General features: G+C 48.3%; 17 protein-coding genes and 1 pseudogene across 17 annotated transcripts in view; 8 read left to right on the top strand and 10 right to left on the bottom strand.

Annotated features, from left to right (window-relative positions):
* Positions 1-5,248: 5,248 nt before the first annotated feature.
* On the top strand, positions 5,249-5,671 carry LOC137536788 (putative histone H2B type 2-D). The gene is given in 3 exon segments (XM_068258990.1): positions 5,249-5,480; positions 5,483-5,526; positions 5,528-5,671. Coding segments are annotated over 3 exon segments (420 nt in total).
* Positions 5,672-7,865: 2,194 nt separating this feature from the next.
* Positions 7,866-8,294, top strand: LOC137534421 (histone H3). Its single transcript, XM_068255916.1, has one exon. It carries the CDS (start codon positions 7,884-7,886, stop codon positions 8,292-8,294), a length of 411 nt encoding a protein of 136 aa, XP_068112017.1. The 5' UTR covers positions 7,866-7,883.
* Positions 8,295-9,988: 1,694 nt separating this feature from the next.
* LOC137534411 (histone H1A-like) lies at positions 9,989-10,675 on the bottom strand. Its single transcript, XM_068255907.1, has one exon. It carries the CDS (start codon positions 10,673-10,675, stop codon positions 9,989-9,991), a length of 687 nt encoding a protein of 228 aa, XP_068112008.1.
* Positions 10,676-36,728: 26,053 nt separating this feature from the next.
* LOC137534441 (histone H4) lies at positions 36,729-37,060 on the bottom strand. The gene has a single exon (XM_068255932.1). The coding sequence runs from the start codon at positions 37,058-37,060 to the stop codon at positions 36,749-36,751; it is 312 nt and encodes a 103-aa protein (XP_068112033.1). The 3' UTR covers positions 36,729-36,748.
* Positions 37,061-57,990: 20,930 nt separating this feature from the next.
* LOC137534422 (histone H2A type 2-B) lies at positions 57,991-58,416 on the bottom strand. The gene has a single exon (XM_068255917.1). The coding sequence runs from the start codon at positions 58,414-58,416 to the stop codon at positions 58,024-58,026; it is 393 nt and encodes a 130-aa protein (XP_068112018.1). The 3' UTR covers positions 57,991-58,023.
* A 17,740-nt stretch (positions 58,417-76,156) lies between these two features.
* Positions 76,157-76,553, top strand: LOC137534432 (histone H2B 1.1-like). The gene has a single exon (XM_068255924.1). The coding sequence runs from the start codon at positions 76,157-76,159 to the stop codon at positions 76,535-76,537; it is 381 nt and encodes a 126-aa protein (XP_068112025.1). The 3' UTR covers positions 76,538-76,553.
* A 2,092-nt stretch (positions 76,554-78,645) lies between these two features.
* On the top strand, positions 78,646-80,536 carry LOC137534429 (histone H3-like; annotated as a pseudogene).
* A 1,716-nt stretch (positions 80,537-82,252) lies between these two features.
* On the bottom strand, positions 82,253-82,957 carry LOC137534406 (histone H1.11R-like). Its single transcript, XM_068255903.1, has one exon. It carries the CDS (start codon positions 82,955-82,957, stop codon positions 82,253-82,255), a length of 705 nt encoding a protein of 234 aa, XP_068112004.1.
* A 24,389-nt stretch (positions 82,958-107,346) lies between these two features.
* Positions 107,347-107,669, bottom strand: LOC137534438 (histone H4). Its single transcript, XM_068255930.1, has one exon. The coding sequence runs from the start codon at positions 107,656-107,658 to the stop codon at positions 107,347-107,349; it is 312 nt and encodes a 103-aa protein (XP_068112031.1). The 5' UTR covers positions 107,659-107,669.
* A 1,572-nt stretch (positions 107,670-109,241) lies between these two features.
* Positions 109,242-109,634, bottom strand: LOC137534428 (histone H2A type 1). The gene has a single exon (XM_068255922.1). The coding sequence runs from the start codon at positions 109,632-109,634 to the stop codon at positions 109,242-109,244; it is 393 nt and encodes a 130-aa protein (XP_068112023.1).
* A 394-nt stretch (positions 109,635-110,028) lies between these two features.
* Positions 110,029-110,409, top strand: LOC137534435 (histone H2B 1.1-like). Its single transcript, XM_068255927.1, has one exon. The coding sequence runs from the start codon at positions 110,029-110,031 to the stop codon at positions 110,407-110,409; it is 381 nt and encodes a 126-aa protein (XP_068112028.1).
* Positions 110,410-112,501: 2,092 nt separating this feature from the next.
* LOC137534420 (histone H3) lies at positions 112,502-112,930 on the top strand. The gene has a single exon (XM_068255915.1). The coding sequence runs from the start codon at positions 112,520-112,522 to the stop codon at positions 112,928-112,930; it is 411 nt and encodes a 136-aa protein (XP_068112016.1). The 5' UTR covers positions 112,502-112,519.
* A 1,736-nt stretch (positions 112,931-114,666) lies between these two features.
* On the bottom strand, positions 114,667-115,379 carry LOC137534409 (histone H1.10-like). The gene has a single exon (XM_068255905.1). The coding sequence runs from the start codon at positions 115,377-115,379 to the stop codon at positions 114,690-114,692; it is 690 nt and encodes a 229-aa protein (XP_068112006.1). The 3' UTR covers positions 114,667-114,689.
* Positions 115,380-118,647: 3,268 nt separating this feature from the next.
* On the top strand, positions 118,648-119,076 carry LOC137534419 (histone H3). The gene has a single exon (XM_068255914.1). It carries the CDS (start codon positions 118,666-118,668, stop codon positions 119,074-119,076), a length of 411 nt encoding a protein of 136 aa, XP_068112015.1. The 5' UTR covers positions 118,648-118,665.
* Positions 119,077-120,812: 1,736 nt separating this feature from the next.
* On the bottom strand, positions 120,813-121,525 carry LOC137534407 (histone H1.10-like). The gene has a single exon (XM_068255904.1). It carries the CDS (start codon positions 121,523-121,525, stop codon positions 120,836-120,838), a length of 690 nt encoding a protein of 229 aa, XP_068112005.1. The 3' UTR covers positions 120,813-120,835.
* Positions 121,526-138,813: 17,288 nt separating this feature from the next.
* Positions 138,814-139,125, bottom strand: LOC137536787 (histone H4-like). Its single transcript, XM_068258989.1, has one exon. The coding sequence runs from the start codon at positions 139,123-139,125 to the stop codon at positions 138,814-138,816; it is 312 nt and encodes a 103-aa protein (XP_068115090.1).
* Positions 139,126-141,504: 2,379 nt separating this feature from the next.
* LOC137534424 (histone H2A type 2-B) lies at positions 141,505-141,897 on the bottom strand. The gene has a single exon (XM_068255918.1). The coding sequence runs from the start codon at positions 141,895-141,897 to the stop codon at positions 141,505-141,507; it is 393 nt and encodes a 130-aa protein (XP_068112019.1).
* Positions 141,898-142,291: 394 nt separating this feature from the next.
* LOC137534430 (histone H2B 1.1-like) overlaps positions 142,292-142,597 on the top strand; it is a 381-nt gene continuing 75 nt past the window's right edge. The window contains exon 1 of the mRNA XM_068255923.1: positions 142,292-142,597. This exon is cut by the window's right edge and continues 75 nt beyond it. Within this exon, the coding sequence (XP_068112024.1) occupies positions 142,292-142,597 (306 nt within the window).

Below are 142,597 nucleotides of genomic sequence, written 5' to 3'. Positions count from 1 at the left end.
AAGACTGAGCGGGTTGCCCGTCAAAATGGCTTTTGCTGAGAAGGAGTGGATTGAGTCGATCTTTGTTTAGTCAGACGCTGCAGGTTCGATTGTGAACTCTGCCAGGTTCTCTTGAATTCTCTCCCGGGCTTATATGACTTTGCATTTCTGTATCTCGACTGTTGAAAACGGGCAGTCTGCTGTGGGAAAGAGCGCTTATTCTTCCTGTCCTGAGGCAGTAGACCAGACGCTCCCCCAGTCACTCTCTTGATGGCGTCGTCCATTTCCTTACCGAAGAGATTGGCTCCATCGTACGGTATTCTGCACCAATCTTGCTTTGATGCTGGATCCGCTGCCCATGTCTTTAGCCAGAGAGCCCTCTTAGCTACGACTGATGAGGCCATAGCTCTGGAGCTACACCTTATCACATCTACTGCTACTTCTCCGATAAAATCGGCTGTGAGGTTGTAGTCATCTAGTGCTGCTAGAATCGCTTCTTTATCTGTGTCAGCTTTCACCGCTTCCTCAATGTTCATCGTCCAGGCTCTGAGGGCCCTAGATATTGATGTCAGAGCTATTGCCGGTTTAACTGCATTACCCGAAAGTGTATATATCTTCTTTAATTCCGAGTCCAATTTCTTTTCTAGTACGTCTCTAAATGTTGTTGCATTCTCTCTTGGTAAAGTCATGGGTCTCGCCAGACGTACCACCGAGGCGTCCACTATTGGAGGAGTGTCTAGACTCCTTGTCTGTTCCGTCTTTAGCGGATAGAGCTTTGAAATTCTATTATTTACTGGTGCTCTCTTGTCAAGCTTTTCCCACTCCTCCTTGATAATGTCCGATATTTCTGTCATCAGCGGAAACGTGGTAGTTTTTTTCTTCAAATGTGCAAAGTATTCCTTCTGTTTCGTACCAGTGGAGGATTCTCCTGTCTCATCCTCCTCCCATTCTATGGCCTCTCTGATCGCCTGAATGTATGGTTGGACGAGTGAGAAATCGAAACCAATTGCTAGGTCTTCCGTATCCATGACCGCCTGGGACTGATTTTGTTCCGTGGGTTGTGTCGGAATATTCGGCAGGGATGCTAGATATTCCTTCATGGAATCTTGTACCGCCTGGGTTATCATCTGAGAAACGTCAATTGGTGCTTGATCCTTTTCTCTTCCCAATTCATTAAAGCATTTCCTACACACAGTCTTGTCTGGGAGAGCTTCTCTGTCGCATGCCCAGCATCTTCTATATCGACGTGGTGATCTTGATCTGCTTCTCAGTCTGTAGGTCTGTCTGTAGGTGGGAGACTGGCTCCTTCTCCCGGATCTCGATCTTGACCTTGACCTTGATTTAGTCCTCTTCTTCTTTTTGTGTTTCTTTGGGCTGTAACAGAAGTGGGACAATGTTTCAGTCTCCTTCTACTAGCACCATGTAATGGGTAAGAACCTACCTTATTGCCCATACCTTTCTACCCGGTGCTGGTCTTTTTGGGGTGCAGTGGGAGTAATAGGAGCAGCTGAAGTGGCTGGCGCATGAAATAAAGGAAAAGAGAGTTACCTCCCGAGAAGAAACAACCAATAAACAGACTCACTGTTTCCCTCACTACTTACATTGCTGAGGGATCTCCGCAGGAGCTGGACCCAAAGCGTCTCCTGTCTCCATACTGCCTGCTCGCTGTCCTGTATAGCGTGGCCCGGCGACGCTGCTATGGACGCCGACCACTGCTCTCTGGAGTTTAAATTTCCCCCGAGATCCTGGGCGTCCCGCCCCGTTGTCCTGTTCCTCCAATTGAGGCGCGTAGTGGGGAGTGACAGCTAGAGTGGGTGCCTCCCCACCAATCCCTGAGGCCGAACAGCGCAGGAGGCGGAAGTACGTCATCGGAAGTGACGTCTGCGCTCCATTCCGCAACCCCGGAAGCGCCCGGCGTGAAGTCAGCGAGCTAGTACAGAGAAAGTGAGGTAAGAAGCTCTCACTGCACCATAACAGTCAACCGAAGGTTGACGGACATCTGTAATGGCGGCCATGTAACAGAAAACGAGCCCTTTAGGCTACCTCTGTCACTCCGCCTCCCTCCAAAACCAGCAAACTCGAGGGGGACCTTGCTAATTTATAGCCTATGCGGTCCATGAATACTTACAGGTCACTGTTTAAGCAACCAGGCAGGGCAAAATATATATAAAAAAAAAAAATTGACAGGCAAATCATGCCCCCCTTGCGATGGTCCTACGAGGTGAGGTCGAGGAAAAAAGACTGGGGGGGGGGGGCGGAGGCTGCTAAAATTTATAATCACATGGTCCTATGGGGTAGTGAGGGCGGGGCAACTACCCAGTTGTTATGACATGGAAGCATAGGGAAAGGTAGATGAGAGAGAGGGGGCATGGGTGCCACTGCCAGATATGTGTAGAGCACACATACTGGCTGCAATGTGCTGCTCATTACAGGCTGTCTGTTCGTAGTGCTGCACAGTGAACACATTGGAAGCTTTTGGCTCAGCTCAGCATAGCTCAGTAACTTTGCAGACAGTGTGATTGAAAGGCAATATAATCCTCCTGCACTCGGCACTAAACAGCTGCACTTATCTTCTGGGAATGCTTTCTTTCACTGTGCGACCTTTTCTTTCAAAGTGTACAGATGAACATATAGGTGAAATATATGTAAAGCATATGACTTCAGCATGTGGGTATTACGTGCAAACATTTCTGCTCTCTGCTCGTCCCTCCTCCCTTCTCTGTCCACTCCCTGCCCTCTGTCCATCTTCTCCCCTTCTCTGGGCTCTATTCATAAAAAAGTTGTTGCGAGAAAACTCCTGGAGGGAAAATACCGCAGCGGTATTTTACACTTCTGGGTGGTCATTCAAAGAAATCTTGAAAGCTGCGATGCAAGAGCGGAGATCTCCCGCTGAAAGCTGGCGGTAAGCTGTCGGAAGGCATGCGGAAACACTTCAGCCGGCAGAGTCCCTCCGTGCACTGCTCTCTCTGGGAGATCTGTCCCATTCACTTGTATGTAATCCGCAAAATCAGAGGAAGCGGTATTTCCCGTCCACATACCGCTTCCTCTAATCTTTATGAATAGCCATTTTGTTACTTTTTTCTAGATAAATCTAGAAAAACACTGGAGAAGGCGGAAATTTCTCGCTCTGCTGGGGGATTGTAGATTTTCATGCGGGAACAGCTTTTATGAATGCCCACTTTGCTAAATGGACGGGAAAATCCGCTGTTTTGAGCGGAAAACTTGCGGTAACAGTTTATGAATAGAGCCCTGTGTGTGTCCACTCCCCTCCCCTTCTCCTGTCCACAGACCTGTCCTGCTGTTCATTTCACCCCCGAATGCTTCCGGTAGTAAAATGATCCGAGATTCGGATCAAAGATCCGGATCTCTTCAATGATCCGATTCGAATCATCCGGATCATTGAAAAGATCCGAACTTCCCATCTCTACTAGTGTTGTCCGGATCATGAACGATTCGGATCTTTGATCCGAATCTATTTTATGAGTCGATCATCCGAATCATCAAAATGAGTGATTCGGATCGCAAAAGGGGCGGGGCCAGGAGCGACACGCCCCCTCTCAGCGGGCAGCGGGGTCTTGGAAGCAGAGCAGAGATGGATCGCTCTGTTGGATGGGGAGCCAGCCTTGCAGGGACAGGTAGATGAGAGAGAGGGGACATCGGTGCCACTGCCAGATATGTGTAGAGCACACATACTGGCTATAACGTGCTGCCCATTATAGGCTGGCTGTTCCGTAGTGCTGCACAGTGAACACATGGGAAGCTTTTGGCTCAGCATAGCTCAGTAACTTTGCAGACAGTGTGATTGAAAGGCAATATAATCCTCCTGCACTCGGCACTAAACAGCTGCACTTATCTTCTGGGAATGCTTTCTTTCACTGTGCGACCTTTTCTTTCAAAGTGTACAGATGAACATATAGGTGAAATTATGTAAAGCATATGACTTCAGCATGTGGGTATTACGTGCAAACATTTCTGCTCTCTGCTCGTCCCTCCTCCCTTCTCTGTCCACTCCCTGCCCTCTGTCCATCTTCTCCCCTTCTCTGTGTGTCCACTCCCTCCCCTTCTCCTGTCCACAGACCTGTCCTGCTGTTCATTTCACCCCGAATGCTTCCGGTAGTAAAATGATCCGAGATTCGAATCAAAGATCCGGATCTCTTCAATGATCCGATTCGAATCATCCGGATCATTGAAAAGATCCGAACTTCCCATCTCTAATCTCTACCGCCTCCATCCCGCTGCTCTGCTTTTATCCCCACTAACAGCATCTGATTGGTCAGTGCCAAATGCATCCAATGGCTGCTCAGTTGTTAGATGGCCCAATAGTAGCCTCGTAAGGGCGGAGTTATGAAAGCACCATTATTCTGACCAATAGCAGAGCGAGTGTTCCACAAGCGCGCGCAGCCAGCCGCCAATAAATAGAGCAGCAGCGCGACAGCCGAGCATTGTTTTGTTTTCTCAGCGGCTGATTCCAGATAGAGATGGGAAGTTCGGATCTTTTCAATGATCCGGATGATTCGAATCGGATCATTGAAGAGATCCGGATCTTTGATCCGAATCTCGGATCATTTTACTACCGGAAGCATTCGGGGTGAAATGAACAGCAGGACAGGTCTGTGGACAGGAGAAGGGGAGGGAGTGGACACACAGAGAAGGGGAGAAGATGGACAGAGGGCAGGGAGTGGACAGAGAAGGGAGGAGGGACGAGCAGAGAGCAGAAATGTTTGCACGTAATACCCTCATGCTGCAATCATATGCTTTACATATATTTCACCTATATGCTCATCTGTACACTTTGAAAGAAAAGGTCGCACAGTGAAAGAAACCATTCCCAGAAGATAAGTGCAGCTGTTTAGAGCGAATGCAGGAGGATTATATTACGCTGCAATCACAGTGCCTGAGCTGAGCCAAAAGCTTCCCATGTGATCACTGTGCACAACTACGGAACAGACAGCCTGTAATGAGCATCACGTTATAGCCAGTATGTGTGCTCTACACATATCTGGCAGTGGCACCCATGTCCCCTCTACCTGTCCCTGCAAGGCTGGCTCCCCTGAGTCCCCTCCAACAGAGCATCCATCTCTGCTCTGCTTCCAGGACCCCGCTGCTACCCGCTGAGAGGGGGCGTGTCGCTCCTGGCCCCGCCCTTTTTGCGATCCGAATCACTCATTTTGATGATTCGGATGATCGACTCATAAAATAGATTCGGATCAAAGATCCGAATCGTTCATGATCCGGACAACACTAATTCCAGAGCCAGAAACTGCACAGAATGCCTGAGCCAGCCAAGTCCGCTCCTGCTCCCAAGAAGGGCTCCAAGAAAGCCGTGAGCAAGAGCCAGAAGAAGGACGGCAAGAAGCGTAGGAAGAGCAGGAAGGAGAGTTACGCCATCTACGTGTACAAGGTGCTGAAGCAGGTACATTCCGACACCGGTATCTCTTCCAAGGCCATGAGCATCATGAACTCCTTCGTCAATGACATCTTCGAGCGCATCGCCGGGGAAGCTTCCGTCTGGCTCATTACAACAAGCGCCACACCATCACCTCCCGGGAGATCCAGACCGCCGTCCGCCTGCTGCTGCCGGGAGAGCTGGCCAAGCACGCCGTGTCCGAGGGTACCAAGGCCGTCACCAAGTACACCAGCGCCAAGTAACAGCGCTGCCCGGATACTATGCACACCCCAAAGGCTCTTCTAAGAGCCACCCACCAAATCACTACGGAGCTGGTTTATTACCTGTCTGATTGTTAGGCGGCCTGTCATAGAATATGCTCCTGATCTCTTTTTTTTTTTTTTTGCAGCACCCGATATTAGTAAACAGATTATTGGCTAGTCACCCGTGCAGTGGGGCTCCTACACGTAGTAGTTTCTTCCCACCTCTAGGCCACTTATTTTAACGATTTGCGGTTTAGGCTGATTCATATCAATATATGAGCTGAGTGACGTTGGTCTATCGGCTTTTATCATGCATACATTAACCTCTAGGCGGCAGAGCCTGTTCAAAGCTGGTAAAGTGCTCATATTTATTTCGTGAACGTAATAAAGGAGGCCGAACAAATATATTCCTAAATTGGGCAGACCAGTATTCCGGGACCGGTATTCCCTGTATGATATGTTGGGATACATAATGCTTATTTTACAGTGATCTTGCAAAGTAACCGTTACAAAGTCTGTAAGATTAGGGTGATTTGGTAATACTTCCTAATACTATCCGATCTGCCATGCAATACACATAACTTCGGCATTCCTCTCCTTCCTGCGGTAATAGTGGTTGAATGAGCCACGTTACAAAATGATTTGATGGTTGCCACTGCCCACCCAACACTATTGTGGAGCCAGTAGACCAGTCTTTCTCAACCTTTACCTTTTTACCCTGGAGGAACCCTGCAAATAACTTGGGTCTCAAGGAACCCCTGCAAACAATGTTTTAATCTCGAGGAACCCCTGCATTTATTTTTTCGGAGGCAAGTAGGTGAGGCTGTAAATTTCCCTAACCCCTTACACTGCCACTCATTCTACTGTGCTCATGATTTTGCTGATCCCCAATTCAGTGCTTCTTTTTACAGTACCCCCTATTATAATGTGCTCTATTATACTTCCCCCACGATGACGGAAAATGCCAGAGAACCACTGCAGAGTCCTCAAGGAACCCTGGGGTTCCAGGGAGCCCTGGTTGAGAGAAAGCCTGCAGTAGACGTTTGTAACTAATAGGTGCTCACTGTCCTGACCCCTGTGTTTCTGGGGGAATTATGGGGTCAGACAGGGTGTTCGCAGATGGGAAGATGGCTGAACAGTTTTAGCATGCAGCCTTTAAATCTGTTTGTACGGATGTTGTTCAGAACACTGCAGCAGACGACCTCTTTACACTCGGACATACCCCAGTCTCCCAGAGCAGAACATACCCGGCCCTTCATCAATGCAGCGGTAGATGATAAACGGTATGGGAAAATATATATTGGACATACCCCTGCCACTGCCTTTCTAATCCTGCTGCTAAATTCACTCATCCTTCTTTCACTCTCTCAATACTATAATAGCCCCAGGTAGTAACAATATAAAAAGCTGCCTTCAAATGAGTATATGTACATCTAGAAGCCTCCAAACACGCACCAATCACCTCTACTGACCTACTGCAGTAGGGAAAATAAAAAAATATACAATGCATAAAAATCTGTACAGTATGCAAGAAAAAATTGGTTAAGGTTTATTGCATAAGTTATAGATTTTATGCTTATTTTTAGATTTTTGTTTATTAATACCCAACTAGCCAGATGTCCATTGAAATAAGAAATCGTATCACAAGGATAAGCAGCCGCTGTAGGCTTTTCATTTTTGTCTGGAGCATTTCTTTCACTACTTATGACTATGGTAGCTGATGAATGGTGCCAGGGAGGGACAGGGATCCCCCGCCTGCCAATCTGTAGTCAAAAGTGATGTGTAGCGGCTGCAGCTGCCTAGATAGATACATGAACAGCCCAAATATTGTATCTATTTCTCTCATCTGTTACAATGTTTCCTCTCTGGCTCCGGTCTCCTCTCCTCCTCTGATCTGAGCCGATACAGAACAGCTTGTGCTGTGTGAGCTGCAGAGAAACAAGTACTTTATTGTATGTTCCTAATCCTTCCACTATTTCCCGCGGCTTTATAATTATCTAGTATAGTTTTTTATTTTTAGTTTAATTAATAGGCAAGTATGACCTCTTAGGGGAAATTGGCGGGCTGCTGCAGCTGCTGGAACAATAGTCTGGCGGTACATTTGAACAATAACGGATGCCCTCCAATAGTCAATCAGGGAGAGACACAAGACACGCCCCGACCAATCAGAGGGCAGGGCTCAGTATAAATAGGAGTAGCGGCGGCTGTGTCTCCCCATATTCGCAGCAGCACATTAGTGACGCTGATTAGCAGGCATGGCCAGAACCAAGCAGACAGCCCGCAAGTCCACCGGCGGGAAGGCTCCCCGCAAGCAGCTGGCTACTAAAGCCGCCCGTAAGAGCGCTCCAGCCACCGGCGGAGTGAAGAAGCCCCACCGCTACCGGCCCGGCACTGTGGCTCTCCGCGAGATCCGCCGCTACCAGAAATCCACCGAGCTGCTAATCCGCAAGCTGCCCTTCCAGCGCCTGGTGCGGGAGATCGCTCAGGACTTCAAGACCGACCTGCGCTTCCAGAGCTCGGCCGTCATGGCTCTGCAGGAGGCCAGCGAGGCTTACCTGGTGGGGCTCTTCGAGGACACCAACCTGTGCGCCATCCACGCCAAGAGGGTCACCATCATGCCCAAAGACATCCAGCTGGCCCGCAGGATCCGCGGCGAGAGGGCCTAATCACGTCACGCAGCTGTAGTGCCGCACGTCACCCCATCTACTCGCTGCAGGGAAACTAGGGGATCTGTAGCTGGAGTTGTCCCGTGCCTAGTATATGCAGATAGAACGTGTGCAGGGCTGGTTCTCTCATGATGCAAGGTGAAACATTTCAGGGGCAGAATTTGTGTACTGTGTCCCTTCCTGGGACAAGGTGGAGTGACTGACGGAGAGCAGTTTGTTCGTGACAGACTTGTGCTATTGAGCTGCATCCCGCCATTTGAGAACCTTGCATGAAGCAAATTGCCGTATGCTGTGCAATCTTTCCAAATTGGGGGGGAGGTCTCTACATTCAGCCGTTGAATGGCGGCACAGCTGTCTGCAGAAAGCTGCATGCTACATCTTGGCTGCACTCTATGTTCCTCCAGCTACTCAGCAGCGCTTCCCTGACACCGTCACTAATTATCTCGAGGGCTCCGGTGTATATTAAGTGGTGTTCTTCTCTCAACTAATACATTTTAGTGATCTTTCTGAATGTTGCTGCTGTTATAAGGATGATAGAGAAACGTGCATCCCCGGGGGCATGGAGAGCTGAGTGCAACTAATAACACCCGAGATTCTAATAATGAGCCGTTGCCAGGTCCCCCGACTCTATCTCTTGGCGTGTATGTCCGCCTTTCACATCTACACGGGGTGGGCATCTCCATACAGAAAGGGAACCAGATCACCTGCTGGGGTTGTCGGTAATAGGATGTGTAACGTCCCCCTTACTCTGACATTCTCTATCCAGGGACAAACAAGACAAGGATGGCAGCCCTTCAGAGAAAGCTAGGTAGCTCCGAATAGTCACTGTGTTGGGGACCGGGCGAGAGCTCCAGCTGTACTTCTAATAGCAAATTGCCGGAAGCTATTTATTGGACTATTATACTCTGAAGATCAGAACCAGCACGAGTCCTCTGTACGGTTCCTGTATAAGTACTAAGCAACACCTAAATGTATGTAGAGGTCAGTGCTCTGCGTTTCTATATGCCGTGCACGGTGCACCCTCGTCTATTCTACATTAGAGCTTATTCCTCTTTCCAGACACCTTTTTCATGTGTATATTTTATATTGCACATATTTGTCACTTAACTGTTCCTCAGAGGTGCTCATAATCTAATCCTTACCATGGTCATATGTATGTATTTGAAGTGTATGTATCCTAGTCTAGAGCCAATTAAGGGGGATGCCAACTAACTTATCTGTATGCTTTCCGGATGTGGGAGGACAACAACATGCTTGGAGGAAACCCACACAGACACGGGAAAAACATACATACACCGAGCAGATACAACTCCGACTGGGTTTCGAACCGGGGTCCCATCACTGCTAACCCACCTACGCAATCCTGATCGTGCTGCCCACCACGTAGGTGAAATATCTTCGTTATTCATAGGTGGGCTTCCTGTAACACTAAATCTGGCAGACGCTAGTCAGACTAAATCAGAATTCTCGGGGAAATTACATCCAGTGTGCGTTCACTTAGAGGGGAAAGAGACAGTCTGGTTTGTAAAGCTGGCTGATAAATTTCTACCATAATCAGATCTATTCCGCGACTTATTCATTGCTATACTCTGGTGTTACATGATCTGTAGTGGGATTATACAGCTCTGTCAGGAGAGAGTGGGTGGCTCTGAAAAGAGCCTTTGGGTTTGAGGCGATAAGGGAAGGCTTCTGGCTTATTTCTTCTTAGGAGCGGCCTTCTTAGCCGGGCTCTTAGCGGCTTTAGGCTTCGTTGCCTTCTTTGCTGGGCTCTTAGCGGCTTTAGGCTTGGCTGCCTTCTTTGCCGGGCTCTTAGCGGCTTTAGGCTTGGCTGCCTTCTTTGCCGGGCTCTTAGCGGCAGCTTTTGGCTTCTTAGCAGCTGACGCCGGTTTCTTGGCCGCTTTCTTCGGGCTCTTCTTGGCAGCACTGGGGGCTTTCTTAGCCTTCTTTGGGGACTTGGCCGCCTTTTTGGCAGCAGCAGCCGGCTTCTTAGGCTTGGCCGCAGCGGATGGCTTCTTCTTGGCGGCCGCCTTGTCTTTGCTGCCCTCCTTCTTGCTGATCTTGAAGGAGCCGGAGGCGCCGGTACCTTTGACATGGACAAGGGTGCCCTTTGTCAGCAAGCTCCTGACGGCCAGCTTGAGGCGGCTGTTATTCTTCTCTACATCGTATCCTCCGGCAGCCAGAGCCTTCTTCAGGGCGGCCAGGGAGACCCCGCTGCGCTCCTTAGAGGCGGACACGGCTCTGACGATCAGATCGGACACGCTGGGACCGGAAGGCTTGTTGCTGGCTTTCTTGGCTCCTCCGGCTGCCGCCTTCTTGCTCTGCTTCTTCTTGGCGGCGGGCTCCGCTGCGGGAGGGGCGGCTGCTGGTGCGGTCTCTGCCATCTTCCTGCACAACACAGTGTAACATTGCGGGGAGAGCGCCAATCGGCGCATATATAGCCTCTCCAGCCGCGCTGCCATTGGCTGCTGATAGGAGCGCGCCTCTCTTCCTATTGGTGGGATCCGGACTCTCTGCCGCCCCTCCTCTCCACACAGCTGTCACTGCTCGGCTCTCTGCTTGTGTTTCCTACCGGGAGAAACGTGGGTTTATTCCCTCCGGAATATAGCAGTGTGCCCCCTGTGTGTGGCCGCCCGGCTGGCAGGGGTCTCCCCTCCCCCATTACAGCTCCGGGGGACTTCTGAGCGGAGGCTGCGGCCGGGAAATCCCGCTCTTATGTGACCAGCTCTGCTTACTGCTCCCCCGATCTCTTCTGTCTCCATCATTATCAGGGGGAATACAACGTCTAATATACAATGTTTTCTGTCACTCCCCCCTCAATATGAAGAAAAGTATCTCCGCCATGCATCATATGGGGCTGGGGGGCTACTGACCCCTGGAGGGGAATATCAGGCTGAGAAATGTGCAGGATACTAGCACATAGGATGGGCCTACATCACACATAAGATGTCTAGAGTGTTTGTATTTCCCAACTACAATGTTGCATTAGGCCTCTTGTCCACAGACTGTTGAGCTGTGTGCTCAACAAGCAGTTACCAGGCAGCAAACATGCAGTTGTAATATCTTCGTTATTCATAAGAGTGAGACAGGCATTTCAACGCCACTGTTCGGGTTCTGCAGAACATCACCCTGTTCGGGTGATGTTCGAGTTCGGCCGAACACCTGATGGTGTTCGGCCAAACCGTTCGGCCGCATGGCCGAACTAAGAGCGCGTGGCCGAACGTTCGGCTAGCGCTGTGATTGGCCGAACGGGTCACGTGGTTCGGACCCGAACGCGCTCTGATTGGCCGAACTGTCACGTGGTTCGGGTAAATAAATACCCGAACCACGTCATATCTCCGCCATTTGTCTGTGGGTTTAGCTTTGGGTAGGCAGGCAGGGTAGTTCACGCTCCAGCCACGCTAGCCAGGGTCCTCCCAGTCATTGTGTCGCTGCTGGGAATAGTAGTACACCGCTCGCTCAGCCACACTATATAGCAGTGGTTCCCAACCTTTTTGGAGTCGTTACACATCAAACCAAACGTTCAGATCTCCGTGACACGTAGACTAAATGCATGTAATGAGAGACAGCGTTTCCCCACTAAATGCACATAATAGACAGCGTTTCACCAGTAAATGCAGGTAATGAGAGACAGCGTTTCCCCAGTAAATGCACATAATAAAAGACCTCTTTTCACCAGTAAATGCACATAATAAGAGACAGCTTTTCACCAGTAAATGCACATAATAAGAGACAGCTTTTCACCAGTAAATGCACATAGTGACAAACAGCCAGTTGTCCCCAGTATATGTAGCCTGGGGTATATGTGCCCAGTATATGTAGCCAGGGATATATGTGCCCAGTATATGTAGCCAGGGGTATATGTGCCCAGGATATGTAGCCAGGGGTATATGTGCCCAGGATATGTAGGCAGGGGTATATGTCTCCAGTATATGTAGGCAGGGGTATATGTCTCCAGTATATGTAGGCAGGGGTATATGTCCCCAGTATATGTAGGCAGGGGTATATGTCCCCAGTATATGTAGGCAGGGGTATATGTCCCCAGTATATGTAGGCATGGGTATATGTCCCCAGTATATGTAGGCAGGGGTATATGTCCCCAGTATATGTAGGCAGGGGTATATGTCCCCAGTATATGTAGGCAGGGGTATATGTCCCCAGTATATGTAGGCAGGGTTATATGTCCCCAGTATATGTAGGCAGGGGTATATGTCCCCAGTATATGTAGGCAGGGGTATATGTCCCCAGTATATTTAGGCAGGGGTATATGTCCCCAGTATATGTAGGCAGGGGTATATGTCCCCAGTATATGTAGGCAGGGGTATATGTCCCCAGTATATGTAGGCAGGGGTATATGTAGGCAGGGGTATATGTCCCCAGTATATGTAGGCAGGGGTATATGTCCCCAGTATATGTAGGCAGGGGTATATGTCCCCAGTATATGTAGGCAGGGGTATATGTCCCCAGTATATGTAGGCAGGGGTATATGTCTCCAGTATATGTAGGCAGGGGTATATGTCCCCAGTATATGTAGGCAGGGGTATATGTCCCCAGTATATGTAGGCAGGGGTATATGTCCCCAGTATATGTAGGCAGGGGTATATGTCCCCAGTATATGTAGGCAGGGGTATATGTCCCCAGTATATGTAGGTAGGGGTATATGTCCCCAGTATATGTAGGCAGGGGTATATGTCCCCAGTATATGTAGGCAGGGGTATATGTAGGCAGGGGTATATGTCCCCAGTATATGTAGGCAGGGGTATATGTCCCCAGTATATGTAGGCAGGGGTATATGTCCCCAGTATATGTAGGCAGGGGTATATGTCCCCAGTATATGTAGGCAGGGGTATATGTCCCCAGTATATGTAGGCAGGTGTATATGTCCCCGGTATATGTCCCCAGTATATGTAGCCAGAGGTATATGTCCCCAGTATATGTAGGCAGGTGTATATGTCCACAGTATATGTAGGCAGGTGTATATGTCCCCAGTATATGTAGCCAGAGGTATATGTCCCCAGTATATGTAGGCAGGTGTATATGTCCCTGGTATATGTAGTCAGGGGTATATGTCCCCAGTATATGTAGTCAGGGGTATATGTAGCCAGGGATATGTGCCCAGTATATGTAGCCAGGTGCCCCCCCCCCCCCCCCCAGGAGGAGAGAGCGAGGGAAGGAGAGCGGCACCTCAGGGTGCTCTTGCTCTCTCCTCCGGAACAAGTGCGGTGGCTGGCAGAGGGGCGGAACTTACCTTCCGTGTCTCTGTCCCGTCTGGTCTCGTCGCCGGCGCGGGATGATTTGCCACTACTCTGGCCTGATCCAGACCAGAGCAGTGGCTGCAGAGCCAGAACTTCCGGCCGGCGCATGGAGCGACACGGAAGGTAAGTCCCGCCCACTGCCAAGTGCCGCCAGCCCGCCACAGTTAGTATTGGAGGGGAGAGTGAGGGAGGCAGAGCACCCTAAGGTGAGAGAAGGGGGGGAGATGGCCCCCTTCTCCGCCGCTGCCCACAGTTCTTCTCGCTCCACTGCGCTTCCCCTCCGAGAGCCGCGACACATACCCAAAGCTGCCGCGACACATGTATGTGTCGCGGCACATGGGTTGGGAACCACTGCTATATAGCATTCTGTTTACTGCCACTCTGTGTACCTCGCTCAGCCACACTATATAGCATTCTGTTTACTGTTCTGTGTCTGCTGGGAATAGTAGTACACTGCTCGCTCAGCCACACTATATAGCATTCTGTTTACTGCCACTCTGTGTACCTCGCTCAGCCACACTATATAGCATTCTGTTCACTGTTCTGTGCCTACCCGCCACTGTATAGCATGGTGCTCTGTGTCGCTGCTGAGAGAGAGAGAGAGAGAGAGAGAGAGAGAGAGAGAGAGAGAGAGAGAGAGAGAGAGAGAGAGAGAGAGAGAGAGAGAGAGAGAGAGAGAGAGAGAGAGAGAGAGAGAGAGAGAGAGAGAGAGAGAAGCACTCAGAGGAAAAGCAACAAGCAGCAGCAGCCAGCTCCAGCCAACCAACAGATCCTAACACCAGCAGAGAGTAACCCCAGAACTGACCAAACCTGCAGAAAACAAGGTAAGGGCATTTCTGCTGAATATTACTTATAGAAATAGGAAAAGTTTATCAAGGGATTCACAATGGAAACCATATTAGAGCCAGCAGATCAAAAGGCAAGCCAGGATGCAGATAAGCCCAGCACATCTAGCAGCAGGAGGTCTGGCACTCGGGAGATTGTTTACTCTCCTGGCAATAAAAGCAATGATGCAAAGAAAGAAGAAAGACTGAAGCTAACTAAAAGCATGCCAGAGACCCTGTTTGCTGACTATTCCTCTAACCCTAGAGTAAGAACAAACCTGATATTTTTTACACATGACACCCAAGCTTGGCATACTGCCATCTGTGAAAAATTTGAAAAAAGCATTAAAAAAAATGGCATCACGAATGGGAGACAAATCAGAATAAAAGACAAGGAGGACCCAGAGGTTACTACACTTACAGTAACTGTATACCACAATGGCAGTGTCTTGATCCAGGGGGCAGAACGTTACTTAAATATTTTCGAAAAGAGTTATCCTGATATTGAAAGACTTGCAATTAACTTTAAAGAAAACCAGACAAACTCTGTCAACACAAACAATGGTCGTAAATCATCTGCAAGGACTGCTCCTAGAGAGAAGGCTGAAGACCAATCTCCAAAACAACAGCCCCTCTCCAGAGACCAGACACCAGGCTTCTCACGCCCCTCCCTGGAGACTCTCAGAGAAAGTCTGTCCCAATTAGAAAGGGACTTCACCCTTTTCAGGGAAGAAAGGAAAAGCAGCCAAGGTGTGAAAAATGCAAATGATCAACTGAGAGAAGAAATAGCCAGGATGAAAGCTGAGCACACTGCAGCCTTGCATGATATCAACATTTCCCTACAAAAACTACAGGAGGAAAACTCACAACTTGGAGATCAGGAAATTAAAAATATTAAAACAGCCACAAAAGTTAGAGGAGACAACAAAAAGCACAAAGGCCCCCACAAAACCTATGCCGACCAAAGACAGTGCTCCGCACATCACACAGGATACAATAATCACCCAAGAGACTAGTGACAATCACAGCCATCCAGCCCCCTCTCCAAATACTGCCAACACAGCCTCATCCAACAACCCACAGCCCAAGCCTAAACACCAAGCAAATCGCTCCTATAAACATCGCAGTCCTGACATTGTGCTGGTTATAGACTCTAATGGAAAATACCTGGACATAAGAAGACTCTTTCCAGGGATGCATGCCATCAAAATCATCACTTCAACTATTGAACAAGTAACACAGGTCATTAATGAGCCTTATTTCACCGACCCAAAACATCTCATCCTGCACACCGGCACCAATGACATTATACAAGAAAACACCACAGACCAAGAAACCATCACATACAAACTGTCACAACTGGTTAAAAGGGCACAGCAGAAATTCCCCAGCACAAAGATTATCCTCTCTTCCCTGCTCCCAAGAAGAGACATTCCTCACCAGACAATTACACAGATCAATGCAGAGCTGGCCTCCAGTCTCAGATCCTCACCAGACATACAACTGGCACAGCACACCACAATCACAACCGACCATCTGTACAACAACAAGCACCTTGACAAACAAGGAGTCAGCCGCCTAGCAAAGGAACTAAAGGACATGGTGCTAAGTAGACCCCAGAGACTCCAAGAAAGCCCCAACTCAACAATCAGACAGCAAACCACAATGTCCCAACACCAGAGAGAGAGCCCACAAGCATGGAAAACATGTAGGAAACCGCCTGCCCCACAATGGCAACACAAAGCGACAGAGGGTAGCATCATGGCGGAAATCAGAACTTTGCTTATCAATATACAAAGCAGATTGAGGTGACACCCACAACAGTGTCCACCCTCCCCCTGAAAATACTGAGTCCTATGAAAATTTCTGCTCATTACAAGGTAAACCGACTCAAAATGACATCCCTTATCATCAGTAGCTGGAACATCCAAGGGCTGAACGCCTCAGCTTTTGGATCCAAAACAAATGATCCAGACTTTAAAAAGAGACTTGAAAACATTGATATCCAAATCCTCCTGGAGACATGGACCCGGGCAGAGGATGAATCTTTCGTACCCATGGGGTACCGGGAATTCTCCATATCTGCCCAGAAAAACAGGAACATTAAACAGGGCCGCCGTTCAGGAGGCATACTAATCTGGTATAAGGAGGAGCTCACAGAGCACATCAAAGCAATCAAACGAGGAGACAGCCACATCTGGATCAAAATAAACAGCTCCATCCTCACCTCTCAGTCTGACATGTACCTGTGTGCAGCATACATCCCCCCAACAGAGTCCCCTTACTACAAACCTGACATCTATGAGGTCCTACAAAGAGAAGCCAGCCACTTCCAGTCTCAGGGCAGAGTGCTCATCTATGGAGACCTCAACGCTAGAACAGGCACAGAGAAGGACTATCTGACCTCTGAGGGAAACACATACATACTTGGAGGAGAGAGCTACTACCAGGAACCAATGCAGACAGCAAGAAACAGCTATGACAAGACAGTAAACAAAAGTGGGAAATCCCTGTTGAACCTGTGCCGGAGCCTCGGCCTATACATAATGAATGGGCGAACCAGGGGTGACTCTCTTGGGAGATTTACTATGAACTCACATGTAGGCAGCAGTGTGGTAGATTATGCTGTCACAGACACAGACCCCATAAACATCAATGCCCTCATAGTCACCCCTGAAACACACCTGTCAGACCACAACCAAATCCTGCTGTACCTGAAATCCACCGATAAACCAACCACACAGCAACCTCACCAGAACGGTCTCTACAAGCTGCCACCATCCTTCAAATGGCCCAAAGAGTCTGCCATCAAATTCACCAACATGACCAACACTGCCAAAATCCAAGAACTGCTGACAAACTTTCATACCAACCTATATGAACTGAACAAACAAGGTGTCAACCATGCAGTGAAGGACTTCAGCAACATCTTATATAACATGGCAGTACTCGCCGGCCTCAAGCAGACCAACTTTAAGAGATCCACAAATAAACAGTCCCAAAAATGGTTTGACAGTGAGTGCAAGGCTCTACGTAATTCTCTAAGGGCAGCCTCTAACCAAAAGCACAGAGACCCCAACAACCAGGACCTAAGGGAAGCCCATGACCACCTACAGAGACAATACAAAGACACCCTCAGGCGGAAAAAACAGAGCCACATCTCCCACAAACTCCAACAGCTGGAGGACTCCCTCCAAGACAACTCATTCTGGGAGACCTGGAACCACATTGGGACAAAGCCCAAGAAAAGCCCTCTCCACATCCAAAATGGCCACATCTGGCTCCACTACTTCAGGGACCTCTACAAAGACATCCCAGAAAATGCCCAAACCCCGGAACAGAAACAAATAGCCGCAAAGCTGAAGGACATGGAGGAGACAATCAAGGACTTTCAAAACCCCCTGGATACACCAATCACGATGGAGGAAATAAGAGAAAGAACAAAGCTGATAAAATGTAAGAAGGCTAGCGGTACCGATGGCATCCTGCCAGAGATGATCAAATAGGCCTGGTGCACACCAGAGGAGTTTTTCTGAGCGTTTTGAGTTTTTAAATCTGCTGCTAATGTTATCCTATGTGTCTGTGCACACTGGAACAAGGAGGTTTTGTAAAAAAACCCATAGCATTACATTGGGAAGAGCTTTTAGAGGTTTCAAAAGCTCTTCCCAATGTAATGCTATGGGGTTTTTTACAAAACCTCCTTGCTCCAGTGTGCACAGACACATAGGATAACATTAGCAGCAGATTTAAAAACTCAAAACGCTCAGAAAAACTCCTTTGGTGTGCACCAGGCCATACAGCCCCCCGGACATACATGAGGCACTCGCAAGACTTTTCAACCTTATCCTGAGTGCGGGCTCCTTTCCTCAGGCCTGGAGTGAAGGCCTCATAACACCCATCTACAAGAATGGGGACAGATATGATCCAGCAAACTACAGAGGAATCTGTGTCAGCAGTACACTGGGGAAACTGTTTAACAGCATCATCAATAAAAGGATCCTCTCCTTCCTCACACAGCAGGACGTACTCAGCAAAAGCCAAGCTGGGTTCATGCCAAACCACCGCACAACCGACCACATCTACACACTGCACAGCCTTATCAAGACTCATGTCCACAGCTCACGTGGCAAAATACACGCTTGCTTTGTGGATTTTAAGAAGGCGTTTGACTCGGTGTGGCACCCAGGCCTTTTCCTAAAACTCCTAGAGAGCGGAATAGGAGGTAGAATCTATGATGTCATCAAGAGTTCATATACTGGGAACCAATGCAGTGTGAAAGTGGACGGGAAGAGAAGCGCGTTCTTCAAGCAGGGTCGAGGAGTCAGGCAGGGCTGCAGTTTGAGCCCAACGCTCTTTAACATATTTATTAACCAACTGGCTGTAGCCCTGGAATCCTCCCCAGCACCAGGCCTCCTCCTGCATGACCACGAGGTGAAGTTCCTGCTGTATGCAGATGATCTCCTGCTGCTCTCCCCAACAGAAAGGGGCCTACAGGACAGCCTGGCAGTACTGGAGAGTTTCTGCACCACATGGGCACTGCCCATCAACCCAAAGAAGACAAAAGTGATGGTGTTCCAGAGAAAAAATCTAAAAATGCCCACCTCCTCATTTATATTAAATGGCTGCCCACTGGAGACCACAAACAGTTACACCTACCTGGGGCTGGAAATTAACCAAACTGGGAGCTTTAAACCAGCAGTAGAGGCCCTGAAGGAAAAAGCCTGCAGAACGTTTTATGCCATCAGAAGGCAACTTTACCACCTAAAACCACCGGTGAGAGTCTGGGTAAAGATATTCAACAGCATCATCACCCCAATCCTGCTCTATAGCAGTGAGGTATGGGGCCCGGTCACCTACCCTGACCAATCAAAATGGGACTCCAGCCCAACAGAAATCTTCCATCTAGAGTTCTGCAAGTATCTTCTCCAAGTCCATCGCAGCACTTCGAACTCAGCTTGCCGGGCAGAGCTAGGCAGATTCCCACTATGGCTGACTATCCAGCAGAGGGCGCTCTCATATTGGGCGCATATACAGAGCAGCAACCCCAGCACTTACCACCATAAAGCCTCACTGAGCCAGGGTGGGGAGGCCATACCACGCTCTCTGAAACAAAACGTCAAGAGCCAGCCCAGCCAAGACCACCAACACAGGCTGACAAAAGCCCAAATAAAAGGAATGATAGAAAGCTGCAAGGACCGATACATAGAGGAATGGAGAAGTGACATAAAGAACTCCCAGAAACTCACTATCTACCAATCACTACAGAGGGAGTACACAATGGCCCCATATCTGGAGAGGCTACACCACCACAAAGATAGACAGGCCTTGAGCCTGTACCGTCTGAGTGCCCACAACCTGGAGATAGAGACAGGACGACACAGACAGACATGGAAGCCCCGGGAGGAGAGACTGTGCAGGCAATGTGACCAGGGGGTCCTGGAGGATGAGGCCCACTTCCTGCTACACTGCAGCAAATATACACCGTTGAGGACCGCCCATTTCCAAAGACTCTCCGCCCACATTGCAGATTTCACCTCCACAGATGAGGAGAGGAAACTCTACATCATACTGGGGGAAGAGGAAGAAACTGTGCAAATAGCTGCCCGATATGTCACGGCCTGCCACCAACTGAGAGGAACATGATAACACATGGACTGTATAACCCCATACTCCCCTCCCCTATGGACTGTATGCCTATACCCCCCTCCCCTATGGACTATATACCCCATCCCCCCCATACCATCCCGTACATCCTCCTATGGACTGTATACCCATGTCCTTCCCTTATTCCCACAATCCCCCCCCCCCCCCACATTAATGTTCTATTTTGCTTTGGCAAGAGAGAGAGAGAGAGAGAGAGAGAGAGAGAGAGAGAGAGAGAGAGAGAGAGAGAGAGAGAGAGAGAGAGAATTCTGTTTACTGTTCACCCGCCTCAGCAGCAGCAGTAGTCCAGCCATTGCGTGGTTCACAACATTCACAAACATCAGACGACGCTGACACTGTCACTTTCCGGAGTAGTGCTCTTGAGGTCTCCCAGTCTTCATCAAACACAACAACCAACAGCCCTTGCGTGTGCAGCGCTACGGTTCAGTTGTCTGTGTCGGAGATGTTTGAGCGCAAGAGGAAATTGCCAGCAAATGACCCCCGGGCCGTGGCAGTAACAGCCAGCATAGCCAAGCTTCTGGCCTGCGAAATGCTGCCATATCGAGTGGTGGAGACAAACAGCTTCAAGGGCATGATGTCAGTGGCCATCCCACGTTACGTGGTTCCCAGCCGCTACCACTTTGCGCGCTCTGCAGTGCCTGAGTTGCATGAGCACGTGGTCAGCAAAATAACCCGAAGCTTGAAGAATGCCGTTGCCTGCAAGGTTCACCTCACCACTGACACCTGGACGAGTGCGTTCGGCCAGGGTCGATACATCTCCCTTACCGCGCACTGGGTGAACCTTGTGGAGCCTGGCAGCGATTCCTCACCTGCTACGGCGCGGGTGTTGCCCACGCCGCAAACAGCTGCACCGCCATCCCTCCCACTGGATAACAACAGCAGCACCTACCTCTCTGACTCCTTCTCCTCCAACGCATCTCAAAGCTGTACCTCATCCGGAAACGCTAACCCAGCAGCAGTAGGATCGTGGAAGCAGTGCAGCACAGCTGTTGGCATGCGTCAGCAAGCGTTGCTGAAGCTGATCTGCCTTAGGGATAAGCAGCACACAGGGGAGGAAATTTGGAAGGGAATAAAGGAACAGACGGATTTGTGGCTGGCACCGCTGGACCTGAAACCGGGCATGGTTGTGTGTGATAATGGGAGTAATCTCATTCGCGCTTTAAGGTTGGCTAAGCTGACACACATCCCTTGCCTGGCGCACGTGATGAACCTAGTAGTTCAGCGGTTCCTGAGGACATACCCAGGCGTGGCCGATCTTCTGTTGAAGGTGCGTCGAGTGGCCAAACATTGTAGAAATTCCAGTACTGCTTCGGGGGCACTCTCCAAGATGCAGGAGCGCTTCAATCTCCCCCACCATCGCTTGCTGTGTGATGTCCCTACGCGCTGGAATTCTACGCTGCACATGCCAGCCCGCTTTTGTGAGCAGAAGAGTGCAGTAGTCCAGTACATGACGGCGCAGTACCGAGGCGCATCCGGACAGCTGCCAAGCTTCTGTGGATCCGATTGGGCCAACATGTTGGACCTCTGCCAAGTCCTCCAAAATTTTGAGCAATCCACGTTGCTTGTGAGCAGTGAAAACTCTTCAGTCAGCATTACCATACCACTGCTGTGTTTACTGAAGAGGTCAATGTTGAAAATCAAGGAAACTGCTGTCATGATGCAACTGGGGGAATCTGAAGGAGAAAACGATCAGCGTGATGGTACCAACATCAGGCCATCCGCCTCAGGGAACGCTGGCCCCAGCAGCTATGACGAAGAAGAGGAGGAGGAACAGCTGGAGTTGGAGCAGGAATTTCATGCCACCACTGACGAGGGCCAGAGCGGTGCACATTGGACTTCCACAATTCAGCGCGAATGGTCAGCAGAAGCAGACCAGGAGGAAGGTGACGACTATGATACATCACAACAACTATCACAACGCTCACAAGAGGATGATGAGGATTATTTATTTATTTATTTATTTATTTATTGTATTTATAAAGCGCCAACATATTACGCAGCGCTGAACATTAATTTAGGTTACAGACAATATTTAGGGGTGACATACAGCAATATGACAATACAGGAATACAAGAAAACCAGATCACACAGCACAGTATTAGTACAAGGTAATGCTTAGTCACTGGATGAAGCATGGAGATTAGGCAAGTTATGTTCATTTAGATGCATAGCATGGGTTCACAGTAATGGAGGTGCCAGATCAGGTAGGACACAAAAGGAGGAGGACCCTGCCCAAAGGCTTACAATCTAGAGGGATTCTGGTAGGACTCTGGCACACATGGCTCAATTCATGCTAGACTGCATTGAACGTGACCCACGCATTGTGCGCATTCTGGACAACACCAATTACTGGGTTTATACCCTTCTGGATCCACGGTACAAACACAATGTTCCAAAACTGCTTGAAGAAAGAGTCAGACAGGTCAAAATGGAAGAATACCAGCAGGCCCTTGTGGAGACTTTAGAGAGGAGATTGACATCCTCCCCCTCCTCTAGCCAGTTGTACGCCGACAGACTGACTTCCGCAAACCCAGGACGACCAGGAGGGCAGCAAACAACGCAAGCCACAGCTAGTGCCCAAAAGGGAATGGTATCGGCAGTGTCCTTGGAGTGGGAAAATTTTCTGACACCCATGCAGCAGCAGCCCACTGAACAGCAAGCGTGCAGATCCACCTCCAACACCGATCGCCTGGAGAAGATGGTCAAGGACTACATGTCAGATGACGTAGCTGTGTCGAACAATCCATCTGCACCCTTCAACTATTGGGTATCGAAGCTAGACACCTGGCACGAACTGGCAATGTACGCAATAGAGGTGCTGGCTTGCCCGGCAGCCAGCGTTATGTCGGAACGCTGTTTCAGTGCTGCCGGAGGCATCGTCACAGATCGGCGTATCCGCCTCTCCACAGAAAATGCAGACCGTCTGACTCAAATTAAAATGAATCAATCCTGGATTGGAAATGACTACGCAACACTCCAGGACCCCAACCAAGTAACATGACCAATGAACATCTGGGATGGTGTAGCGTTTCCGGTCCCTGTTTATTGAACCTCTCATCTGTATTACATTTATGACTGCATGGCGGCAAAAAGCATTGCTGCTATATCCGCACACTTTTTGTCCTCATGCAAGGCCTGGGTTGTTGTGCCTCAAAAAGCATGGCCTTCTCCTCCTGCGCCTCCTCCTGTTCCATCACGTCTGCTGCTGCTGGGTTAGCGTTGCCGCGTGGTCCCTGTTTATTGAACCACTTATCTTTATTACATTTATGACTGCATGGCGGTACAAAGCATGCTATCCGCACGCTTCTTGTCCTCATGCAAGGCCTGGGTTGTTGTGTCTCACAAAGCGTGGCCTTCTCCTCCTGCGCCTCCTCCTGTTCCATCACGTCTGCTGCTGCTGGGTTAGCGTTGCCGCGTGGTCCCTGTTTATTGAACCACTTATCTTTATTACATTTATGACTGCATGGCGGTACAAAGCATGCTATCCGCACGCTTCTTGTCCTCATGCAAGGCCTGGGTTGTTCTGTCTCACAAAGCGTGGCCTTCTCCTCCTGCGCCTCCTCCTGTTCCATCACGTCTGCTGCTGCTGGGTTAGCGTTGCCGCGTGGTCCCTGTTTATTGAACCACTTATCTTTATTACATTTATGACTGCATGGCGGTACAAAGCATGCTATCCGCACGCTTCTTGTCCTCATGCAAGGCCTGGGTTGTTGTGTCTCACAAAGCGTGGCCTTCTCCTCCTGCGCCTCCTCCTGTTCCATCACGTCTGCTGCTGCTGGGTTAGCGTTGCCGCGTGGTCCCTGTTTATTGAACCACTTATCTTTATTACATTTATGACTGCATGGCGGTACAAAGCATGCTATCCGCACGCTTCTTGTCCTCATGCAAGGCCTGGGTTGTTCTGTCTCACAAAGCGTGGCCTTCTCCTCCTGCGCCTCCTCCTGTTCCATCACGTCTGCTGCTGCTGGGTTAGCGTTGCCGCGTGGTCCCTGTTTATTGAACCACTTATCTTTATTATATTTATGACTGCATGGCGGTACAAAGCATGCTATCCGCACGCTTCTTGTCCTCATGCAAGGCCTGGTTTGTTGTGTCTCACAAAGCGTGGCCTTCTCCTCCTGCGCCTCCTCCTCCTGTTCCATCACGTGTGCTGCTGCTGGTGCTGGGTTAGCGTTACCGGTCCCTTTTCCTGGAACCTCTTCTCTGTATTGCATTTATGACTGCATGGCGACAAAAAGCATGTTACCTGTGCAAAGAAACATGACATTTTCCACATTTAAAAGACAGTTTTTCCTTTGAAACTTTACAATCAATTTTCTCAAAAACTATAAGCTCTTTTTCAAATATTTTTTTTTCCTCTTGTACCCACTCCCAAGGTGCACATACCCTGCTAATTTGGGGTATGTAGCATGTAAGCAGTGGCGTAGCTAAGGAGCTGTGGGCCCCGAAGCAAGTTTTACAATGGGGCCCCCCAGGCACTCTATACATAACGATTGATACGGCGCACCAAAACCTGACAATGGCAACTACACTAACAGAGGTGCAAGAGGGGGTTTGGGAGCAGTTTGTTATTGATTACTGCTATTTAAAGCATCTATAGAAGTGATTATTACCAGCACAGGACCAATAGAGAGCGAATACTGATGTTCAGGGAGGGCCCTATGGGGCCCCTTTGGCCCAAGGGCCCCGATGCGGTCGCAACCTCTGCACCCCCTATTGCTACGCCCCTGCATGTAAGGAAGCTTTACAAAGCATGAAAGTTCGGGTCCCCATTGACTTCCATTATGTTCGGAGTTCGGCGCGAACACCCGAACATTGCGGCGATGTTCGGCGAACGTTCGCGAACCCGAACATCTAGGTGTTCGCCCAACACTAGTCAGGCCGAGGCAGAGACTGGGGCCTGGGGGAGACTATGGGTAATGGTTACAGAGGGGATTAGGAGGCACTTACAGATGTTAGTAGAATAGATGCAGAGTGAGTAGATCATAAAATGTGCAGATTCGGTGCAGAATCAGGCCTCCTTTCCACAGACTTTTGATAGGCAGTGAAATGCCTCTCAAACTCTTACAATTGCTCACTGCTGCCTAGTAACTGGCCACTGCTGCCTGATAACTAGTGTTGGGCGAACACCTAGATGTTCGGGTTCGTGAACGTTCGCCGAACATCGCCGCGATGTTCGGGTGTTCGCGCCGAACTCCGAACATAATGGAAGTCAATGGGGACCCGAACTTTCGTGCTTTGTAAAGCTTCCTTACATGATACATACCCCAAATTTGCAGGGTATGTGCACCTTGGGAGTGGGTACAAGAGGAAAAAAAATATTTGAAAAAGAGCTTATAGTTTTTGAGAAAATTGATTGTAAAGTTTCAAAGGAAAAACTGTCTTTTAAATGTGGAAAATGTCATGTTTCTTTGCACAGATAACATGCTTTTTGTTGCCATGCAGTCATAAATGTAATACAGAGAAGAGGTTCCAGGAAAAGGGACCGGTAATGCTAACCCAGCAGCAGCAGCAGCAGCACACGTGATGGAACAGGAGGAGAAGGCCACGCTTTTTGAGACACAGCATCCCAGGCCTTGCATGAGGACAAATAGCGTGCGGATATAGCAATGCTTTTTGCCGCCATGCAGTCATAAATGTAATAAAGATGAGAGGTTCAATAAACAGGGACCGGAAACGCTAACCCAGCAGCAGCAGCACACGTGATGGAACAGGAGGAGGCGCAGGAGGAGAAGGCCACGCTTTTTGAGACACAGCATCCCAGGCCTTGCATGAGGACAAATAGCGTGCTGATATAGCAATGCTTTTTGCCGCCATGCAGTCATAAATGTAATAAAGATGAGAGGTTCAATAAACAGGGACCGGAAACGCTAACCCAGCAGCAGCAGCACACGTGATGGAACAGGAGGAGGTGCAGGAGGAGAAGGCCACGCTTTTTGAGACACAGCATCCCAGGCCTTGCATGAGGACAAATAGCGTGCTGATATAGCAATGCTTTTTGCCGCCATGCAGTCATAAATGTAATAAAGATGAGAGGTTCAATAAACAGGGACCGGAAACGCTAACCCAGCAGCAGCAGCACACGTGATGGAACAGGAGGAGGCGCAGGAGGAGAAGGCCACGCTTTTTGAGACACAGCATCCCAGGCCTTGCATGAGGACAAATAGCGTGCGGATATAGCAGCAATGCTTTTTGCCGCCATGCAGTCATAAATGTAATACAGATGAGAGGTTCAATAAACAGGGACCGGAAACGCTACACCATCCCAGATGTTCATTGGTCATGTTACTTGGTTGGGGTCCAGGAGTGTTGCGTAGTCGTTTCCAATCCAGGATTGATTCATTTTAATTTGAGTCAGACGGTCTGCATTTTCTGTGGAGAGGCGGATACGCCGATCTGTGACGATGCCTCCGGCAGCACTGAAACAGCGTTCCGACATAACGCTGGCTGCCGGGCAAGCCAGCACCTCTATTGCGTACATTGCCAGTTCGTGCCAGGTGTCTAACTTCGATACCCAATAGTTGAAGGGTGCAGATGGATTGTTCAACACAGCTACGCCATCTGACATGTAGTCCTTGACCATCTTCTCCAGGCGATCGGTGTTGGAGGTGGATCTGCACGCTTGCTGTTCTGTGGGCTGCTGCTGCATGGGTGTCAGAAAATTTTCCCACTCCAAGGACACTGCCGATACCATTCCCTTTTGGGCACTAGCTGCGGCTTGTGTTGTTTGCTGCCCTCCTGGTCGTCCTGGGTTTGCGGAAGTCAGTCTGTCGGCGTACAACTGGCTAGAGGAGGGGGAGGATGTCAATCTCCTCTCTAAAGTCTCCACAAGGGCCTGCTGGTATTCTTCCATTTTGACCTGTCTGACTCTTTCTTCAAGCAGTTTTGGAACATTGTGTTTGTACCGTGGATCCAGAAGGGTATAAACCCTTTAATTGGTGTTGTCCAGAATGCGCACAATGCGTGGGTCGCGTTCAATGCAGTCTAGCATGAATTGAGCCATGTGTGCCAGAGTCCTGCCAGAATCCTCATCATCCTCTTGTGAGCGTTGTGATAGTTGTTGTGATGCATCATAGTCGTCACCTTCTTCCTGGTCTGCTTCTGCTGACCATTCGCGCTGAATTGTGGAAGTCCAACGTGCACCGCTCTGGCCCTCGTCAGTGGTGGCAGGAAATTCCTGCTCCAACTCCAGCTGTTCCTCCTCCTCTTCTTCGTCATAGCTGCTGGGGCCAGCGTTTCCTGAGGTGGATGGCCTGATGTTGGTACCATCACGCTGATCGTTTTCTCCTTCAGATTCCCCCAGTTGCATCATGACAGCTGTTTCCTTGATTTTCAACATTGACCTCTTCAGTAAACACAGCAGTGGTATGGTAATGCTGACTGAAGAGTTGTCACTGCTCACAAGCAACGTGGATTGCTCAAAATTTTGGAGGACTTGGCAGAGGTCCAACATGTTGGCCCAATCGGATCCACAGAAGCTTGGCAGCTGTCCGGATGCGCCTCGGTACTGCGCCGTCATTTACTGGACCACTGCACTCTTCTGCTCGCAAAAGCGGGCTAGCATGTGCAGCGTAGAATTCCAGCGCGTAGGGACATCACACAGCAAGCGATGGTGGGGGAGATTGAAGCGCTCCTGCATCTTGGCGAGTGCCCCCGAAGCAGTACTGGAATTTCTGCAATGTTTGGCCACTCGTCGCACCTTCAACAGAAGATCGGCCACGCCTGAGTATGTCCTCAGTAACCGCTGAACTACTAGGTTCATCACGTGCGCCAGGCAAGGGATGTGTGTCAGCTTAGCCAACCTTAAAGCGCAAATGAGATTACTCCCATTATCACACACAACCATGCCCGGTTTCAGGTCCAGCGGTGCCAGCCACAAATCCGTCTGTTCCTTTATTCCCCTCCAAATTTCCTCCCCTGTGTGCTGCTTATCCCCAAAGCAGATCAGCTTCAGCAACGCTCGCTGACGCATGCCAACAGCTGTGCTGCACTGCTTCCACGATCCTACTGCTGCTTGGTTAGCGTTTCCGGATGAGGTACAGCTTTGAGATGCGTTGGAGGAGAAGGAGTCAGAGAGGTAGGTGCTGCTGTTGTTATCCAGTGGGAGGGACGGCGGTGCAGCTGTTTGCGGCGTGGGCAACACCCGCACCGTATCAGGTGAGGAATCGCTGCCAGGCTCCACAAGGTTCACCCAGTGCGCGGTAAGGGAGATGTATCGACCCTGGCCGAACGCACTCGTCCAGGTGTCAGTGGTGAGGTGAACCTTGCAGGCAACGGCATTCTTCAAGCTTCGGGTTATTTTGCTGACCACGTGCTCATGCAACTCAGGCACTGCAGAGCGCGCAAAGTGGTAGCGGCTGAGAACCACGTAACGTGGGATGGCCACTGACATCATGCCCTTGAAGCTGTTTGTCTCCACCACTCGATATGGCAGCATTTCGCAGGCCAGAAGCTTGGCTATGCTGGCTGTTACTGCCACGGCCCGGGGGTCATTTGCTGGCAATTTCCTCTTGCGATCAAACATCTCCGAGACAGACAACTGAATCGTAGGGCTGCACACTGTAGGGCTGTTGGTTGTTGTGTTTGATGAACACTGGGAGACCTCAAGAGCACTACTCCGGAAAGTGACAGTGTCAGCGTCGTCTGATGTTTGTGAATGTTGTGAACCACGCAATGGCTGGGCTACTGCTGCTGCTGAGGCGGGTCTGGTGGTGAGTCTGGTGACCCCAAGGGAGGCAGTGTTGCTGGTACCCTGTCCTGCCGCATTTGCCCACAGAGTGGGATGTTTGGATAGCATGTGGCGGCTCATGCTGGTGGTGGAGAGGTTGTTAATACTTTTCCCCCTGCTCAGGCGGGTCTTGCACACCTTGCAAATCGCCATAGTACCATCCTCAGTGCAGTCTTCAAAGAAAGCCCAGACTTTGGAGCACCTGCCTTGCTGGCGATTTCTGTTTGCGCCTCTTTTGCCTCTCACTTGAACTTCCACGCTTGTGGTGCCTGAAATTGTGCGCCGCCTACCTTGTGGCACAAGGCGAACTCGTGCAGCAGTGGGTTCTTCAACAGACTCATCTGTGCTGCTGCTACGACGGCGATGTTCTCGTTCACAAACAAAATCTGGGTCTATGTCCACATTGTCCATACCCTCCTCTTCCATCTCCTGAAACTCGTCATATGTCATTGTGGGGGGCCGCCGCCGTGGAGTAGAGCTCCCCAGAACAACCTCTGCGCAGCTCACTCCAACGTCGTCTTCCAGATCTTGTCGACCGACCTCCTGCAATTGCAACCCCTCCTGCCCAACTTGCTCTGGGATTTGGGTTTCCGAGTCCTCCTCGGACTCGCCTTGTATTTCAGTGCGCGGTGCATTTCCCACAGTTAATGGTTGTGAATCCGGGCACAACATTTCTGGCTGTTCCTCCATTGACCTTTGAAAGGTGGAAGTTTGTTGGGCTGGGAATAGCTCCTGCGAATACCCCATTGTGTCTTGAGGTAATTCATCGGACTGGTTATCTGGCAGTTGTGTGCGTGGTGTCACTGCCGGTTGTGTCAGCTTTGTGCCCACTGGCTCCTTGTAACTGGCTGAGGACTCGGACCTCGTGCGTGATGTGCTGGTGCTGCTTAACCCACTGCTGGACGCTTGAGAGGTCATCCAAGTAATTATCTGGTCCTGTTCTTTTGGATTTGTGAGGGTTGTTGTCCTGGACAACATGGGCGGTATTGAGTGGGTTTTCTTGGGTGCTCCCCTGTGGCCTGTACGTGAACCGTCAGGGGAAACACCTCTTCCCTTGCCCCTCCCTCTTTCACCGGATTTCTTCCTCATTTCACTTATCCTGAAAGTACACGCTGACTGGCAGAAGTACAGTGGCAGAACAGAAATGCTATACAGTGGTGGGTGAGCGGTGTACCACTATTCCCAGCAGCGACACAGAGCACAATGCTATACAGTGGCGGGTGAGCGGTGTACCACTATTCCCAGCAGCGACACAGAGCACAATGCTATACAGTGGCGGGTGAGCGGTGTACTACTGTTCCCAGCAGACACAGTGTGGCAGTAAACACAATGCTATATAGTGTGGCTGAGCAAGGTACACAGAGTGGCAGTAAACACAATGCTATATAGTGTGGCTGAGCGAGCGGTGTACTACTATTCCCAGCAGACACAAAGTGGCAGTAAACACAATGCTATATACTGTGGCTGAGCGAGGTACACAGAGTGGCAGTAAACAGAATGCTATATAGTGTGGCTGAGCGAGCGGTATACTACTATTCCCAGCAGACACAGAGTGGCAGTAAACAGAATGCTATATAGTGTGGCTGAGCGAGGTACACAGAGTGGCAGTAAACAGAATGCTATATAGTGTGGCTGAGCGAGGTACACAGAGTGGCAGTAAACACAATGCTATATAGTGTGGCTGAGCGAGCGGTGTACTACTATTCCCAGCAGACACAGAGTGGCAGTAAACACAATGCTATATAGTGTGGCTGAGCGAGGTACACAGAGTGGCAGTAAACACAATGCTATATAGTGTGGCTGAGCGAGCGGTGTACTACTATTCCCAGCAGACACAGAGTGGCAGTAAACACAATGCTATATAGTGTGGCTGAGCGAGGTACACAGAGTGGCAGTAAACACAATGCTCTATAGTGTGGCTGAGCGAGCGGTGTACTACTATTCCCAGCAGCGACACAATGACTGGGGGGACCCTGGCTAGCGTGGCTGGAGCGCGAACTACCCTGCCTGCCTACCCAAAGCTAAACCCACAGACAAATGGCGGAGATATGACGTGGTTCGGGTATTTATTTACCCGAACCACGTGACAGTTCGGCCAATCAGAGCGCGTTCGGGTCCGAACCACGTGACCCGTTCGGCCAATCACAGCGCTAGCCGAACGTTCGGGGAACGTTCGGCCATGCGCTCTTAGTTCGGCCATGTGGCCGAACGGTTTGGCCGAACACCATCAGGTGTTCGGCCGAACCTTGAACATCACCCGAACAGGGTGATGTTCTGCAGAACCCGAACAGTGGCGAACACTGTTTGCCCAACACTACTGATAACTGCTCACTGCTGCCATGTAACTGCTCGCTGAGCATACAGCCCAACAGTCCATGGAAAAGAGGCCTTAAACAGTTAACATGTGCATCAAAATGTGTGTCAGGTTAACTGTCAGCAGCTGCAAGACATTGGGGAAGGATTGTGGTCTAAATATAGCTCAACCAGTGGAAAGAGGTGAAAGGGAGGTAGACTGCCAAGAGAACAAATGAAAAGAAATGAAATAAACAACAATTAAAGGGGTAACCTGAATATACTTTAAAGAGACACTGAAGCGGAAAAAAAATGAGATAGTGAATTGGTTGAGTACTATGAATAATTACTAGAAGATTAGCAGCAAAGAAAATATTCTCATATTTTTATTTTCAGGTATATAGTGTTTTTTCTAACATTGCATCATTCTATAATATGTGCAGATTACACAACACAGCATTCAAAATGATTCTTTCAGAGCAGTCTGTGAACTAATGACCTCTCCTCTGCCAGAGAAAAAGTAAATAGTTCAGGAACAGTTGAGATAATAAAAGTCAGAAAACAGCCCTCTCCACGACTTTCAAAGTCGTAGAGCTTAATGGCTTTTTTGCATAGAGATAACAACTGGAGTTTCTTAACTCTTCCTGTACTGGAAACAATTAGACTGATGCATCTGATCTTAATGTTTTATTTCTTAGCTGTACTACACATACAAATCATAATATCATATTTTTTTTCGCTTCAGTGTCTCTTTAAGGCCTTTTTTTCCATGAACTGTTGATAGGCAGTGAAATGCCTCTCAAAATATCACAACTGCTTGCTGCTGCCTGGTAACTGCTTGTTGAGCACACAGCTCAACAGTCAGTTGAAAAGAGGCCTACGGGTGATTCTGGCCCATGGTTGTGAAGTCTGAGGAGCGGAGTTTTCTCTTAACCTTTCATATCGTTATATTCTTTGCACAAATCTCATATGCCTCCTATTTCTGGCTTGTATGTAAATTTCATCCAACTTATATGCGACCCTGAATTTAGACCAATCCAAATCTAGCAAAACCGATGAAGGGTATTTGATTGGCTCTGTTTAATGTATAAAATCTGCATGCAACAAGACAGAATTATCAGTATCTGGCTGACACCTCTATTCCATAATATTTCTTTTCTCAGCAGTTTATATATCTATTTGGTGTGCTGCAGTGCAGAATTCTGATCAGAATCAGAAAATGATTGGAAATCCAGTCGAAATCGGTATTCCAGACAGTGAACATTGCCGACTGGGAACTGCAGGCCGGCCCGGGATGTGTGTTACACTTATTTCAAGCATTGTGGTGCACAATTCAAACTTCCACCAATAGTTTAGGTTTTTTGTGGGCCTTCTGTGCTAGACGCTGGAAAAGAGCTCACTGTGATAATGGAGCAGGCATGATCGGAAGAGCCCATTTCCGTTTCCGGGACAACTCCGCATACCGTCATACCGAAATTCCGCATACCGGCACATTCCGGCGGTATTTCGAGGCATGCCTTTTTTTACGGAAATGCTGTTTTTTTTTATATGCGCACTGTTTGGGGGGGTGGCACCCAGGCGGAATTTCGCGTCCATGAGCTTGTTGTCATGATTGGTCAACTCATTCTGCATCTCCTGATTGGTCAATTCATTCCGATTCCGATTTTGCCGGAATTCCGCATTATTTCGCATTCGGGTTTGACATTTCCAGATTCCGCGGAACAATGCGGAAACCCCAATTCCGGCAGAATTTCGGAATTTTAGCTTCCGCGGAATTCGGAAGCTCATGCCTGTAGTGGAGCAACATGGTTACATTGTTAATGTCCGAATGTATCAAATCTCAGCTACAGTGTACATAAACTGCACACACTCACTCCTTCCATATTTATAATAATGTATCAAATCTCAGCTACTGCTATAGGGTACAGAAACTGCTCAATACTCGCTCCTTCCCGATGTACAACGTATCAAATCTCAGCTACTGCTACAGTGTACAGAAACTGCTCAATACTCGCTCCTTCCCTATTTATAATAATGTATCAAATCTCAGCTACTACTATAGGGTACAGAAACTGCTCAATACTCGCTCCTTCCCGATGTACAATGTATCAAATCTCAGCTACTGCTACAGTGTACAGAAACTGCTCAATACTCGCTCCTTCCCTATGTATAATAATGTATCATATCTCAGCTACTGCTACAGTGTACAGAAACTGCTCAATACTCGCTCCTTCCCTATTTATAATAATGTATCAAATCTCAGCTACTACTATAGGGTACAGAAACTGCTCAATACTCGCTCCTTCCCGATGTACAATGTATCAAATCTCAGCTACTGCTACAGTGTACAGAAACTGCTCAATACTCGCTCCTTCCATATTTATAATAATGTAATATATCTCAGCTACTGCTACAGTGTACAGATACTGCTCAATTCTCGCTCCTTCCATATTTATAATAATGTATCATATCTCAGCTACTGCTACAGCGTACAGAAACTGCTCAATACTCGCTCCTTCCCGATGTATAATAATGTATCATATCTCTGCTACTGCTACAGTGTACAGAAACTGCACAATTCTCGCTCCTTCCATATTTATAATAATGTATCCAAATCTCACCTACTGCTACAGTGTACAGAAACTGCTCAATACTCGCTCCTTCCCGATGTATAATAATGTATCATATCTCTGCTACTGCTACAGTGTACAGAAACTGCACAATTCTCGCTCCTTCCATATTTATAATAATGTATCCAAATCTCACCTACTGCTACAGTGTACAGAAACTGCTCAATACTCGCTCCTTCCCGATGTATAATAATGTATCATATCTCTGCTACTGCTACAGTGTACAGAAACTGCACAATTCTCGCTCCTTCCATATTTATAATAATGTATCCAAATCTCAGCTACTGCTACAGTGTACAGAAACGGCTCTATACTCGCTCCTTCCCTCTGTATAACAATGTATTAAATCTCAGCTACAGTGTACAGAAACTGTGCAATACATGTATAATAACATATGAAATCTCAGCTACTGCTACAGTGTACAGAAACTGCGCAATACTCGCTCCTTCCATATTTATAATAATGTATTAAATCTCAGCTACTACTGCAGTGTATAGATCCTGCTCAATACTCGCTCCTTCCCTCTGTATAATACTGTATTAAATCTCAGCTACTGCTACAGTGTACAGAAACTGTGCAATACATGTATAATACTGTATTAAATCTCAGCTACTGCTACAGTGTACAGAAACTGTGCAATACATGTATAATAATGTATCAAATATCAGCTACTGCTACAGTGTACAGAAACTGTGCAATACATGTATACTACTGTATTAAATCTCAGCTACTGCTACAGTGTACAGAAACTGTGCAATACATGTATAATACTGTATTAAATCTCAGCTACTGCTACAGTGTACAGAAACTGTGCAATACATGTATACTACTGTATTAAATCTCAGCTACTGCTACAGTGTACAGAAACTGCTCAATACTCGCTCCTTCCATATTTATAATAATGTAATATATCTCAGCTACTGCTACAGTGTACAGATACTGCTCAATTCTCGCTCCTTCCATATTTATAATAATGTATCATATCTCAGCTACTGCTACAGCGTACAGAAACTGCTCAATACTCGCTCCTTCCCGATGTATAATAATGTATCATATCTCTGCTACTGCTACAGTGTACAGAAACTGCACAATTCTCGCTCCTTCCATATTTATAATAATGTATCCAAATCTCACCTACTGCTACAGTGTACAGAAACTGCTCAATACTCGCTCCTTCCCGATGTATAATAATGTATCATATCTCTGCTACTGCTACAGTGTACAGAAACTGCACAATTCTCGCTCCTTCCATATTTATAATAATGTATCCAAATCTCACCTACTGCTACAGTGTACAGTAACTGCTCAATACTCGCTCCTTCCCGATGTATAATAATGTATCATATCTCTGCTACTGCTACAGTGTACAGAAACTGCACAATTCTCGCTCCTTCCATATTTATAATAATGTATCCAAATCTCAGCTACTGCTACAGTGTACAGAAACGGCTCTATACTCGCTCCTTCCCTCTGTATAATAATGTATTAAATCTCAGCTACAGTGTACAGAAACTGTGCAATACATGTATAATAACATATGAAATCTCAGCTACTGCTACAGTGTACAGAAACTGCGCAATACTCGCTCCTTCCATATTTATAATAATGTATTAAATCTCAGCTACTACTGCAGTGTATAGATCCTGCTCAATACTCGCTCCTTCCCTCTGTATAATACTGTATTAAATCTCAGCTACTGCTACAGTGTACAGAAACTGTGCAATACATGTATAATACTGTATTAAATCTCAGCTACTGCTACAGTGTACAGAAACTGTGCAATACATGTATAATAATGTATCAAATATCAGCTACTGCTACAGTGTACAGAAACTGTGCAATACATGTATACTACTGTATTAAATCTCAGCTACTGCTACAGTGTACAGAAACTGTGCAATACATGTATACTACTGTATTAAATCTCAGCTACTGCTACAGTGTACAGAAACTGTGCAATACATGTATAACAATGTATCAAATCTCAGCTACTGCTACAGTGTACAGAAACTGCTCAATACTCGCTCCTTCCCTATGTATAATAATGTATTAAATCTCAGCTACAGTGTACAGAAACTGTGCAATACATGTATAATAACATATGAAATCTCAGCTACTGCTACAGTGTACAGAAACTGCGCAATACTCGCTCCTTCCATATTTATAATAATGTATCCAAATCTCAGCTACTTCTACAGTGTACAGAAACTGCTCAATACTCCCTCCTTCCCGATGTATAATGTATCAAATCTCAGCTACTGCTACAGTGTACAGAAACTGCTCAATACTCCCTCCTTCCCGATGTATAATGTATCAAATCTTACTTCCTGGCCTGCTACAGTGTATAGAAACTGTTCAATACTCGTTTGTTCTTGTATAATAAAACAAAGTGCTGCCACCATGTGGTGAACATTTTTCTTCTGGGGTATGAATACAAAACAGCTGTATTCCCCGATACTATGACGGAAATCAATGTAACCATCAATATGACATTGATGCACAAAGTACTACGCTTTCTATAGAGGCGGTGGGTGGTCCTGAGAATATGTGCAGCAAAGCTGATACTTTGTTTCCTCAGATAGATGCATACTAAGCTCACATGTAACAGCAACATGATTCAACGTTTACGTGTTTGTAGGTCTTCTGTGCTAAAAACACAGCTGGCAAGGTGCTCAGGCAAGTTTGTCCCGGAGCCATATGGTTACAATGTATCTCCAGTTGACCTCACATGATACAGAGCGTATTAACCTCCTTATCACTCCCCTTCCATGTATTACATCAATACATACAGTACTGTATAGCGCTTCTGTGGAGGCGGTGATCCTTCCTCAAAAATGTGCATCTTATGGATCATCCCGTTTCATAAAATAAAGTGCAGTCTGATATGTAGTACATGTATCACCTACCGTGTCAATACAGAACTGTATTCCCCAACCCAGACGCTATAATAAGTGTCAGTGTGAATAATTGTGTACATACGTAGTATTACCATAGCGCTTTCTATAGAGGTGGTGGGTGGCCCTGAGAAGGGCCTTTTGTGTAGTCGGGATGGAGTCAGGGTAGTTTAGCCGCCGAAGCCGTAGAGGGTGCGCCCCTGGCGTTTCAGGGCGTACACCACATCCATGGCGGTGACGGTCTTCCTCTTGGCGTGCTCGGTGTAGGTGACGGCATCGCGGATGACATTCTCCAGGAAAACCTTCAGCACTCCGCGGGTCTCCTCATAGATGAGGCCGGAGATACGCTTGACACCCCCTCTGCGGGCCAGGCGGCGGATGGCGGGCTTAGTGATGCCCTGGATGTTGTCCCGGAGCACCTTCCTGTGCCGCTTGGCACCTCCTTTCCCGAGACCTTTACCGCCCTTTCCTCTGCCAGACATGATGCTTCTTCTCTGCTGGAGATACACAATGCTGTGTGCTGCCGCCTCCCCTCCTCTTATACAGGCTGAGCGGACCTGACAAGAGACTGCGCTGAGGGGGAGGAGCCACGGGCGGATGTATCATTGTTACCCTCATAACAGTTGTAGCTACTTTCTTACTGTATAATGAATATACACTGTAGCAGTAGCAATGCTTCCCTGTATTTCACGTGCGGAGGCTTATCCAAGCATTTTTATAACTGAACTAAACGGTGATTCAGTATAATCATGATTTTCTCAGACCCTGAATGTTGCTCTTTGATACACTTTGTACTTTTGGAGGGGGCGGAGCCACAGGCGGATTTTGCAAAAATCATTTTGTATGTGTCTAATTTCTTATAAGTTATTAAGGCCCGGTTCACATTAGCGGCTGCTATCCGGAATCGCCGTGCCGGAGCCGTGCCGGAGCCGGACCGCATGCGGACCGGACGAAACGGACGCACGGCATAGCAATGAAAGTCTATGCGACCGTTCACATGCGTCCGTTTCGTCCGGACCGGAGCCGGACCGGATCCGGACTCCGGCGTCCGTTCCAACATGCGCTATTTTTTGGTCCGGCTGGTCCGGCTGACGTATCCGGACCGGAGCCGGAATGTTGCATCCGGCCAATGGAAACCAATGAGAACCGGAGAGCGCACAACACACTGGCTATAAAAACCGGATGTTGTACCACACTTCCTATGCTGACTCTATGGTATTGTCAGAATTCTAGCGGTTTTATTTATGCAGGAAAAAGCTGTCATAAGTGTATGGTTTAAGTTTTAATGTTCTATGCAAAATTTCATTGTAAACTGTAAAGTTGGGTTACTTCTTTAAAATATTGCTATGTGACATCTGAACATATTCCAGGCTGTAAAGCTTAGAAGATTTTAACTTGCAAGCTGGAAGATTGTTGATGTACTGGTTACAAGAAGCCAAAACATTCTTTGTTAATGTCAAGGTTAGACTGCACAGTATGTGTTAGACAGAATGCTGGTTTAAAACTCACATTACTGCAGCAATTATAAATGCACATAATTATTACACATAGATATTATTAATCTAAATATTAATGATCAATACAGTCCTTCTAAAGAAAAGAATAGTTATTGTTAACCCTATATAATAGAATCTATTACTCTGGAAGATATTTAAAATCTGTAGTCTACCCGTGGAAGATTAGAAAGTAAAACTTTTATAAAATTGTTTCAACTTGTAAGCTAGACAATTGTTGACGTGCTCTAGTCTCAGAAAGCTGATAACACATGATGTTTTGGGAACAAGTTATATAAATATTAAACAAAGAAGTTGTTTTCCCAATTAGTTAAAGATCATTCCATGATGCCACCTGGCGGTCTTATGAAATCAACATTATTAATACTGTTTGTTATTTGTTATGAAAGCCTGACCTCTGCCGGTTGAAATTAGATATTTATTTCTTCATCAGAAAGACAAATATATGGAAAAGGATTTTATATTATCAAGATTTAATATGCAATTATTTCTTATATGATTAATTGTTTTAAGAAGAATTATATAATAAGCTTTATATTTAAATAAGTATATTAGAAGCCCTGTATGTTTCAATAAGCCTTAAATTGCTGAAGGCTCTCACAGGTCTGGTTACAGTGTCAACCTGACCAATCTCATGTCTGGGGAAGTACCATGACATTCCAACATAATTAGCAGCGAACACTTTATCAGAAATGCGTCATGAATGACATTGTTTAGTCTCCATGTCTGGGTCAGCCAACAGACAAGATGGCTGTTGACGTCCATTTTTAATTACGTGCGTCAGGAATGACCTATATTAAATGTCAAGCACTCCAAATGACGTTAATTCCCACAAGATAAGGTAATTAAGAATTTATAAACAATAATATTGTGACTTAGGAAATCAAAACATGATAAAGCATTGACGCACGAAAGCTTTAGCCAATCAGAGCCTGGGATTCAGGGAAAGTCCAGATTAGGCAGCCATATTGCCTCCAACCCCTATAAAAGTAGGGCCTGAAAGCTCATAGTTTGCAGAAGCCCAACAATCTCCTGAGAAGACACATGAGGCAGAAGCTACCTTCCCACAAGTGGTTCTAGATGCTGAAGAGATGACAGAGAAGGGGTAATATGCTTAATATTCTGGTGATTTACTGTATTAATTTTTCAGCATTAAGTTTTATTAAGATGTTAGCAAGAAATTTGTTAGAAGCTATTTTTTATGCTATTTCTTTAAGAAGATTACTACAAGTTTTACACAGCTACTAGCTATTGATACAGATGAGACTACTTTTGATCTTATTCTACATAACACAACTGTTATATTACTTTTTGAATGTATTTAGAAGATTGATGATCGCTTGGCTCTAAAGCCTTGATAAGATGGATACTGTTATAAGGAAACACTACTTGGAACTGTTCATATTTTGTATATATGCTGTATGATAAGCAAATACAATTTTTTATATAAAATCATATACTGAGTGCTCTGATTCATTTCAAGGTATACCGTCAATCTATAATTACTGTTATAGAGGGTTCAGACCCCACTATGCCGGATTTATATGATAGCAACGCTTTAAGGGCTGGTCCTTTACTGAGTTGGCAATCATGAAAAAGGCAAAAACCGCTCAGGTTTTTGACAGTTGGCGCCCAACAGTTGATGGTTACCTTGATTGTTATCTTGAAAAATACTTTCTATGGTGGAAATATAGACCATAGTTTTCTATCGCGATAAGAGAATAAAAAAGTACTTATATACTCAAATATAGAGTTGGATATGAATATGAAGCATCCAAAAATCTAAAGCAAAGAAGGAAGATATTCTTATGCTTAAAAATCTCATAGAAGAGAATTACTAATGAGCACACTCAGTTTATAGTCTATGAAAAGACTTAGAAGAGAAAATAAATACTTTGGCCTATTGAACCTGAGAAAAGGAATAGCGCTACATGTACTTTTCTGACAAAATGAAGCAGATTATATTGGAGCAGCATACTGAAGTAGAGTATATAGCTATACATTATGAAAATGGCTACCCTACAAGTGCAGAAAAACATTTTGAGACAAGCTCAGTGAAAAAGAAGACTGAGAGAGCAGTTTTTGTCAAACATAGAACATTTTTTTTATAAATACATGAAGAGAACTCCTATCAAGAGAAGTAACATTGTTTTTTATACTGGACAATTGAACAGACTTTGTGATGAAAGCAAAAGCTCCTATAAATAACTTTTTTGAAAAAAAAGAGAAAAATCCTGTTTTAAAGATGTATGGCTCTTTAAATGTAGAAGACTACAGATACAAGACAAGTTGCAGCAGACATAAATGAGATGTAAGAAGAAATGTTTATTTTAATTTTTGTAATTTTTTTTTTATGAGAACAAGAATCTTTAGTGTGTGGTTAGCACTACTAGATGCCGACACAGAAGAAGACAAGACAATCCTCAAACAGGCAGCAACACAACATGCATTCAGAAATAGACTTAAAGAGATATGACACTTGATTTTTTTTTTTCTCTCTCAGACTACAAATGAAAGATTTTTTTTATATGACTTCTCAGTTTTTTTGTTGAAGATAAGAAAGAAAGAAAAAAAAAAAAAAGCCTACTACAGTCTTTTTATACAGACATTAATAAGCTATTATGCCAATAAGTAAAAGAATGCACTAGTGAAGATTTAAGTTTTTTTGTTTGTTTTTAATTGTTTGCCATGAGAAGCTAAAAGAGTGATGAAGACTCATATATAGCAGCTGCCATGTTGAGATGTAACGCATGAATATACAGAAGTGACTGTTAAAGAAGAAGGTTTTTCATTTTTATAGTCCTAGCCTCAAGGGGGGAAATCTCTACTCATTTTTGAGGCTAGATCCTATTAAGAAGCATCAAGAGACTCTATTTTTGTGACTACATTATACTAAGAAGGTTTCACTAAAGAAGAATTGAAAATGTTGCTATTGAAGCTTGGAAGTCTCACAAGATAATCTCCTTTGTCTGAACCAAAGAAGACTCCAAACAAGCATTCCTTGCAGGCACCCAGAAGAAACCCGCTAAGATAAAGCGATGAAAGCTACATGCTAGAAGACTATGCAAAGACATCAACATGAAGACAAGCCATTTGATGAGGCTATGTTATAAGAAGCTCTGATCTGAAAACAGCTGAAGAAGAAACAATTGGAACTGGAGTAACCAGAGAAGTGTGAGGACTAAGCCGTACTTTTACTTCTTTAATAACTCCAACCACTGGTTGACGCACCAGCTGAGAGAAGATCGAGACAACACTAAGAGAAAAGTGGGCCTGAAGGAATACAAGAAAAGAAGACCAGACAGAAGAAGACACCAGGTTAAAAGATAAATGAGATTATCAGGTGGGTGAAGAGAGAGCATTACAAGATGGAGATATTCAGTTTTTACAGAAAAATCTGATGAACTAGAAGAGGACAAGATTTTTGATATAGAAAATACCAGAAGATGAGTGAAAGAAGACGTTGATGGACATTTGAAACTACAATAGAGACTGTTACATCATATCAAGATATCAAGACTAAGATGTCAAGATCACCCAGTTTTAGAAGAAGACAGCCAATGTAAAGTTTTTGAAAAAGACTGATAAATATACATAGATATTCTATTTTTGATTCCGTATATGAAGATGTGGAAGATATAGATTTTTCTACCTATGCAGCGATATACTACCATGCTACAAATACAGAAGCAGATGCAATAAAGACTTATGAGAAGTTATAGGAAGAAAGCCATACTACATGAGAAACAAGGAGATAACTGTTCACAATAATGACACACAGCAATCAAGCGGGTACTACAGAAGACTGCACTAAACGACATTATATGTACAAGATGATTAAAGGCCTAATGTGAAGAATGAAGCCTAGATTGATGAAGATTTTTAAATACATGAAGGAGAAAAGAAGTTATGTACACCAAGAGACTGGAAGAGAAATCCATGCCTTAGCTAATCTACTGATGAAGTTCAAGAAGAACAGTTTCAAGATGATACTCTATTCAAGAAGTGTAACACTGAGGACAACAGATAACTAAAGTGATGAACAGATAACAAGAGAAAATGTTTTTATACATGGACAAGGACTTACTGATGTCAAGCTATGATAAAAGCCACGACACACATGAAGCAACCAATGAAGACATGTATGATATGCTATCAATGGATTTAATACACAGCTTAAACGTGAACGTTTTTTTTTATTGAAGAAGAAAATGAACACTTTTCAAAGAGAAGACATATCTCAACATTTACAGAAAATGGATAATACTACTTTGATTTTTAAAAGACAAACTAAGATGAACTTAAGAAAAGATAAGTAAGAAGAGAAGGAACCTGATGTTATAAGTTTGAACACTAGAGCAAACTAGTAAGAATGCACCCAGCACCATATAGCATCAATAATATTTTTCTTCTTGAACCACAAGTGGGAAGGTAGTAGTAGTATTTAGTTTAGTTTTTTTTATGCTGAAAATTCACCAGAATGTTGCATATTACTTTTTGTGTTTTTCCCTTCTCTCCTCTTCCTTTTTATTTTTTCTCAAAGGTGCTGAGGACAATATCAATTATCCGCAAAAAAACCCATACAATGGGGTTTGCTGTACCTGATACATTTGATGACTACAAAAAGCTGAACTTTGCAACTACAAGGAAGACTTCAAAATAAATTGAACTTGATGCATCAACAGTATGCCCAGCGCCTGAACAAGAGTGACTGCTGGATTTGCTCATACAGCCTTTATCCTTGAAGATGATGCCCAACCAACACATTCCAGTACTATTAGAAGAGTTGGAAAACAGAGTGTCTGGAGAAAACCCACACAGACACAGAGAGCACATACAAACTCCTCTCAGACCCAGCACTGCAAGGCGAGAGCACTAACCTCTACGCCACTGCACTGTTCACATGAAGTTTAAAGAAAAATATTCTTCAGAAATGTTCAAATATGCAATACATGGACAATTAAAAGAGAAAATCCAATTCACTAGAATAAAGGACAGTTTAACATTTGTTTGAATTCCAAGAGAGATGAAAATATCCTAAATAAAGAAAAGATATGTTCAGCAAGGGACTATTGTAAATCTGCACACAGCTCTGCATACTGAATGGCAACTGTACTAAAATTGCAACCCGACTGATAATAAAAATAATACGACGTTACGTTTAATAATACAACTTGTAGATGACCGTTGTTACTCATCCTTTTCAAGTTTCAAGAAAGCATCCTGGGACAAATGAAATTGCCCTATGACTGGTTCTAGTATTGCGTGATGGTGGAAAAAGAAGATGCACCATAACAAGAGGAACACCCGCTACATGACCTAAAGAGCAAGAACAGTTCAAATATCAATTAAATACCTAATCCCTATATATACAAGAGAAGTACTGAAGAAACTAAGAGAGTGAAACGCCTTCAAGTGCCATGATATGCAAAGACTGTCTTATACACTAGATTTAAAGATGCAAGATGACTAGCCATAGTCAACTCAGAAAACAGAGTTATTTGCGAAACTATTGATAATATTACAGATGAAATGTTCTAAACAACCTGAACTGTCAATAATGCGCTAAAGTGGCAGACTTAACTGCTAGTAAAACACTGGACTGATACTAGATTGCTATAAAGCGGCACAAGGGGGGATGCTATCATGTTATCATGAGAACTGCATGTTGTATACAAGAATTACAGAGACTGAAAGCTATATGAAACATATGATACCTGTTAAAGAAGTTACCAGAAAAGAAAATTCTGAATGACTACTGATTCCAATACTAATGAATGATTAGTGCGGAGAACTACTTCCATCAGAGAGAAGATCTACACATGACATATCCAGGATCAAGCATGTAACTGCATTAAATATTGCCATGAGAAGAGACTGTGCTTAACAAGAAAATAATCGTATATCACACTTAATCTACAGAATAATCTATCACATTTGACTTTTTGCGGAAGTAAACATGCAAGATTTACATACAAGAATGCTGACAGTCTACAACATAAGTTTCAAGAGACTTTTAATTCAACAGTAAAGATCCTGATAAATCCAAGAGAGAGAATCACTCCTAAATATTGGAAACATGAAGTGGAGAAGCAACTTCAACAATGATATGTTAATATATGTTTTATTGAGAATATATTTGAAAACAGCTACTGCGACTAGTTAGCTTGCAATTTGAATTGCTAAAGAACTTTTCCATGCCTACATTTTTGATATGATATCTATATTTAAATAGAAAGATGATATTTTATGGGATTCTGCTGGTAAACTACACATACTTTATTTTACTACATACCATTTGTGAAAGAAACCTTGTGGTATAAGAAAGGTGTAATTAACTGTATTAATACATAATACTAACCAACTAACTAATTAACCTGTTGTAAGCTAACAATAAAATGTTGAATGTATTGTGTTCAAAAGAACCTAGGGGCCACATGAACGGTATAATTCCTGTTTATACATTTTGAACTTTAAGTTTTACCACATGTTTTAATGGGTGACAAATATTGCCTAGAATTTTCCTACATATCTACACAAGCTACCACAGTGATAGAAACTACAAATTTAAGGGTGAATCCATACATATGTTATATACAAAGACTATAGCCATATCTAGACCAGCAAAATATGTTTATTGGAGAAGATATTAATTTTACTACTGAGTTTATTGTCAGGCTGGCAACACAGCAGAAAACGCTACTTAATAAGCAAGGTTTTTGCAAGAATGAAAGATTACATTACTTTTAATTTTGATTTTTTTTTTTCTTCCGGAGAAATATAACAACTACAGAGATCGCTAATCATCTGCCATCATTTTCCTGCAAGGGGGGATGTCAGAATTCTAGCGGTTTTATTTATGCAGGAAAAAGCTGTCATAAGTGTATGGTTTAAGTTTTAATGTTCTATGCAAAATTTCATTGTAAACTGTAAAGTTGGGTTACTTCTTTAAAATATTGCTATGTGACATCTGAACATATTCCAGGCTGTAAAGCTTAGAAGATTTTAACTTGCAAGCTGGAAGATTGTTGATGTACTGGTTACAAGAAGCCAAAACATTCTTTGTTAATGTCAAGGTTAGACTGCACAGTATGTGTTAGACAGAATGCTGGTTTAAAACTCACATTACTGCAGCAATTATAAATGCACATAATTATTACACATAGATATTATTAATCTAAATATTAATGATCAATACAGTCCTTCTAAAGAAAAGAATAGTTATTGTTAACCCTATATAATAGAATCTATTACTCTGGAAGATATTTAAAATCTGTAGTCTACCCGTGGAAGATTAGAAAGTAAAACTTTTATAAAATTGTTTCAACTTGTAAGCTAGACAATTGTTGACGTGCTCTAGTCTCAGAAAGCTGATAACACATGATGTTTTGGGAACAAGTTATATAAATATTAAACAAAGAAGTTGTTTTCCCAATTAGTTAAAGATCATTCCATGATGCCACCTGGCGGTCTTATGAAATCAACATTATTAATACTGTTTGTTATTTGTTATGAAAGCCTGACCTCTGCCGGTTGAAATTAGATATTTATTTCTTCATCAGAAAGACAAATATATGGAAAAGGATTTTATATTATCAAGATTTAATATGCAATTATTTCTTATATGATTAATTGTTTTAAGAAGAATTATATAATAAGCTTTATATTTAAATAAGTATATTAGAAGCCCTGTATGTTTCAATAAGCCTTAAATTGCTGAAGGCTCTCACAGGTCTGGTTACAGTGTCAACCTGACCAATCTCATGTCTGGGGAAGTACCATGACATTCCAACATAATTAGCAGCGAACACTTTATCAGAAATGCGTCATGAATGACATTGTTTAGTCTCCATGTCTGGGTCAGCCAACAGACAAGATGGCTGTTGACGTCCATTTTTAATTACGTGCGTCAGGAATGACCTATATTAAATGTCAAGCACTCCAAATGACGTTAATTCCCACAAGATAAGGTAATTAAGAATTTATAAACAATAATATTGTGACTTAGGAAATCAAAACATGATAAAGCATTGACGCACGAAAGCTTTAGCCAATCAGAGCCTGGGATTCAGGGAAAGTCCAGATTAGGCAGCCATATTGCCTCCAACCCCTATAAAAGTAGGGCCTGAAAGCTCATAGTTTGCAGAAGCCCAACAATCTCCTGAGAAGACACATGAGGCAGAAGCTACCTTCCCACAAGTGGTTCTAGATGCTGAAGAGATGACAGAGAAGGGGTAATATGCTTAATATTCTGGTGATTTACTGTATTAATTTTTCAGCATTAAGTTTTATTAAGATGTTAGCAAGAAATTTGTTAGAAGCTATTTTTTATGCTATTTCTTTAAGAAGATTACTACAAGTTTTACACAGCTACTAGCTATTGATACAGATGAGACTACTTTTGATCTTATTCTACATAACACAACTGTTATATTACTTTTTGAATGTATTTAGAAGATTGATGATCGCTTGGCTCTAAAGCCTTGATAAGATGGATACTGTTATAAGGAAACACTACTTGGAACTGTTCATATTTTGTATATATGCTGTATGATAAGCAAATACAATTTTTTATATAAAATCATATACTGAGTGCTCTGATTCATTTCAAGGTATACCGTCAATCTATAATTACTGTTATAGAGGGTTCAGACCCCACTATGCCGGATTTATATGATAGCAACGCTTTAAGGGCTGGTCCTTTACTGAGTTGGCAATCATGAAAAAGGCAAAAACCGCTCAGGTTTTTGACAGTATGGTGGCCATTTTGGATGGGGACCACATGGCACCAGCGTTCACAGAGTGGAGCAGCAGTGACTTCATGCTGGAGCTCTTTGGCAGCAATATGGAGCAGGATCTGTCTGATAGCGAGGGGGTGAGGCCCTACACATCAGAAGACCTCATCCTACAGGTGCAGCAGGTACCAGCCCTGTGGGACAAGGGGGATGCGGACCACAGCAACATCAAAAAATGCAGAGGCCTGTGGAAAAAAATTGCCAAGCTGTATGTGGAGGACTTTGAGAACTTGAGCAAGAGACAGCAAGGCACAGAGGGTATGTTGACTAGAAGTTTTTGGGGGGGGCTTGTGGTTTAAGCTTGTGATGTATTCCACTTTTGCTATGGATTTGTGTCACCCACGTGTTGCCCACCCACCCGTGGCCCACCCACCTGTTCCCCACCCACCTGTACCCCACCTGTGATGTACCCCACCTGTGCTGTATCCCACCCACCTGTGATGTATCCCACCCACCTGTACCCCACCTGTGATGTATCCCACCCACCTGTACCCCACCTGTGATGTATCCCACCCACCTGTACCCCACCTGTGATGTATCCCACCTGTGATGTATCCCACCCACCTGTACCCCACCTGTGCTGTATCCCACCCACCTGTGATGTATCACACCCACCTGTACCCCACCTGTGATGTATCCCACCTGTGATGTATCCCACCCACCAGTACCCCACCTGTGATGTATCCCACCCACCTGTACCCCACCTGTGATGTATCCCACCTGTGATGTATCCCACCCACCTGTGATGTATCCCACCCACCTGTACCCCACCTGTGATGTATCCCACCCACCTGTACCCCACCTGTGATGTATCCCACCCACCTGTACCCCACCTGTGATGTATCCCACCCACCTGTACCCCACCTGTGATGTATCCCACCCACCTCTACCCCACCTGTGATGTATCCCACCCACCTCTACCCCACCTGTGATGTATCCCACCCACCTCTACCCCACCTGTGATGTATCCCACCTGTGATGTATCCCACCCACCTGTACCCCACCTGTGCTGTATCCCACCCACCTGTGATGTATCACACCCACCTGTACCCCACCTGTGATGTATCCCACCTGTGATGTATCCCACCCACCAGTACCCCACCTGTGATGTATCCCACCCACCTCTACCCCACCTGTGATGTATCCCACCCACCTCTACCCCACCTGTGATGTATCCCACCTGTGATGTATCCCACCCACCTGTGATGTATCCCACCCACCTGTACCCCACCTGTGATGTATCCCACCCACCTGTACCCCACCTGTGATGTATCCCACCCACCTGTACCCCACCTGTGATGTATCCCACCCACCTCTACCCCACCTGTGATGTATCCCACCTGTGATGTATCCCACCCACCTGTACCCCACCTGTGATGTATCCCACCTGTGATGTATCCCACCCACCAGTACCCCACCTGTGATGTATCCCACCCACCTGTACCCCACCTGTGATGTATCCCACCTGTGATGTATCCCACCCACCTGTGATGTATCCCACCCACCTGCGATGTACCCCACCTGTGCACATAAAACATACACAATGACCAATTATTATACATCAATTTATTGTAAAAAATTAATACATTTAAAATCACTCAAAAACTTGAAACTCCAAAATAAACACATTTCAACAAAACATATTAAAAACCAAACATTCACCCTCGTCCTGGTGGTGTGGTAAAATAAAGTCTCAGTTGGTCCCTGTTCCGCAGTGACACTACCCTTGGCCTGGTTGCATACCTCCGCAGGGGCATTAGTGGAAGCACATTCGGGGGTTCCGGAGTCTCTCTTTCCTCCTGCCGCACAAAGTTGTGGAGGATGCATGCTGCCTTCACCACGACAACTGCGTTGCCCGGTTTCAGCAGCATGGGCGTGTGGAACACCCTCCACTTTGACACCAGGATCCCAAATGTGCACTCCACCATTCTCCTTGCACGGCTCAACCGAGCATTGAAGTGTAGCTGGCTGGCATCAAGTCCCCTGTCTGGGTACGGACGCATTACATGGTCGGACAGGGCGAAGGCCTCGTCCCCCACAAACACATAGGGGTAGGCCGGTGCCCTTGTCCCAGGCCAGGGTCTGTCACGGGGGAGACGCAGTCTGCCTTCCTCCATCAGCCGGCAAAGGGTCGTACGCTGGAAAATTCCAGAGTCATTGGAACTACCGTACGACCCCACATCCACGTACACAAACTTGTAGTCCGCATCTGCCACTGCCATTAGAACAATGCTGAAGTATTTTTTATAGTTGAAATAATGGCTGCCACTCCCCACGGGTTTCTGAATCCGGATGTGTTTCCCATCCAGTGCGCCAACACAATTAGGAAACTTGCACTCGGTCCAGAAGCCCTGGGCGATCTCCTCCCATTTCGTGGTGTCCGGCACAGGCATGTATCTGGCCCTCAGTCGCGTCCAAAGGATCCTCGAAGTCCTCACGACGATGCCTGCCACCGTGCTCTTCCCAATACGAAATGTGACATGTAGCGATGTATATGTTTGTCCAGTTGCGATGTACCTACAAGCGAAATAATCGAAATCAATTTTTCATGTCGTTACAGGAGAAAGGTTCAAGACAAGGTGGCGCAATATACGGGATGCATATGTGAAATGGCTACGGAAGAAAAAACTTGCCGAACGAAGTGGCAGTGGCGGGGGAAGGCGACAAAAAGACTACCAATTTGCCAAGCAATTGTCTTTCATCAATGCAAGCCTGGAACCTAGACTGTAAGTACCACTACTGTGGGCAGGAACTGAGAGCTCATTTACCATGACTTCGGCCATGTATTGCTATGGCCTCAATTCCCATGGCTAGCGAACTTTTCTCACAAGCTTTATCAAATGTTGGGTAGAAACGGTTGATAAAGTGATTGCTAGTGTTTGCTAGCTCTGTGAATTGACGCCACATGCTGTTTGGCACACCAATAAATATTGTTTTTATCTACAGGACTGAAGACAATTTGGAGCAAGAGGAACCGACCCAGGAGGCACGGTTCAGCAGTGAGGAGAGCTTGGTGGATGATGACGTCGCCGATGTAACCTATTGCCCCGAGGAGAGGAGTAGGAGGAGGGAGTCCTTAATCCCAACTCTCTCCTTTGATGATGACTTGGCAGAAGAGAGCTTGGATGTTGAGGTTGCAGGACCGAGTGTGGAAGAAGCTGAACCTCCACAATCGACCGCTATGGAAGCTCCAGGGGAACAAGAACAAAGTGAGGAGCACCGAGAGACTGCAGCACAACCAGCGCGCAGGGCAACCCCGACACAGGCCAGAGGACGGGAAGATGCTGCCACACCACCAGTGAGGACCACCACACCAGTGAGGCGTCGAGGTACCCTCCCCCCAACAAGGAGAGAGACAGAGTCCGAGATGTCCGGGGCTGTCTCCGGACTTCTCGGGATTCTTCAGAGCCACCAAACTCTCATAACCCGGCAGTTGCAAGATGAGGACAGGGGCCATATCATGGAGCAGTACAAGTCCCACATCACTTCACTGCAATGTGAGCTCGACGCTGTACATGGGCACTACAGGGACGAGCTTAAAATGATGCATGAGATGCACAGAGGAGAAATCGACCAACTGCGTGCGCAGCATCATCAGTCGGTGGGCCAGCTGCAGAACATGATGCAGCAAATGCATCAACAAAGCAAGGAACTACTGAAATTGCAGGCACACCCGTGTTTTCACACTGTGATGTCTCTAATACCATATCTGGAAAAGGTGCCTTCCCAAAACCTGATGGCGTGCCATTCCAATTTGCTGGAGGTGATTAAACAGCACATGGACACGCCATTATTGCAACCACCAATTTTTAGACCCCCACAACCAACAGCGGTGCCCACCTGGCAATCATCACAGATGTACACCGGCTACAGAGGCAGTCAATATGGGCCACCGCTGTCAGGGTCCAGCTCATCCACGACCAGCACCCAAGAGAGTCCAGATTTCCAGGCAGCAACTCCCACCTTTTCTAGTAGTGGTGCCGATACAATTTGAAAAAAAAAGTCAAATTGTTCCTGGACATGCTCCTCTGAATACCTCCGATCCTCGGAGGAAGGATACCATCACAGGGCTTTTTAACTTTTGGTTTTGCTGGACTTGAACTTTAGGGCCTGGTGTCCCCGAAAGACACTACCTGGGTCACAACCTTGTGCCTGTTGCACTGCACCTGTAGTCCTGCACCTGTGCCTTTGATTCCTCTTGTTCCTTACTTTGTTGATCCTAATCACTTGCACAAGACCCTTGGAGCCATGGGTGAAGGACACCTTCACTGGTCGGTGAGAGGCCTAGCCTTTTCACTGACCTGTGTCCTTCATCCATGGCTCAGAGGGTCCTGTGCCAGTCGTTAGGTTTTAGAAGCACTAATAATTTAGGGCCTGGTGTCCCCGAAAGACACTACCTGGGTCACAACCTTGTGCCTGTTGCACTGCACCTGTAGTCCTGCACCTGTGCCTTTGATTCCTCTTGTTCCTTACTTTGTTGTTCCTAATCACTTGCACAAGACCCTTGGAGCCATGGGTGAAGGACACCTTCACTGGTCGGTGAGAGGCCTAGCCTTTTCACTGACCTGTGTCCTTCATCCATGGCTCAGAGGGTCATGTGCCAGTGGTTAGGTTTTTGAAGCACTTCAATTTTAGGGCCTGGTGTCCCCGAAAGACACTACCTGGGTCACAACCTTGTGCCTGTTGCACTGCACCTGTAGTCATGCACCTCTGCCATCGGTTCCTCTTGCTCCTCACTTTGTTCTTGTTCCTAACCACTTGCACAAGACCCTTGAAACCATGGATGAAGGACACCTACACTGGTCGGTGAGAGGCCTAGCCTTTTCACTGACCTGTGTCCTTCATCCATGGCTCAGAGGGTCATGTGCCAGTGGTTAGGTTTTTGAACCACTTCAATTTTAGGGCCTGGTGTCCCCGAAAGACACTACCTGGGTCACAACCTTGTGCCTGTTGCACTGCACCTGTAGTCCTGCTCCTGTGCCTTTGATTCCTTTTGTTCCTTACTTTGTTGATCCTAATCACTTGCACAAGACCCTTGGAGCCATGGGTGAAGGACACCTTCACTGGTCGGTGAGAGGCCTAGCCTTTTCACTGACCTGTGTCCTTCATCCATGGCTCAGAGGGTCATGTGCCAGTGGTTAGGTTTTTGAAGCACTTCAATTTTAGGGCCTGGTGTCCCCGAAAGACACTACCTGGGTCACAACCTTGTGCCTGTTGCACTGCACCTGTAGTCCTGCTCCTCTGCCATCGGTTCCTCTTGCTCCTCACTTTGTTCTTGTTCCTAACCACTTGCACAAGACCCTTGAAACCATGGATGAAGGACACCTACACTGGTCGGTGAGAGGCCTAGCCTTTTCACTGACCTGTGTCCTTCATCCATGGCTCAGAGGGTCCTGTGCCAGTGGTTAGGTTTTAGAAGCACTAATAATTTAGGGCCTGGTGTCCCCGAAAGACACTACCTGGGTCACAACCTTGTGCCTGTTGCACTGCACCTGTAGTCCTGCTCCTCTGCCATCGGTTCCTCTTGCTCCTCACTTTGTTCTTGTTCCTAACCACTTGCACAAGACCCTTGAAACCATGGATGAAGGACACCTACACTGGTCGGTGAGAGGCCTAGCCTTTTCACTGACCTGTGTCCTTCATCCATGGCTCAGAGGGTCCTGTGCCAGTGGTTAGGTTTTAGAAGCACTAATAATTTAGGGCCTGGTGTCCCCGAAAGACACTACCTGGGTCACAACCTTGTGCCTGTTGCACTGCACCTGTAGTCCTGCTCCTCTGCCATCGGTTCCTCTTGCTCCTCACTTTGTTCTTGTTCCTAACCACTTGCACAAGACCCTTTGAACCATGGATGAAGGACACCTTGACTGGTCGGTGAGAGGCCTAGCCTTTTCACTGACCTGTGTCCTTCATCCATGGCTCAGAGGGTCCTGTGCCAGTGGTTAGGTTTTTAAAGCACTTCAATTTTAGGGCCTGGTGTCGCCGAAAGACACTACCTGGGTCACAACCTTGTGCCTGTTGCACAGCACCTGTAGTCCTGCTCCTCTGCCATCGGTTCCTCTTGCTCCTCACTTTGTTCTTGTTCCTAACCACTTGCACAAGACCCTTGGAGCCATGGATGAAGGACACCTTGACTGGTCGGTGAGAGGCCTAGCCTTTTCACTGACCTGTGTCCTTCATCCATGGCTCAGAGGGTCATGTGCCAGTGGTTAGGTTTTTGAAGCACTTCAATTTTAGGGCCTGGTGTCCCCGAAAGACACTACCTGGGTCACAACCTTGTGCCTGTTGCACTGCACCTGTAGTCATGCACCTCTGCCATCGGTTCCTCTTGCTCCTCACTTTGTTCTTGTTCCTAACCACTTGCACAAGACCCTTGGAGCCATGGATGAAGGACACCTTGACTGGTCGGTGAGAGGCCTAGCCTTTTCACTGACCTGTGTCCTTCATCCATGGCTCAGAGGGTCCTGTGCCAGTGGTTAGGTTTTTAAAGCACTTCAATTTTAGGGCCTGGTGTCCCCGAAAGACACTACCTGGGTCACAACCTTGTGCCTGTTGCACTGCACCTGTAGTCCTGCTCCTCTGCCATCGGTTCCTCTTGCTCCTCACTTTGTTCTTGTTCCTAACCACTTGCACAAGACCCTTGGAGCCATGGATGAAGGACACCTTGACTGGTCGGTGAGAGGCCTAGCCTTTTCACTGACCTGTGTCCTTCATCCATGGCTCAGAGGGTCCTGTGCCAGTGGTTAGGTTTTTGAAGCACTTCAATTTATTAGGGCCTGGTGTCCCCGAAAGACACTTGGGCAGCTATGCCCTACAACTCTTCCAGCACAAAGTTGGTGGTTGGTGTTCCTTAAAACTGACCGGGCTATACCATAGATATGTTATTTTTTTGTCTTCCATGTTGGAAGAATGTTTCCATGTTGGAAAGTGGTTGTTTTTGCAATAAAAAAATTTGTTTTTACATACCTCAGTGTGATGAGTAGTTGTTCTTGTGGTGTGACTGCTCTCCTGAACGTGGTATCCTTCTTCCTAAGGTCATCCTTCACCATCTCCAAAAGGGTATCAAACCTGTCAGGAGATGGAAAGGAAGAAGCTGTAAAGTATGTTGTGGGACAAGGTGTTGGGTGGAGGATGGGGGAGGTGTGTTTACAGAGGTTTGGGAGTGTTGTGGAGGGTGGGGGTGTAGTGTATAGCTAGGTATACAGGGGTGTGGGGGTCAGGGTGGTGTGTTTAGCTAGGTATACAGGGATGAGGTGTTGTGGGGGTGAGGGTGGGGTGTTTAGGAATGGTGGGGGTTGGTGTATTTAGGCCAGGGGCGCCTCTAGCCATGTTGTCACTCCAGGTGAGAAAATCTGTGGCGCCCCCCCCCCCATGGCGCCCTTCCATGAAAATAACCATAATGCAGCAGCATTTCTTTCAGAAAATTCGCAATGCGTGCAGTGTTTCACCAGAAAATACACATAATGTAAGGCTGCAGAAGTGAGCTTACGGGCTGTGGGCCAGTGAACTGACAAGTCTGTTCACCACCTGGGGACACAATATCTGGCGGGGGTGACCGCGGACCCCCTGCACAGCACTCATTCCCACCTGGTCGGCCTGGCACCCTCTACAATGGGTCAGAAGGAAGCACAAAGGGGGACGGGGAGTCACAGGGGACGAAAGGAGGCACACAGAGACAGAGGAAGGTGCAGGGGACAGAGGTGGCACATGGGGACTGAAGAGGCACATGGAGACATAAGGAGGCACAAAGGGATACAGAAGGAGGCAGAGTGGAACTAAAGGAGGCACAGGGGGACAGAAGGAGGCACAAAGGGCACAGAAAGAGGCAGAGACGGCACGAAGGAGGAAAGAAGGATGCACAAGGCACAGAGGTGTCAGCTGCTTGCAACTTACGCTAAGTAGATTCAGCAGAAGCAATAGAACAGCCACAGGGGTGTGGCTTAATCTTGGGTGGGGCTTAATGTGGGGGCGGGGCTTAATTCTGCAACATGGCGCCCCCCAGGACCAATAGCACTCCAGGCAATGGCCTGTACTGCCTATGCCTAGAGGCGCCCCTGATTTAGGCCTATATACTTACAGGGGAATAGACATCCGAGTGTAGCTGTAGAACTTCTGTGGGTGTCGTCTGAGGTCCCGGTAGAGGGCCTGGAACTCTCCCTTCCTCTGCTTCCTGGCTAGTAGAGGGTGCACCCACCATCTCCTGCGAGGAGCACGCCTTCTCCCCACATAGTAGTAGGTAAACAACAGGAAGGAGAGAATTCCCAGGTAATAAGCGTAAAAAATGACTGGATCCATGGTCCCAACTGCTGTCTCTGTATCCAAGGATGGTCTCCACACGTCCAGCTGTCTCCAACAATGACCCCAGAGCTTCTGCTGACCTCCCAGAACCCCAGGTATTTATACAGGTTGTTATCTCTTTAAGAATCCGGATCCGGACCGGAACCGTGTTCATACCGCACGGAAACCGTATGCAACCGGACCGGATCCGGACCGGATCCGGACAGGAACCGTACGGTTCAGGTCCGATCCGGCTCCGGTGCGGTCCGGACATCCGGTGCGGGTTTTGCAAAACCGCAAGTGTGAACGGGGCCTAAGTGTTGGTTGTTCTGCTTCCTCTAATATTACATACAATGTTACATTTCTGACATTTAGCAGCAGCGCTCCCTACAGATCAGGGCTTATATTGGCAGTGATGTGCTCTGTCAGCTCACAAACCATCACAAGTAACACTTCTGCATAGGATCTCCGGCATGTTTCCCCTCACACTGGGCATAATGTAACAGCTGTGCTGCTAAATGACGATCTGTGTCCCTCCAGGATTCCCCCTGTAAATGTTACAGCAGAAACACAAACCTCGCGTGCTTCTTATGGGGGAACTCTGCCTCGGGCCTGGCATTATAGTAGCAGCAGAGCCGAGGAAAGGCTGAATACGGCGGGGAATATATAGTAAATGCTGAATAGAAGCTCCCGCTACAACAACCGCACATCCATCCGGGCAGCTCCGAGGAATTTCGTCGGCAAACTTGAAAATAGCAACTGCTCTGCCTCAGCCAATCACAGCTATAGAAGCTTCTCCGCCCAGCCACTAGCATTGCCAGAATATTGCTCTGCATATTGTGAATGAGGCAGTTAGTGTGCAGATACACTTCCTACTGTTTGTACTGGGTGGTTGTGATTGAAAGGCTAATCCTCAAATGCATTAATTGTAATTTATAAATGAAAAAAAGTTTTCTACAGTATTAATAAAAGAAGCCGACAGGAGATCCACCACTATATAGATGATGTGCACTAATAGTAACAGCATTGCCTGCTTATAGCACTGTTGCACACTTTGTTATAGAAGAGCTTTGCGCGGAGTCTGAGGACTTGTCGGTCTCCATACATTACACGCCTATAGAGCTACTATAGGAACATGCGTGTGAAGTGTAAGTTACTGTCACAGTAGCCCTCAGTGGCTGACCGCACTTAGCCTTCTAAACGGTGCCAGCGCACAGATCGTGCGAACTCTGGTCGCAGTCAATGCGCAGGAACCGTTAAGAATTAGCCGCAGACAACTCAGAAGGGAGCCTGTGAGACACGGGTAATTACAACGTCACCTACTGGTTCAGAGTAAACTGCCACCACCGCGGTTACTATGGGACCGTGGGGCCCACTAACTGACTGACTAATCCTGCGAATAAAACGGTTAAACACACGATATTCTGTCTAGCCAACAACAAACAGTAGCGTATCTTCAGAGACCCGGGATCATTTCTGTGTGTGCTGATAAGCAGGGTAGCGAAACAGTGAATGACTTGGGGAAAGTCGTTTATTCACGCAATATAAATAATTAATATATACAGACAATTATGAAAATCAACAACTATTAAAACCGTAATAGCCAGTATGAAAAATAAAAGAAGGGAGAAAAATACTTAGTTCCTGGAAAGATGTCCTTATTGTGGGAAGAATCATAAAGTCCTTGGTTTCAAAGTCCAGAGTTCAGAGTTCAGACCAGGTGGATGCCAGCATATCCTCAAGCTGGCATCTGATGAGTGCAAGATGGTTCAGTGTGGAGGACTCCAGCCCGCCTGCTGGCTCTGTGCTTTTGATGAAGCTGGTTTGGGGGTGTGGCAGTGCCAGCCCCCTCTGAGCTACCAGCAAATGACAGTTCATTCCCTCTGAGAGATTTTAGAGCTAAACTTATGAATTGCTGTAACTCCTGAACCATACACGTTACATTTAGGGGGGTAACAGCTTCAGACTTGTTGGAAAATACAGATTAATATGACATCAGACACGGCTAAGCCAGCGGGTCAGGCTCCTGAGAAGATTCATATCTCGATAACCGGACGGTCTATCCCAAGGAATTTCATATCAGCACGATGGCCAGATTTTACCGGACAAGACGATATGAATTTTATAGCTGTGCGACATACGGTTTTCGTATGCCGACAGGAAATCATATCACCCATGCTTTCCTTATGGCCCATGCTCGGTGCCGGATCGGCTGGCTTTCTATGGCCCCCCTGTGGAGACAGTTTCCTGGTCCTTTTCATGGGGACATCTGCTGTAGGGGGAATGAGCTGGGCCCCACAGGGAGTCCAGCCACGTGCGACATTCCGGAGGGGTGAGGGGACTGCTTTGGCTCACAGGGGAACAGATCTCTGGATTTAAAACAACACAAAAATGTCATTTTCGGATCGCTTGCCTGACCACACAGATCCGACAGGGAGCGATCAGGAAAGCGACTGTGAATTCTCTAGATTCACCTGCGTTTCTCACGGCTATTCCGTGACAGTTACTTTCTACATGTACCAGAAGCGGTGTCTGCCGCACTCAGCAGGATCAACCCGAACGTCATCACTTGTGTATTGGGCTGATGTATCTTTTTTAAGAATCTAATTCACCTGCAATGATCTCCACAATCACAGCTTATAGTTTTCACATTGGCTATAGGAGGTGTTCGGGAAACTACAAATTAGGTACAGAAATCCGGTATAAACTAATACAAAGCAGTGCTGTACATAATCTCCCAGGTGCATAAACTATAGAATGCGAAATATATGGTATAATCAGCTCTGTATAGACCGTGTGGGTGGCTCTGAGAAGAGCCTTTGTGGTTCTGTACTGTGTGTGTCCGGCTGCTGCTGCAGGGAATTACTTGCTCTTGGCCGCCTTGTGGCTCTCGGTCTTCTTGGGCAGCAGCACGGCCTGGATGTTGGGCAGGACTCCCCCCTGGGCGATGGTCACCCCACCCAGCAGCTTGTTGAGCTCCTCGTCGTTGCGGACAGCCAGCTGCAGGTGGCGGGGGATGATGCGGGTCTTCTTGTTGTCCCGGGCGGCGTTGCCAGCCAGCTCCAGGATCTCAGCGGTCAGGTACTCCAGCACTGCGGCCAGATAGACCGGAGCTCCGGCCCCCACCCGCTCCGCATAGTTGCCTTTCCTCAGCAGACGGTGAACACGGCCGACTGGAAACTGCAGGCCGGCCCGGGAGGAGCGAGTCTTGGCCTTAGCACGGGCCTTGCCACCTTGTTTGCCGCGTCCAGACATGATGATGATGGCAGATAATCAGGATGTGTCTCTCCAACGCAAGTATCCTAATCCAGCCCTCCTCCTTCTATATATACTCTGCAGGCTGTCCCGCGCTGTCACCTGATTGGCTGCTATTCAGCAGTGGTGCTCAGCAGAGCTAGAATATTCGAGTAGCTCGAATATTCGAGCTCTTTTTCAGCTATTCGAGCTCGGTATTCGAGCTCCGAATAGCTGGAGCTATTCGAATGGGCTATCCGAGTACACTCGAATAGCCCATTCACTATTCGAGCTATTCGAGCAACTCGGCGCTATTCGAGCTCGGTACCGAGCTCGAATAGCGTCATAGCCCAGATTGATGTCCTTAGAGCCAATCAGAGGGCTCCCAGGCCCTCTGACGGCAGCCAATCACAGAGGGGGACCCTGGCCAGCCCCTACCCTATAAATAGCGGCCGCCATGTTACGTTTCTCCATGCTTGCCTGAGACTTGTACAGAGAGAGAGTTGCTCCTTTGTGCTTTGGCTTAGCAAGTGCTCTATTGTGATCATTTACCTAGCGTTTTTGCTCACCTACACCTGCCATATACACCTATATTGTTGTTAGTTAGATAGACATTGTATTTTAGTTAGTAGCTTGTGTGTTACATTAGAGACAGGCAGCTGTTGCAAGCTTACAGGTTTAGGCCTCAGGGGGGCCTTGCCTCTGTGGGCAGCTGTCCTCTGTTTATTTCTCTCATCTATACCAGTATTTCTGCTGTCCTTTACTAATAGTATTGTAGTTATACTGTACTAGGAGTAGGACACTCACTGACTGTCACTGTTTATAGGCTACTAGCTAGCTCCTGCGTGTGTGCACTCACTCACTGTCTGTGTGTACACACACTCTATTTCCTTCTGATTACTGATAGATTATTGTTAGTTAGTTGTACTTACTGTTACTACTTACTCTTACTGTACTAGGAGTCTAGGACACTCAGTCAGACAGTCACTGTGTTCATAGGCTACTAGCTCCTGCGTGCGGTCACTCACTGTCTGAGTGTACACACACCACCCACACTCCATTTCCTTCTGATCGCTGATTGATTATTGTAATTAGTTAGTTCTACTTACTGTTACTACTTACTCTTACTGTACTAGGAGTCTAGGACACTCAGTCACTGTGTTCATAGGCTACTAGCTCCTGCGAGCGGTCACTCACTGTCTGAGTGTACACACACCACCCACACTCCATTTCCTTCTGATCGCTGATTGATTATTGTAATTAGTTAGTTCTACTTACTGTTACTACTTACTCTTACTGTACTAGGAGTCTAGGACACTCAGTCACTGTGTTCATAGGCTACTAGCTCCTGCGTGCGGTCACTCACTGTCTGAGTGTACACACACCACCCACACTCCATTTCCTTCTGATCGCTGATTGATTATTGTAATTAGTTAGTTCTACTTACTGTTACTACTTACTCTTACTGTACTAGGAGTCTAGGACACTCAGTCACTGTGTTCATAGGCTACTAGCTCCTGCGTGCGGTCACTCACTGTCTGAGTGTACACACACCACCCACACTCCATTTCCTTCTGATCGCTGATTGATTATTGTAATTAGTTAGTTCTACTTACTGTTACTACTTACTCTTACTGTACTAGGAGTCTAGGACACTCAGTCACTGTGTTCATAGGCTACTAGCTCCTGCGTGCGGTCACTCACTGTCTGAGTGTACACACACCACCCACACTCCATTTCCTTCTGATCGCTGATTGATTATTGTAATTAGTTAGTTCTACTTACTGTTACTACTTACTCTTACTGTACTAGGAGTCTAGGACACTCAGTCACTGTGTTCATAGGCTACTAGCTCCTGCGTGCGGTCACTCACTGTCTGAGTGTACACACACCACCCACACTCCATTTCCTTCTGATCGCTGATTGATTATTGTAATTAGTTAGTTCTACTTACTGTTACTACTTACTCTTACTGTACTAGGAGTCTAGGACACTCAGTCACTGTGTTCATAGGCTACTAGCTCCTGCGTGCGGTCACTCACTGTCTGAGTGTACACACACCACCCACACTCCATTTCCTTCTGATCGCTGATTGATTATTGTAATTAGTTAGTTCTACTTACTGTTACTACTTACTCTTACTGTACTAGGAGTCTAGGACACTCAGTCACTGTGTTCATAGGCTACTAGCTCCTGCGTGCGGTCACTCACTGTCTGAGTGTACACACACCACCCACACTCCATTTCCTTCTGATCGCTGATTGATTATTGTAATTAGTTAGTTCTACTTACTGTTACTACTTACTCTTACTGTACTAGGAGTCTAGGACACTCAGTCACTGTGTTCATAGGCTACTAGCTCCTGCGTGCGGTCACTCACTGTCTGAGTGTACACACACCACCCACACTCCATTTCCTTCTGATCGCTGATTGATTATTGTAATTAGTTAGTTCTACTTACTGTTACTACTTACTCTTACTGTACTAGGAGTCTAGGACACTCAGTCACTGTGTTCATAGGCTACTAGCTCCTGCGTGCGTGCACTCACTGTCTGAGTGTACACACACCACCCACACTCCATTTCCTTCTGATCGCTGATTGATTATTGTAATTAGTTAGTTCTACTTACTGTTACTACTTACTCTTACTGTACTAGGAGTCTAGGACACTCAGTCACTGTGTTCATAGGCTACTAGCTCCTGCGTGCGGTCACTCACTGTCTGAGTGTACACACACCACCCACACTCCATTTCCTTCTGATCGCTGATTGATTATTGTAATTAGTTAGTTCTACTTACTGTTACTACTTACTCTTACTGTACTAGGAGTCTAGGACACTCAGTCACTGTGTTCATAGGCTACTAGCTCCTGCGTGCGTGCACTCACTGTCTGAGTGTACACACACCACCCACACTCCATTTCCTTCTGATCGCTGATTGATTATTGTAATTAGTTAGTTCTACTTACTGTTACTACTTACTCTTACTGTACTAGGAGTCTAGGACACTCAGTCACTGTGTTCATAGGCTACTAGCTCCTGCGTGCGGTCACTCACTGTCTGAGTGTACACACACCACCCACACTCCATTTCCTTCTGATCGCTGATTGATTATTGTAATTAGTTAGTTCTACTTACTGTTACTACTTACTCTTACTGTACTAGGAGTCTAGGACACTCAGTCACTGTGTTCATAGGCTACTAGCTCCTGCGTGCGGTCACTCACTGTCTGAGTGTACACACACCACCCACACTCCATTTCCTTCTGATCGCTGATTGATTATTGTAATTAGTTAGTTCTACTTACTGTTACTACTTACTCTTACTGTACTAGGAGTCTAGGACACTCAGTCACTGTGTTCATAGGCTACTAGCTCCTGCGTGCGTGCACTCACTGTCTGAGTGTACACACACTAAATTTACTTGTGATTACTACTGATTATTGTAACTGCTAGTTGTACTTCCTGACTGTTACTACTTACTTACTGTACTAGGGGACACTCACTCAGTCACCTCACCAACCAACCCACTCCATTAAAGTACCCCACTTTTCACCCGCCCTTTTACAAAACTTTTGTCTATACGCCCAAAACATTTAAGATGTCTGGAAGTGGCAGCCAGCGCGGTTTGGGCAAGGGGAAGGGCAGCAAGGGAATCAGGAGGAGAGGGAGCAGCATTGTGGCAAGCCGCGGCCGCGGGCGCGCCACCATGCACAGTTCCGCAGCAGCAGCAGCAGCGTCAGTGGCTAACATTCCTCCCATAGCCACTGGCCGTGGACGCCTTGGGCGCCGCCCAGCAGGAGCATCTGCAACTCACGCTGCAGAGACACAGCAGCAGCAGCGTGTAGCACCTGCTCCGATTTTCCTCCAGCCGGGTCGGAAACGTCCCATTGAGGAAAAGGATGCAGACACTGTGGTGCAACTCATGACGGAGGATGAGCAGCCCGCCATCAGCTCTGCATCCGAGGCCTCCACCCTCACCACCACCACCACCACCACCCCTGTTCGCAGCAGCCGCCCAGCAGGGTCTGGGGAGGAGGCCAGTTCACCGTCAGTCGCCGACCTCTCATTCAGCACTCTTTTGACCCCAGGCATGATGAGTCAATTGTCTGCTGTTGTTGGCGATTTTGAGGAGGAGATGCTGATGGGCACTTTGGGGGATGAGGGATTGGACAGCAAGACTGTGGCGACAGTCAAGCAGCCCATCCATGCATCAGGAGAGGAGTTTGGGGGGTCATCATCCCAGCAGGACATGTTTGAGGAGGGGGAGGATGATGTTGATGACCCGGTGACAGACAGAGACTGGGTGCCACCACCTCCAGGGGATGTCGTCCTCAGCAGCTCGGAGGAGGAGGAGGATGCGCTTGTGGGCCTTGCAAGGAGGCGCATCATTGCAAGCATTGGCAGCGACCCACAGCCTGCTGGTGTCTCAGGCTCAGCAGCAGCAGCAGCAGCATCAGCCAGTACCACCACCAGCCGCACCCAAGCCCCCCCCCCAACCACCACAGGGAGACAGGCAGCAGCGCTTCCATGCCGTAGGGGGATGTTTCTGTCACCAATCTGGCGCTTTTTCACCATGCCCACTGTGTACAGCAAGTACGCCACTTGCAACCACTGTCAGCGGAAGTTGAGCAGAGGTGCAGACCCCTTAAAGTTCAGCACCAGCTCGCTGATCAACCACCTTGCGGCTAAACATTTCCACCAGCATGAGGAGTTCCAGAGGCTGAAGGCATCTGGTGCTGGCAGTGGCACCACACCCATCACTGCACAGCCTTCAGCAGCAGCAACAGCAGCCACCCGCCCTCCTGCTCCTCCAGCAGCACCAGCAGGAGTGCGGAAACGCACTGCTCCTCCCCCCTCTGCAACTCCTGCCGCCGACACTGAGGCCTGTTCTGGCAGCCAGTCCTCAGTGGCCTCCTCCGCTGTGTCTGGTGATTCCCGTGTCAGCAAAAGGCCACGCCAGAGCCTTTTGAGCGAGTCCTTCCAGGGGGTGGTTAGGGCTCTGCCTCCCAGCAGCCGTCACGTGCGGCAGCTGAACGGCTTGCTGGCACGGGCCATGTGCTCCCAACTCCTGCCGTACATGCTCGTGCAGGAGGGGAGCGACATGCGGGCGCTGCTTGCTTGTGCAGCCCCAGACTGGCAGCTCCCCAGCAGACACTTTTTCTCCCGCAAGGCCATTCCAGCACTGCACCGCTTTGTGATGGCCAATGTGGAGCGAGGGCTGGAGCACGCGGTTGGTGAAAGGGTCCACGTCACCATGGACTCCTGGAGCAGCCGCTTCGGGACAGGCCGCTACCTGTCCTTCACTGTCCACTGGGTCAGCTTGGTGGAAGGGGGTGAGGATGGGAGAGCAGCAGCGGGCACAGCAGCAGCAGCAGCAGCAACACAGTGGGTGGTGCCACCCCGCAGGGTCAGGGGAACTGCAGCGGGTTCCTCCGATCCTCTGCCATCCTCCGCCACACCTGGCCAAACCCCCCGCCTCAGCAGCAGCGTGAAGGCCCGCCACTGCCAAGCGCTGCTGCACTTGGTCAGCCTTGGCAAGACCAAGCTGACGGCAGCCCACGTGTTGGCCAAACTCCAGGAGCAGGAGAGGATTTGGCTGACCCCCAGAGGCCTCAGAGTCGGAGAGGTGGTGTCCGACAATGGGGCCAATCTGGTTGCTGCCATAGACAGGGGAAACCTGACCCACATCCCCTGTCTTGCCCACGTGCTGAACCTGGTGGTGCAGAAGTTCCTGCGCACCTACCAGGGGATGGGCGAACTGCTGGAAACGGCAAGGAATGTTGTGCGTCACTTCCGGCGCTCGGCTGCAGCCTGTGCGAGCCTGGAAGACGTGCAAAAGGAGCTGGATCTGCCACGCCATCGGCTGATCATTGACGTTCCGACTCGCTGGAACTCCACCCTGGCGATGTTGGAGCGTATGGTTGAACAGAGGCACGCTGTCAACCAGTACCTTGCCCTGGCCACTGTTTCCGCAGCTCGGAGAAGGGACAAGACCAGCAACATCCCGTCCATCGTCCCCGATGATGACTGGAGGCACATGCAGCAGGTGTGCTTTGTGCTGGCTCCCTTCCTGCAGGCCACAAACATGGTGAGCAGGGACCATGCTATGGTCTGCGAGTGGGTGCCCCTGGTTTCTCTGCTGAACAGGGCCCTCGATGGTTTGCTGGAACAGGGAGCGGCAGCCTTGGACCAGCAGGAGCGGCAACCAGCTGCGCAGTCCACCTCTGAGGGGGAGGAGGAGGAGGACTTGGTGGAGGTCCCTGACCTGGCTGCTGATGAGGGGGATCAGCACAGCGCAGCTGAGTTGGTGCGGGGGTGGAGAGAGGATGAGGCGGCAGAGGAGGAGGATGAGGACAGCACTGACGTCGATGTGCCAGCAGACGTGGCCCGCCTCTTCCCAATGGCAGCGCACATGCTGGCGTGCCTGCGCAGGGACCCCAGGGTGATCCAGATGAAGCAGAGGGAGGACATCTGGATCAGCATGATGTTGGACCCACGCCTCAAGGGGAAGTTGAGCCAGTTCCTGCCGCCTGCAGGAGGAGACCCAGCGCAACAAATAAGGAGCTTGCAGCAGGCCCTTGTTGAGCGCTTGGAGGAAGCCTTCCCCCAGCCTTCCACCCCCACTGTCCAGCAGCCAGCACAGAGGCAGCAGCAGGTGCCTGCATCCAGCAGCAGCAAGCGCCCCACAGACCTGCTGTCTCTCAGCCACGAGCTCTACAGGACTGTAGAGGCTCCGGCAGCAGTGACTAGAGAGGAGATGCATGCAGCAGCATCCTCCTCCGGTCACAGCCAGCGCCTGACCCGCATGGTGGCTGACTACATGGGGTCGTACAGCGGGCTTGACAGCGATGCCCCTGTTGATCCCATGGAGTATTGGGTCAAGCGCATGGAGATCTGGAGCGAGCTAGCGCAGTACGCCCTGGAAGTGCTGTCCTGCCCCCCTTCCAGCGTGCTGTCCGAGCGCTGCTTCAGTGCAGCTGGTGGCGTGGTCACCGAGAAACGCTCACGTCTGTCTCACAAGTCTGTGGACAGACTGACGTTTCTCAAGATGAACCAGGCGTGGGTGGAAGGCGAGTTCCTGGCCCCTGTTGTCGGCGAGAGGGGGACATGAACTGGCTGCCGGAACCATCGTTAATGTGCCTTACCACCCTTTACCACCTCCTGGCTCCTGCTCACTAAGCCAGCCTGGTTCACTTTGACTATTACGTCGCCTGCAGCCACACATTTTACACCTACAGTGGGCTGCTGTGTACTGCCCTTCTGCTGTCTGTCTGTGTTTCCCACTGCCAGGGTACACATAGTGTTGGGCGAACAGTGTTCGCCACTGTTCGGGTTCTGCAGAACATCACCCTGTTCGGGTGATGTTCGAGTTCGGCCGAACACCTGACGGTGCTCGGCCAAACCGTTCGGCCATATGGCCGAACTAAGAGCGCATGGCCGAACGTTCCCCGAACGTTCGGCTAGCGCTGTGATTGGCCGAACGGGTCACGTGGTTCGGACCCGAACGCGCTCTGATTGGCCGAACTGTCACGTGGTTCGGGTAAATAAATACCCGAACCACGTCATATCTCCGCCATTTGTCTGTGGGTTTAGCTTTGGGTAGGCAGGCAGGGTAGTTCGCGCTCCAGCCACGCTAGCCAGGGTCCCCCCCAGTCATTGTGTGTCACTGCTGGGAACAGTAGTACACCGCTCGTTCAGCCACACTATATAGCATTCTGTGTACTGTTCGGTGTCTGCTGGGAACAGTGGTACACCGCTCGTTCAGCCACACTATATAGCATTCTGTGTACTGTTCTGTGTCTGCTGGGAACAGTGGTACACCGCTCGTTCAGCCACACTATATAGCATTCTGTGTACTGTTCTGTGTCTGCTGGGAACAGTAGTACACCGCTCGTTCAGCCACACTATATAGCATTCTGTGTACTGTTCTGTGTCTGCTGGGAACAGTAGTACACCGCTCGTTCAGCCACACTATATAGCATTCTGTGTACTGTTCTGTGTCTGCTGGGAACAGTAGTACACCGCTCGTTCAGCCACACTATATAGCATTCTGTGTACTGTTCTGTGTCTGCTGGGAATAGTGGTACACCGCTCGTTCAGCCACACTATATAGCATTCTGTGTACTGTTCTGTGTCTGCTGGGAACAGTGGTACACCGCTCGTTCAGCCACACTATATAGCATTCTGTGTACTGTTCTGTGTCTGCTGGGAACAGTAGTACACCGCTCGTTCAGCCACACTATATAGCATTCTGTGTACTGTTCTGTGTCTGCTGGGAACAGTAGTACACCGCTCGTTCAGCCACACTATATAGCATTCTGTGTACTGTTCTGTGTCTGCTGGGAACAGTAGTACACCGCTCGTTCAGCCACACTATATAGCATTCTGTGTACTGTTCTGTGTCTGCTGGGAATAGTGGTACACCGCTCGTTCAGCCACACTATATAGCATTCTGTGTACTGTTCTGTGTCTGCTGGGAATAGTGGTACACCGCTCGTTCGCCACTGTATAGCATTGTGCTCTGTGTCGCTGCTGGGAATAGTGGTACACCGCTCACCCGTCACTGTATAGCATTGTGCTCTGTGTCGCTGCTGGGAATAGTGGTACTGTATAGCATTTCTGTACTGCCACTGTACTGCTGCCAGTCAGCGTGTACTGTAAGGATAAGTGAAATGAGGAAGAAATCCGGTGAAAGAGGGAGGGGCAAGGGAAGAGGTGTTTCCCCTGACGGTTCACGTACAGGCCACAGGGGAGCACCCAAGAAAACCCACTCAATACCGCCCATGTTGTCCAGGACAACAACCCTCACAAATCCAAAAGAACAGGACCAGATAATTACTTGGATGACCTCTCAAGCGTCCAGCAGTGGGTTAAGCAGCACCAGCACATCACGCACGAGGTCCGAGTCCTCAGCCAGTTACAAGGAGCCAGTGGGCACAAAGCTGACACAACCGGCAGCGACACCACGCACACAACTGCCAGATAACCAGTCCGATGAATTACCTCAGGACACAATGGGGTATTCGCAGGAGCTATTCCCAGCCCAACAAACTTCCACCTTTCAAAGGTCAATGGAGGAACAGCCAGAAATGTTGTGCCTGGATTCACAACCGTTAACTGTGGGAAATGCACCGCGCACTGAAATACAAGGCGAGTCCGAAGAGGACTCGGAAACCCAAATCCCAGAGCAATTTGGGCAGGAGGGGTTGCAATTGCAGGAGGTCGGCCGACAAGATCTGGAAGACGACGTTGGAGTGTGCTGCGCAGAGGTTGTTGTGGGGAGCTCTACTCCACGGCGGTGGCCCACAATGACATATGACGAGTTTGAGGAGATGGAAGAGGAGGGTATGGACAATGTGGACAGAGACCCAGATTTTGTTTGTGAACGAGAACATCGCCGTCGTAGCAGCAGCACAGATGAGTCTGTTGAAGAACACACTGCTGCACGAGTTCGCCTTGTGCCACAAGGTAGGCGGCGCGCAATTTCAGGCACCACAAGCGTGGAAGTTCAAGTGAGAGGCAAAAGAGGAGCAAACAGAAATCGCCAGCAAGGAGGCAGGTGCTCCAAAGTCTGGGCTTTCTTTGAAGACTGCACTGAGGATGTTACCATGGCGATTTGCAAGGTGTGCAAGACCCGCCTGAGCAGGGGGAAAAATATTAACAACCTCTCCACCACCAGCATGAGCCGTCACATGCTATCCAAACATCCCACTCTTTGGGCAAACGCGTCAGGACAGGGTACCAGAAACAACACTGCCTCCCTTGGGTTCACCAGACTCACCACCAGACCCGCCTCAGCAGCAGCAGTAGCCCAGCCATTGCGTGGTTCACAACATTCACAAACATCAGACGACGCTGACACTGTCACTTTCCGGAGTAGTGCTCTTGAGGTCTCCCAGTGTTCATCAAACACAACAACCAACAGCCCTTCCGTGTGCAGCGCTACGGTTCAGTTGTCTGTGTCGGAGATGTTTGAGCGCAAGAGGAAATTGCCAGCAAATGACCCCCGGGCCGTGGCAGTAACAGCCAGCATAGCCAAGCTTCTGGCCTGCGAAATGCTGCCATATCGATTGGTGGAGACAAACAGCTTCAAGGGCATGATGTCAGTGGCCATCCCACGTTACGTGGTTCCCAGCCGCTACCACTTTGCGCGCTCTGCAGTGCCTGAGTTGCATGAGCACGTGGTCAGCAAAATAACCCGAAGCTTGAAGAATGCCGTTGCCTGCAAGGTTCACCTCACCACTGACACCTGGACGAGTGCGTTCGGCCAGGGTCGATACATCTCCCTTACCGCGCACTGGGTGAACCTTGTGGAGCCTGGCAGCGATTCCTCACCTGCTACGGCACGGGTGTTGCCCACGCCACAAACAGCTGCACCGCCGTCCCTCCCACTGGATAACAGCAGCACCTACCTCTCTGACTCCTTCTCCTCCAACGCATCTCAAAGCTGTACCTCATCCGGAAACGCTAACCCAGCAGCAGTAGGATCGTGGAAGCAGTGCAGCACAGCTGTTGGCATGCGTCAGCAAGCGTTGCTGAAGCTAATCTGCCTTGGGGATAAGCAGCACACAGGGGAGGAAATTTGGAGGGGAATAAAGGAACAGACGGATTTGTGGCTGGCACCGCTGGACCTGAAACCGGGCATGGTTGTGTGTGATAATGGGAGTAATCTCATTCGCGCTTTAAGGTTGGCTAAGCTGACACACATCCCTTGCCTGGCGCACGTGATGAACCTAGTAGTTCAGCGGTTCCTGAGGACATACCCAGGCGTGCCCGATCTGCTGTTGAAGGTGCGTCGAGTGTCCAAACATTGTAGAAATTCCAGTACTGCTTCGGGGGCACTCGCCAAGATGCAGGAGCGCTTCAATCTCCCCCACCATCGCTTGCTGTGTGATGTCCCTACGCGCTGGAATTCTACGCTGCACATGCTAGCCCGCTTTTGCGAGCAGAAGAGTGCAGTGGTCCAGTACATGACGGCGCAGTACCGAGGCGCATCCGGCCAGCTGCCAAGCTTCTGTGGATCCGATTGGGCCAACATGTTGGACCTCTGCCAAGTCCTCCAAAATTTTGAGCAATCCACGTTGCTTGTGAGCAGTGACAACTCTTCAGTCAGCATTACCATACCACTGCTGTGTTTACTGAAGAGGTCGATGTTAAAAATCAAGGAAACAGCTGTCATGATGCAACTGGGGGAATCTGAAGGAGAAAACGATCAGCGTGATGGTACCAACATCAGGCCATCCGCCTCAGGGAACGCTGGCCCCAGCAGCTATGACGAAGAAGAGGAGGAGGAACAGCTGGAGTTGGAGCAGGAATTTCATGCCACCACTGACGAGGGCCAGAGCGGTGCACGTTGGACTTCCACAATTCAACGCGAATGGTCAGCAGAAGCAGACCAGGAGGAAGGTGACGACTATGATGCATCACAACAACTATCACAACGCTCACAAGAGGATGATGAGGATTCTGGTAGGACTCTGGCACACATGGCTCAATTCATGCTAGACTGCATTGAACGTGACCCACGCATTGTGCGCATTCTGGACAACACCAATTACTGGGTTTATACCCTTCTGGATCCACGGTACAAACACAATGTTCCAAAACTGCTTGAAGAAAGAGTCAGACAGGTCAAAATGGAAGAATACCAGCAGGCCCTTGTGGAGACTTTAGAGAGGAGATTGACATCCTCCCCCTCCTCTAGCCAGTTGTACGCAGACAGACTGACTTCCGCAAACCCAGGACGACCAGGAGGGCAGCAAACAACGCAAGCCGCAGCTAGTACCCAAAAGGGAATGGTATCGGCAGTGTCCTTGGAGTGGGAAAATTTTCTGACACCCATGCAGCCGCAGCCCACTGAACAGCAAGCGTGCAGATCCACCTCCAACACCGATCGCCTGGAGAAGATGGTCAAGGACTACATGTCAGATGGCGTAGCTGTGTCGAACCATCCATCTGCACCCTTCAACTATTGGGTATCGAAGCTAGACACCTGGCACGAACTGGCAATGTACGCAATAGAGGTGCTGGCTTGCCCGGCAGCCAGCGTTATGTCGGAACGCTGTTTCAGTGCTGCCGGAGGCATCGTCACAGATCGGCGTATCCGCCTCTCTACAGAAAATGCAGACCGTCTGACTCAAATTAAAATGAATCAATCCTGGATTGGAAATGACTACGCAACACTCCAGGACCCCAACCAAGTAACATGACCAATGAACATCTGGGATGGTGTTGCGTTTCCGGGCCCTGTTTATTGAACCTCTCATCTGTATTACATTTATGACTGCATGGCGGCAAAAAGCATTGCTGCTATATCCGCACGCTTTTTGTCCACATGCAAGGCCTGGGTTGTTGTGTCTCACAAAGCGTGGCCTTCTCCTCCTGCGCCTGCTCCTGTTCCATCACGTCTGCTGCTGCTGGGTTAGCGTTGCCGCGTGGTCCCTGTTTATTGAACCACTTATCTTTATTACATTTATGACTGCATGGCGGTACAAAGCATGCTATCCGCACGCTTCTTGCCCTCATGCAAGGCCTGGGTTGTTGTGTCTCACAAAGCGTGGCCTTCTCCTCCTGCGCCTGCTCCTGTTCCATCACGTCTGCTGCTGCTGGGTTAGCGTTGCCGCGTGGTCCCTGTTTATTGAACCACTTATCTTTATTACATTTATGACTGCATGGCGGTACAAAGCATGCTATCCGCACGCTTCTTGCCCTCATGCAAGGCCTGGGTTGTTGTGTCTCACAAAGCGTGGCCTTCTCCTCCTGCGCCTCCTCCTGTTCCATCACGTCTGCTGCTGCTGGGTTAGCGTTGCCGCGTGGTCCCTGTTTATTGAACCACTTATCTTTATTACATTTATGACTGCATGGCGGTACAAAGCATGCTATCCGCACGCTTCTTGCCCTCATGCAAGGCCTGGGTTGTTGTGTCTCACAAAGCGTGGCCTTCTCCTCCTGCGCCTGCTCCTGTTCCATCACGTCTGCTGCTGCTGGGTTAGCGTTGCCGCGTGGTCCCTGTTTATTGAACCACTTATCTTTATTACATTTATGACTGCATGGCGGTACAAAGCATGCTATCCGCACGCTTCTTGCCCTCATGCAAGGCCGGGGTTGTTGTGTCTCACAAAGCGTGGCCTTCTCCTCCTGCGCCTCCTCCTGTTCCATCACGTCTGCTGCTGCTGGGTTAGCGTTGCCGCGTGGTCCCTGTTTATTGAACCACTTATCTTTATTACATTTATGACTGCATGGCGGTACAAAGCATGCTATCCGCACGCTTCTTGCCCTCATGCAAGGCCTGGGTTGTTGTGTCTCACAAAGCGTGGCCTTCTCCTCCTGCGCCTGCTCCTGTTCCATCACGTCTGCTGCTGCTGGGTTAGCGTTGCCGCGTGGTCCCTGTTTATTGAACCACTTATCTTTATTACATTTATGACTGCATGGCGGTACAAAGCCTGCTATCCGCACGCTTCTTGCCCTCATGCAAGGCCGGGGTTGTTGTGTCTCACAAAGCGTGGCCTTCTTCTCCTCCTGCGCCACCCTCCTCCTGTTCCATCACGTGTGCTGCTGCTGGGTTAGCGTTACCGGTCCCTTTTCCTGGAACCTCTTATATGTATTACATTTATGACTGCATGCCGACAAAAAACATGTTACCTGTGCAAAGAAAACAGACATTTCCCGCATTTAAAAGACAGTTTTCCCTTTGAAACTTTAAAATCGATTTTCTCAAAAACTATAAGCTCTTTTTGCTAATTTTTTTTTCCTCTTGTACCCACTCCCAAGGTGCACATACCCTGTAAATTTGGGGTATGTAGCATGCAAGGAGGCTTTACAAACCACAAAAGTTCGGGTCCCCATTGACTTCCATTATGTTCGGAGTTCGGGTCGAACACCCGAACATCGCGGCCATGTTCGGCCTGTTCGGCCCGAACCCGAACATCTAGATGTTCGCCCAACACTAGGTACACAGAATGACCTTCTTCTGCTGCCACTCTGCCACCAGCTATTACGTCAAACAATAGCTATATTGGTTGCAAAACCGAAACCAAACAAACCATTAAAAAAAAAAAAGGTTTAATTTTTCTGAGGTGCCCGGGTTGAAAACTGTGTTGTTCCAGTTGTGTATTGGACACAATGTGGGCTGCACGACCGCTGTCTGGGACCTCCTGTTGTGTTTATTTACGGCCCTGGTATCACCGCTAGGTACCAGGGCTATTATGTCACGCTGCCTACCTGCTGCCACACTCACACTGCTCCTCCATACCTCCTCCTGCTGCTGCTGCTGCTGTCTGTCTGTGTTTCCCACTGCCAGGGTACACAGATGATTTACCTTCTGCTGCCACTCTGCCACCAGCTATTACGTCAAACAATAGCTGCTCGCCTACTCCTCCATTCCTCCTCCTGCTGCTGCTGTCTGTCTGTGTTTCCCACTGCCAGGGTACACAGAATTACCTTCTTCTGCTGCCACTCTGCCACCAGCTATTACGTCCAAAAATAGCTAAATTGGTTGTAAAACCAAAAACCAAAAAACCATTAAAAAAAAAAAAGGTTTAATTTTTCTGAGGTGCCCGGGTTGAAAACTGTGTTGTCCCAGTTGTGTATTGGACACAATGTGGGCTGCACGACCGCTGTCTGGGACCTCCTGTTGTGTTTATTTACGGCCCTGGTATCACCGCTAGGTACCAGGGCTATTATGTCACGCTGCCTACCTGCTGCCACACTCACACTACTCCTCCATTCCTCCTGCTGCTGCTGTCTGTCTGTGTTTCCCACTGCCAGGGTACACAGAATTACCTTCTGCTGCCACACTGCCACCAGCTATTACGTCAAACAATAGCTGCTCACATAATTACTCTCCTCCATTCCTCCTCCTGCTGCTGCTGCTGTCTGTCTGTGTTTCCCACCGCCAGGGTACACAGATTTACCTTCTGCTGCCACTCTGCCACCAGCTATTACGTCAAAAAATAGCTATATATCTGTGTAATTGGTTGTAAAACCAAAACTACAAAACCATTACAAAAAAAGGTTTAATTTTTCTGAGGTGCCCGGGTTGAAAACTGTGTTGTCCCAGTTGTGTATTGGACACAATGTGGGCTGCACGACCGCTGTCTGGGACCTCCTGTTGTGTTTATTTACGGCCCTGGTATCACCGCTAGGTACCAGGGCTATTATGTCACGCTGCCTACCTGCTGCCACACTCACACTACTCCTCCATTCCTCCTGCTGCTGCTGTCTGTCTGTGTTTCCCACTGCCAGGGTACACAGAATTACCTTCTGCTGCCACACTGCCACCAGCTATTACGTCAAACAATAGCTGCTCACATAATTACTCTCCTCCATTCCTCCTCCTGCTGCTGCTGCTGTCTGTCTGTGTTTCCCACCGCCAGGGTACACAGATTTACCTTCTGCTGCCACTCTGCCACCAGCTATTACGTCAAAAAATAGCTATATATCTGTGTAATTGGTTGTAAAACCAAAACTACAAAACCATTACAAAAAAAGGTTTAATTTTTCTGAGGTGCCCGGGTTGAAAACTGTGTTGTCCCAGTTGTGTATTGGACACAATGTGGGCTGCACGACCGCTGTCTGGGACCTCCTGTTGTGTTTATTTACAGCCATGGTATCACCGCTAGGTACCAGGGCTATTATGTCACGCTGCCTGCCTCATTGACTGCATGCTGCCACACACTCATCCTCCTCCTCCTGCTGCTAAATTTACCTCCTGCTGTCTGTGTGTTTCCACTGCCAGGGAGCACATACAATGGCGCTTCCAACATGCGTGCGCCACCAGCTATTTGTTGTTACACTCAAAAATAGCTGCATTTCTTTAAAAAAAAAAAAATGAAAAGAGAAATAAGTGACGAAGAAGACGATATAGAAGAAGATGAAGAAGAAGAAGAAGATGAAGAAGATGAAGAAGAAGATGAAGAAGATGAAGAAGAAGATGAAGAAGATGAAGAAGAAGATGAAGAAGAAGATGAAGAAGATGAAGAAGAAGATGAAGAAGAAGAAGAAGAAGAAGAAGAAGAAGAAGAAGATGAAGAAGATGAAGATGAAGAAGATGAAGAAGAAGATGAAGAAGATGAAGATGAAGAAGAAGATGAAGAAGATGAAGATGAAGATGAAGATGAAGAAGATGAAGAAGAAGATGAAGAAGATGAAGAAGAAGATGAAGAAGAAGAAGAAGAAGAAGAAGAAGAAGAAGAAGAAGAAGAAGAAGAAGAAGAAGATGAAGAAGAAGATGAAGAAGATGAAGATGAAGATGAAGATGAAGAAGATGAAGATGAAGAAGATGAAGAAGAAGATGAAGAAGATGAAGAAGAAGATGAAGAAGAAGAAGAAGAAGAAGAAGAAGAAGAAGAAGAAGAAGATGAAGATGAAGAAGATGAAGAAGAAGATGAAGAAGATGAATATGAAGAAGATGAAGAAGATGAAGAAGAAGATGAAGAAGATGAAGATGAAGATGAAGATGAAGAAGATGAAGATGAAGAAGATGAAGAAGAAGATGAAGAAGATGAAGAAGAAGATGAAGAAGAAGAAGAAGAAGAAGAAGAAGAAGAAGAAGAAGAAGATGAAGATGAAGAAGATGAAGAAGAAGATGAAGAAGATGAATATGAAGAAGATGAAGAAGATGAAGAAGAAGATGAAGAAGATGAAGATGAAGAAGATGAAGAAGATGAAGATGAAGAAGATGAAGAAGAAGATGAAGAAGATGAAGAAGAAGATGAAGAAGAAGAAGAAGAAGAAGAAGATGAAGAAGATGAAGATGAAGAAGATGAAGAAGAAGATGAAGAAGATGAAGATGAAGAAGATGAAGAAGATGAAGAAGAAGATGAAGAAGATGAAGATGAAGAAGATGAAGAAGAAGATGAAGAAGATGAAGAAGAAGATGAAGAAGAAGAAGAAGAAGAAGATGAAGAAGATGAAGATGAAGAAGATGAAGAAGAAGATGAAGAAGATGAAGATGAAGAAGATGAAGAAGATGAAGAAGAAGATGAAGAAGATGAAGATGAAGAAGATGAAGAAGATGAAGATGAAGAAGATGAAGATGAAGAAGATGAAGAAGAAGAAGAAGAAGATGAAGAAGAAGAAGAAGATATAGAAGAAGAAGAAGAAGATATAGAAGATAAAGAAGAAGAAGAAGAAGAAGTATATACAGTACTGAACAAAATTCTGGACACAACTTCTCTTTTCACCTTTTTTTTTTTTTAAAGGAACATCCCCACATAATCACTTGCTGTTGTCACTTGGAAAAAAATATGTTTCTTGCATCATTAACCCTCAAAACAAGTGTTGGGAAGCTATTTAAGGCCAATTCGAATAGTCAGCTCGAATAGTTAGCTCGAATACCGACTCAAATAGTGAGCTCGAAGTCCGAGGTCGAATCGAATAGTAAAAATTATTCGACTCGAATATTCGACTGACCTCGAATAATTTACTATTCGAATTCGACCAAACTCGAATTTTAAAAAGGGGTATTTGAGCATCACTACTATTCAGTACTGCCAATGGCGTCTCGGTCTAGCAATCCGCCAATCAGCGACTAGGGCGGTGCTCTGCATGTTATACCTGAATAGCCGGTGTGTAGTTGTGCTAAACCAATGAGGGAGAAGGGGCGGTGATCGGGCGGTGACAGTGACGCTGCCAATCAGCACAGCAGCTCCTCAGTAGCTGCGTTTGCATAGGCCGCCCATATAAGGAGGGGAGGCGGCGCTGTGGCCTCTCTGTATATCTCCGCACTCCGCAGTGACTGAGCAGCAGCATCTTCCAGCCATGCCTGAGCCAGCCAAGTCCGCTCCTGCCCCCAAGAAGGGCTCCAAGAAAGCCGTGAGCAAGAGCCAGAAGAAGGACGGCAAGAAGCGTAGGAAGAGCAGGAAGGAGAGTTACGCCATCTACGTGTACAAGGTGCTGAAGCAGGTACATCCCGACACCGGCATCTCCTCCAAGGCCATGAGCATCATGAACTCCTTCGTCAATGACATCTTCGAGCGCATCGCCGGGGAAGCTTCCCGTCTGGCTCATTACAACAAGCGCCACACCATCACCTCCCGGGAGATCCAGACCGCCGTCCGCCTGCTGCTGCCGGGAGAGCTGGCCAAGCACGCCGTGTCCGAGGGCACCAAGGCCGTCACCAAGTACACCAGCGCCAAGTAACAGCGCTGCCCGGATACTAAGCACACCCCAAAGGCTCTTCTAAGAGCCACCCACCAAATCGCTACGGAGCTGGTTTATTACCTTTCAGTATTAGGCGGCCTGTCATCCAATATGCACCTGATCTGTTCTTTTTAATAATGGCAGTATTTGTATAGCGCCTTTCTCCTGTCGGACTCAAAGCGCTTGCGAGGCAGCCACTAGAGCGCACTCAGTAGGCAGTAGCAGTGTTAGGGAGTCTTGCCCAATAAACTCCTTACTGAATTACTGGCTTACTGAACAGGCAGAGCCGAGATTCGAACCCAGGTCTCCCATGTCAGAGGCAGAGCCCTTAACCAGTACACCATCCAGTCACTGCTTGCAGCACCCTATATACGTTAACACAGATTATTGGCTAGTCACCTGCGCAGTATGGGTCCTACACGTAGTAGTTTCTTCCCACCTCTAGGCCACTTATTTTAACGATTTGTGGTTTAGGCTGATTCATATCCATATATGAGCTGAGTGACGTTGGTCTATCGGCTTTTATCATGCGGCAGAGCCTGTTCACAGCTAGTAAAATGCTTAGATTTATTTCGTGAACTTAAAGGAGGCCGAACAAATATATTCCTAAATTAGGCAGAACAGTATAATGACCGGTATTCCCTGTATGATATGTTTGGACACATAATGCATTGATAAAATTTACAGTGATCTTGCAAATTAAAACCGTTACAAAGTCTGCAAGATCAGGGTGACTTGGTAATACTTCCTAATACTATCCGATCTGCCATGCAATACACAGAAGTGGAACTTCGGCATTCCTCTCCTTTGAGTTTTAGTAGTGGTTGAATGTGCCAAGTTACAAAATGATTGGATGGTTGCCACTGCCCACCCAACACTATTGTAGAGCCAGTAGATTATTGTAACTAATAGGTGCTCACTGTCCTGACCCCTGTGTTTCTGGGGGAATTATGGGGTCAGACAGGGTGTTCGCAGATGGGAAGATGGCTGAACAGTTTTAGCATGCAGCCTTTAATCTGTGTGTAGGGATGTTGTTCAGAACACTGCAGCAGACGACCTCTTTACACTCGGACATACCCCAGTCTCCCAGAGCAGAACATACCCGGCCCTTCATCAATGCAGCGGTAGATGATAAACGGTATGGGAAAATATATATTGGACATGCCACTGCCTTTTTTAATCCTGCTGCTAAATTCACTCATCCTCCTTTCACTCTCTCAATACTATAATAGCCCCAGGTAGTAACAATATAAAAAGCTGCCTTCAAATGAGTATATGTACATCTAGCAGCCTCCAAATTCACCCAGACACGCACCAATCACCTCTACTGACCTACCGCAGTAGGGAAAATAAAAAAATATACGATGCATAAAAATCTATAACGTATGCAAGAAAAAATTGGTTAAGGTTTCTTACATACGTTATAGATTTTATGCTTATTTTTAGATTTTTGTTTATGTAAGACCCAACTAGCCAGATGTCCATTGACATAAAATATCTTATCACAAGGATAAGCAGCCGCAGTAGGCTTTTCATTTCTGTCTGAAGCATTTCTTTCACTACCTATGACTATGGTGGCTGATGAATGGGGACAGGGATCCCCCGCCTGCCAATCTGTAGTCACAAGTGATGTGTAGCTTCCCAGCCGGCTGCAGCTACCTAGATAGATACATGAACAGCCCAAATATTGTATCTATTTCTCTCATCTGGTACAATGTTTCCTCTCTGGCTCCGCCTCCTCTCCTCCTCTGATCTGAGCCGATACAGAACAGCTTGTGCTGTGTGAGCTGCAGAGAAACAAGTACTTTATTTTATGTTCCTAATCCTTCCACTATTTCCCGCGGCTTTATAATTATCTAGTATAGTTTTTTATTTTTAGTTTAATTAATAGGCAAGTATGACCTCTTAGGGTAAATTGGCGAGCTGCTGCTGGAACAATAGTCTGGCGGTACATTTGAACAGTAACAGATGCCCTCCATTAGCCAATCAGGGAGAGACACAAGACACGCCCCGACCAATCAGAGGGCAGAGCTCAGTATAAATAGGAGTAGCGGCGGCTGTGTCTCCCCATATTCGCAGCAGCACATTAGTGACGCTGATTAGCAGGCATGGCCAGAACCAAGCAGACAGCCCGCAAGTCCACCGGCAGGAAGGCTCCCCGCAAGCAGCTGGCTACTAAAGCCGCCCGTTAGGCCCGGTTCACATTAGCGGTTGTTTGCCAAACGGACCGGATGACCTGACCGGATCCGGATCGGAACCGTACGGTTCTGATCCGGATCTGGTCAGGTTGCATCAGGTGTCCGTTAGAGATGGGAAGTTCGGATCTTTTCAATGATCCGGATGATTCGAATCGGATCATTGAAGAGATCCGGATCTTTGATCCGAATCTCGGATCATTTTACTACCGGAAGCATTCGGGGGTGAAATGAACAGCAGGACAGGTCTGTGGACAGGAGAAGGGGAGGGAGTGGACACACAGAGAAGGGGAGAAGATGGACAGAGGGCAGGGAGTGGACAGAGAAGGGAGGAGGGACGAGCAGAGAGCAGAAATGTTTGCACTTAATACCCACATGCTGAAGTCATACGCTTTACATATATTTCACCCATATGCTCATCTGTACACTTTGAAAGAAAAGGTCGCACAGTGAAAGAAAGCATTCCCAGTCCCAGAAGATAAGTGCAGCTGTTTAGTGCCGAGTGCAGGAGGATTATATTGCCTTTCAATCACACTGTCTGCAAAGTTACTGAGCTGTGCTGAGCCAAAAGCTTCCAATGTGTTCACTGTGCAGCACTACGGAACAGCCAGCCTATAATGAGCAGCACATTGCAGCCAGTATGTGTGCTCTACACATATCTGGCAGTGGCACCCATGTCCCCTCTCTCTCTCTCATCTACCTGTGGCTGCAAGGCTGGCTCCCCTCCAACTCACCGATCCATCCCTGCTCTGCTTCCAGGACCCCGCTGCCTGCTGAGAGGGGGCGTGTCGCTCCTGGCCCCGCCCCTTTTGCGATTCGAATCACTCATTTTGCTGATTCGGATGATCGACTCATAAAATAGATTCGGATCAAAGATCCGAATCGTTCATGATCCGGACAACACTAGTGTCCATCAGGATGCGATCCGGATCCGTTTGGCAAAAGTTCGTTAAAAACAAAAAAAAAGTTGGGGTCTGGGAGGTCAGCAGAAGGGGGACCTGTGGAATCAGGCCCTCTGCTGTTTAGCACTCACCTCCACCTCCGACATGCTGCCAACATCTCCGGATCCGGATCCAGCTGTGCTGCTCCACTCCAAAATGCTTGCCCATGTGTCCCCATCCAATATCGCCGCAACAATCCCCATAGGAAGTGGGGTAGAACATCCGGATTTCTCAGCCAGTGTGTTGTGCGCTCTCCGGTTCCTATTGGTTTGTATTGGCCGGATGGTGCAGTCCGGCTCCGCCCCGGATACGGCTGCCGGAGGAGCCGGATGAAAAAATAGCGCATGTTGGAACGGAGGCCGGAGTCCGGATCCGGCCCGGATCCGGTCCGGCTCCGGTTCGGCAGAACGGACGCATGTGAACGGACGCATAGGCTTTCATTGCTATGCCGTGCGTCCGTTCCGTCCGTTCTGCAAGCGGTGCGGCTCCGGCACGGCGATTCCGGAGGGCCACCGCAAGTGTGAACCGGGCCTAAGAGCGCTCCAGCCACCGGCGGAGTGAAGAAGCCTCACCGCTACCGGCCCGGCACTGTGGCTCTCCGCGAGATCCGCCGCTACCAGAAATCCACCGAGCTGCTAATCCGCAAGCTGCCCTTCCAGCGCCTGGTGCGGGAGATCGCCCAGGACTTCAAGACCGACCTGCGCTTCCAGAGCTCGGCCGTCATGGCTCTGCAGGAGGCCAGCGAGGCTTATCTGGTGGGGCTCTTCGAGGACACCAACCTGTGCGCCATCCACGCCAAGAGGGTCACCATCATGCCCAAAGACATCCAGCTTGCCCGCAGGATCCGCGGCGAGAGGGCCTAATCACGTCACGCAGCCATCCTATTACGTCACACAAAGGCTCTTTTCAGAGCCACCCCCCACATCCTCTATACAGAGCTGTAGTGCCGCACGTCACCCCATCTACTCGCTGCAGGGAGACTAGGGGATCTGTAGCTGGAGTTGTCCCGTGCCTAGTATATGCAGATAGAACGTGTGCAGGGCTGGTTCTCTCATGAAGCAAGGTGAAACATTTCAGGGGCAGAATTTGTGTACTGTGTCCCTTCCTGGGACAAGGTGGAGTGACTGACGGAGAGCAGTTTGTTCGTGACAGACTTGTGCTATTGAGCTGCATCCCGCCATTTGAGAACCTTGCATGAAGCAAATTGCCGTATGCTGTGCAATCTTTCCAAATTGGGGGGGAGGTCTCTACATTCAGCCGTTGAGTGGCGGCACAGCTGTCTGCAGAAAGCTGCATGCTACATCTTGGCTGCACTCTGTTCCTCCAGCTACTCAGCAGCGCTTCCCTGACACCGTCACTAATTATCTCGAGGGCTCCGGTGTATATAGTGGTGTTCTTCTCTCAACTAATACATTTTAGTGATCTTTCTGAATGTTGCTGCTGTTATAAGGATGATAGAGAAACGTGCATCCCCGGGGGCATGGAGAGCTGAGTGCAACTAATGACACCCGAGATTCTAGTAATGAGCCGTTGCCAGGTCCCCGACTCTGCTATCTCTTGGCGTGTATGTCCGCCTTCCACATCTACATGGGTGGGCATCTGCATACAGAAAGGGAACCAGGTCACCTGCTGGGGTTGTCGGTAATAGGATGTGTAACGTCCTTCTCTACTCTGACATTCTCTATCCAGGGACAAACAAGACAAGGATGGCAGCCCTTCAGAGAAAGCTAGGTAGCTCCGAATAGTCACTGTGTTGGGGACCGGGCGAGAGCTCCAGCTGTACTTCTAATAGCAAATTGCCGGAAGCTATTTATTGGACTATTCTAGTCTGAAGATCAGAACCAGCACGAGTCCTCTGTACGGTTCCTGTATGGGTACTAAGCAACACCTAAATGTATGTAGAGGTCAGTGCTCTGCGTTTCTAGAGCTTATTCCTCTTTCCAGACACCTTTTTCATGTGTATATTTTATATTGCACATATTTGTCACTTAACTGTTCCTCAGAGGTGCTCATAATCTAATCCTTACCATGGTCATATGTATGTATTTGAAGTGTATGTATCCTAATCTAGAGCCAATTAAGGGGGATGCCAACTAACTTATCTGTATGCTTTCCGGATGTGGGAGGACAACAACATGCTCGGAGGAAACCCACACAGACACGGGAAAAACATACATACACCGAGCAGATACAACTCCGACTGGGTTTCGAACTGGGGTCCCATCACTGCTAACCCACCTACGCAATCCTGATCGTGCTGCCCACCACGTAGGTGAAATATCTTCGTTATTCATAGGTGGGCTTCCTGTAACACTAAATCTGGCAGACGCTAGTCAGAATAAATCCGAATTCTCGGGGAAATTACATCCAGTGTGCGTTCACTTAGAGGGGAAAGAGACAGTCTGGTTTGTAAAGCTGGCTGATAAATTTCTACCATAATCAGATCTATTCCGCGACTTATTCATTGCTATACTCTGGTGTTACATGATCTGTAGTGGGATTATACAGCTCTGTCAGGAGAGAGTGGGTGGCTCTGAAAAGAGCCTTTGGGTTTGAGGAGATAAGGGAAGGCTTCTGGCTTATTTCTTCTTAGGAGCGGCCTTCTTAGCCGGGCTCTTAGCGGCTTTAGGCTTCGTTGCCGGGCTCTTAGCGGCTTTAGGCTTCGTTGCCTTCTTTGCCGGGCTCTTAGCGGCTTTAGGCTTGGCTGCCTTCTTTGCTGGGCTCTTAGCGGCTTTAGGCTTGGCTGCCTTCTTAGCCGGGCTCTTAGCGGCAGCTTTTGGCTTCTTAGCAGCTGACGCCGGTTTCTTGGCCGCTTTCTTCGGGCTCTTCTTGGCAGCACTGGGGGCTTTCTTAGCTTTCTTTGGAGACTTGGCCGCAGCAGCCGGCTTCTTAGACTTAGCCGCAGCGGATGGCTTTTTCTTGGCGGCCGCCTTGTCTTTGCTGCCCTCCTTCTTGCTGATCTTGAAGGAGCCGGAGGCGCCGGTACCTTTGACATGGACGAGGGTGCCCTTTGTCAGCAAGCTCCTGACGGCCAGCTTGAGGCGGCTGTTATTCTTCTCTACATCGTATCCTCCGGCAGCCAGAGCCTTCTTCAGGGCGGCCAGGGAGACCCCGCTGCGCTCCTTAGAGGCGGACACGGCTCTGACGATCAGATCGGACACGCTGGGACCGGAAGGCTTCTGGCTGGCTTTCTTGGCTCCTCCGGCTGCCGCCTTCTTGCTCTGCTTCTTCTTGGCGGCGGGCTCCGCTGCGGGAGGGGCGGCTGCTGGTGCGGTCTCTGCCATCTTCCTGCACAACACAGTGTAACATTGCGGGGAGAGCGCCAATCGGCGCTTATATAGCCTCTCCGGCCGCGCTGCCATTGGCTGCTGATAGGAGCGCGCCTCGTCTTCCTATTGGAGGGATCCGGACTCGCTGCCGCCCTCTCCTCTCCACACAGCTGTCACTGCTCGGCTCTCTGCTTGTGTTTCCTGCCGGGAGAAACGTGGGTTTATTCCCTCCGGAATATAGCAGTGTGCCCCCTGTGTGTGGCCGCCCGGCTGGCAGGGGTCTCCCCTCCCCCATTACAGCTCCGGGGGACTTCTGAGCGGAGGCTGCGGCCGGGAAATCCCGCTCTTATGTGACCAGCTCTGCTTACTGCTCCCCCGATCTCTTCTGTCTCCATCATTATCAGGGGGAATACAACGTCTAATATACAATGTATTCTGTCACCCCCCCCTCAATATGAAGAAAAGTATCTCCGCCATGCATCATATGGGGCTGGGGGGCTACTGACCCCTGGAGGGGAATATCAGGCTGAGAAATTTGCAGGATACTAGCACATAGGATTATTATTATTATTATTTATTGTATTTATAAAGCGCCAACATATTACGCAGCGCTGAACATTAATTTAGGTTACAGACAATATTTAGGGGTGACATAGAGCAATACGACAATACAGAATACAAGAAAACCAGATCACACAGCACAGTATGAGTACAAGGTAATGCTTAGTCAGTCACTGGAGGGGAGCATGGAGATTAGGCAAGTTAGGTTCACTCAGATGCATAGCATGGGTTCACAGTAATGGAGGTGCATGATCAGGTAGGACACAAAAGGAGGAGGACCCTGCCCAAAGGCTTACAATCTAGAGGGAGAGGTAAGGACACGAACGGTAGGTGACCAGAGTTCAGCTGTAGGTTTAGAGCACTTGTGAGGGGTAGTAGGCCAGAGTGAAAAGGTGAGTTTTGAGGGCTTTCTTGAAGATGTTGAAGGAGGGGGCTGCCCTAATGGGTGGAGGTAGGGAGTTCCATAGTGTTGGAGCAGCTCTTGAGAAGTCCTGGAGGCGTGCATGGGACTGGGTGATGCGGGGGGCGGTTAGGCGAAGTTCGTTGGAAGAGCGGAGTGAGCGGCTAGGTGTGTACCTCTGAGTAAGATCGGAAATGTAGGTTGGACAGGTTTTGTGGACAGATTTGTAGGTCAGACACAGTATCTTGAATTTGATTCTGGACTGGATAGGAAGCCAGTGGAGGGATTCTAGGAGGGGATCTGCCGTGGTGGAGCGATGGGAGCAGTGGATAATTCTGGCTGCCGCATTCATGATGGACTGCAGTGGGGCTGTTCGAGTCATAGGGAGACCAGACAGCAGGGCATTGCAGTAGTCAAGGCGGGAAATTATGAGGGCATGGATGAGGAGTTTGGTGGTGGCAGAGGTCAGGAAAGGGCGAATCTTACAGATGTTACGAAGGTGGAAGTTGCAGGACTTTGTGAGGATTTGGATGTGGGAAGTTGTCACAGGAGCCCTTGTGGCTGACCGCACTTAGCCTTCTAAACGGTGCCAGCGCACAGATCGTGCGAACTCTGGTCGCAGTCAATGCGCAGGAACCGTTAAGAATTAGCCGCAGACAACTCAGAAGGGAGCCTGTGAGACACGGGTGATTACAACTCACACACTAGTTCATGGGATCTGCCACCACCTCTGTTTCCTGAGACAGAGGAACTCACTAACTGACTAGTCCTGCGAATAAAACGGTTAACACACGATATTCTGTCTAGCCAACAACAACAAACAGTAGCGTATCTTCAGAGACCCGGGATCATTTCTGTGTGTGTGCTGATAAGCAGGGTAGCGGAAAGTGAATGACTTGGAGAAAGTCGTTTATTCACGCAATATAAATAATTAATATATACAGACAATTATTAAACAGTAATAGCCAGTATGAAAAATAAAAGAAGGGAGAAAAATACTTAGTTCCTGGGAAGATGTCCTTATTGTGGGAAGAATCATAAAGTCCTTGGTTTCAAAGTCCAGAGTTCAGAGTTCAGACCAGGTGGATGCCAGCATATCCTCAAGCTGGCATCTGAAGAGTTCAAGATGTTTCAGAGTGGAGGACTCTGAGGTTGGCTCCTCTCCCATTCTTATGCCCCTGATTCAGTAGGAGGAAGTGAGGGCGGGCCCACACACCCCCTTAGAACATGAGATGAGTCCTGCCCTTGTCCTGGAGACCAGAAATCATGCCTTAACCATATATGGGCTCTATCTCACAGAACCGTACAGGTCAGGGCAGATTTACTAATATTTTCAGGTCTGCCTCGATGTACCCAGCAGTCTGATACCAAACATGAGGGGTGGGACCCCTGTGGTACCACTAGGGCACTGTTGAACTGCCTAACGGGCAGTCTTTACCTCAGAAGGTTCTGAAATGTTCTCAGAACCAACGCCAGGCAGGGCCCTACCTGCTCTGTTAGTTTGGAGGGTCTGCCAGCCTGGCAACACAGAAAATATGATACATATAGCAGTTTATGGAATATGAGAGACCCCTGGGATTTATACCAGGTCATTCCCAGGCAAAGGTTCTTTGAAGTTGGCAGCAGCAAGCCACATGTCGGCTCCCTGCTGGGAAAAGGAGTCGGAGTGTCTGAGTTTCCTCACTCTAAATTGGTTCTGTCATGGTGTTTGTCACCTTATACCTGATGGATGGGCCATCAGCACAGCTTGAAGCCAGGGACTCTCTGGGCCCAGGCTCATTAGCATATCAAAAGGGCCAACCAGCATTTAGGCTGGGGCTCTCTCTCTGCTGAGAAAAGACTGCAGCTGCCCCTACACACTCAACCCGGATTGTATCGATTTGAAGCGCAATCGATGCAGGAATCGAGTGCGATCGTTCTTTTCTTCACGGGCGGTTCCAGGACGCGCCTGCGTCCCCGCAATCGTCCGTGACAGCCCTCCCCCTTGTCCGTGGCTTAGCCACTCATCCGCAAGATGTGTGGCGGCGCCGCTAACCTGGCTGACGGGCCTCGAGTTGCCGGTACGGCGGGAAAACCTATTGGAGCCTGTGGCTCGGTTCCCCTGGACCGGTCGCGGTCTGCTACCCGCAGGGTTGACCCAACATGGACCGTTCTGGACAGGGCGTTTGCGCCACTGCAGTCGGACGTGGTGTCTGCCGAGACTGCTGACAACGGGCAGTGGGTTGGTTAGGTCAACAGCCAGCCCACGCAGGGTTCCCCTGCTGAGTGGCTGTGGACCTAAGGGAATCCCGCGGGAATCCCTGGACCTTCCCAGCTCCTGACAGACGGCACATGCCCTGCAGTAGTTGGCTACATCCCTGTTCATCCGGGGCCAATAAAACTGTTTCCGAATACCGGCGAGTGTCTTGCGGACACCCGAGTGCCCTGTCAGAGGATTACCATGTGCGGATTTCAGCACATGTCCCCTGAACGCACTCGGGACCACAAGCCACTTGGTATCCGCGTGGGATCTACCTGTAGGGGGCTGTACAGACTCACTGTACAGTCTCCCACCTTCCCAGTACACCTTGAAAGCGGCCCCGTCTGCGAGGGGCTCAGCGGCTTGCTGCCTAAGCACCTCCAGGCTTGGGTCACTTTGTAGTGCGGCTGAGAATATGGCGCTGTCAGTTTCAGCCAACTGGCTCATGTCACACGAGGCCAGCGGCTGAAAGGTCTCATCCCTGCGGTCAGAGGAGGGGGAGGAGGCCGGAACCCCCTCCACCTGTTCTGAGCTCGGGTTCTGAGCAGTGCAGCTGCGCGGTACTGCTAGCACAGGTACACTGTCAGAATGGCACAGACGGACATTACTCAAATCATCATTGCATGCAGTAATGGCATTGACAGGTATAGACATTTTTTCATTACAGACAGGTTGTACAGTAAACTCAGGTACAGTTACAGCATCATCACAACAGACAGCCTGTACATCAAACTCAGGTGCCTTTGAAGCAGGCACTATTGAACCTGGTACCCTTGAACTGGGCACATTCAACCCACCTCCCCCTGGTGCTCCCCCAAGTGTATAAAGTACCTGGTGGTGGGTGGAGAGTCCATCTCCTTCCGTGAGCGACAAGGCGGTCGTGGCAGGTTCATAGTAGGACACAAGCTTGCCCAAATCAGTCCCCAGCAACACAGGGACTGGGAGATCCTTCATAACCCCAACAACCCTTTCGTGGACCCCTCCCACTCCCCAATCCAGCTTCACTCTTGCGTGGGCTATGTGGAAAAGGGTGCCCTCTACTCCAGTAAGGGCAAGGGATCGGCTGGAGCTGATGCTCTCCTTTGGCACAAGATGTGAGTGAACTAACGTGATGTCAGCTCCGGTGTCTCGAAATCCGGTGACAACTTTGCCGTTCACTCTAACAAGTTGCTGCTGGTCGGTTCGGTCGCGGATTTCCTGTCCGCGTGCAAACAGGACAAAATCTGATGATCCAGGCTGTGGTTCGCTGGCGGGTTGCCTCTGCTGTGGGTGAGGTGCAGGTGATGCAGATGATCCAGGTGCTGGTGGTGTCTGTCTCCGCTCCGGACAGTCGAATTTCATGTGTCCGGGCTGGCGGCAGTAGTGACAGGTGACCTCTCCAGGCGCTGCAGGCCTGGGTGCAGCAGCTGCGCTGGGTGGCCTCTGTGGCGGACGGCTCACAGGGGCAGGAGGGTCTGCCGAGGTATTGGGCTGACCTCCTCTCCAGCTGGATGGGACAGTTCTGCGGGTATCAGCCACCCGGGTAGTTGCAAAAGTCTCAGCAAGGTCTGCAGCGACAGTGGCTGAAGCCGGCCTGCGTTCTAACACAAACTGTCGTACATCAGCAGGGCAAATGTTCAGAAATTGTTCGAGGACTATCAAGTCCTCCAGGACGCCATAAGACCCTTTGGTGAGGCCTAGCGTCCACTGGCGGAGTGTGGTGAGCAAGCTGCTGGCCACATCTCGGTACGAATCAGAAGACTTTTTCTGCCAGGCCCTAAACTTTTTCCGATAGGCTTCTGGCGTCAGCTGGTACTTAGTAATGATAGCGTCTTTTATAGCAGCATAATCATTATCCTTCTCCGCAGGCAATTCTGCGAAGGCATCAAGCGCTTTGTAGCGCAGCAAAGGTGTCAGATGTCTGGCCCACTGGTCTTGGGACAGACGATACTGACGGCATGCTTTTTCAAAAGACCGCAAAAACAAGTCAATGTCTGTGTCTTTTTCAATATTAGCAAACTTAAATTTTGCACTTACGGGTGCTGCAGCTCCTTCAGCAGGGAGGCTGGGCGGTGAACTCCGGCTGGCCTGTTGAACCTTTGCCATGTTGAGCTCATGCTGTCGTTGGCGCTCCCGCTCAGCGGCATCCCTCTCCGCGTGGCGTTCTGCAGCAGCGGCCTCCCTCTCTGCGTGGCGTTCTGCAGCAGCAGCAGCATTGCGTTCCGCAGATTGGCGCTCCTCACGCATGTACTGCAGATACTTGTCCAGGTCAGTGTCCATCAGCTTTTGTAATGCCTGCTGCATTAGCGGATCAGTACAAACGGACAGTCCAGTACTGGCCGGTTCCAGGCGAGTACTTTCAGAAATTCTGGGATTGGGGTCCACACTGACAGTCTCTGGCGTAACTGTTGCAACAGGGCCCGCAGGATGCTCAACCTCTGTACGCCTAAGATCTTCAGCCTCTGGTTCCCCTTGATTGTCAGATGGGCTGGTATCCACCTCAGCGGACACTCCCGGCTCCCGCAGTTGCTGGGCATCCCATCTGGACAAGTCTGCTATCAGGTCCCGTTTTGTCTTGCGGGGGATGCCAATGCCCCTCTCTTCGCAAAGATTTTCCAGGTCTGCTAGGCACATGTTCTGGTAGTTCCCGGACATTTCCATGCCAAATAAAATAAAACTTTGGGGAAGGGGTACTGGCTACACAGTTTCTCTGTATATATAAAAAATATATTGCCTTCCAGCTACACCAACGAATTAGTTCGTTTCTTGATAGCGCTAGCGCTATCCTAGATACTTTCAGCACAACACAGGTCCCAACCGCTGCCTAACACTGTCACAGGAGCCCTTGTGGCTGACCGCACTTAGCCTTCAAAACGGTGCCAGCGCACAGATCGTGCGAACTCTGGTCGCAGTCAATGCGCAGGAACCGTTAAGAATTAGCCGCAGACAACTCAGAAGGGAGCCTGTGAGACACGGGTGATTACAACTCACACACTAGTTCATGGGATCTGCCACCACCTCTGTTTCCTGAGACAGAGGAACTCACTAACTGACTAGTCCTGCGAATAAAACGGTTAACACACGATATTCTGTCTAGCCAACAACAACAAACAGTAGCGTATCTTCAGAGACCCGGGATCATTTCTGTGTGTGTGCTGATAAGCAGGGTAGCGGAAAGTGAATGACTTGGAGAAAGTCGTTTATTCACGCAATATAAATAATTAATATATACAGACAATTATTAAACAGTAATAGCCAGTATGAAAAATAAAAGAAGGGAGAAAAATACTTAGTTCCTGGGAAGATGTCCTTATTGTGGGAAGAATCATAAAGTCCTTGGTTTCAAAGTCCAGAGTTCAGAGTTCAGACCAGGTGGATGCCAGCATATCCTCAAGCTGGCATCTGAAGAGTTCAAGATGTTTCAGAGTGGAGGACTCTGAGGTTGGCTCCTCTCCCATTCTTATGCCCCTGATTCAGTAGGAGGAAGTGAGGGCGGGCCCACACACCCCCTTAGAACATGAGATGAGTCCTGCCCTTGTCCTGGAGACCAGAAATCATGCCTTAACCATATATGGGCTCTATCTCACAGAACCGTACAGGTCAGGGCAGATTTACTAATATTTTCAGGTCTGCCTCGATGTACCCAGCAGTCTGATACCAAACATGAGGGGTGGGACCCCTGTGGTACCACTAGGGCACTGTTGAACTGCCTAACGGGCAGTCTTTACCTCAGAAGGTTCTGAAATGTTCTCAGAACCAACGCCAGGCAGGGCCCTACCTGCTCTGTTAGTTTGGAGGGTCTGCCAGCCTGGCAACACAGAAAATATGATACATATAGCAGTTTATGGAATATGAGAGACCCCTGGGATTTATACCAGGTCATTCCCAGGCAAAGGTTCTTTGAAGTTGGCAGCAGCAAGCCACATGTCGGCTCCCTGCTGGGAAAAGGAGTCGGAGTGTCTGAGTTTCCTCACTCTAAATTGGTTCTGTCATGGTTTTTGTCACCTTATACCTGATGGATGGGCCATCAGCACAGCTTGAAGCCAGGGACTCTCTGGGCCCAGGCTCATTAGCATATCAAAAGGGCCAACCAGCATTTAGGCTGGGGCTCTCTCTCTGCTGAGAAAAGACTGCAGCTGCCCCTACACACTCAACCCGAATTGTATCGATTTGAAGCGCAATCGATGCAGGAATCGAGTGCGATCGTTCTTTTCTTCACGGGCGGTTCCAGGACGCGCCTGCGTCCCCGCAATCGTCCGTGACAGAAGTGAAGGAGAGTGCGGAGTCCAGGGTGACACCCAGACAACGGGCTTGAGATGTAGGGCGAATGGTAGTGTGGTTAACAGTGACATGCACATCTGGGAGGTTTGTGGATGGCCGGGGTGGGAAGATCATAAATTCCGTTTTGTCTAGATTTAGTTTCAGGAACCTAGCGGACATCCAGGAGGAGATGGCTGATAGGCAGGAGGAGACCTTGTCCATGGTAGTGGTGGATATGTCAGGGGTGTGGAGGTAGATCTGGGTGTCATCTGCATACAGATGATAGTTAAAACCCATGGAGGAGATAACCTTGCCAATGGAGGATGTGTATAGGGTGAACAGTAGGGGGCCAAGGACCGAACCTTGGGGGACTCCCACCGAGAGGTGGTTGGGGGTGGACGAGGACTCATTGAAGGCGGTCGTGAAGGAGCGGTTGGAGAGGTAGGATGAGCCTACATCACACATAAGATGTCTAGAGTGTTTGTATCTCCCAACTACAATGTTGCATTAGGCCTCTTGTCCACAGACTGTTGAGCTGTGTGCTCAACAAGCAGTTACCAGGCAGCAACAGGCAGTTGTAATATCTTCGTTATTCATAAGAGTGGGACAGGCATTTCAATGCCTGCCAATGGAAAAGAGGCCTTATATATTTATACATACTGGTAAACAAGTGTCTGCTGACTGCTTATCAGCAGCGGTGCCATCTGTGGTCAGGCCGAGGCAGAGACTGGGGCCTGGGGGAGACTATGGGTAATGGTTACAGAGGGGATTAGGAGGCACTTACAGATGTTAGTAGAATAGATGCAGAGTGAGTAGATCATAAAATGTGCAGATTCGGTGCAGAATCAGGCCTCCTTTCCACAGACTTTTGATAGGCAGTGAAATGCCTCTCAAACTCTTACAACTGCTCACTGCTGCCTAGTAACTGGCCACTGCTGCCTGATAACTAGTGTTGGGCGAACACCTAGATGTTCGGGTTCGCGAACGTTCGCCGAACATCGCCGCGATGTTCGGGTGTTCGCGCCGAACTTCGAACATAATGGAAGTCAATGGGGACCCGAACTTTCGTGCTTTGTAAAGCTTCCTTACATGCTACATACCCCAAATTTGCAGGGTATGTGCACCTTGGGAGTGGGTACAAGAGGAAAAAAAATATTTGAAAAAGAGCTTATAGTTTTTGAGAAAATTGATTGTAAAGTTTCAAAGGAAAAACTGTCTTTTAAATGTGGAAAATGTCATGTTTCTTTGCACAGGTAACATGCTTTTTGTTGCCATGCAGTCATAAATGTAATACAGAGAAGAGGTTCCAGGAAAAGGGACCGGTAATGCTAACCCAGCAGCAGCAGCAGCAGCACACGTGATGGAACAGGAGGAGAAGGCCACGCTTTTTGAGACACAGCATCCCAGGCCTTGCATGAGGACAAATAGCGTGCGGATATAGCAATGTTTTTTGCCGCCATGCAGTCATAAATGTAATAAAGATGATAGGTTCAATAAACAGGGACCGGAAACGCTAACCCAGCAGCAGCAGCACACGTGATGGAACAGGAGGAGGCGCAGGAGGAGAAGGCCACGCTTTTTCAGACACAGCATCCCAGGCCTAGCATGAGGACAAATAGCGTGCGGATATAGCAATGCTTTTTGCCGCCATGCAGTCATAAATGTAATAAAGATGAAAGGTTCAATAAACAGGGACCGGAAACGCTAACCCAGCAGCAGCAGCAGCACACGTGATGGAACAGGAGGAGGCGCAGGAGGAGAAGGCCACGCTTTTTGAGACACAGCATCCCAGGCCTTGCATGAGGACAAATAGCGTGTGGATATAGCAATGCTTTTTGCCGCCATGCAGTCATAAATGTAATACAGATGAGAGGTTCAATAAACAGGGACCGGAAACGCTAACCCATCACAGATGGTCATTGTTCATGTTACTTGGTTGGGGTCCAGGAGTGTTGCGTAGTCGTTTCCAATCCAGGATTGATTCATTTTAATTTGAGTCAGACGGTCTGCATTTTCTGTGGAGAGGCGGATACGCCGATCTGTGACGATGCCTCCGGCAGCACTGAAACAGCGTTCCGACATAACGCTGGCTGCCGGGCAAGCCAGCACCTCTATTGCGTACATTGCCAGTTCGTGCCAGGTGTCTAGCTTCGATACCCAATAGTTGAAGGGTGCAGATGGATTGTTCAACACAGCTACGCCATCTGACATGTAGTCCTTGACCATCTTCTCCAGGCGATCGGTGTTGGAGGTGGATCTGCACGCTTGCTGTTCTGTGGGCTGCTGCTGCATGGGTGTCAGAAAATTTTCCCACTCCAAAGACACTGCCGATACCATTCCCTTTTGGGCACTAGCTGCGGCTTGTGTTGTTTGCTGCCCTCCTGGTCGTCCTGGGTTTGCGGAAGTCAGTCTGTCGGCGTACAACTGGCTAGAGGAGGGGGAGGATGTCAATCTCCTCTCTAAAGTCTCCACAAGGGCCTGCTGGTATTCTTCCATTTTGACCTGTCTGACTCTTTCTTCAAGCAGTTTTGGAACATTGTGTTTGTACCGTGGATCCAGAAGGGTATAAACCCAGTAATTGGTGTTGTCCAGAATGCGCACAATGCGTGGGTCGCGTTCAATGCAGTCTAGCATGAATTGAGCCATGTGTGCCATAGTCCTGCCAGAATCCTCATCATCCTCTTGTGAGCGTTGTGATAGTTGTTGTGATGCATCATAGTCGTCACCTTCTTCCTGGTCTGCTTCTGCTGACCATTCGCGCTGAATTGTGGAAGTCCAACGTGCACCGCTCTGGCCCTCGTCAGTGGTGGCAGGAAATTCCTGCTCCAACTCCAGCTGTTCCTCCTCCTCTTCTTCGTCATAGCTGCTGGGGCCAGCGTTTCCTGAGGTGGATGGCCTGATGTTGATACCATCACGCTGATCGTTTTCTCCTTAAAATCCCCCCAGTTGCATCATGACAGCTGTTTCCTTGATTTTCAACATTGACCTTTTCAGTAAACACAGCAGTGGTATGGTAATGCTGACTGAAGAGTTGTCACTGCTCACAAGCAACGTGGATTGCTCAAAATTTTGGAGGACTTGGCAGAGGTCCAACATGTTGGCCCAATCGGATCCACAGAAGCTTGGCAGCTGTCCGGATGCGCCTCGGTACTGCGCCATCATGTACTGGACCACTGCACTCTTCTGCTCGCAAAAGCGGGCTAGCATGTGCAGCGTAGAATTCCAGCGCGTAGGGACATCACACAGCAAGCGATGGTGGGGGAGATTGAAGCGCTCCTGCATCTTGGCAAGTGCCCCCGAAGCAGTACTGGAATTTCTGCAATGTTTGGCCACTCGTCGCACCTTCAACAGAAGATCGGCCACGCCTGAGTATGTCCTCAGGAACCGCTGAACTACTAGGTTCATCACGTGCGCCAGGCAAGGGATGTGTGTCAGCTTAGCCAACCTTAAAGCGCAAATGAGATTACTCTCATTATCACACACAACCATGCCCGGTTTCAGGTCCAGCGGTGCCAGCCACAAATCCGTCTGTTCCTTTATTCCCCTCCAAATTTCCTCCCCTGTGTGCTGCTTATCCCCAAAGCAGATCAGCTTCAGCAACGCTCGCTGACGCATGCCAACAGCTGTGCTGCACTGCTTCCACGATCCTACTGCTGCTGGGTTAGCGTTTCCGGATGAGGTACAGCTTTGAGATGCGTTGGAGGAGAAGGAGTCAGAGAGGTAGGTGCTGCTGTTGTTATCCAGTGGGAGGGACGGCGGTGCAGCTTTTTGCGGCGTGGGCAACACCCGCGCCGTAGCAGGTGAGGAATCGCTGCCAGGCTCCACAAGGTTCGCCCAGTGCGCGGTAAGGGAGATGTATCGACCCTGGCCGAACGCACTCGTCCAGGTGTCAGTGGTGAGGTGAACCTTGCAGGCAACGGCATTCTTCAAGCTTCGGGTTATTTTGCTGACCACGTGCTCATGCAACTCAGGCACTGCAGAGCGCGCAAAGTGGTAGCGGCTGGGAACCACGTAACGTGGGATGGCCACTGACATCATGCCCTTGAAGCTGTTTGTCTCCACCACTCGATATGGCAGCATTTCACAGGCCAGAAGCTTGGCTATGCTGGCTGTTACTGCCACGGCCCGGGGGTCATTTGCTGGCAATTTCCTCTTGCGATCAAACATCTCCGAGACAGACAACTGAATCGTAGGGCTGCACACTGAAGGGCTGTTGGTTGTTGTGTTTGATGAACACTGGGAGACCTCAAGAGCACTACTCCGGAAAGTGACAGTGTCAGCGTCGTCTGATGTTTGTGAATGTTGTGAACCACGCAATGGCTGGGCTACTGCTGCTGCTGAGGCGGGTCTGGTGGTGAGTCTGGTGACCCCAAGGGAGGCAGTGTTGCTGGTACCCTGTCCTGCCGCGTTTGCCCACAGAGTGGGATGTTTGGATAGCATGTGGCGGCTCATGCTGGTGGTGGAGAGGTTGTTAATACTTTTCCCCCTGCTCAGGCGGGTCTTGCACACCTTGCAAATCGCCATAGTACCACCCTCAGTGCAGTCTTCAAAGAAAGCCCAGACTTTGGAGCACCTGCCTTGCTGGCGATTTCTGTTTGCGCCTCTTTTGCCTCTCACTTGAACTTCCATGCTTGTGGTGCCTGAAATCGCGCGCCGCCTACCTTGTGGCACAAGGCGAACTCGTGCAGCAGTGGGTTCTTCAACAGACTCATCTGTGCTGCTGCTACGACGGCGATGTTCTCGTTCACAAACAAAATCTGGGTCTATGTCCACATTGTCCATACCCTCCTCTTCCATCTCCTGAAACTCGTCATATGTCATTGTGGGGGGCCGCCGCCGTGGAGTAGAGCTCCCCAGAACAACCTCTGCGCAGCTCACTCCAACGTCGTCTTCCAGATCTTGTCGGCCGACCTCCTGCAATTGCAACCCCTCCTGCCCAACTTGCTCTGGGATTTGGGTTTCCGAGTCCTCCTCGGACTCGCCTTGTATTTCAGTGCGCGGTGCATTTCCCACAGTTAATGGTTGTGAATCCGGGCACAACATTTCTGGCTGTTCCTCCATTGACCTTTGAAAGGTGGAAGTTTGTTGGGCTGGGAATAGCTCCTGCGAATACCCCATTGTGTCTTGAGGTAATTCATCGGACTGGTTATCTGGCAGTTGTGTGCGTGGTGTCACTGCCGGTTGTGTCAGCTTTGTGCCCACTGGCTCCTTGTAACTGGCTGAGGACTCGGACCTCGTGCGTGATGTGCTGGTGCTGCTTAACCCACTGCTGGACGCTTGAGAGGTCATCCAAGTAATTATCTGGTCCTGTTCTTTTGGATTTGTGAGGGTTGTTGTCCTGGACAACATGGGCGGTATTGAGTGGGTCTTCTTGGGTGCTCCCCTGTGGCCTGTACATAAACCATCAGGGAAAACACCTCTTCCCTTGCCCCTCCCTCTTTCACCGGATTTCTTCCTCATTTCACTTATCCTTAAAGTACACGCTGACTGGCAGCAGTACAGTGGCAGTACAGAAATGCTATACAGTGGCGGGTGAGCGGTGTACCACTATTCCCAGCAGCGACACAGAGCACAATGCTATACAGTGGCGGGTGAGCGGTGTACTACTGTTCCCAGCAGACACAGAGTGGCAGTAAACACAATGCTATATAGTGTGGCTGAGCAAGGTACACAGAGTGGCAGTAAACACAATGCTATATAGTGTGGCTGAGCGAGCGGTGTACTACTATTCCCAGCAGACACAAAGTGGCAGTAAACACAATGCTATATACTGTGGCTGAGCGAGGTACACAGAGTGGCAGTAAACAGAATGCTATATAGTGTGGCTGAGCGAGCGGTGTACTACTATTCCCAGCAGACACAGAGTGGCAGTAAACAGAATGCTATATAGTGTGGCTGAGCGAGGTACACAGAGTGGCAGTAAACACAATGCTATATAGTGTGGCTGAGCGAGCGGTGTACTACTATTCCCAGCAGACACAGAGTGGCAGTAAACACAATGCTATATACAATACAATACAATATAATAACATTTCTATAGCGCTTTTCTCCCATAGGACTCAAAGCGCTTAGGCTCTCTCAGATTCAGTAATTAGAAGGATGAAGTATTCACACAACAAAAGTTATATTTCTGCAAATGCCAGACTGAACAGGTGGGTTTTCAGTCTGGATTTAAACACGTCCAGGGATGGGGCTGTCCTGATCTGTTGAGGTAAGGAGTTCCAAAACGTAGGGGCAGCATGACAGAAGGCTCTGGGACCAAAAGTTTCCAAGTGGACTCTGGGTATGACTAGATTATTAGAACCTGTGGATCTGAGAATGCGGGGATTGCTACGCAGCTGCAACATATCTTTCATGTATTCAGGGCCTAGATTATTCAGGGATTTAAATGTCAGTAGGCCGATCTTGAATAGGACCCTCCATTCTATAGGTAGCCAGTGAAGGGAATGCAGGACTGGCGTTATGTGGCAGTGACGGGGTTGGTTGGTTAGCAGTCTGGCAGCAGTATTCTGTATCAGCTGTAGACGGTACAAGGCCTTTTTTGGAAGGCCAGTGTAGAGAGCATTGCAGTAGTCCAGTCGGGATGTGATGAAGGCGTGGACTAAGGTTGGCAGATCTTCTGGGGGTATACGGTGCTTGATATAGTGTGGCTGAGTGAGGTACACAGAGTGGCAGTAAACACAATGCTATATAGTGTGGCTGAGCGAGCGGTGTACTACTATTCCCAGCAGACACAGAGTGGCAGTAAACACAATGCTATATAGTGTGGCTGAGCGAGGTACACAGAGTGGCAGTAAACACAATGCTATATAGTGTGGCTGAGCGAGCGGTGTACTACTATTCCCAGCAGACACAAAGTGGCAGTAAACAGAATGCTATATAGTGTGGCTGAGCGAGGTACACAGAGTGGCAGTAAACACAATGCTATATAGTGTGGCTAAGCAAGGCACACAGAGTGGCAGTAAACACAATGCTATATAGTGTGGCTGAGCGAGCGGTGTACTACTATTCCCAGCAGACACAAAGTGGCAGTAAACAGATTGCTATATAGTGTGGCTGAGCGAGGTACACAGAGTGGCAGTAAACAGAATGCTATATAGTGTGGCTGAGCGAGCGGTGTACTACTATTCCCAGCAGACACAGAGTGGCAGTAAACAGAATGCTATATAGTGTGGCTGAGCGAGGTACACAGAGTGGCAGTAAACACAATGCTATATAGTGTGGCTGAGCGAGCGGTGTACTACTATTCCCAGCAGACACAGAGTGGCAGTAAACAGAATGCTATATAGTATGGCTGAGCGAGGTACACAGAGTGGCAGTAAACAGAATGCTATATAGTGTGGCTGAGCGAACGGTGTACTACTATTCCCAGCAGACACAGAACAGTAAACAGAATGCTATATAGTGTGGCTGAGCGAGCGGTGTACTACTATTCCCAGCAGCGACGTAATGACTGGGGGGACCCTGGCTAGCGTGGCTGGAGCGCGAACTACCCTGCCTGCCTACCCAAAGCTAAACCCACAGACAAATGGCGGAGATATGACGTGGTTCGGGTATTTATTTAACCGAACCATGTGACAGTTCGGCCAATCAGAGCGCGTTCGGGTCCGAACCACGTGACCCGTTCGGCCAATCACAGCGCTAGCCGAACGTTCGGGGAACGTTCGGCCATGCGCTCTTAGTTCGGCCGAACGGTTTGGCCGAACACCATCAGGTGTTCGGCCGAACTCGAACATCACCCGAACAGGGTGATGTTCTGCAGAACCCGAACAGTGGCGAACACTGTTTGCCCAACACTACTGATAACTGCTCACTGCTGCCATGTAACTGCTCGCTGAGCATACAGCCCAACAGTCCATGGAAAAGAGGCCTTAAACAGTTAACATGTGCATCAAAATGTGTGTCAGGTTAACTGTCAGCAGCTGCAAGACATTGGGGAAGGATTGTGGTCTAAATATAGCTCAACCAGTGGAAAGAGGTGAAAGGGAGGTAGACTGCCAAGAGAACAAATGAAAAGAAATGAAATAAACAACAATTAAAGGGGTAACCTGAATATACCTTAAAGAAACACTGAAGCGGAAAAAAAAATGATATAGTGAATTGGTTGAGTACTATGAATAATTACTAGAAGATTAGCAGCAAAGAAAATATTCTCATATTTTTATTTTCAGGTATATAGTGTTTTTTCTAACATTGCATCATTCTATAATATGTGCAGATTACACAACACAGCATTCAAAATGATTATTTCAGAGCAGTCTGTGAACTAATGACCTCTCCTCTGCCAGAGAAAAAGTAAATAGTTCAGGAACAGTTGAGATAATAAAAGTCAGAAAACAGCCCTCTCCACGACTTGGCTTTTTTGCATAGAGATAACAACTGGAGTTTCTTAACTCTTCCTGTACTGGAAACAATTAGACTGATGCATCTGATCTTAATGTTTTATTTCTTAGCTGTACTACACATACAAATCATAATATCATATTTTTTTTCGCTTCAGTGTCTCTTTAAAGGATACCCCAACTGAAATGTGACATGATGAGATAGACATGTGTATGTACAATGCCTAGCACACATATAACTAGGCTGTGTTCCTTTTTTTCTTTCTCTGCCTGAAAGAGTTAAATATCAGGTATGTAAGTGGCTGACTCAGTCCTGACTCAGACAGGAAGTGACTACAGTGTGACCCTCACTGATAAGAAATTCCCCTTTTTTACCTCTTTCTTGCTCTCAGAAGCCATTTTCTGCTAGGAAAGTGTTTTATAGTTGGAATTTCTTATCAGTGAGGGTCACACTGTAGTCACTTCCTGTCTGAGTCAGGACTGAGTCAGCCACTTGCATACCTTATATTTAACTCTTTCAGGCAGAAAAATAAAAAAAGGAACACAGCACAGTTATCTGTGTGCTTGGCACTGTACATACACATGTCTATCTCATTATGTCACATTTCAGTTGGGGTATCCTTTAAGGCCTTTTTTCCATGAACTGTTGATAGGCAGTGAAATGCCTCTCAAAATATCACAACTGCTTGCTGCTGCCTGGTAACTGCTTGTTGAGCACACAGCTCAACAGTCAGTTGAAAAGAGGCCTACGGGTGAATCTGGCCCATGGTTGTGAAGTCTGAGGAGCTGAGTTTTCTCTTAACCTTTCATATTGTTATATTCTTTGCACAAATCTCATATGCCTCCTATTTCTGGCTTGTATGTAAATTTCATCCAACTTATATGCGACCCTGAATTTAGACCAATGAAGGGTATTTGATTGGCTCTGTTTAATGTATAAAAGCTGCATGCAACAAGACAGAATTATCAGTTCCCATATGTCTCCATGGCAGCACGGTCGGGTTAAGTCCCGCCCACTTCACCCCATAGGACCTATGTTATAAATATTTCCCAACAGCCCCCACTCCTCAGTCTTTTTTTTGTCCTCGGCATCACCTCATCGCCATGGGACCTAGTTGCAAGCTGAATGGTGAATTACCTCCCGCATAGCCTGCCTCGCCTATGTGAAGTCCCCTGTACCGAACCTAAATGGCTCACAGCATGGGGAGGATTCGTTGCTGATCACGAGTCAGAACACGCATGGGGTGAGGTAAATCCTCCGTTTGTGTGTATATATATATATTTGGGTGGCTAAATGCTGCCTGGGTACCTGTGTCCACTACAGTGTGTTAGCGGGCGGCGGCGGCGTGCGCTCCATCTGCGCTCCAGGTCTTACACCACATCGATGGAGGTGTCCGTCCGGAAGCCCGACACGACTCACTGTGGTTACTGTGCGCTGCGCACGTATTTCTGCGTATGTCACTTCCGATCCAGCGTTGCGCTGTCTGGATTGGTTGCAAGTTAGTCCAGCCTCTAGGCTGGAGGCTGATTGGTGCGGCGTAAACGAGGGTACTATTTAAACTGTGAAGGCTAGTGCAACAGCGCGGATAGGGTTATTCCCGGCGCTGGCATTTCACAGATCAGTCGGTTACACTATTGACTGCAAACTTTGGTAGGCTACTACTCCTAGGGCTATTCCTGCATCTTTACCGCCACAGATCCATATTAACTTTATTCATTTTTTACCTGCAGCAGGTGCTCGCAGGATGGAACAGGAGTTGCCCCATGATGATCAGAGTCAGGTTAATAGGTAAGAAACCATTCAGCCACCACAAAGTAAGTGTTGTCTTTCAAGTTGAGGTGAAGAAACTGATGACATATATTTGTTTTTTATAGCCCTTCGGGAAGAACGGGATGAAGAGGAGCAACCAAGGGAGAAGGCTGGTCCTTCTCAACCGGACCGAAGATCCAGCCAGAATAAAAAGTCAAGACAAAGTAGATCGCGATCCAGAGAGAGATCTCGATCTAGATCAAGAAGACGATCATCTAATAAGAGACGACGTCACAGTAGGTCGTCCAGTAGAGACCGCTATTCTTACAGGCCCTCATCCAGAAAGAGGTGCTGGGCATGCGGTGAAGTAACCATGCCCGGAAAACTGGTATGTTACCCCTGCTTCAATAGTATGGCAAGAGAAACGGAACAGCCAAGAGATATCGCAGGAATGATTAAGGAGGCCGTGCAGGAGTCAATGAAGACCTACATTGCTTCACTGCCGGCGTCTCAACCGAGACAGGAAGAGACACTCCCAGCACAGCCTGGTCCCTCTCAGACAGGGGATCCTGACACAGATCAGTCGGAAATTGGATTTAACTTTAATTTGGTACAGCCTTATATCGCAGCAATCAGAGAGGCCATTGATTGGAATGAAGAGCAAAGTGAGCCTTCAACCTCTACAAACCAAAAGGACTTTTACTCACACTTAAAAAAATCAACTAAGCCATTTCCTTTATTTGACAACATTCACGAGCTAATATTGGAGGAGTGGAAAAAATCAGACAGGAAGACTGTCCTAAGTAATAGATTCAACAAGTTGTACCCCATGGAAGATGCCAGACTAGCAGCATTAGGGGAACCCCCAAAAGTAGATGCGTCGGTGGTTGGTCTGGCCAGACATGTGACGTTGCCAAGGGAAGATGCGGCATCATTTAAAGATCCTTTGGACCGCAAAATCGATTCCGAGTTCAAAAAATCCTACTTGTCTTCAGGAAACGCTTGTCGACCGGCCATAGCACTTACATCTGTGGCAGAAGCTTTACGAGTCTGGATAGATAATATCGAGGAGGCTCTCAGATCTGACACGGACAGAGAGACGATAATTGCAGCACTAGACGATGTAAAGTTAACAGCGGACTTCATGAGTGGGATCTATGCTGCATTCAGTGGTTGCAAAGAGGGCGCTGTGGTTGAAGGTATGGTCGGCGGATTCTATATCCAAGCAAGATTGGTGCAAGATACCGTATGACGGAAACAGCCTATTCGGTAAAGAGATGGACACAGCTATTAGTAGAGTGACGGGTGGAAGATCGGGCCTTATACCGCAAGATCGTAGACCCAGAAGAAACGCCTTCCAGAGGAATACTTATGTCAGCAGATTTAAGAATACAGGGTCGTTTCGACCGGGAAAAGACTTCAAGAGGAATTGGCGCAGTTCACAGGCAGCACTCGGGAAACAGAATAGACAGAGAAAGACAGAACAGACGGCACCAGCACAAAAGTCTTTTTGATGGTCAGTCCGTCCAGGAAATCCCGGTGGGGGGAAGACTACAGATCTTCAGGGAGGTCTGGGCGGAGAGCATCAACAATACGTGGGTGATCCAAACAATTTCAAGAGGGCACCGTTGGACTTTTTCAAGAACACCCCCCAACATCTTCAAACTAACGAGAGTACCAGTCACCCAGGACAAGAAGGAAATATTAACCAAATACATTCAGGACTTGATAGAAAAGAAGGCGGTAGTGGAAGTACCAGAGAGAGAAAGGGGGAAGGGAGTGTATTCATCCCTATTCTTCGTCAAAAAGAGGACAGGCGATCTCAGACCTGTGATGGACTTGAGAAGACTCAATGCGTTTATACGCATAGAAAGGTTCAAGATGGAAACACTGCAGACAATTTTGAAGGTGGTCTTAATAGACGACTGGGCACTCTCGGTAGATCTGGAGGACGCCTACCTTCATATACCCATAGACCAATCGTACCAGAAATACCTAAGGTTCGCAATTGGGGATCTTCATCTACAGTTCAGGTGTCTCCCGTTTGGGATCTGCACGGCCCCAAGAACCTTCTCAAAGGTATTGTTGGCATTAGTGGAGACATTGAGAATCAAGGATCTTCGATTGTACCACTACCTGGACGATCTGCTGTTGTTACACCAAGACGAACAAATAATCAAGCTTCACAAACGCTTCTTACTTTCAGAACTTCAGAGATTTGGCTGGAGAATCAACTTTATCAAAAGTCAGTTAGTACCGACCAGGGATATAATATTCCTAGGAGCACGTTTGCAGACGTCAGAAAACACAGTCAGCCTCCCGGAAGAAAAATTGTTAAAGATCCAGAACCGGGCAAGAAACATGATCGCTACCTCAGTAACAGATGCGAGACAATGTCTCAGCTTCTTGGGGGCGATAAAATCCACAATACCCATGGTAAGATGGGCACAATGGCACACCAGACCATGGCAGATGGGCTTCCTAAACCAATGGGTCAGCAAGAGAATGGATCAGAGCATACTGATAACAAGCAAGATGAAGAACAGTCTATATTGGTGGACGGACAGGGAGAACTTGTCGACCCCACTGGATATACAGCTGCTCTCCAAGATCACGATTACTACCGACGCCAGCCAGAGGGGCTGGGGGGCTTACCTACGATCACAGATGGTGCAGGGTCAATGGAGGCATTGCAACTCCCATCTTCCAGCCAACAGGATAGAGATCAGAGCAGCGTTTATGGCATTATCCTATTTCAAAGAACAGCTGAGGGACAAGAACATTATTTTACAGATGGACAATCGAACAGCAGTTGCTTACGTCAGGAAGCAAGGAGGAACCAGGTCGAGGACATTACTACAAGATGTGGAACCGATCTTTCAGTTGGCAGAACGCTACTTCAGAAGTCTGACGGCAATATACCTACCTGGGCGGGAGAATATAACTGCAGACTATTTGAGCAGGACCAAGTACGACAACAACGAATGGTCACTGAACTTGGAAGTCTTCCAGCAGATATGTGCTCAGATGGGAGATCCTCAACTGGACTTGATGGCCACCTATCACAACAGGAAGTGCGCCAGGTTCATATCCCGACGTCAGTCAGCAATGGCGGAAGCGACAGATGCACTAGCAGCCCCGTGGGATTTTTCGATTGCCTACGTGTTTCCTCCAATTCCGTTGATTCACCGACTACTCTTGAGATTACTTCAGGAGACAGTGACTTTAATAGCGGTAATACCATTTTGGCCAAGGAGGCCCTGGTTTCCGCTCCTGTGGAGCCTAAAAATACAACAACCAATTCTACTCCCTGTGACACACGATCTGTTGACACAGGGCCCAATACCTCATCCAGATCCAGCTACCCTAAGACTGGCGGCTTGGAAATTGAGAGGAAGAAATTAGAGGAGATTGGATGCTCAGACACTGTCATTGATACAATACTAAAAGCGAGAAAGCCCTCGACCAATGCGTCATATCAGAGAATATGGAGGAGATTCGAGGAATTCGCTAACCAGCAGCAGATTAGTCATCTTCATCCCAAGGTAACAGAGGTTTTACAATTCTTACAATCCGGTCTAGCTTAGGATACCATTCTTTAAAAGTCCAGGTTTCAGCACTGTCGGCATTAACGGACCAGAGGTGGGCCCTTCAACCCCTAGTCATACAATTCTTAAAGGGAGTGATGAAAAAGAAACCACCTATCAAAACAATTTTTCCAAAATGGAATTTGCCGCTAGTCCTAGAGACATTGTCAAGAAGTCCGTATGTTCCTCCAGAACAGACTACTTTAATGCAATTGACTTATAAGACTGTATTTCTAGTCGCTATGTCATCCGCGAGAAGAATCTCGGAACTACAAGCCTTGGGGTGGGAAGAACCCTCACTAACTTTCTTTCAGGACAGAGTGGTGCTTAGACCTCTCCAGCATTTCATACCTAAAGTGTCATCAAGTTACCACTTTAACCAGGAGTGGACCCTACCAACTCTGTATGAGGAAGGAAAGGTGAATCCGCACCCGTTGGATGTCGGAAATAATTTGAAAATTTATCTTGAAAAGACGAAGGAATTACGGAAATCGGAAAGACTTTTTATCATTCCGGCAGGCTACAGAGCAGGCCAGGCAGCCTCCTCAAGAACCATTGCTCAATGGTTAGTCAAGATGATTCAGACGGCTTATAGGGCTAATAACCTGACACCTCCGGAACAGATTACGGCACACTCCACGAGAGGATTAGCCGCGTCGTGGGCGGCTTTCAACAAAGTCTCAGCGGAGAAGATTTGTCAGGCGGCCAACTGGTCGTCAATCAATACCTTTATAAGACACTACAAAGTCAATCCAGCAGTTAATTCGACATTGCAATTTGGCTCGGCTGTGTTAAATTCTATTTGAGAGTAATTAAAGTGTGTTCAGCATTGCACCTCATCCCTCCCTGTGTGTTGATTCTAGCTATCTCCCGACCGTGCTGCCATGGAGACATATGGAATATGGAAAATTGTATACTTACCTGCCGGTAATTTTCCTTCCCATGTGTATCCATGGCAGCAGGAGGCTCCCACCCTTAGATTCGGTGATTTGAGGACGAAGACTGAGGAGTGGGGGCTGTTGGGAAATATTTATAACATAGGTCCTATGGGGTGAAGTGGGCGGGACTTAACCCGACCGTGCTGCCATGGATACACATGGAAAGGAAAATTACCGGCAGGTAAGTATACAATTTTCCGTAATCTGGCTGACACCTCTATTCCATAATATTTCTTTTCTCAGCAGTTTATATATCTATTTGGTATGCTGCAGTGCAGAATTCTGATCAGAATCAGAAAATGATTGGAAATCCAGTCGGAATCAGTATTCCAGACAGTGAACATTGCCGACTGGGAACTGCAGGCCGGCCCGGGAGGTGTGTTACACTTATTTCAAGCATTGTAGTGCACAATTCAAACTTCCACCAATAGTTTAGGTTTTTTGTAGGCCTTCTGTGCTAGACGCTGGAAAAGAGCTCACTGTGATAATGGAGGAGCAACATGGTAACATTGTTAATGTCCGAATGTATCAAATCTCAGCTACAGTGTACAGAAACTGCATACTCACTCCTTCCATATTTATAATAATGTAACTGCTATAGGGTACAGAAACTGCTCAATACTCGCTCCTTCCCGATGTACAACGTATCAAATCTCAGCTACTGCTACAGTGTACAGAAACTGCTCAATACTCGCTCCTTCCCTATTTATAATAATGTATCAAATCTCAGCTACTACTATAGGGTACAGAAACTGCTCAATACTCGCTCCTTCCCGATGTACAATGTATCAAATCTCAGCTACTGCTACAGTGTACAGAAACTGCGCAATACTCGCTCCTTCCCTATGTATAATAATGTACCAAATCTCAGCTACTGCTACAGTGTACAGAAACTGCGCAATACTCGCTCCTTCCATATTTATAATAATGTATCATATCTCAGCTACTGCTACAGTGTACAGATACTGCTCAATTCTCGCTCCTTCCATATTTATAATAATGTATCATATCTCAGCTACTGCTACAGTGTACAGATACTGCTCAATACTGGCTCCTTCCCGATGTATAATAATGTATCATATCTCTGCTACTGCTACAGTGTAGAGATACTGCACAATTCTCGCTCCTTCCATATTTATAATAATGTATCCAAATCTCACCTACTGCTACAGTGTACAGATACTGCTCAATGCTCGCTCCTTCCCGATGTATAATGTATCAAATCTCAGCTACTGCTACAGTGTACAGAAACTGCTCAATACTCGCTCCTTCCCTATGTATAATAATGTATCAAATCTCAGCTACTGCTACAGTGTACAGAAACTGCTCAATACTCGCTCCTTCCCCCTGTATAATAATGTATTAAATCTCAGCTACAGTGTACAGAAACTGTGCAATACATGTATAATAACATATGAAATCTCAGCTACTGCTACAGTGTACAGAAACTGCTCTATACTCGCTCCTTCCCTCTGTATTAAATCTCAGCTACTGCTACAGTGTACAGAAACTGTGCAATACTCCCTTCCTTCCCTATGTAATATGTTGGCGCTTTATAAATACAATAAATAATAATAATAATAATGTAATGTATCAAATCTCACTTCCTGGCCTGCTACAGTGTATAGAAACTGTTCAATACTCGTTTGTTCTTGTATAATAAAACAAAGTGCTGCCACCATGTGGTGAACATTTTTCTTCTGGGGTATGAATACAAAACAGCTGTATTCCCCGATACTATGACGGAAATCAATGTAACCATCAATATGACATTGATGCACAAAGTACTACGCTTTCTATAGAGGCGGTGGGTGGTCCTGAGAATATGTGCAGCAAAGCTGATACTTTGTTTCCTCAGATAGATACATACTAAGCTCACATGTAACAGCAACATGATTCAACGTTTACGTGTTTGTAGGTCTTCTGTGCTAAAAACACAGCTGGCAAGGTGCTCAGGCAAGTGTGTCCCGGAGCCATATGGTTACAATGTATCTCCAGTTGACCTCACATGATACAGAGCGTATTAACCTCCTTATCACTCCCCTTCCATGTATTACATCAATACATACAGTACTGTATAGCGCTTCTGTGGAGGCGGTGATCCTTCCTCAAAAATGTGCATCTTATGGATCATCCCGTTTCATAAAATAAAGTGCGGAGTCTGATATGTAGTACATGTATCACCTACCGTGTCAATACAGAACTGTATTCCCCCAACCCCAGACGCTATAATAAGTGTCAGTGTGAATAATTGTGTACATACGTAGTATTACAATAGCGCTTTCTATAGAGGTGGTGGGTGGCCCTGAGAAGGGCCTTTTGTGTAGTCGGGATGGAGTCGGGGTAGTTTAGCCGCCGAAGCCGTAGAGGGTGCGCCCCTGGCGTTTCAGGGCGTACACCACATCCATGGCGGTGACGGTCTTCCTCTTGGCGTGCTCGGTGTAGGTGACGGCATCGCGGATGACATTCTCCAGGAAAACCTTCAGCACTCCGCGGGTCTCCTCATAGATGAGGCCGGAGATACGCTTGACACCCCCTCTGCGGGCCAGGCGGCGGATGGCGGGCTTAGTGATGCCCTGGATGTTGTCCCGGAGCACCTTCCTGTGCCGCTTGGCGCCTCCTTTCCCGAGACCTTTGCCGCCCTTTCCTCTGCCAGACATGATGCTTCTTCTCTGCTGGAGATACACAATGCTGTGCGCTGCCGCCTCCCCTCCTCTTATACAGGCTGAGCGGACCTGACAAGAGACTGCGCTGAGGGGGAGGAGCCACGGGCGGATGTATCATTGTTACCCTCATAACAGTTGTAGCTACTTTCTTACTGTATAATGAATATACACTGTAGCAGTAGCAATGCTTCCCTGTGTTTCACGTGCGGAGGCTTATCCAAGCATTTTTATAACTGAACTAAACGGTGATTCAGTATAATCATGATTTTCTCAGACCCTGAATGTTGCTCTTTGATACACTTTGTACTTTTGGAGGGGGTGGAGCCACAGGCGGATTTTGCAAAAATCATTTTGTATGTGTCTAATTTCTTATAAGTTATTAAGTGTTGGTTGTTCTGCTTCCTCTAATATTACATACAATGTTACATTTCTGACATTTAGCAGCAGCGCTCCCTACAGATCAGGGCTTATATTGGCAGTGATGTGCTCTGTCAGCTCACAAACCATCACAAGTAACACTTCTGCATAGGATCTCCGGCATGTTTCCCCTCACACTGGGCATAATGTGACGGCTGTGCTGCTAAATGACGATCTGTGTCCCTCCAGGATTCCCCCTGTAAATGTTACAGCAGAAACACAAACCTCACGTGCTTCTTATGGGGGAACTCTGCCTCGGGCCTGGCATTATAGTAGCAGCAGAGCCGAGGAAAGGCTGAATACGGCGGGGAATATATAGTAAATGCTGAATAGAAGCTCCCGCTACAACAACCGCACATCCATCCGGGCAGCTCCGAGGAATTTCGTCGGCAAACTTGAAAATAGCGACTGCTCTGCCTCAGCCAATCACAGCTACAGAAGCTTCTCCGCCCAGCCACTAGCATTGCCAGAATATTGCTCTGCATATTGTGAATGAGGCAGTTAGTGTGCAGATACACTTCCTACTGTTTGTACTGGGTGGTTGTGATTGAAAGGCTAATCCTCAAATGCATTAATTGTAATTTATAAATGAAAAAAAGTTTTCTACGGTATTAATAAAAGAAGCCGACAGGAGATCCACCACTATATAGATGATGTGCACTAATAGTAACAGCATTGCCTGCTTATAGCACTGTTGCACACTTTGTTATAGAAGAGCTTTGCGCGGAGTCTGAGGACTTGTCGGTCTCCATACATTACACGCCTATAGAGCTACTATAGGAACATGCGTGTGAAGTGTAAGTTACTTTCTACATGTACCAGAAGCGGTGTCTCCCGCACTCAGCAGGATCAACCCGAACGTCATCACTTGTGTATTGGGCTGATGTATCTTTTTTAAGAATCTAATTCACCTGCAATGATCTCCACAATCACAGCTTATAGTTTTCACATTGGCTATAGGTGTTCGGGAAACTACAATTAGGTACAGAAATCCGGTATAAACTAATACAAAGCAGTGCTGTACATAATCTCCCAGGTGCATAAACTATAGAATGCGAAATATATGGTATAATCAGCTCTGTATAGACCGTGTGGGTGGCTCTGAGAAGAGCCTTTGTGGTTCTGTACTGTGTGTGTCCGGCGGCCGCTGCTGCAGGGAATTACTTGCTCTTGGCCGCCTTGTGGCTCTCGGTCTTCTTGGGCAGCAGCACGGACTGGATGTTGGGCAGGACTCCCCCCTGGGCGATGGTCACCCCACCCAGCAGCTTGTTGAGCTCCTCGTCGTTGCGGACAGCCAGCTGCAGGTGGCGGGGGATGATGCGGGTCTTCTTGTTGTCCCGGGCGGCGTTGCCAGCCAGCTCCAGGATCTCAGCGGTCAGGTACTCCAGCACTGCGGCCAGATAGACCGGAGCTCCGGCCCCCACCCGCTCCGCATAGTTGCCCTTCCTCAGCAGACGGTGCACACGGCCGACTGGGAACTGCAGGCCGGCCCGGGAGGAGCGAGTCTTGGCCTTAGCACGGGCCTTGCCGCCTTGTTTGCCGCGTCCAGACATGATGATGATGGCAGATAATCAGGATGTGTCTCTCCAACGCAAGTATCCTAATCCTGCCCTCCTCCTTCTATATATACTCTGCAGGCTGTCCCGCGTTGTCACCTGATTGGCTGCTATTCAGTACTGCCAATGGCGGCTCGGTCTAGCAATCCGCCAATCAGCGACTAGGGCGGTGCTCTGCATGTTATACCTGAATAGCCGGTGTGTAGTTGTGCTAAACCAATGAGGGAGAAGGGGCGGTGATCGGGCGGTGACAGTGACGCTGCCAATCAGCACAGCAGCTCCTCAGTAGCTGCGTTTGCATAGGCCGCCCATATAAGGAGGGGAGGCGGCGCTGTGGCCTCTCTGTATATCTCCGCACTCCGCAGTGACTGAGCAGCAGCATCTTCCAGCCATGCCTGAGCCAGCCAAGTCCGCTCCTGCCCCCAAGAAGGGCTCCAAGAAAGCTGTGAGCAAGAGCCAGAAGAAGGACGGCAAGAAGCGTAGGAAGAGCAGGAAGGAGAGTTACGCCATCTACGTGTACAAGGTGCTGAAGCAGGTACATCCCGACACCGGCATCTCCTCCAAGGCCATGAGCATCATGAACTCCTTCGTCAATGACATCTTCGAGCGCATCGCCGGGGAAGCTTCCCGTCTGGCTCATTACAACAAGCGCCACACCATCACCTCCCGGGAGATCCAGACCGCCGTCCGCCTACTGCTGCCGGGAGAGCTGGCCAAGCACGCCGTGTCCGAGGGCACCAAGGCCGTCACCAAGTACACCAGCGCCAAGTAACCGCGCTGCCCGGATACTAAGCACACCCCAAAGGCTCTTCTAAGAGCCACCCACCAAATCACTACGGAGCTGGTTTATTACCTTTCAGTATTAGGCGGCCTGTCATCCAATATGCACCTGATCTGTTCTTTTTAATTAATGGCAGTATTTGTATAGCGCCTTTCTCCTGTCGGACTCAAAGCGCTTGCGAGGCAGCCACTAGAGCGCACTCAGTAGGCAGTAGCAGTGTTAGGGAGTCTTGCCCAATGAACTCCTTACTGAATTACTGGCTTACTGAACAGGCAGAGCCGAGATTCGAACCCAGGTCTCCCATGTCAGAGGCAGAGCCCTTAACCAGTACACCATCCAGCCACTGCTTGCAGCACCCTATATACGTTAACACAGATTATTGCTAGTCACCTGCGCAGTATGGGTCCTACACGTAGTAGTTTCTTCCCACCTCTAGGCCACTTATTTTAACGATTTGTGGTTTAGGCTGATTCATATCCATATATGAGCTGAGTGACGTTGGTCTATCGGCTTTTATCATGCGGCAGAGCCTGTTCACAGCTAGTAAAATGCTTAGATTTATTTCGTGAACTTAAAGGAGGCCGAACAAATATATTCCTAAATTAGGCAGAACAGTATAATGACCGGTATTCCCTGTATGATATGTTTGGACACATAATGCATTGATAAAATTTACAGTGATCTTGCAAATTAAAACCGTTACAAAGTCTGCAAGATCAGGGTGACTTGGTAATACTTCCTAATACTATCCGATCTGCCATGCAATACACAGAAGTGGAACTTCGGCATTCCTCTCCTTTGAGTTTTAGTAGTGGTTGAATGTGCCAAGTTACAAAATGATTGGATGGTTGCCACTGCCCACCCAACACTATTGTAGAGCCAGTAGATTATTGTAACTAATAGGTGCTCACTGTCCTGACCCCTGTGTTTCTGGGGGAATTATGGGGTCAGACAGGGTGTTCGCAGATGGGAAGATGGCTGAACAGTTTTAGCATGCAGCCTTTAATCTGTGTGTAGGGATGTTGTTCAGAACACTGCAGCAGACGACCTCTTTACACTCGGACATACCCCAGTCTCCCAGAGCAGAACATACCCAGCCCTTCATCAATGCAGCGGTAGATGATAAACGGTATGGGAAAATACATATTGGACATGCCACTGCCTTTTTTAATCCTGCTGCTAAATTCACTCATCCTCCTTTCACTCTCTCAATACTATAATAGCCCCAGGTAGTAACAATATAAAAAGCTGCCTTCAAATGAGTATATGTACATCTAGCAGCCTCCAAATTCACCCAGACACGCACCAATCACCTCTACTGACCTACCGCAGTAGGGAAAATAAAAAAATATACGATGCATAAAAATCTATAACGTATGCAAGAAAAAAATGGTTAAGGTTTCTTACATACGTTATAGATTTTATGCTTGTTTTTAGATTTTTGTTTATTTAAGACCCAACTAGCCAGATGTCCATTGACATAAAATATCTTATCACAAGGATAAGCAGCCGCAGTAGGCTTTTCATTTCTGTCTGGAGCATTTCTTTCACTACCTATGACTATGGTGGCTGATGAATGGGGACAGGGATCCCCCGCCTGCCAATCTGTAGTCACAAGTGATGTGTAGCTTCCCAGCCGGCTGCAGCTGCCTAGATAGATACATGAACAGCCCAAATATTGTATCTATTTCTCTCATCTGGTACAATGTTTCCCCTTGGCTCCGCCTCCTCTCCTCCTCTGATCTGAGCCGATACAGAACAGCTTGTGCTGTGTGAGCTGCAGAGAAACAAGTACTTTATTTTATGTTCCTAATCCTTCCACTATTTCCCGCGGCTTTATAATTATCTAGTATAGTTTTTTATTTTTAGTTTAATTAATAGGCAAGTATGACCTCTTAGGGGAAATTGGCGGGCTGCTGCTGGAACAATAGCCTGGCCATGTACCATTTGAACAATAACGGATGCCCTCCAATAGCCAATCAGGGAGAGACACAAGACACGCCCCGACCAATCAGAGGGCAGAGCTCAGTATAAATAGGAGTAGCGGCGGCTGTGTCTCCCCATATTCGCAGCAGCACATTAGTGACGCTGATTAGCAGGCATGGCCAGAACCAAGCAGACAGCCCGCAAGTCCACCGGCGGGAAGGCTCCCCGCAAGCAGCTGGCTACTAAAGCCGCCCGTAAGAGCGCTCCAGCCACCGGCGGAGTGAAGAAGCCCCACCGCTACCGGCCCGGCACTGTGGCTCTCCGCGAGATCCGCCGCTACCAGAAATCCACCGAGCTGCTAATCCGCAAGCTGCCCTTCCAGCGCCTGGTGCGGGAGATCGCTCAGGACTTCAAGACCGACCTGCGCTTCCAGAGCTCGGCCGTCATGGCTCTGCAGGAGGCCAGCGAGGCTTACCTGGTGGGGCTCTTCGAGGACACCAACCTGTGCGCCATCCACGCCAAGAGGGTCACCATCATGCCCAAAGACATCCAGCTGGCCCGCAGGATCCGCGGCGAGAGGGCCTAATCACGTCACGCAGCCATCCTATTACGTCACACAACACAAAGGCTCTTTTCAGAGCCACCCCCCACATCCTCTATACAGAGCTGTAGTACCGCACGTCACCCCATCTACTCGCTGCAGGGAGACTAGGGGATCTGTAGCTGGAGTTGTCTCGTGCCTAGTATATGCAGATAGAACGTGTGCAGGGCTGGTTCTCTCATGAAGCAAGGTGAAACATTTCAGGGGCAGAATTTGTGTACTGTGTCCCTTCCTGGGACAAGGTGGAGTGACTGACGGAGAGCAGTTTGTTCGTGACAGACTTGTGCTATTGAGCTGCATCCCGCCATTTGAGAACCTTGCATGAAGCAAATTGCCGTATGCTGTGCAATCTTTCCAAATTGGGGGGGAGGTCTCTACATTCAGCCGTTGAGTGGCGGCACAGCTGTCTGCAGAAAGCTGCATGCTACATCTTGGCTGCACTCTGTTCCTCCAGCTACTCAGCAGCGCTTCCCTGACACCGTCACTAATTATCTCGAGGGCTCCGGTGTATATTCAGTGGTGTTCTTCTCTCAACTAATACATTGTAGTGATCTTTCTGAATGTTGCTGCTGTTATAAGGATGATAGAGAAACGTGCATCCCCGGGGGCATGGAGAGCTGAGTGCAACTAATAACACCCGAGATTCTAGTAATGAGCCGTTGCCAGGTCCCCGACTCTGCTATCTCTTGGCGTGTATGTCCGCCTTCCACATCTACATGGGTGGGCATCTGCATACAGAAAGGGAACCAGGTCACCTGCTGGGGTTGTCGGTAATAGGATGTGTAACGTCCTTCTCTACTCTGACATTCTCTATCCAGGGACAAACAAGACAAGGATGGCAGCCCTTCAGAGAAAGCTAGGTAGCTCCGAATAGTCACTGTGTTGGGGACCGGGCGAGAGCTCCAGCTGTACTTCTAATAGCAAATTGCCGGAAGCTATTTATTGGACTATTATACTCTGAAGATCAGAACCAGCACGAGTCCTCTGTACGGTTCCTGTATAAGTACTAAGCAACACCTAAATGTATGTAGAGGTCAGTGCTCTGCGTTTCTATATGCCGTGCACGGTGCACCCTCGTCTATTCTACATTAGAGCTTATTCCTCTTTCCAGACACCTTTTTCATGTGTATATTTTATATTGCACATATTTGTCACTTAACTGTTCCTCAGAGGTGCTCATAATCTAATCCTTACCATGGTCATATGTATGTATTTGAAGTGTATGTATCCTAGTCTAGAGCCAATTAAGGGGGATGCCAACTAACTTATCTGTATGCTTTCCGGATGTGGGAGGACAACAACATGCTCGGAGGAAACCCACAGACACGGGAAAAACATACATACACCGAGCAGATACAACTCCGACTGGTTTTCGAACCGGGGTCCCATCACTGCTAACCCACCTACGCAATCCTGATCGTGCGACCCACCACGTAGGTGAAATATCTTCGTTATTCATAGGTGGGCTTCCTGTAACACTAAATCTGGCAGACGCTAGTCAGAATAAATCCGAATTCTCGGGGAAATTACATCCAGTGTGCGTTCACTTAGAGGGGAAAGAGACAGTCTGGTTTGTAAAGCTGGCTGATAAATTTCTACCATAATCAGATCTATTCCGCGACTTATTCATTGCTATACTCTGGTGTTACATGATCTGTAGTGGGATTATACAGCTCTGTCAGGAGAGAGTGGGTGGCTCTGAAAAGAGCCTTTGGGTTTGAGGAGATAAGGGAAGGCTTCTGGCTTATTTCTTCTTAGGAGCGGCCTTCTTAGCCGGGCTCTTAGCGGCTTTAGGCTTCGTTGCCTTCTTTGCCGGGCTCTTAGCGGCTTTAGGCTTGGCTGCCTTCTTTGCCGGGCTCTTAGCGGCTTTAGGCTTGGCTGCCTTCTTTGCCGGGCTCTTAGCGGCTTTAGGCTTGGCTGCCTTCTTAGCCGGGCTCTTAGCAGCTGCAGGTTTCTTGGCCGCTTTCTTCGGGCTCTTCTTGGCAGCACTGGGGGCTTTCTTAGCTTTCTTTGGAGACTTGGCAGCAGCAGCCGGCTTCTTAGACTTAGCCGCAGCGGATGGCTTTTTCTTGGCGGCCGCCTTGTCTTTGCTGCCCTCCTTCTTGCTGATCTTGAAGGAGCCGGAGGCGCCGGTACCTTTGACATGGACGAGGGTGCCCTTTGTCAGCAAGCTCCTGACGGCCAGCTTGAGGCGGCTGTTATTCTTCTCTACATCGTATCCTCCGGCAGCCAGAGCCTTCTTCAGGGCGGCCAGGGAAACCCCGCTGCGCTCCTTAGAGGCGGACACGGCTCTGACGATCAGATCGGACACGCTGGGACCGGAAGGCTTCTGGCTGGCTTTCTTGGCTCCTCCGGCTGCCGCCTTCTTGCTCTGCTTCTTCTTGGCGGCCGGCTCCGCTGCGGGAGGGGCGGCTGCTGGTGCGGTCTCTGCCATCTTCCTGCACAACACAGTGTAACATTGCGGGGAGAGCGCCAATCAGCGCTTATATAGCCTCTCCAGCCGCGCTGCCATTGGCTGCTGATAGGAGCGCGCCTCGTCTTCCTATTGGAGGGATCCGGACTCTCTGCCGCCCCTCCTCTCCACACAGCTGTCACTGCTCGGCTCTCTGCTTGTGTTTCCTGCCGGGAGAAACGTGGGTTTATTCCCTCCGGAATATAGCAGTGTGCCCCCTGTGTGTGGCCGCCCGGCTGGCAGGGGTCTCCCCTCCCCCATTACAGCTCCGGGGGACTTCTGAGCGGAGGCTGCGGCCGGGAAATCCCGCTCTTATGTGACCAGCTCTGCTTACTGCTCCCCCGATCTCTTCTGTCTCCATCATTATCAGGGGGAATACAACGTCTAATATACAATGTTTTCTGTCACTCCCCCCTCAATATGAAGAAAAGTATCTCCGCCATGCATCATATGGGGCTGGGGGGCTACTGACCCCTGGAGGGGAATATCAGGCTGAGAAATGTGCAGGATACCAGCACATAGGATGAGCCTACATCACACATAAGATGTCTAGAGTGTTTGTATCTCCCAACTACAATGTTGCATTAGGCCTCTTGTCCACAGACTGTTGAGCTGTGTGCTCAACAAGCAGTTACCAGGCAGCAACAGGCAGTTGTAATATCTTCGTTATTCATAAGAGTGGGTCAGGCATTTCAATGCCTGCCAATGGAAAAGAGGCCTTATATATTTATACATACTGGTAAACAAGTGTCTGCTGACTGCTTATCAGCAGCGGTGCCATCTGTGGTCAGGCCGAGGCAGAGACTGGGGCCTGGGGGAGACTATGGGTAATGGTTACAGAGGGGATTAGGAGGCACTTACAGATGTTAGTAGAATAGATGCAGAGTGAGTAGATCATAAAATGTGCAGATTCGGTGCAGAATCAGGCCTCCTTTCCACAGACTTTTGATAGGCAGTGAAATGCCTCTCAAACTCTTACAACTGCTCACTGCTGCCTAGTAACTGGCCACTGCTGCCTGATAACTAGTGTTGGGCGAACACCTAGATGTTCGGGTTCGCGAACGTTCGCCGAACATCGCCGCGATGTTCGGGTGTTCGCGCCGAACTTCGAACATAATGGAAGTCAATGGGGACCCGAACTTTTGTGCTTTGTAAAGCTTCCTTACATGCTACATACCCCAAATTTGCAGGGTATGTGCACCTTGGGAGTGGGTACAAGAGGAAAAAAAATATTTGAAAAAGAGCTTATAGTTTTTGAGAAAATTGATTGTAAAGTTTCAAAGGAAAAACTGTCTTTTAAATGTGGAAAATGTCATGTTTCTTTGCACAGGTAACATGCTTTTTGTTGCCATGCAGTCATAAATGTAATACAGAGAAGAGGTTCCAGGAAAAGGGACCGGTAATGCTAACCCAGCAGCAGCAGCAGCAGCACACGTGATGGAACAGGAGGAGAAGGCCACGCTTTTTGAGACACAGCATCCCAGGCCTTGCATGAGGACAAATAGCGTGCGGATATAGCAATGCTTTTTGCCGCCATGCAGTCAAAAATGTAATAAAGATGATAGGTTCAATAAACAGGGACCGGAAACGCTAACCCAGCAGCAGCAGCACACGTGATGGAACAGGAGGAGGCGCAGGAGGAGAAGGCCACGCTTTTTGAGACACAGCATCCCAGGCCTTGCATGAGGACAAATAGCGTGCGGATATAGCAATGCTTTTTGCCGCCATGCAGTCATAAATGTAATAAAGATGAGAGGTTCAATAAACAGGGACCGGAAACGCTAACCCAGCAGCAGCAGCAGCACACGTGATGGAACAGGAGGAGGCGCAGGAGGAGAAGGCCACGCTTTTTGAGACACAGCATCCCAGGCCTTGCATGAGGACAAATAGCGTGTGGATATAGCAATGCTTTTTGCCGCCATGCAGTCATAAATGTAATACAGATGAGAGGTTCAATAAACAGAGACCGGAAACGCTAACCCATCACAGATGGTCATTGTTCATGTTACTTGGTTGGGGTCCAGGAGTGTTGCGTAGTCGTTTCCAATCCAGGATTGATTCATTTTAATTTGAGTCAGACGGTCTGCATTTTCTGTGGAGAGGCGGATACGCCGATCTGTGACGATGCCTCCGGCAGCACTGAAACAGCGTTGCGACATAACGCTGGCTGCCGGGCAAGCCAGCACCTCTATTGCGTACATTGCCAGCAGACGACCTCTTTACACTCGGACATACCCCAGTCTCCCAGAGCAGAACATACCCAGCCCTTCATCAATGCAGCGGTAGATGATAAACGGTATGGGAAAATACATATTGGACATGCCACTGCCTTTTTTAATCCTGCTGCTAAATTCACTCATCCTCCTTTCACTCTCTCAATACTATAATAGCCCCAGGTAGTAACAATATAAAAAGCTGCCTTCAAATGAGTATATGTACATCTAGCAGCCTCCAAATTCACCCAGACACGCACCAATCACCTCTACTGACCTACCGCAGTAGGGAAAATAAAAAAATATACGATGCATAAAAATCTATAACGTATGCAAGAAAAAAATGGTTAAGGTTTCTTACATACGTTATAGATTTTATGCTTGTTTTTAGATTTTTGTTTATTTAAGACCCAACTAGCCAGATGTCCATTGACATAAAATATCTTATCACAAGGATAAGCAGCCGCAGTAGGCTTTTCATTTCTGTCTGGAGCATTTCTTTCACTACCTATGACTATGGTGGCTGATGAATGGGGACAGGGATCCCCCGCCTGCCAATCTGTAGTCACAAGTGATGTGTAGCTTCCCAGCCGGCTGCAGCTGCCTAGATAGATACATGAACAGCCCAAATATTGTATCTATTTCTCTCATCTGGTACAATGTTTCCCCTTGGCTCCGCCTCCTCTCCTCCTCTGATCTGAGCCGATACAGAACAGCTTGTGCTGTGTGAGCTGCAGAGAAACAAGTACTTTATTTTATGTTCCTAATCCTTCCACTATTTCCCGCGGCTTTATAATTATCTAGTATAGTTTTTTATTTTTAGTTTAATTAATAGGCAAGTATGACCTCTTAGGGGAAATTGGCGGGCTGCTGCTGGAACAATAGCCTGGCCATGTACCATTTGAACAATAACGGATGCCCTCCAATAGCCAATCAGGGAGAGACACAAGACACGCCCCGACCAATCAGAGGGCAGAGCTCAGTATAAATAGGAGTAGCGGCGGCTGTGTCTCCCCATATTCGCAGCAGCACATTAGTGACGCTGATTAGCAGGCATGGCCAGAACCAAGCAGACAGCCCGCAAGTCCACCGGCGGGAAGGCTCCCCGCAAGCAGCTGGCTACTAAAGCCGCCCGTAAGAGCGCTCCAGCCACCGGCGGAGTGAAGAAGCCCCACCGCTACCGGCCCGGCACTGTGGCTCTCCGCGAGATCCGCCGCTACCAGAAATCCACCGAGCTGCTAATCCGCAAGCTGCCCTTCCAGCGCCTGGTGCGGGAGATCGCTCAGGACTTCAAGACCGACCTGCGCTTCCAGAGCTCGGCCGTCATGGCTCTGCAGGAGGCCAGCGAGGCTTACCTGGTGGGGCTCTTCGAGGACACCAACCTGTGCGCCATCCACGCCAAGAGGGTCACCATCATGCCCAAAGACATCCAGCTGGCCCGCAGGATCCGCGGCGAGAGGGCCTAATCACGTCACGCAGCCATCCTATTACGTCACACAACACAAAGGCTCTTTTCAGAGCCACCCCCCACATCCTCTATACAGAGCTGTAGTACCGCACGTCACCCCATCTACTCGCTGCAGGGAGACTAGGGGATCTGTAGCTGGAGTTGTCTCGTGCCTAGTATATGCAGATAGAACGTGTGCAGGGCTGGTTCTCTCATGAAGCAAGGTGAAACATTTCAGGGGCAGAATTTGTGTACTGTGTCCCTTCCTGGGACAAGGTGGAGTGACTGACGGAGAGCAGTTTGTTCGTGACAGACTTGTGCTATTGAGCTGCATCCCGCCATTTGAGAACCTTGCATGAAGCAAATTGCCGTATGCTGTGCAATCTTTCCAAATTGGGGGGGAGGTCTCTACATTCAGCCGTTGAGTGGCGGCACAGCTGTCTGCAGAAAGCTGCATGCTACATCTTGGCTGCACTCTGTTCCTCCAGCTACTCAGCAGCGCTTCCCTGACACCGTCACTAATTATCTCGAGGGCTCCGGTGTATATTCAGTGGTGTTCTTCTCTCAACTAATACATTGTAGTGATCTTTCTGAATGTTGCTGCTGTTATAAGGATGATAGAGAAACGTGCATCCCCGGGGGCATGGAGAGCTGAGTGCAACTAATAACACCCGAGATTCTAGTAATGAGCCGTTGCCAGGTCCCCGACTCTGCTATCTCTTGGCGTGTATGTCCGCCTTCCACATCTACATGGGTGGGCATCTGCATACAGAAAGGGAACCAGGTCACCTGCTGGGGTTGTCGGTAATAGGATGTGTAACGTCCTTCTCTACTCTGACATTCTCTATCCAGGGACAAACAAGACAAGGATGGCAGCCCTTCAGAGAAAGCTAGGTAGCTCCGAATAGTCACTGTGTTGGGGACCGGGCGAGAGCTCCAGCTGTACTTCTAATAGCAAATTGCCGGAAGCTATTTATTGGACTATTATACTCTGAAGATCAGAACCAGCACGAGTCCTCTGTACGGTTCCTGTATAAGTACTAAGCAACACCTAAATGTATGTAGAGGTCAGTGCTCTGCGTTTCTATATGCCGTGCACGGTGCACCCTCGTCTATTCTACATTAGAGCTTATTCCTCTTTCCAGACACCTTTTTCATGTGTATATTTTATATTGCACATATTTGTCACTTAACTGTTCCTCAGAGGTGCTCATAATCTAATCCTTACCATGGTCATATGTATGTATTTGAAGTGTATGTATCCTAGTCTAGAGCCAATTAAGGGGGATGCCAACTAACTTATCTGTATGCTTTCCGGATGTGGGAGGACAACAACATGCTCGGAGGAAACCCACAGACACGGGAAAAACATACATACACCGAGCAGATACAACTCCGACTGGTTTTCGAACCGGGGTCCCATCACTGCTAACCCACCTACGCAATCCTGATCGTGCGACCCACCACGTAGGTGAAATATCTTCGTTATTCATAGGTGGGCTTCCTGTAACACTAAATCTGGCAGACGCTAGTCAGAATAAATCCGAATTCTCGGGGAAATTACATCCAGTGTGCGTTCACTTAGAGGGGAAAGAGACAGTCTGGTTTGTAAAGCTGGCTGATAAATTTCTACCATAATCAGATCTATTCCGCGACTTATTCATTGCTATACTCTGGTGTTACATGATCTGTAGTGGGATTATACAGCTCTGTCAGGAGAGAGTGGGTGGCTCTGAAAAGAGCCTTTGGGTTTGAGGAGATAAGGGAAGGCTTCTGGCTTATTTCTTCTTAGGAGCGGCCTTCTTAGCCGGGCTCTTAGCGGCTTTAGGCTTCGTTGCCTTCTTTGCCGGGCTCTTAGCGGCTTTAGGCTTGGCTGCCTTCTTTGCCGGGCTCTTAGCGGCTTTAGGCTTGGCTGCCTTCTTTGCCGGGCTCTTAGCGGCTTTAGGCTTGGCTGCCTTCTTAGCCGGGCTCTTAGCAGCTGCAGGTTTCTTGGCCGCTTTCTTCGGGCTCTTCTTGGCAGCACTGGGGGCTTTCTTAGCTTTCTTTGGAGACTTGGCAGCAGCAGCCGGCTTCTTAGACTTAGCCGCAGCGGATGGCTTTTTCTTGGCGGCCGCCTTGTCTTTGCTGCCCTCCTTCTTGCTGATCTTGAAGGAGCCGGAGGCGCCGGTACCTTTGACATGGACGAGGGTGCCCTTTGTCAGCAAGCTCCTGACGGCCAGCTTGAGGCGGCTGTTATTCTTCTCTACATCGTATCCTCCGGCAGCCAGAGCCTTCTTCAGGGCGGCCAGGGAAACCCCGCTGCGCTCCTTAGAGGCGGACACGGCTCTGACGATCAGATCGGACACGCTGGGACCGGAAGGCTTCTGGCTGGCTTTCTTGGCTCCTCCGGCTGCCGCCTTCTTGCTCTGCTTCTTCTTGGCGGCCGGCTCCGCTGCGGGAGGGGCGGCTGCTGGTGCGGTCTCTGCCATCTTCCTGCACAACACAGTGTAACATTGCGGGGAGAGCGCCAATCAGCGCTTATATAGCCTCTCCAGCCGCGCTGCCATTGGCTGCTGATAGGAGCGCGCCTCGTCTTCCTATTGGAGGGATCCGGACTCTCTGCCGCCCCTCCTCTCCACACAGCTGTCACTGCTCGGCTCTCTGCTTGTGTTTCCTGCCGGGAGAAACGTGGGTTTATTCCCTCCGGAATATAGCAGTGTGCCCCCTGTGTGTGGCCGCCCGGCTGGCAGGGGTCTCCCCTCCCCCATTACAGCTCCGGGGGACTTCTGAGCGGAGGCTGCGGCCGGGAAATCCCGCTCTTATGTGACCAGCTCTGCTTACTGCTCCCCCGATCTCTTCTGTCTCCATCATTATCAGGGGGAATACAACGTCTAATATACAATGTTTTCTGTCACTCCCCCCTCAATATGAAGAAAAGTATCTCCGCCATGCATCATATGGGGCTGGGGGGCTACTGACCCCTGGAGGGGAATATCAGGCTGAGAAATGTGCAGGATACCAGCACATAGGATGAGCCTACATCACACATAAGATGTCTAGAGTGTTTGTATCTCCCAACTACAATGTTGCATTAGGCCTCTTGTCCACAGACTGTTGAGCTGTGTGCTCAACAAGCAGTTACCAGGCAGCAACAGGCAGTTGTAATATCTTCGTTATTCATAAGAGTGGGTCAGGCATTTCAATGCCTGCCAATGGAAAAGAGGCCTTATATATTTATACATACTGGTAAACAAGTGTCTGCTGACTGCTTATCAGCAGCGGTGCCATCTGTGGTCAGGCCGAGGCAGAGACTGGGGCCTGGGGGAGACTATGGGTAATGGTTACAGAGGGGATTAGGAGGCACTTACAGATGTTAGTAGAATAGATGCAGAGTGAGTAGATCATAAAATGTGCAGATTCGGTGCAGAATCAGGCCTCCTTTCCACAGACTTTTGATAGGCAGTGAAATGCCTCTCAAACTCTTACAACTGCTCACTGCTGCCTAGTAACTGGCCACTGCTGCCTGATAACTAGTGTTGGGCGAACACCTAGATGTTCGGGTTCGCGAACGTTCGCCGAACATCGCCGCGATGTTCGGGTGTTCGCGCCGAACTTCGAACATAATGGAAGTCAATGGGGACCCGAACTTTTGTGCTTTGTAAAGCTTCCTTACATGCTACATACCCCAAATTTGCAGGGTATGTGCACCTTGGGAGTGGGTACAAGAGGAAAAAAAATATTTGAAAAAGAGCTTATAGTTTTTGAGAAAATTGATTGTAAAGTTTCAAAGGAAAAACTGTCTTTTAAATGTGGAAAATGTCATGTTTCTTTGCACAGGTAACATGCTTTTTGTTGCCATGCAGTCATAAATGTAATACAGAGAAGAGGTTCCAGGAAAAGGGACCGGTAATGCTAACCCAGCAGCAGCAGCAGCAGCACACGTGATGGAACAGGAGGAGAAGGCCACGCTTTTTGAGACACAGCATCCCAGGCCTTGCATGAGGACAAATAGCGTGCGGATATAGCAATGCTTTTTGCCGCCATGCAGTCAAAAATGTAATAAAGATGATAGGTTCAATAAACAGGGACCGGAAACGCTAACCCAGCAGCAGCAGCACACGTGATGGAACAGGAGGAGGCGCAGGAGGAGAAGGCCACGCTTTTTGAGACACAGCATCCCAGGCCTTGCATGAGGACAAATAGCGTGCGGATATAGCAATGCTTTTTGCCGCCATGCAGTCATAAATGTAATAAAGATGAGAGGTTCAATAAACAGGGACCGGAAACGCTAACCCAGCAGCAGCAGCAGCACACGTGATGGAACAGGAGGAGGCGCAGGAGGAGAAGGCCACGCTTTTTGAGACACAGCATCCCAGGCCTTGCATGAGGACAAATAGCGTGTGGATATAGCAATGCTTTTTGCCGCCATGCAGTCATAAATGTAATACAGATGAGAGGTTCAATAAACAGAGACCGGAAACGCTAACCCATCACAGATGGTCATTGTTCATGTTACTTGGTTGGGGTCCAGGAGTGTTGCGTAGTCGTTTCCAATCCAGGATTGATTCATTTTAATTTGAGTCAGACGGTCTGCATTTTCTGTGGAGAGGCGGATACGCCGATCTGTGACGATGCCTCCGGCAGCACTGAAACAGCGTTGCGACATAACGCTGGCTGCCGGGCAAGCCAGCACCTCTATTGCGTACATTGCCAGTTCGTGCCAGGTGTCTAGCTTCGATACCCAATAGTTGAAGGGTGCAGATGGATTGTTCAACACAGCTACGCCATCTGACATGTAGTCCTTGACCATCTTCTCCAGGCGATCGGTGTTGGAGGTGGATCTGCACGCTTGCTGTTCTGTGGGCTGCTGCTGCATGGGTGTCAGAAAATTTTCCCACTCCAAAGACACTGCCGATACCATTCCCTTTTGGGCACTAGCTGCGGCTTGTGTTGTTTGCTGCCCTCCTGGTCGTCCTGGGTTTGCGGAAGTCAGTCTGTCGGCGTACAACTGGCTAGAGGAGGGGGAGGATGTCAATCTCCTCTCTAAAGTCTCCACAAGGGCCTGCTGGTATTCTTCCATTTTGACCTGTCTGACTCTTTCTTCAAGCAGTTTTGGAACATTGTGTTTGTACCGTGGATCCAGAAGGGTATAAACCCAGTAATTGGTGTTGTCCAGAATGCGCACAATGCGTGGGTCGCGTTCAATGCAGTCTAGCATGAATTGAGCCATGTGTGCCATAGTCCTGCCAGAATCCTCATCATCCTCTTGTGAGCATTGTGATAGTTGTTGTGATGCATCATAGTCGTCACCTTCTTCCTGGTCTGCTTCTGCTGACCATTCGCGCTGAATTGTGGAAGTCCAACGTGCACCGCTCTGGCCCTCGTCAGTGGTGGCAGGAAATTCCTGCTCCAACTCCAGCTGTTCCTCCTCCTCTTCTTCGTCATAGCTGCTGGGGCCAGCGTTTCCTGAGGTGGATGGCCTGATGTTGATACCATCACGCTGATCGTTTTCTCCTTCAGATTCCCCCAGTTGCATCATGACAGCTGTTTCCTTGATTTTCAACATTGACCTTTTCAGTAAACACAGCAGTGGTATGGTAATGCTGACTGAAGAGTTGTCACTGCTCACAAGCAACGTGGATTGCTCAAAATTTTGGAGGACTTGGTAGAGGTCCAACATGTTGGCCCAATCGGATCCACAGAAGCTTGGCAGCTGTCCGGATGCGCCTCGGTACTGCGCCATCATGTACTGGACCACTGCACTCTTCTGCTCGCAAAAGCGGGCTAGCATGTGCAGCGTAGAATTCCAGCGCGTAGGGACATCACACAGCAAGCGATGGTGGGGGAGATTGAAGCGCTCCTGCATCTTGGCAAGTGCCCCCGAAGCAGTACTGGAATTTCTGCAATGTTTGTCCACTCGTTGCACCTTCAACAGAAGATCGGCCACGCCTGAGTATGTCCTCAGGAACCGCTGAACTACTAGGTTCATCACGTGCGCCAGGCAAGGGATGTGTGTCAGCTTAGCCAACCTTAAAGCGCAAATGAGATTACTCTCATTATCACACACAACCATGCCCGGTTTCAGGTCCAGCGGTGCCAGCCACAAATCCGTCTGTTCCTTTATTCCCCTCCAAATTTCCTCCCCTGTGTGCTGCTTATCCCCAAAGCAGATCAGCTTCAGCAACGCTCGCTGACGCATGCCAACAGCTGCGCTGCACTGCTTCCACGATCCTACTACTGCTGGGTTAGCGTTTCCGGATGAGGTACAGCTTTGAGATGCGTTGGAGGAGAAGGAGTCAGAGAGGTAGGTGCTGCTGTTGTTATCCAGTGGGAGGGACGGCGGTGCAGCTTTTTGCGGCGTGGGCAACACCCGCGCCGTAGCAGGTGAGGAATCGCTGCCAGGCTCCACAAGGTTCGCCCAGTGCGCGGTAAGGGAGATGTATCGACCCTGGCCGAACGCACTCGTCCAGGTGTCAGTGGTGAGGTGAACCTTGCAGGCAACGGCATTCTTCAAGCTTCGGGTTATTTTGCTGACCACGTGCTCATGCAACTCAGGCACTGCAGAGCGCGCAAAGTGGTAGCGGCTGGGAACCACGTAACGTGGGATGGCCACTGACATCATGCCCTTGAAGCTGTTTGTCTCCACCACTCGATATGGCAGCATTTCACAGGCCAGAAGCTTGGCTATGCTGGCTGTTACTGCCACGGCCCGGGGGTCATTTGCTGGCAATTTCCTCTTGCGATCAAACATCTCCGAGACAGACAACTGAATCGTAGGGCTGCACACTGAAGGGCTGTTGGTTGTTGTGTTTGATGAACACTGGGAGACCTCAAGAGCACTACTCCGGAAAGTGACAGTGTCAGCGTCGTCTGATGTTTGTGAATGTTGTGAACCACGCAATGGCTGGGCTACTGCTGCTGCTGAGGCGGGTCTGGTGGTGAGTCTGGTGACCCCAAGGGAGGCAGTGTTGCTGGTACCCTGTCCTGCCGCGTTTGCCCACAGAGTGGGATGTTTGGATAGCATGTGGCGGCTCATGCTGGTGGTGGAGAGGTTGTTAATACTTTTCCCCCTGCTCAGGCGGGTCTTGCACACCTTGCAAATCGCCATAGTACCACCCTCAGTGCAGTCTTCAAAGAAAGCCCAGACTTTGGAGCACCTGCCTTGCTGGCGATTTCTGTTTGCGCCTCTTTTGCCTCTCACTTGAACTTCCACGCTTGTGGTGCCTGAAATCGCGCGCCGCCTACCTTGTGGCACAAGGCGAACTCGTGCAGCAGTGGGTTCTTCAACAGACTCATCTGTGCTGCTGCTACGACGGCGATGTTCTCGTTCACAAACAAAATCTGGGTCTATGTCCACATTGTCCATACCCTCCTCTTCCATCTCCTGAAACTCGTCATATGTCATTGTGGGGGGCCGCCGCCGTGGAGTAGAGCTCCCCAGAACAACCTCTGCGCAGCTCACTCCAACGTCGTCTTCCAGATCTTGTCGGCCGACCTCCTGCAATTGCAACCCCTCCTGCCCAACTTGCTCTGGGATTTGGGTTTCCGAGTCCTCCTCGGACTCGCCTTGTATTTCAGTGCGCGGTGCATTTCCCACAGTTAATGGTTGTGAATCCGGGCACAACATTACTGGCTGTTCCTCCATTGACCTTTGAAAGGTGGAAGTTTGTTGGGCTGGGAATAGCTCCTGCGAATACCCCATTGTGTCTTGAGTTAATTCATCGGACTGGTTATCTGGCAGTTGTGTGCGTGGTGTCACTGCCGGTTGTGTCAGCTTTGAGCCCACTGGCTCCTTGTAACTGGCTGAGGACTCGGACCTCGTGCGTGATGTGCTGGTGCTGCTTAACCCACTGCTGGACGCTTGAGAGGTCATCCAAGTAATTATCTGGTCCTGTTCTTTTGGATTTGTGAGGGTTGTTGTCCTGGACAACATGGGCGGTATTGAGTGGGTTTTCTTGGGTGCTCCCCTGTGGCCTGTACGTAAACCATCAGGGGAAACACCTCTTCCCTTGCCCCTCCCTCTTTCACCGTATTTCTTCCTCATTTCACTTATCCTTAAAGTACACGCTGACTGGCAGCAGTACAGTGGCAGTACAGAAATGCTATACAGTGGTGGGTGAGCGGTGTACCACTATTCCCAGCAGCGACACAGAGCACAATGCTATACAGTGGCGGGTGAGCGGTGTACTACTGTTCCCAGCAGACACAGAGTGGCAGTAAACACAATGCTATATAGTGTGGCTGAGCAAGGTACACAGAGTGGCAGTAAACACAATGCTATATAGTGTGGCTGAGCGAGCGGTGTACTACTATTCCCAGCAGACACAAAGTGGCAGTAAACACAATGCTATATACTGTGGCTGAGCGAGGTACACAGAGTGGCAGTAAACAGAATGCTATATAGTGTGGCTGAGCGAGCGGTGTACTACTATTCCCAGCAGACACAGAGTGGCAGTAAACAGAATGCTATATAGTGTGGCTGAGCGAGGTACACAGAGTGGCAGTAAACACAATGCTATATAGTGTGGCTGAGCGAGCGGTGTACTACTATTCCCAGCAGACACAGAGTGGCAGTAAACACAATGCTATATACAATACAATACAATATAATAACATTTCTATAGCGCTTTTCTCCCATAGGACTCAAAGCGCTTAGGCTCTCTCAGATTCAGTAATTAGAAGGATGAAGTATTCACACAACAAAAGTTATATTTCTGCAAATGCCAGACTGAACAGGTGGGTTTTCAGTCTGGATTTAAACACGTCCAGGGATGGGGCTGTCCTGATCTGTTGAGGTAAGGAGTTCCAAAACGTAGGGGCAGCATGACAGAAGGCTCTGGGACCAAAAGTTTCCAAGTGGACTCTGGGTATGACTAGATTATTAGAACCTGTGGATCTGAGAATGCGGGGATTGCTACGCAGCTGCAACATATCTTTCATGTATTCAGGGCCTAGATTATTCAGGGATTTAAATGTCAGTAGGCCGATCTTGAATAGGACCCTCCATTCTATAGGTAGCCAGTGAAGGGAATGCAGGACTGGCGTTATGTGGCAGTGACGGGGTTGGTTGGTTAGCAGTCTGGCAGCAGTATTCTGTATCAGCTGTAGACGGTACAAGGCCTTTTTTGGAAGGCCAGTGTAGAGAGCATTGCAGTAGTCCAGTCGGGATGTGATGAAGGCGTGGACTAAGGTTGGCAGATCTTCTGGGGGTATACGGTGCTTGATATAGTGTGGCTGAGTGAGGTACACAGAGTGGCAGTAAACACAATGCTATATAGTGTGGCTGAGCGAGCGGTGTACTACTATTCCCAGCAGACACAGAGTGGCAGTAAACACAATGCTATATAGTGTGGCTGAGCGAGGTACACAGAGTGGCAGTAAACACAATGCTATATAGTGTGGCTGAGCAAGGCACACAGAGTGGCAGTAAACACAATGCTATATAGTGTGGCTGAGCGAGCGGTGTACTACTATTCCCAGCAGACACAAAGTGGCAGTAAACAGAATGCTATATAGTGTGGCTGAGCGAGGTACACAGAGTGGCAGTAAACACAATGCTATATAGTGTGGCTGAGCGAGCGGTGTACTACTATTCCCAGCAGACACAGAGTGGCAGTAAACAGAATGCTATATAGTGTGGCTGAGCGAGGTACACAGAGTGGCAGTAAACACAATGCTATATAGTGTGGCTGAGCGAGCGGTGTACTACTATTCCCAGCAGACACAGAGTGGCAGTAAACAGAATGCTATATAGTATGGCTGAGCGAGGTACACAGAGTGGCAGTAAACAGAATGCTATATAGTGTGGCTGAGCGAACGGTGTACTACTATTCCCAGCAGACACAGAACAGTAAACAGAATGCTATATAGTGTGGCTGAGCGAGCGGTGTACTACTATTCCCAGCAGCGACGCAATGACTGGGGGGACCCTGGCTAGCGTGGCTGGAGCGCGAACTACCCTGCCTGCCTACCCAAAGCTAAACCCACAGACAAATGGCGGAGATATGACGTGGTTCGGGTATTTATTTAACCGAACCATGTGACAGTTCGGCCAATCAGAGCGCGTTCGGGTCCGAACCACGTGACCCGTTCGGCCAATCACAGCGCTAGCCGAACGTTCGGGGAACGTTCGGCCATGCGCTCTTAGTTCGGCCGAACGGTTTGGCCGAACACCATCAGGTGTTCGGCCGAACTCGAACATCACCCGAACAGGGTGATGTTCTGCAGAACCCGAACAGTGGCGAACACTGTTTGCCCAACACTACTGATAACTGCTCACTGCTGCCATGTAACTGCTCGCTGAGCATACAGCCCAACAGTCCATGGAAAAGAGGCCTTAAACAGTTAACATGTGCATCAAAATGTGTGTCAGGTTAACTGTCAGCAGCTGCAAGACATTGGGGAAGGATTGTGGTCTAAATATAGCTCAACCAGTGGAAAGAGGTGAAAGGGAGGTAGACTGCCAAGAGAACAAATGAAAAGAAATGAAATAAACAACAATTAAAGGGGTAACCTGAATATACCTTAAAGAAACACTGAAGCGGAAAAAAAATGATATAGTGAATTGGTTGAGTACTATGAATAATTACTAGAAGATTAGCAGCAAAGAAAATATTCTCATATTTTTATTTTCAGGTATATAGTGTTTTTTCTAACATTGCATCATTCTATAATATGTGCAGATTACACAACACAGCATTCAAAATGATTATTTCAGAGCAGTCTGTGAACTAATGACCTCTCCTCTGCCAGAGAAAAAGTAAATAGTTCAGGAACAGTTGAGATAATAAAAGTCAGAAAACAGCCCTCTCCACGACTTTAAAAGTCGTAGAGCTTAATGGCTTTTTTGCATAGAGATAACAACTGGAGTTTCTTAACTCTTCCTGTACTGGAAACAATTAGACTGATGCATCTGATCTTAATGTTTTATTTCTTAGCTGTACTACACATACAAATCATAATATCATATTTTTTTTCGCTTCAGTGTCTCTTTAAAGGATACCCCAACTGAAATGTGACATGATGAGATAGACATGTGTATGTACAATGCCTAGCACACATATAACTAGGCTGTGTTCCTTTTTTTCTTTCTCTGCCTGAAAGAGTTAAATATCAGGTATGTAAGTGGCTGACTCAGTCCTGACTCAGACAGGAAGTGACTACAGTGTGACCCTCACTGATAAGAAATTCCCCTTTTTTACCTCTTTCTTGCTCTCAGAAGCCATTTTCTGCTGGGAAAGTGTTTTATAGTTGGAATTTCTTATCAGTGAGGGTCACACTGTAGTCACTTCCTGTCTGAGTCAGGACTGAGTCAGCCACTTGCATACCTTATATTTAACTCTTTCAGGCAGAAAAATAAAAAAAGGAACACAGCACAGTTATCTGTGTGCTTGGCACTGTACATACACATGTCTATCTCATTATGTCACATTTCAGTTGGGGTATCCTTTAAGGCCTTTTTTCCATCAACTGTTGATAGGCAGTGAAATGCCTCTCAAAATATCACAACTGCTTGCTGCTGCCTGGTAACTGCTTGTTGAGCACACAGCTCAACAGTCAGTTGAAAAGAGGCCTACGGGTGAATCTGGCCCATGGTTGTGAAGTCTGAGGAGCTGAGTTTTCTCTTAACCTTTCATATTGTTATATTCTTTGCACAAATCTCATATGCCTCCTATTTCTGGCTTGTATGTAAATTTCATCCAACTTATATGCGACCCTGAATTTAGACCAATGAAGGGTATTTGATTGGCTCTGTTTAATGTATAAAAGCTGCATGCAACAAGACAGAATTATCAGTTCCCATATGTCTCCATGGCAGCACGGTCGGGTTAAGTCCCGCCCACTTCACCCCATAGGACCTATGTTATAAATATTTCCCAACAGCCCCCACTCCTCAGTCTTTTTTTTGTCCTCGGCATCACCTCATCGCCATGGGACCTAGTTGCAAGCTGAATGGTGAATTACCTCCCGCATAGCCTGCCTCGCCTATGTGAAGTCCCCTGTACCGAACCTAAATGGCTCACAGCATGGGGAGGATTCGTTGCTGATCACGAGTCAGAACACGCATGGGGTGAGGTAAATCCTCCGTTTGTGTGTATATATATATATATTTGGGTGGCTAAATGCTGCCTGGGTACCTGTGTCCACTACAGTGTGTTAGCGGGCGGCGGCGGCGTGCGCTCCATCTGCGCTCCAGGTCTTACACCACATCGCTGGAGGTGTCCGTCCGGAAGCCCGACACGACTCACTGTGGTTACTGTGCGCTGCGCACGTATTTCTGCGTACGTCACTTCCGATCCAGCGTTGCGCTGTCTGGATTGGTTGCAAGTTAGTCCAGCCTCTAGGCTGGAGGCTGATTGGTGCGGCGTAAATGAGGGTACTATTTAAACTGTGAAGGCTAGTGCAACAGCGCGGATAGGGTTATTCCCGGCGCTGGCATTTCACAGATCAGTCGGTTACACTATTGACTGCAAACTTTGGTAGGCTACTACTCCTAGGGCTATTCCTGCATCTTTACCGCCACAGATCCATATTAACTTTATTAATTTTTTACCTGCAGCAGGTGCTCGCAGGATGGAACAGGAGTTGCCCCATGATGATCAGAGTCAGGTTAATAGGTAAGAAACCATTCACCCACCACAAAGTAAGTGTTGTCTTTCAAGTTGAGGTGAAGAAACTGATGACATATATTTGTTTTTTATAGCCCTTCGGGAAGAACGGGATGAAGAGGAGCAACCAAGGGAGAAGGCTGGTCCTTCTCAACCGGACCGAAGATCCAGCCAGAATAAAAAGTCAAGACAAAGTAGATCGCGATCCAGAGAGAGATCTCGATCTAGATCAAAAAGACGATCATCTAATAAGAGACGACGTCACAGTAGGTCGTCCAGTAGAGACCGCTATTCTTACAGGCCCTCATCCAGAAAGAGGTGCTGGGCATGCGGTGAAGTAACCATGCCCGGAAAACTGGTATGTTACCCCTGCTTCAATAGTATGGCAAGAGAAACGGAACAGCCAAGAGATATCGCAGGAATGATTAAGGAGGCCGTGCAGGAGTCAATGAAGACCTACATTGCTTCACTGCCGGCGTCTCAACCGAGACAGGAAGAGACACTCCCAGCACAGCCTGGTCCCTCTCAGACAGGGGATCCTGACACAGATCAGTCGGAAATTGGATTTAACTTTAATTTGGTACAGCCTTATATCGCAGCAATCAGAGAGGCCATTGATTGGAATGAAGAGCAAAGTGAGCCTTCAACCTCTACAAACCAAAAGGACTTTTACTCACACTTAAAAAAATCAACTAAGCCATTTCCTTTATTTGACAACATTCACGAGCTAATATTGGAGGAGTGGAAAAAATCAGACAGGAAGACTGTCCTAAGTAATAGATTCAACAAGTTGTACCCCATGGAAGATGCCAGACTAGCAGCATTAGGGGAACCCCCAAAAGTAGATGCGTCGGTGGTTGGTCTGGCCAGACATGTGACGTTGCCAAGGGAAGATGCGGCATCATTTAAAGATCCTTTGGACCGCAAAATCGATTCCGAGTTCAAAAAATCCTACTTGTCTTCAGGAAACGCTTGTCGACCGGCCATAGCACTTACATCTGTGGCAGAAGCTTTACGAGTCTGGATAGATAATATCGAGGAGGCTCTCAGATCTGACACGGACAGAGAGACGATAATTGCAGCACTAGACGATGTAAAGTTAACAGCGGACTTCATGAGTGAAGCATCAGTCGACATATTGAGATGTTCAGCGGGATCTATGTTGCATTCAGTGGTTGCAAAGAGGGCGCTGTGGTTGAAGGTATGGTCGGCGGATTCTATATCCAAGCAAGATTGGTGCAAGATACCGTATGACGGAAACAGCCTATTCGGTAAAGAGATGGACACAGCTATTAGTAGATTGACGGGTGGAAGATCGGGCCTTATACCGCAAGATCGTAGACCCAGAAGAAACGCCTTCCAGAGGAATACTTATGTCAGCAGATTTAAGAATACAGGGTCGTTTCGACCGGGAAAAGACTTCAAGAGGAATTGGCGCAGTTCACAGGCAGCACTCGGGAAACAGAATAGACAGAGAAAGACAGAACAGACGGCACCAGCACAAAAGTCTTTTTGATGGTCAGTCCGTCCAGGAAATCCCGGTGGGGGGAAGACTACAGATCTTCAGGGAGGTCTGGGCGGAGAGCATCAACAATACGTGGGTGATCCAAACAATTTCAAGAGGGCACCGTTGGACTTTTTCAAGAACACCCCCCAACATCTTCAAACTAACCAAATACGTTCAGGACTTGATAGAAAAGAAGGCGGTAGTGGAAGTACCAGAGAGAGAAAGGGGGAAGGGAGTGTATTCATCCCTATTCTTCGTCAAAAAGAGGACAGGCGATCTCAGACCTGTGATGGACTTGAGAAGACTCAATGCGTTTATACGCATAGAAAGGTTCAAGATGGAAACACTGCAGACAATTTTGAAGGTGGTCTTAATAGACGACTGGGCACTCTCGGTAGATCTGGAGGACGCCTACCTTCATATACCCATAGACCAATCGTACCAGAAATACCTAAGGTTCGCAATTGGGGATCTTCATCTACAGTTCAGGTGTCTCCCGTTTGGGATCTGCACGGCCCCAAGAACCTTCTCAAAGGTATTGTTGGCATTAGTGGAGACATTGAGAATCAAGGATCTTCGATTGTACCACTACCTGGACGATCTGCTGTTGTTACACCAAGACGAACAAATAATCAAGCTTCACAAACGCTTCTTACTTTCAGAACTTCAGAGATTTGGCTGGAGAATCAACTTTATCAAAAGTCAGTTAGTACCGACCATGAATATAATATTCCTAGGAGCACGTTTGCAGACGTCAGCCAACACAGTCAGCCTCCCGGAAGAAAAATTGTTAAAGATCCAGAACCGGGCAAGAAACATGATCGCTACCTCAGTAACAGATGCGAGACAATGTCTCAGCTTCTTGGGGGCGATAACATCCACAATACCCATGGTAAGATGGGCACAATGGCACACCAGACCATGGCAGATGGGCTTCCTAAACCAATGGGTCAGCAAGAGAATGGATCAGAGCATACTGATAACAAGCAAGATGAAGAACAGTCTATATTGGTGGACGGACAGGGAGAACTTGTCGACCCCACTGGATATACAGCTGCTCTCCAAGATCACGATTACTACCGACGCCAGCCAGAGGGGCTGGGGGGCTTACCTACGATCACAGATGGTGCAGGGTCAATGGAGGCATTGCAACTCCCATCTTCCAGCCAACAGGATAGAGATCAGAGCAGCGTTTATGGCATTATCCTATTTCAAAGAACAGCTGAGGGACAAGAACATTATTTTACAGATGGACAATCGAACAGCAGTTGCTTACGTCAGGAAGCAAGGAGGAACCAGGTCGAGGACATTACTACAAGATGTGGAACCGATCTTTCAGTTGGCAGAACGCTACTTCAGAAGTCTGACGGCAATATACCTACCTGGGCGGGAGAATATAACTGCAGACTATTTGAGCAGGACCAAGTACGACAACAACGAATGGTCACTGAACTTGGAAGTCTTCCAGCAGATATGTGCTCAGATGGGAGATCCTCAACTGGACTTGATGGCCACCTATCACAACAGGAAGTGCGCCAGGTTCATATCCCGACGTCAGTCAGCAATGGCGGAAGCGACAGATGCACTAGCAGCCCCGTGGGATTTTTCGATTGCCTACGTGTTTCCTCCAATTCCGTTGATTCACCGACTACTCTTGAGATTACTTCAGGAGACAGTGACTTTAATAGCGGTAATACCATTTTGGCCAAGGAGGCCCTGGTTTCCGCTCCTGTGGAGCCTAAAAATACAACAACCAATTCTACTCCCTGTGACACACGATCTGTTGACACAGGGCCCAATACCTCATCCAGATCCAGCTACCCTAAGACTGGCGGCTTGGAAATTGAGAGGAAGAAATTAGAGGAGATTGGATGCTCAGACACTGTCATTGATACAATACTAAAAGCGAGAAAGTCCTCGACCAATGCGTCATATCAGAGAATATGGAGGAGATTCGAGGAATTCGCTAACCAGCAGCAGATTAGTCATCTTCATCCCAAGGTAACAGAGGTTTTACAATTCTTACAATCCGGTCTAGATAAAGGCTTAGGATACCATTCTTTAAAAGTCCAGGTTTCAGCACTGTCGGCATTAACGGACCAGAGGTGGGCCCTTCAACCCCTAGTCATACAATTCTTAAAGGGAGTGATGAAAAAGAAACCACCTATCAAAACAATTTTTCCAAAATGGAATTTGCCGCTAGTCCTAGAGACATTGTCAAGAAGTCCGTATGTTCCTCCAGAACAGACTACTTTAATGCAATTGACTTATAAGACTGTATTTCTAGTCGCTATGTCATCCGCGAGAAGAATCTCGGAACTACAAGCCTTGGGGTGGGAAGAACCCTCACTAACTTTCTTTCAGGACAGAGTGGTGCTTAGACCTCTCCAGCATTTCATACCTAAAGTGTCATCAAGTTACCACTTTAACCAGGAGTGGACCCTACCAACTCTGTATGAGGAAGGAAAGGTGAATCCGCACCCGTTGGATGTCGGAAATAATTTGAAAATTTATCTTGAAAAGACGAAGGAATTACGGAAATCGGAAAGACTTTTTATCATTCCGGCAGGCTACAGAGCAGGCCAGGCAGCCTCCTCAAGAACCATTGCTCAATGGTTAGTCAAGATGATTCAGACGGCTTATAGGGCTAATAACCTGACACCTCCGGAACAGATTACGGCACACTCCACGAGAGGATTAGCCGCGTCGTGGGCGGCTTTCAACAAAGTCTCAGCGGAGAAGATTTGTCAGGCGGCCAACTGGTCGTCAATCAATACCTTTATAAGACACTACAAAGTCAATCCAGCAGTTAATTCCACATTGCAATTTGGCTCGGCTGTGTTAAATTCTATTTGAGAGTAATTAAAGTGTGTTCAGCATTGCACTTCATCCCTCCCTGTGTGTTGATTCTAGCTATCCCCCGACCGTGCTGCCATGGAGACATATGGAATATGGAAAATTGTATACTTACCTGCCGGTAATTTTCCTTCCCATGTGTATCCATGGCAGCACGAGGCTCCCACCCTTAGATTCGGTGATTTGAGGACGAAAACTGAGGAGTGGGGGCTGTTGGGAAATATTTATAACATAGGTCCTATGGGGTGAAGTGGGCGGGACTTAACCCAACCGTGCTGCCATGGATACACATGGAAAGGAAAATTACCGGCAGGTAAGTATACAATTTTCCGTAATCTGGCTGACACCTCTATTCCATAATATTTCTTTTCTCAGCAGTTTATATATCTATTTGGTATGCTGCAGTGCAGAATTCTGATCAGAATCAGAAAATGATTGGAAATCCAGTCGGAATCAGTATTCCAGACAGTGAACATTGCCGACTGGGAACTGCAGGCCGGCCCGGGAGGTGTGTTACACTTATTTCAAGCATTGTAGTGCACAATTCAAACTTCCACCAATAGTTTAGGTTTTTTGTAGGCCTTCTGTGCTAGACGCTGGAAAAGAGCTCACTGTGATAATGGAGGAGCAACATGGTAACATTGTTAATGTCCGAATGTATCAAATCTCAGCTACAGTGTACAGAAACTGCATACTCACTCCTTCCATATTTATAATAATGTAACTGCTATAGGGTACAGAAACTGCTCAATACTCGCTCCTTCCCGATGTACAACGTATCAAATCTCAGCTACTGCTACAGTGTACAGAAACTGCTCAATACTCGCTCCTTCCCTATTTATAATAATGTATCAAATCTCAGCTACTACTATAGGGTACAGAAACTGCTCAATACTCGCTCCTTCCCGATGTACAATGTATCAAATCTCAGCTACTGCTACAGTGTACAGAAACTGCGCAATACTCGCTCCTTCCCTATGTATAATAATGTACCAAATCTCAGCTACTGCTACAGTGTACAGAAACTGCGCAATACTCGCTCCTTCCATATTTATAATAATGTATCATATCTCAGCTACTGCTACAGTGTACAGATACTGCTCAATTCTCGCTCCTTCCATATTTATAATAATGTATCATATCTCAGCTACTGCTACAGTGTACAGATACTGCTCAATACTGGCTCCTTCCCGATGTATAATAATGTATCATATCTCTGCTACTGCTACAGTGTAGAGATACTGCACAATTCTCGCTCCTTCCATATTTATAATAATGTATCCAAATCTCACCTACTGCTACAGTGTACAGAAACTGCTCAATACTCGCTCCTTCCCGATGTATAATGTATCAAATCTCAGCTACTGCTACAGTGTACAGAAACTGCTCAATACTCGCTCCTTCCCTCTGTATAATAATGTATTAAATCTCAGCTACAGTGTACAGAAACTGTGCAATACATGTATAATAACATATGAAATCTCAGCTACTGCTACAGTGTACAGAAACTGCTCTATACTCGCTCCTTCCCTCTGTATAATAATGTATTAAATCTCAGCTACTGCTACAGTGTACAGAAACTGCTCAATACTCCCTTCCTTCCCTATGTAATATGTTGGCGCTTTATAAATACAATAAATAATAATAATAATGTAATGTATCAAATCTCACTTCCTGGCCTGCTACAGTGTATAGAAACTGTTCAATACTCGTTTGTTCTTGTATAATAAAACAAAGTGCTGCCACCATGTGGTGAACATTTTTCTTCTGGGGTATGAATACAAAACAGCTGTATTCCCCGACACTATGACGGAAATCAATGTAACCATCAATATGACATTGATGCACAAAGTACTACGCTTTCTATAGAGGCGGTGGGTGGTCCTAAGAATATGTGCAGCAAAGCTGATACTTTGTTTCCTCAGATAGATGCAGGGGTGCCTATAGTCATTTTGTCACTCCAGGCGAGAAAACCTGTGGCGTGGGGCGGAGTTAAAGGCTGGGCCACACGAGGTAAACACTTTACCTGTGTGGCTACTGAGAAGAAGGGGCATGGCTTTAAAGAAGGAGCCTGGCAGAGAAGAGCAGTATTGATTGCTCTATTGGCTGGGGAGAAGTGGAGGTGGAGGCACTGCTGAGCACATGGTAGCGTGCCGAGCACCTGGGACTGAGTCAGGAGGTAATATAATATAAAAAAAAAAAACATGGTCACAGTAGCAGCAGCGGGGGAATGCGCCTCACCACCTCATGGCGCCTCACCACCTCATGGCGCCCCAGGCAACCGCCTATACTTGCCTGGTGGGTGAGACGCCCCTGGATAGATGCATACTAAGCTCACATGTAACAGCAGCATGATTCAACGTTTACGTGTTTGTAGGTCTTCTGTGCTAAAAACACAGCTGGCAAGGTGCTCAGGCAAGTGTGTCCTGGAGCCATATGGTTACAATGTATCTCCAGTTGACCTCACATGATACAGAGCGTATTAACCTCCTTATCACTCCCCTTCCATGTATTACATCAATACATACAGTACTGTATAGCGCTTCTGTGGAGGCGGTGATCCTTCCTCAAAAATGTGCATCTTATGGATCATCCCGTTTCATAAAATAAAGTGCGGAGTCTGATATGTAGTACATGTATCACCTACCGTGTCAATACAGAACTGTATTCCCCAACCCCAGACGCTATAATAAGTGTCAGTGTGAATAATTGTGTACATACGTAGTATTACAATAGCGCTTTCTATAGAGGTGGTGGGTGGCCCTGAGAAGGGCCTTTTGTGTAGTCGGGATGGAGTCGGGGTAGTTTAGCCGCCGAAGCCGTAGAGAGTGCCCCCCTGGCGTTTCAGGGCGTACACCACATCCATGGCGGTGACGGTCTTCCTCTTGGCGTGCTCGGTGTAGGTGACGGCATCGCGGATGACATTCTCCAGGAAAACCTTCAGCACTCCGCGGGTCTCCTCATAGATGAGGCCGGAGATACGCTTGACACCCCCTCTGCGGGCCAGGCGGCGGATGGCGGGCTTAGTGATGCCCTGGATGTTGTCCCGGAGCACCTTCCTGTGCCGCTTGGCGCCTCCTTTCCCGAGACCTTTGCCGCCCTTTCCTCTGCCAGACATGATGCTTCTTCTCTGCTGGAGATTAGTGTTGTCCGGATCATGAACGATTCGGATCTTTGATCCGAATCTATTTTATGAGTCGATCATCCGAATCATCAAAATGAACGATTCGGATCGCAAAAGGGGCGGGGCCAGGAGCGACACGCCCCCTCTCAGCGGGCAGCGGGGTCCTGGAAGCAGGGATCGCTCTGTTAGAAGGGAGCCAGCCTTGCACAGCCACAGGTAGATGGGAGAGAGGGGACATGGGTGCCACTGCCAGATATGTGTAGAGCACACATACTGGCTGTAACGTGCTGCCCATTATAGGCTGGCTGTTCCGTAGTGCTGCACAGTGATCACATTGGAAGCTTTTGGCTCAGCACAGCTCAGTAACTTTGCAGACACTGTGATTGAAAGGCAATATAATCCTCCTGCACTCGGCACTAAACAGCTGCACTTATCTTCTGGGAATGCTTTCTTTCACTGTGCGACCTTTTCTTTCAAAGTGTACATATGAGCATATAGGTGAAATATATGTAAAGCATATGACTTCAGCATGTGGGTATTGTGTGCAAGCAAACATTTCTGCTCTCTGCTCGTCCCTCCTCCCTTTTCTGTCCACTCCCTGCCCTCTGTCCATCTTCTCCCCTTCTCTGTGTGTCCACCCCCCTCTCCTTCTCCTGTCCACAGACCTGTCCTGCTGTTCATTTCACCCCCGAATGCTTCCTGTAGTAAAATGATCCGAGATTCGGATCAAAGATCCGGATCTCTTCAATGATCCGATTCGAATCATCCGGATCATTGAAAAGATCCGAACTTCCCATCTCTACTGGAGATACACAATGCTGTGTGCTGCCGCCTCCCCTCCTCTTATCCAGGCTGAGCGGACCTGACAGGAGACTGCGCTGAGGGGGAGGAGCCACGGGCGGATGTATCATTGTTACCCTCATAACAGTTGTAGCTACTTTCTTACTGTATAATGAATATACACTGTAGCAGTAGCAACGCTTCCCTGTGTTTCACGTGCGGAGGCTTATCCAAGCATTTTTATAACTGAACTAAACGGTGATTCAGTATAATCATGATTTTCTCAGACCCTGAATGTTGCTCTTTGATACACTTTGTACTTTTGGAGGGGGCGGAGCCACAGGCGGATTTTGCAAAAATCATTTTGTATGTGTCTAATTTCTTATAAGTTATTAAGTGTTGGTTGTTCTGCTTCCTCTAATATTACATACAATGTTACATTTCTGACATTTAGCAGCAGCGCTCCCTACAGATCAGGGCTTATATTGGCAGTGATGTGCTCTGTCAGCTCACAAAGCATCACAAGTAACACTTCTGCATAGGCTCTCCGGCATGTTTCCCCTCACACTGGGCATAATGTAACAGCTGTGCTGCTAAATGACGATCTGTGTCCCTCCAGGATTCCCCCTGTAAATGTTACAGCAGAAACACAAACCTCACGTGCTTCTTATGGGGGAACTCTGCCTCGGGCCTGGCATTATAGTAGCAGCAGAGCCGAGGAAAGGCTGAATACGGCGGGGAATATATAGTAAATGCTGAATAGAAGCTCCCGCTACAACAACCGCACATCCATCCGGGCAGCTCCGAGGAATTTCGTCGGCAAACTTGAAAATAGCAACTGCTCTGCCTCAGCCAATCACAGCTATAGAAGCTTCTCCGCCCAGCCACTAGCATTGCCAGAATATTGCTCTGCATATTGTGAATGAGGCAGTTAGTGTGCAGATACACTTCCTACTGTTTGTACTGGGTGGTTGTGATTGAAAGGCTAATCCTCAAATGCATTAATTGTAATTTATAAATGAAAAAAAGTTTTCTACGGTATTAATAAAAGAAGCCGACAGGAGATCCACCACTATATAGATGATGTGCACTAATAGTAACAGCATTGCCTGCTTATAGCACTGTTGCACACTTTGTTATAGAAGAGCTTTGCGCGGAGTCTGAGGACTTGTCGGTCTCCATACATTACACGCCTATAGAGCTACTATAGGAACATGCGTGTGAAGTGTAAGTTACTTTCTACATGTACCAGAAGCGGTGTCTCCCGCACTTAGCAGGATCAACCCGAACGTCATCACTTGTGTATTGGGCTGCTGTATCTTTTTTTAGAATCTAATTCACCTGCAATGATCTCCACAATCACAGCTTATAGTTTTCACATTGGCTATAGGAGGTGTTCGGGAAACTACAATTAGGTACAGAAATCCGGTATAAACTAATACAAAGCAGTGCTGTACATAATCTCCCAGGTGCATAAACTATAGAATGCGAAATATATGGTATAATCAGCTCTGTATAGACCGTGTGGGTGGCTCTGAGAAGAGCCTTTGTGGTTCTGTACTGTGTGTGTCCGGCGGCCGCTGCTGCAGGGAATTACTTGCTCTTGGCCGCCTTGTGGCTCTCGGTCTTCTTGGGCAGCAGCACGGCCTGGATGTTGGGCAGGACTCCCCCCTGGGCGATGGTCACCCCACCCAGCAGCTTGTTGAGCTCCTCGTCGTTGCGGACAGCCAGCTGCAGGTGGCGGGGGATGATGCGGGTCTTCTTGTTGTCCCGGGCGGCGTTGCCAGCCAGCTCCAGGATCTCAGCGGTCAGGTACTCCAGCACTGCGGCCAGATAGACCGGAGCTCCGGCCCCCACCCGCTCCGCATAGTTGCCCTTCCTCAGCAGACGGTGCACACGGCCGACTGGGAACTGCAGGCCGGCCCGGGAGGAGCGAGTCTTGGCCTTAGCACGGGCCTTGCCGCCTTGTTTGCCGCGTCCAGACATGATGATGATGGCAGCTAATCAGGATGTGTCTCTCCAACGCAAGTATCCTAATCCTGCCCTCCTCCTTCTATATATACTCTGCAGGCTGTCCCGCGCTGTCACCTGATTGGCTGCTATTCAGTACTGCCAATGGCGGCTCGGTCTAGCAATCCGCCAATCAGCGACTAGGGCGGTGCTCTGCATGTTATACCTGAATAGCCGGTGTGTAGTTGTGCTAAACCAATGAGGGAGAAGGGGCGGTGATCGGGCGGTGACAGTGACGCTGCCAATCAGCACAGCAGCTCCTCAGTAGCTGCGTTTGCATAGGCCGCCCATATAAGGAGGGGAGGCGGCGCTGTGGCCTCTCTGTATATCTCCGCACTCCGCAGTGACTGAGAAGCAGCATCTTCCAGCCATGCCTGAGCCAGCCAAGTCCGCTCCTGCCCCCAAGAAGGGCTCCAAGAAAGCCGTGAGCAAGAGCCAGAAGAAGGACGGCAAGAAGCGTAGGAAGAGCAGGAAGGAGAGTTACGCCATCTACGTGTACAAGGTGCTGAAGCAGGTACATCCCGACACCGGCATCTCCTCCAAGGCCATGAGCATCATGAACTCCTTCGTCAATGACATCTTCGAGCGCATCGCTGGGGAAGCTTCCCGTCTGGCTCATTACAACAAGCGCCACACTATCACCTCCCGGGAGATCCAGACCGCCGTCCGCCTACTG

Source organism: Hyperolius riggenbachi, chromosome 10, assembly GCF_040937935.1.
Source record: "Hyperolius riggenbachi isolate aHypRig1 chromosome 10, aHypRig1.pri, whole genome shotgun sequence".
Classification (NCBI taxonomy): Eukaryota; Metazoa; Chordata; class Amphibia; order Anura; family Hyperoliidae; genus Hyperolius; species Hyperolius riggenbachi.
The sequence above is the reverse complement of the archived record's forward strand: the minus strand, read 5'-3'. Positions and strand labels throughout refer to the sequence as shown.

Excerpts from the sequence above, each read along its gene's own strand:
- LOC137534421 (XM_068255916.1), top strand. The coding sequence starts at position 7,884 with ATGGCCAGAACCAAGCAGACAGCCCGCAAGTCCACCGGCGGGAAGGCT.
- LOC137534411 (XM_068255907.1), bottom strand. The coding sequence starts at position 10,675 with ATGGCAGAGACCGCACCAGCAGCCGCCCCTCCCGCAGCGGAGCCCGCC.
- LOC137534441 (XM_068255932.1), bottom strand. The coding sequence starts at position 37,060 with ATGTCTGGCAGAGGAAAGGGCGGTAAAGGTCTCGGGAAAGGAGGTGCC.
- LOC137534422 (XM_068255917.1), bottom strand. The coding sequence starts at position 58,416 with ATGTCTGGACGCGGCAAACAAGGTGGCAAGGCCCGTGCTAAGGCCAAG.
- LOC137534432 (XM_068255924.1), top strand. The coding sequence starts at position 76,157 with ATGCCTGAGCCAGCCAAGTCCGCTCCTGCCCCCAAGAAGGGCTCCAAG.
- LOC137534406 (XM_068255903.1), bottom strand. The coding sequence starts at position 82,957 with ATGGCAGAGACCGCACCAGCAGCCGCCCCTCCCGCAGCGGAGCCCGCC.
- LOC137534438 (XM_068255930.1), bottom strand. The coding sequence starts at position 107,658 with ATGTCTGGCAGAGGAAAGGGCGGCAAAGGTCTCGGGAAAGGAGGCGCC.
- LOC137534428 (XM_068255922.1), bottom strand. The coding sequence starts at position 109,634 with ATGTCTGGACGCGGCAAACAAGGCGGCAAGGCCCGTGCTAAGGCCAAG.
- LOC137534435 (XM_068255927.1), top strand. The coding sequence starts at position 110,029 with ATGCCTGAGCCAGCCAAGTCCGCTCCTGCCCCCAAGAAGGGCTCCAAG.
- LOC137534420 (XM_068255915.1), top strand. The coding sequence starts at position 112,520 with ATGGCCAGAACCAAGCAGACAGCCCGCAAGTCCACCGGCGGGAAGGCT.
- LOC137534409 (XM_068255905.1), bottom strand. The coding sequence starts at position 115,379 with ATGGCAGAGACCGCACCAGCAGCCGCCCCTCCCGCAGCGGAGCCGGCC.
- LOC137534419 (XM_068255914.1), top strand. The coding sequence starts at position 118,666 with ATGGCCAGAACCAAGCAGACAGCCCGCAAGTCCACCGGCGGGAAGGCT.
- LOC137534407 (XM_068255904.1), bottom strand. The coding sequence starts at position 121,525 with ATGGCAGAGACCGCACCAGCAGCCGCCCCTCCCGCAGCGGAGCCGGCC.
- LOC137536787 (XM_068258989.1), bottom strand. The coding sequence starts at position 139,125 with ATGTCTGGCAGAGGAAAGGGCGGCAAAGGTCTCGGGAAAGGAGGCGCC.
- LOC137534424 (XM_068255918.1), bottom strand. The coding sequence starts at position 141,897 with ATGTCTGGACGCGGCAAACAAGGCGGCAAGGCCCGTGCTAAGGCCAAG.